The sequence below is a fragment of the Dendropsophus ebraccatus genome, chromosome 13 (assembly GCF_027789765.1).
Source record: "Dendropsophus ebraccatus isolate aDenEbr1 chromosome 13, aDenEbr1.pat, whole genome shotgun sequence".
Lineage (NCBI taxonomy): Eukaryota > Metazoa > Chordata > Amphibia > Anura > Hylidae > Dendropsophus > Dendropsophus ebraccatus.
The window spans coordinates 29462663-29606841 of NC_091466.1; the positions used below are offsets into that span (position 1 = coordinate 29462663).

The 144179-nt window shown below is 44.1% G+C and overlaps 2 protein-coding genes across 4 annotated transcripts; both read left to right on the forward strand.

The window, feature by feature from the left end:
* Positions 1–2083: 2083 nt before the first annotated feature.
* On the forward strand, positions 2084–69350 carry HORMAD1 (HORMA domain containing 1). 3 transcript variants are annotated; one of them, XM_069950460.1, is made up of 15 exons: positions 2084–2237; positions 12628–12681; positions 12991–13135; positions 25938–26001; positions 29241–29277; positions 31939–31959; positions 32994–33020; positions 36674–36741; positions 38186–38331; positions 50589–50839; positions 54139–54205; positions 55653–55720; positions 57788–57868; positions 60832–60909; positions 69138–69350. In XM_069950460.1, exons 2-15 carry the CDS (start codon positions 12649–12651, stop codon positions 69222–69224), a joined length of 1173 nt encoding a protein of 390 aa, XP_069806561.1. In that variant the 5' UTR covers positions 2084–2237; positions 12628–12648; the 3' UTR covers positions 69225–69350. The 3 variants fall into 3 exon arrangements, with proteins under 3 accessions (XP_069806561.1, XP_069806562.1, XP_069806564.1); XM_069950461.1 differs by having other exon boundaries at positions 2084–2211; XM_069950463.1 differs by lacking the exon at positions 31939–31959.
* Positions 69351–80496: 11146 nt separating this feature from the next.
* On the forward strand, positions 80497–108465 carry GOLPH3L (golgi phosphoprotein 3 like). The gene is made up of 5 exons (XM_069949263.1): positions 80497–80627; positions 85215–85383; positions 98480–98611; positions 102643–102757; positions 106600–108465. Exons 2-5 carry the CDS (start codon positions 85216–85218, stop codon positions 107025–107027), a joined length of 843 nt encoding a protein of 280 aa, XP_069805364.1. The 5' UTR covers positions 80497–80627; position 85215; the 3' UTR covers positions 107028–108465.
* The last annotated feature ends 35714 nt before the right edge of the window (positions 108466–144179 follow it).

The following is a 144179-nucleotide window of genomic DNA, read 5'->3' on the forward strand; positions in this document are numbered from 1 at the left end:
AAATAGCAGTATATGTGCATTTCCCATAATTAATGTACATTAGAAATTTGTCTAACTTTCCACAAGTAATAACATATTAAAAAATACTTTTGGCCGGACTTCTTCTTTAACCCTTAGGCGACCCTGGACGTACCTGTACCTCCTGTATCTGTACCTCCATGTGTTCAGAGCGGGGCCGCGCGCTGAACCGCCGCGGTCTTGGGTGCCGCTCGCTGTTAATGGGCACGGTCCGATCGCCCATAAAGTAATCAGATGCAGCTGTCAAAGTTGACAGCTGCATCCGATTACTTGATGCAGCCGTTCCCTGGTGTCTAGTGGGGTGGATCGCTCCTCCGGGATGTTGACCACACATCTTACTCCTTCCGGGGTCAGCGCCGTAACTGCGCTGATCCTGGCTCGGCACTCGGCACTGATCTGAGCATAGGTGGGAAACCCTCCCATAGGGGACATTTGTGGCCTATCCTGTGTATACAGAAGCAATCAATGTGCCTATCTCATCGATCTATGCTGCATATCTATGCAGCATAGATCTGTATGAGAGATCAGTGCACCTATACTAGAAGTCCCCCAGGGGGGCTTCTAGTATAAGTGTAAAAGAAAAAAAAAAGTGTTATTATCAATAAAAAGCCCCCTCCCCTAATAAAAGTCAGAATCACCCCCCTTTTCCCATTTTTATAAATAAAAATAAATAAATAAACAAACATGTTTGGTATCGCCGCGTACGTAATCGCCCAAACTATTAATTAATCACATTCCTGATTTCGCACGGTAAACGGCGTAAGCGCAAAAAAATCCCAAAGTGCAAAATTGCGCATTTTTGGTCGCATCAAATCCAGAAAAATTGTAATAAAAAGTGATCAAAAAGTTGCATATGCGCAATCAAGGTACCGATAGAAAGTAAACATCATGGCGCAAAAAATGACACCTCACACAGCCCCATAGACCAAAGGATAAAAGCGCTATAAGCATGGGAATGGGGCGATTTTAAGGAACATATATTTGTTAACAATGGTTTGAATTTTTTACAGGCCATCAGATACAATGAAAGTTATACATGTTACATATTGTTGTAATCGTACCGACTTGAGGAACATGTATAACAAGTCAGTGTTACCCCAGGATGAAAGGTGTAAAAACGAAAAAAAAAAAAAACAATATAAATGCGTTTTTTTTTTTTTCCAATTTCACCACACATTGAATTTTTTTCTGGTTTTGCAGAGTACAATTAGTGGAGCAAAAAATAAGGGCTCATGTGGGTTTCTAGGTGAAAAAATGCAAGTGCTATGGCCTTTTAAGCACGAGGAGGGATAAACGAAAACGCAAAAATTGAAATTGGCCTGGTCCTCTAAGGGTTAAAGGGGTGCAGAGAGGGCTCGCGTGCGGCTCCCGGCTGCTTTTAGCAGCTGGACACCACGCCTATTAGCCGGCCTGATCATCTGCGTCTGGTAAACTATTTAAACGTCTACAGGTGAAAAAAAACGTCAAACGCTCAGTTTGCTGCTATTTAGTGAACAGTGGACGTACAAAATACCCTGTGCTCACAGTGTAAAGTACGGCTCCCGGACGTACTTTACATTGCAGTCTATGGCAAATTAAGAGTGTGGGCACACCTGGATGTGCCTGCATTCCAATTAAAATAACGTGATGTTCATCCGGCCGATGAACATCTCAGACAACGGCTGTTTTTTGACCCGGCCGGGTCAAACAACGGCCAATGTTCATACACTGTGTGAACATGTCCTAAGGATGCAGTCACGCGTCCTGTGTTCTGTCCGTGAAACAAAGACGACAAGGATGTTGAATGCGAGCGCGGAAACGGTTTGAAACGCCGTGGCATTGTAATGACGGCCAAAACATGTTGGTGAGGAAGGTCTATTGCAGGTTCAGGTTGATTTTTTTTTTTATTTAAATCAACATATAAACAAAAGACACAGTATGGATATTTCACTGTATCATGTCATGAAGCTTCCTCAGCTATTATAAACCTTATAACCTGCATGCCACAGATATATCCTCACAGCCGTCATTAGCCGGCGTCACGTGACCCGTCCTCCGCTCGCCTTCAGAAGCTTGTGTTTCCCGCTCGATGAGATTGCAGCGTCACGTGACCTCGCCTCAGCAGCAGTGCGGCCCGCCGATCGCCATCTTACATCCAGGGAGCGGAGCTGTGCTGCTGTGTGTGAACAGTCGCCTGTGCCAGAATTAAATCTTGTGAGGAGTCACACACAGCGGCGTCTGTCAGTATTACTAAAGTGTAATGTGTGCCATAGAGACCATGTTCGATATTATTACAAAGAAACCTGACGGCTGGCAGCCTGCATGTGAGGAATTCTGTCAGGTTGTGACGCAGACATGTTACTATGCTGGTATATGGCCATAGTGCCGTCACCTGTATAGTCAGCTCAGTCCGTGTCATCCATGTCTATCACTGCCACAGAGTCCATGTAGATGTGAAGATGTTCACAATCTCTAGAGTTGATAAGAGTCGGTGAGGTACATAGCTTGTGTAACAGCCATTGACTTGAATGGAAATTATGCTGATGGTGTGGGCTCTCTGCTTACCTACCTCCAGGAGATGGAGGAGCCCCTGATCTCTGCATAGGTGGGAGACCCTCCCATAGGGGCATTTGTGGCCTATCCTGTGTATACAGAAAACCCCATATGCTGTAAATGCCCTATAGCTGCCTCATCTCTGGGATCAGAACCCATCTTATCATGAAGGGTTCCCCGATCCCTCCGCTCAATTTAATGTTTTTTTAACATTTCAATTTTTTGAGTGGGGAGTGGAGGCACGCAAGGCCTCTCATTGTAAGAAATAGCAGGCGGGATTCGGTGCGGAGTCCGTGAGCTGTGCTTCCAAGCGGAATCTCTGTGCTGATTCTGTTGTATGAACTAAGACGCAGGAGCTGTGAGGCAGTATGAAACGAGCCAAAGAATGAAAGGGGTTGTCATCTGTTAACAAACTTTTGCTATATGGTTGCGGTCATGTAAAAAATAATAAAGAGTCTATGCTTACCTACCCACGCTTCTACGGTGCCCTGATGTGGCTTCTCTGCCCCGACTAAGGGTACAAATAGAGATGAGTGAACCTCGAGCATGCTCGAGTCCATCTGAACCCGAACGTTTGGTATTTGATTAGCTGGGGCTGCTGAAGTTGGATAAAGCTCTAAGGTTGTCTGGAAAACATGGATACAGCCAATGACTATATCCATGTTTTCCACATAGACTGAGGGCTTTATCCAACTTCAGCAGCCACCGCTTGTCAAATGCCGAACGCTAGGGTTTGGTTGAACTCAAGCATTCTCAAGGTTCGCTCATCTCTAGGTACAAACACACTGGGCTTATTCGCAGCGGATTTCTCGCTGCAAATCCCTGCCCTGTACATTCTATGGGCAGACAAACTCGCAGCAGGATGGACATCCCTCTGCGAGTTTGTCAGCAGTCCGCCCCGTTAACCCCCCCCCCCCCCCCGGCGCCAGAGTGTATACATCACCTGGTCCGAGGAGTTTGTCTGCCCATAGAGAGTACAGGGCAGGGATCCGCAGCGGGTCTCACTGCGAATTCGCAGTGAGAAATCCGCTGCGGATAAGCCCTGTGTGTTTGTACCCTTACTTTCAATACAGACTCGTTTTGGGAGTACCAGCCTGCTCAGCCAATCACTAAGTGAGACGGGACAGTGCTGCAGTCAGTGATTGGCTGAGCGGCTGTCACTCCTGATAAGTGGTGGGGCTGCAGTCAGCAGGGGACACGGGAGATGCCGCATCAGGACACTGGGGGAGGTAAGCATAGACTATTATTTTTCATATGACTGCAGCTGTATAGCAAAAGTTTTTTTTTTACGCAGAACAACCCGTGATCCAGCAAAAAATAAAAATAATTTTTTTTCCAATCAATTGGTGCCAGAGATTTACTTATTTACTTCTATTAAAAAATCTCAGGTCTTACCGATACTTATAAGGTGCTGTATGCCCTGCAGGAAGTAGTCTAAAGAGCAGGGAAGGTTTTCTATGGGGATTTGCTACTGTTCTGGACAGTTTCTCACATTGACAAAGGTGGCAGCAGAGAGCAGTGCCTGACTGGAAAGAATACACAATTTCCTGCAGGACATACAGCAGCTGATATGTACTGTTTTTTTTTTAGAAGTAAATTACAAATCTCTGGCCCTTTCTGGAATCAGTTGATTGGAAAGAAAAACATTTTTTTGCTGAACAACCCCTTTAATGACCTGTCTGCTTGGTGTCCAGTACCCAGGTGACTCCACCATGTGAACAGCTGACAAATCATCTAATTATTATATTATGGTCCTTTTACACGGAACGATTGATCGTTCGAATTTGCACGATAACGATCTAATTCGAACGATAATCGTACGTGTAAACGCAGCGAACGATCAAACGACGAGCAAGAAATCGTTCATTTTAATCTTTCAACAAGTTCTCAAATCATCGTTGATCGTTCGCAAAAAATTCACAGATCGTTCAGTGTAAACAGTCAACGATTTCCCCTATGTGTGAGATAGGCTTAAGCGATCGCAAAACGAATATTCCGTACGATGTATCGTTCCGTCTAAACACTGATCGTTATAAAAAAAAAAAACGTTCATTCAAAATCGTTAATCGTGCGATCGGGCGAATTATCGCTCTTTGTAAAAGTACCATAAGGATAGGATTGCACTAAAATGGCTCTGAGGCGTTTCCTGCCTTATAGGAATGTAACAGCAGGTTAGATTCTTCTAACCTGCTGTTAGTTTACATTTAAGCAAAATATATATATATATATTTTTTTTTAAGTTTTAAAAAGAGTACAAACCCACTTGCCGGAACTGCAGCGAGTCCCCTCGTTGCGTTTTTGCAGCCTCGCTGCAGATCCCGGCTCTATACTTTCAATAGCAGAGTACATCCCTGCTGCAATTTTGTCTGCAGCCCGCCCCCGCACGATCCCCCGCAGCCCCCGGCCGCACGATCCCCCGCAGCCCCCGGCCGCACGATCCCCCGCAGCCCCCGCCCGCACGATCGCACCCCGTGCAGCCGGGGGCTGCGGGGGATCGTGCGGCCGGGGGCTGCGGGGGGCGATCAGTGCTGCTGAGGATACCATCGGGGCAGCAGGGGGGCGGCCAGGCTATACATTACCGGGTCCCCGCTCCAGCCGGTAATGTATAATCTCTGGCGGCTGGGGGGTTAATGGGGCGGGTTGCAGACAAAATCGCGTTTCTCTGCTATTGAAAGTATAGGGCCGGGATCTGCAGCGAGTCTCGCTGCAGATCCGACAAGTAGGTTTAAACCCTTAGGGTACAAACACACACGGCATATACGCTGCGTATTTACTGCTGCGATACGCAGCAGATACGCAGCAGATTAGATCTAAATAACTGAACACAGTATCAAATCTGCTGCGTATCTCCTGTGTGTGTTTGTACCCTTAGGCTGGGTTCACACTACGTATATTTCAGTCAGTATATGTATATTTCAGTCAGTATTGCAACCAAAACCAGGAGTGGATTAAAACACACAGAAAGGCTCTGTTCACACAATGTTGTAATTGAGTGGATGGCCGCCATTTAATGGCAAATTTGCTGTTATTTTAGAACAACGGCTGTTGTATTGAAATAATGGCCGTTATTTACTGTTATATGGCGGCCATCCACTCAATTTCACCATTGTGTGAACAGAGCCTTTCTGTGTTTTTAATCCACTCCTGGTTTTGGTTGCAATACTGACTGAAATATACTGACTGAAATATACGTAGTGTGAACATAGCCTTAGAAAAATCACACATTTTTGAGTGAAAGGAGGCTTGAGCCAAAATGTGCCATTTTTTATGCCAGAAAAGCAGTATTCAAGCCTTGATAAACCCACACTGGCCTCCTGATTCCAGCAGCTGGTTGCAGTGTCTGCTGGCACTTCTGGCATCAGGGCACATGTGCTGGGAACCGGGTGATCAGTAGGAGAGGTTAGTATAATTTTAATGTTATAATGTTAGTATCATTTTAATGTATTCCAATCTTCCAATCCTTGCATACAAAATTATTTTGATTGAAAACTCTTTAAAATTAAAGTGTGTCTACGGGAAATGAATCTTTTGACACATCACAGAGTGTTGTCAAAATTTTTTATTGATCAAGGTCTGAGTGTTCAGACACTGACCGATCAGTAGAATGAGTGGGGGGAGCTGTGTGGCTCCCTACTCTGTGTCTGTGTGGGGAGATGTGCCCTGTAGATTTCCATTATGCGGACTTCTCCTGGCTAGTCCTCCCAATCAGTCACTGTCTCCAGTAGAGATGAGTGAACGTACATTAAGTTTAGGTTTGCGCAAACCCAAACACTCTGTATCTGAATCCTGTTGCCTGAAGAAGATGGATGCAGCCATAGGAGACCTGATTTTTCACTGCATTTTGGCGGTTTTCTGGTTTTTTTTATTTTTTTGTTCCAGTTTTTCTAAATGGAGAAGGCTATGCATTTGGCTTTTTGTAATAGAAATAGTGACATTTTTCTTTATACATAGAGCATATTGGTGTTTTTTTCATGAAAAATAGAACAAGGGATAAAATGCCAGAGATAAAAACTCTGATGCTAATTTACGCTAAATTGAGAAAATGCCAGAAAAACTGCTGGTAGTTTTTGGGGCATTTTTTCAGCCCAAAAAACGTGATGCAAAATTTGTGTCTGAGGGAAGCCTAAAGACAAAAACTTGCTGCATCAACAGCTAAAACAGCGTAGGTGTAAGTATATCTTCCTATGGGGGACATGTATGAAAAGGCGTAAATGCCTTTTTTAGGAGCAGATGGGGCAGATTGTCGTAAAAATATTTACAAATGGTATTTTTGTGAATCACGGAGTGGGGGCGCGGCCTTTGCGTGCGCCGCATTTATCATTTTTCCGGAGCTGGCGTAGGTTTAAAAGTTTTCGCATGGACTGGCCCCGTGCGATCAGGATTTATGTAGAGGCAATGCGGCTTACATAAATCCCCTGAGCTCCGGAGCTGCGGGGACATTTGTAAGCCTGGCATAAAAAATGCCGGACTTCATAAATGTCCCCTTTTGTGTTCCCCTTTACTGTTATTTTTATAAAGAGTTGTATATCACACTAGACTTTAACCCCTTAAGGACCGGCAAATTTTATGAATATGACGTGTCATTTTATTCATTAATAACTTGGGAGAGCTTTTACCTATTGTTTTCTCATGACATATGGTGCTTTACATTTCTGGTAAATTGGAGTCGATACTTATAACGAATCTTTATGACAAAAACCAAATGAACATGAAAAATTGCATTTTTCCAACTTTTAAACTTTTCTGCTTATACAGAAAATGGTTATGCCACATAAATTATATATTAAATAGCATTAGCAACATGTCTACTTTATGTTGGCAGCATTTATTAAATTATCTTTCATTTTTTTCAGGCAATCGAAAGCTTAAAACATTAGCAGTAATTTTCCAAATTTTCAGTAAAATTTCAAAATCAGATTTTTTTTAGGGACTTGTTCAGGTTAAGGCTGGGTTCACACTACGTATATTTCAGTCAGTATTGTGGTCCTCATATTGCAACCAAAACCAGGAGTGGATTAAAAACACAGAAAGGATCTGTTCACACAATGTTGAAATATTTGCTCTTATTTTAGAACAACTGATCCTTTCTGTGTTTTTAATCCACTCCTGGTTTTGGTTGCAATACTGACTGAAATATACGTAGTGTGAACGCAGCCCAAAAGTGTATTTGAGGAGACTGTATGTTAGAAAGCCCCACAAAGCACCCCATTTCAGAAACTGCAACCACCAAACTGCAAAAGCACATCCAAAAAGTCACAGAAATAAAAGCTAAGTGTGTAAGAAATTTGAAAATTTTAATTTTCTGTACAGAGATTTTATTGTAATCCAATATCTTTCATAATTATAAACCTATTACCAGAGAAATCCACCCCAATATTGATTGCCCTGTTTCTGCAGTTTATAGAAATACCCCATATGTGACCCTATTGCGCTATTTGACGCAACCACAAGCCTCAGATACAAAGGAGCGCCTAGTGAATTTCAACGCCTCTGTTATACTTGGTCATTTTTGACTGTACCACTTCAGGTTGGCAGAGGCTCTGGGGTGCCAAAACATAAAAAACACCCCTAAAGGGACACCATTTAGAAAACTACACCCCTCAAGGAATGTAACAAGGGGTGCTGTGAGCAACTGGACCCCACATGTTCTTCACAGATTTTTAGAACAATGTGGCTTGAAAAAGGAAAAATTTAATTTTTTACACTAAAACGTTGTTCTAGCCTTCAATTTTTCAGTTTTACAAGGGGATAGAAGAAAAAAAAACACAAGACGTGTAGCACAGTTTCTCCCGAGTACGGAAATACTTCACATGTGGACATAAAGTGCCAAGTGGGCGCAGGACGAGCCTCCAAAGGGAAGGAGCGCCAATTTGCCTTTGGAAGCGGAATTTCACTGGAATGGATTTCAAGGGCCATGTCACATTTACAAAGCCCTCGTGCTGCCAAAACACTGAAACCCCCCCACAAGTGACCCCATTCAGGAAACTACACCCCTCAAGGAATCTAACAAGGAGTGCAGTGAGCATATGGACTGGTGACAGGCACAAATGTGGAACAATGTGACGTGAAAGGGAAAATTTTCATTTTTTTACTTTCACGGCACAAATGTGCCTGTTATCAAGGGGTCCATATCCTCACTGCACCCCTTGTTAGATTCCCTGAGGGGTGTAGTTTCCAGAATGGGGTCACTTGTGGGGGGTTTCCAGTGTTTTGGCAGCACGAGGGCTCTGTAAATGCGACATGGCGTTCATCATCAATTCTGGCCAAATCCAACCTCCAAATGGCGCTCCTTTCCTTCGGATGCTTGCCCTGCGCCCACGTGGCGCTTTATGTCCACATGTGGGGTATTTACGGACTCAGGGGAAATTGCTTTACACATTTTGTGTGTTTTTTTTCTCTTTTAACCCCTTGTGAAAATGAAAAATTCAAGGCTAGACCAACATTATAGTGTAAAATATGAAATATTTCATTTTCACGCCACATTGTTCCACATTTGTGCCCGTCACCAGTAGGGTCCATATGCTCACTACACCCCTTGTTACATTCCCTGAGGGGTGTAGTTTCCATAATGGGGTCACTTGTGGGGGGTTTCAACTGTCTTGGCAACACAGGGGCCTTTAAAATGCCACAAGGCCCTTGAAATCCATTCCAGCCAAATCCAGCCTCCAGAAGCCAAATGGCGCTCCTTCCCTTTGGAGACTTACCCTGCATCTGCATGGCGCTTTATGTGTACTCAGGGAATATTGCTCTACACATTTTGTGTTTTTTTTTTTTACTTTTAACCCCTTTTGAAAATGAAAAAATCAAGACAAGATCAATGATTTAGTGTAAAAATTAAAACATTTTGTTCACTAAATGTTAGACTAAATTAATGCAAAATTTGTAGGGTAATTTCCCCTGAGTACGAAAATACCCCACATGTGGACATAATGTTCCATATGGGCACAGGGCAAGCCACCAAAGGGACAGAGCGCCATTTAGAGACTGGAATGGAGGATGGAGGCCATGTCGCAATTACAAAGCTCCTGAGCTGCCAGGACAGTAGAAACCCCCCACAAGTGACCCCATTCTGGAAACTCCACCCCTTAAGGAATCTAACAAGGGGTGCAGTGAGCATATGGACCCCAATGGTGACGGGCACATATGTAGAACATGTGCTGTGAAAATAAAAAATACAATTTTTTTTAATTTTCACTGCACAAATGTGCCCGTCACCAGGGGGCCATATCCCCGCTGCCCCCAGAATTTAGAAAATGTAGAACTCCAATGACGTGTGGTACGCCTTGAAGTGATCCTGTGTGCAGAGGCCGGGGTGATCAGGACAGGTGTCACTCTGGAAAATGATGTCCTTCCTGATCCCCCTATTACGCCACACTCTGCACTTCTTCTGGGGTCTCCAATTTTCCAGTGTGCGGGACGTCACCTGGAAAATGTTGCCCTGGTTTGATACGGGGTCCTTCATATCCAGAAGCGCTGGGTCCGCTCCATGGCTGCTAAATATTAGAGCTTTATTACTGCTTCTGATATTTTCGGATCGTGCCACAAGCTACAGTAGCTCGGGCAGCGAGGGACCAGAAGAGGGGGTGCTGGTATAAAAGTTATCCCCGTACAGCTGGTAACCTTTATCCAGCAGTGGCAAGATCAGTTACCAAACGATCTTCCCACTAACTCCGAGAACTCTGAAATCGGGTGTCCCTTCCTTCATACACTCTGAGGCTATGTTCACACAACGTGTGAGACCGGCCGTTTTGTAACCCGGCCGGATGATCTTTATAGCCGTATTGTTCTGATGGGGGCGCATCAGCGTGCCCCCGCATCAGAACTTCCCATAGCGCTCAATGAAGCAAGCGTCCGGAGCCGCTCGCTTCATTGTGGGAACTGGCAGGGTCTCCTACGGTCGCAATTCACTGAATTGCGGCCGCAGAAAACTGACATCTCAGTTCTTTGCGGCGCAGCACAGGATCCCATAGAGGGATAGGCAATGTTCCACGCTGCATAAAGTACGGCCATTGTTGCCGATGGCAACTACGGCTGTACTTTTACGTAGTGTGAACATAGCCGAAGGGTACGTGCACACTGTGGAATGGTGACGGATAATCCTTTGTACATTCCGCAGCTGGCACCCGCCAGCGGACTCATGCAGGCGCGTGTCTCCGCCCCTGTCATAGACTCCATTTTATGCACTGGCGGATTCCGTCCTCTGTCCAAATGATGAACGTTTTCATTCTTTGGACAGACGACGGAATCCGCCTGTGCATAGAATAGAGTCTATGACACGGGCGGAGAGGCGCGTCTGCATCAGGCCACCGGCGGGTGCCAGCTGCGGAATGCACAAAGGGTTATCAGTCGCCATTCCGCAGCGTGCACGTACCCTAAATCTGTAAGTGTACCCTGAGGTACTCTCACAGAGTTTGTAGAATTTCACGCCATACCGTGATCTCTTATTGGGACGGTACTGACGGAAAAGACGTCTGGGGGTAGCGTAGTGTATGCTGCTGGATGATGATGATGGGGATGGCTGTTTCGTTGTCGGAGGCAATAATAGCGTATTCGTCCTCTGCCGAATCACTCTGGGGGCCATTTTAATACGGGAAATAGTATATGGGGTATGTAAATGTGTAGTGGTGTAGTGTAAAACTTTATTTCATGTAGTGTTGTGTAATGTAGTGTTTTTTACATATTTTTTTTAACAGTAAGAAAAAAAAAACCTACGCCAAGAAAGGAGTTGCTGATAAATGCCGCACTTATGTGCAGTACTTATCAGCAGACAGTGGCGGTAGGATATAGAGAAAAAGAAGGGGGCGAAAAACCCATACGCCAAAAGAAGGAATTATTATACTCCTATCTTGACTACAACAAGGGCTGGTCATACATTTTCTTAAAAGAAGCCACATAGCCATGCACATAAGGACAAAAAAATCTTAATCCATAGGAAATTAATAAGTAGTATTGCACAAGAATCAATAAATAAATTTAGTAGTAGTCTATAAATAATGACTCATTGCACAATCCCCTTAATGTATAGTATTGCCCAGTGGCCTAAAATAATAAACATGGGGAGAAGACAAATCACATATAGATCATACTACCTGTGGCTGGCAGTGTGTGCACGCTCCCCTCCAACGCACGTTTCGTGCAAAGCTTTCTCCAGGAGGTCAAAAGAAGGAATTGCTGATTAGCGGCGCACTTACGTGCGATGCTGATCAGCACTCAGTGGCTTTAGGGCGCATAAAAAGAAAAAAAAAAGTGGAAAAAAAAAACACTCTTTTTACCCCAAAGCAACTGATCAGTGTATAATATACACTGATCAGCCGCTAGGGGGCAGTAGAGCGAAGCTGCTGAAGTTAGACGACGATGGAGCCCGAAGAGCCGAAGTTGCCGAAGTCAGATGACAAGGGAGCCCAAAGACGGAAGAAGCGGACGCCGCGGGACGGCCGATCTTCACTCGGGATGCCCGGATTAGGTGAGTATGGTGCACCTACACCACACACACCTGTTCTGCACCCCTCAGCTACCTAGCTGAGGGGTGCAGAACCGGGGACACATTTTTTTTAACTGTTTGATCGCCGTGATGGGCTGGCCGGTACTGGCCGGCCCATCAGGGCGATCGTGGGGTGGCACCGGCACCATCTTTTGCTGGGTCAATGGCGATTGGTGCTGTCTCGGACAGCACCAATCGCCATTGCTTTCCGGGTCACCGATGACCTGGAAAGCTGTTTTCAGCTGCTATCGGCTGATCTGAATTGATCAGCCTATAGCAGCGATTGTCGGCCGTGCCGACGAGCAGAGATGGCCTGCTATACATTATATATGTACGTCCGTTTGCTTTAAGGCCCAGCCTGCGGGGGCGTACATTTACGACCGCTGTCGTTAAGGGGTCAAAAGAGTTTCCCTTTAAATCTGGCTACAGGTTGTGAATGTGTATTTTGCTAATATTAGAAGGCCTAGCAGTTATATGCCCCTACTGGGCAGTTACATGATCGGCAGGACTAACATAACAACCAATGTACATAGTCATATTTGCATAGCTTTAACATTTTTCTGATAGAGAAGTTACCCAACTGATTTGTATTTCAGGTTGTAAAGATATAACCGATTATGGCAACTGCACAGATGCACCGAAGCTCTGTGGTAAGTTACATAGGTAGCTGTATTCATAACCCTATGAGGGACATTTATCATTGTTGCGTCAGTGGCATATGCCACGGAGAAGGCGCAGATACCTATGCCAGCCGTAATCCCCTGCTTCCCAAATGTTGATCTTTGGTAATCGACGTTTATGGCAATATGCTGTAACTGCTTGTTACAGGAAATACTATCTGCAGTAATTTTATGAGCTGGTATAAACCATATAAAATGTGAATTGTGGATAGGTACCCCAGGTCACACAAGTCTCCTTCCTCTCGTATCTGTTTGCTGATCTTGCTCTTTCCTTTTCAGAGCACCGTGACATTGCCTAGCCGCATCAGTACAGAACAGCAGTCATTGGTTCTTGTTAAGAGACTGCTTGCCATCTCTGTGTCATGTATCACTTACCTGAGGGGCTTATTTCCTGAATATGCATATGGGACAAGATACCTGGAAGGTAAGATCTATTATTTCCTTTTTCCAGAAAAGATTTCAAAGCAATTGAAACTTCTTACATTTAAAAAATGTCATAGGTTACAGTATATTGTGTTAAAAATATTTCATGCCACAATCTTTATTTTTTCATTCATTTTCAGACCCGATGATATACAGTTGCAACTTTATTCTAGTTTCTAGTCCTTTCTTATGTGTGAATTTACTTCCCAGTAATACAGGCTGGTTAATTGGTCTCTGTGTGCAGGAGGCTTCTGCCTTTACTAACTTTAACCCCTTAAGGTCAAAGCCAATTTTCGTTTTTGCGCTTTTGCTTTTTCCATTTTATGTTTAAAAGTCCATAGCGCTTGCATTTTTTCACCTAGAGACTTATATGAGCGCTTATTTTTTGCGAAACCAATTGTACTTTGCAATTACAGGCATAATTTTTCCATAAAATATGTTGTGAAACCGGAAAAAAAATCATTTGTGCTGTCAAATTGAAAAAAAAAAATGAATTTGTTTTGATTTCGGGGAGTTTTGCATTTACGCCGTTCGCCCTATGGTAAAACTGACTTGTTATGCATGTTCCTCAAGTCGTTACGATTACTATGATATATAACATGTATAACTTATATTGTATCGGATGGCCTGTAAAAAATTCAAACCATTGTTAACAAATATGTCACTTAAAATCGCTCCATTCCCAGGCTTATAGCGCTTTTATCCTTTAGTCTATGGGGCTGTGTGAGGTGTCAGTTTTTGCGCCATGATGCGTTCTTTCTACCGGTACCTTGATTGCGCATATACGACTTTTTGATCGCTTTTTATTACATTTTTTCTGGATTTGATGCGACCAAAAATGCACAATTTTGCACTTTGGGATTTTTTTGCGCTTACGCCGTTTACCGTGCGAGATCAGGAATGTGATTAATTAATAGTTCGGGCGATTACGTGTGCGGTGATACTAAATATGTTTATTAATTTATTTATTTATTAATTTATATTTATAAAATGGGAAAAGGGGGGTGATTTGGACTTTTATTAGGGGAGGGGATTTTTCATTAATAAAAACACTTTTTTACTTTTTTTTTTACATACACTAGAAGCCCCCCTGGGGGGCTTGTATATACATAGCACTGATCTCTCATAGAGATCAATGCTGTGTATATACACAGCAAAGATCCATTAGATCGGTCATAGATTGCTATGGCCTGCTGCAGGCCACAGCAATCTATTGCCGAGCCGGGATCAGCGTCATTCCGACGCTGAGGCCCGGCACGGGCAGAAGAACGGATCTCCCCCCCGCGATCGCATCGCGGGGGGGAGATCCGTGCCACTAGACACCAGGGATGCACGGAGGAAAGCACTTCAATGCAGCTGTCAGGTTTGACAGCTGCATTGAAGGGCTTAATTAGCCGGCGCGGCAACGGGACCCGCGCCGGCTAATAGAGGCACTGCCCGGCTGCAGATTGCAGCCGGGATCGGTGCCGTTCAGAGCGGGGTCCGGGCGGGACCCCGCTCTGAACACCCCCTGCGGCACCATGACGTATCAGATACGTCATGGGTCGCTAAGGGGTTAAAGAGGTATTCAGGAGCCTAGGAGCCTAGGCAGTGTTCTGCGCTTCCTCTCCCACCATCATAGAGTTCTCCTTGCAGATTTCACAGTTTGGTGGAACAAAACAGGGTAATGTCTGTACATTAAACATGTCAGTACATGTCTGTACATCAAATATTTCAGACAGGTGAGTATTAAAGGGATTATCCAGCGCTACAAAAACATGGCCACTTTCTTCCAGAGACAGCACCACTCAATTTCAGTTTGGGTGTGGTTTTGTAACTCAGTTCCATTGAAGTGAATGGAGCTTAAAGGGTGTAAAAAACTAATAACCTGTAACCCCATCTATAACATCTAACCTTATTAATGGCTGAATGGATCATATTATCTTTGGCATTAGTGGAATCAAATTATTATCATCCAAGATATATCTACACCGTATTCCAGTCTCATTCTCTTCTCCACTCTCATATTGAGTATAGGGCTGAACTCTCACCTAGTAATTTCTTGACCTCCAAAATGGTGGATGACTGGAAGTCCTAATATGGTCGTGTCTAAATGGTCACGTGGGTAATGTATGGATCATAGTGAGATATAGCTACATGTCCAGCTTGACCAATCCACTTGGAGCTTTGCCAGTATACCATTTTTGGGATATAAGTTGTACTGGGTGTAACCATATTTGGGCTTAAGTGTATATATTTTCCCGGTCAAGAGAGTATATAGACTTAGAAGGTTAGTTGGTTGGGGGGTCTTTGGTATACCATCTTTCAAGAGAAGCCTCCACGCACATCTGGGGTTTATTAGCCCCCACCTCAGGAATTCACCCAAGGAAGTTCTTTGTTCTCTAGCCAAATCTTCAGTCACCATTGGAAAGAGACTACATCCCCATCATTTTTGGGACTCTGAGACTTGAACCACAGAGACATTCTAAGACATTTGTAAGACTATTGCCTTATTTCTCTTATGATTGATATCCTGATTATATGATATTTGTACCTCCTTTGGTGAAGAATTAAACCCACCATATCTTTACCAACAAGTTTTCTTCTGCCGTCCTGGATAATTCAAATTTCCCTCCAAAGCACACTTTTCCTTTTTTTTAAACCTCATCCTTATTACAAAGGGGTTATCCAGCGCTACAAAAACATGGCCACTTTTTCCCCTGTCGTCTCCAGATTGGGTGGGGTTTGGAATTCCATTGAAGTGCTTGGAGTTTAATTGCAAACCACACCAGAACTGAAGACAAGAGAGGGGATAAGTGGCCATGTTTTTGTAGCGCTGGATAATCCCTTTAATTGCAAACCACACCTGAACTGGAGATAAGAGTGGTGCTGTCTCTGGAAGAAAGTGGCCATGTTTTTGAAGCGCTGGATAACCCCTTTAAGTCTGCCAGCCTGTTTTAATTGTAAAGGGATGTGAGTGTCTGAGGTAAGTATACACTTCTTCCCCTCCCTATTACAAGTCCATAGGAGAAGTTACACATCTATCTTGGGATCGTGGCATGGACAGCATGCTACTCTGCTGCTCTCCTCTTACTCTGAACTGCCCTTGAGGCTCCTCCTTCATTTTCCGTAAAGGTGCAATTACACGTAACGATTATTGTGCGAATTTGCGCAATAACGATCCATTTCGAACGATAATCGTACGTGTAAACGCAGCATACGATCAAACGACGAACGAGAAATCATTCATTTTGATCTTGTTCTCAAATCGCCGTTCATCGTTCGCAAAAAATTCACAAATCGTTTCGTGTAAACAGTCGTTCACCGATTTAAACAATGTGTGAGATAGGCTTAACCCCTTAGTGACCGCCGATACGGCTTTTTACGGCGGTCACTAAGGGTCCTTATTCTGCTGCCATCAGCTTTTTACGGCAATGGCAGAGAATAAGGCTGCGGGGCCGGGACGGCCCCCACCCCATCCCCCCAGCTAACGGAGGTAGCTGAGGGGTTGGGGCAGTGTGTGGGGTCCGTCCCGCCCCCCCCCCCAACCGACGATCGCTGCTATTAACGTTATAGCGGCGGCCATCGGTAAAGGGGATTACCGGTGCCGCCGCCGCCTTTCATCTCCCCCGCCGTGAATCTACGGCGGGGGGAGATTAAATAAGTGTCCCCCAGGCCTCAGATCAGCCCCCCCTAGTAGGGCGATCACTAACCCCCCTCCCCCGGCGGCCATCATTTCCAAGATGGCCGCCGCCATCGCTGTGAACCGACTAATGTCTGTTCACAGCGATGGAAAGTTAAAATAAATGAAAGTCCCATGCTCTCCGCCACCGGAGAGCATGGGGCAGTCATCGGGACCCCCCCTGTGGGGTCCCGGTACAAGCGATCAGTTATATACTATATACCGCTGATCGCTTGTACCATCTGCTCCCGGCACTTTTTATCCCCTGTCACCATGAATGATTGGTGACGGGATAAAAAGTGATGTCCCCCCCACCCCCCAAGTCGCCCCCCCCAGTCGCCCCCCCCACTCCCCCAGTCCCCCCCCCACCCCCCCAGTCACCCCCCGTCCCCCAGTCACCCCCCCTACCCCTTATACGTTACCTGATCCTGTAGCTCCTTCCTCTTCGGCGTCCTGGCTGGTTGTGAAGTGCGCATGCGCTCCACAACCAGCCAACTCTGAAAATTTAAAGTGACAGGGACCAATTTGGTCTCTGTCACTGAACTATGATTACAGTGATAGAAAATATCACAGTAATCATAGTAATACAGTGAAAATGAATGTGTAAAGTACAAAAAGTGACAAACATACAAAAAAATAAAACACACACTTTTTATTATAGTAATAATTGCAGTTTACTCCCAAATTACCCCTAACCACCCCCAGATTACCCGTAATCACTGCACATTGCCCATAACAACCGCACGTTGCCCGTAACCACCGCACGTTGCCCGTAACCACCGCACGTTGCCCGTAACCACCGCACTTTGCCAGTGACCCACTCCAGATTGCCCGTAACCACCCCAAATTACACGTACCCACCCCAGATTACCTATAAGCACTTCAGTTTATCAGTAACAATCCCAGATTGTCTGTAACCCTTCCAGGTTGCACATAACCCCCCCAGGTTCCCCGTAATCACGCCAGATTGCACGTAACCACCGCACGTTGCCTCTGACCACGCCACGATGCCTCTGACTACCACACGTCACCTCTGACCACGCTACGTCGCCTCTGACCACCACACGTCGCCTCTGACCACCACACGTCGCCTCTGACCACCACATGTTGCCTCTGACCACCACACGTCGCCTCTGACCACGCCACGGCGCCTCTGACCACCCCAAATTGCCAGTGACCCCCTCCAGATTGCCCGTAACCACCCCAAATTACATGTACCCACCCCAGATTACCTATAAGCACTTCAGTTTATTAGTAACAATCCCAGATTGTCTGTAACCCTTCCAGGTTGCACATAACCCCCCCAGGTTCCCCGTAATCATGCCAGATTACATGTAACCCCCCAGATTGCACGTAACCACCGCACGTTGCCTCTGACCACGCCACGATGCCTCTGACCACGCCACGATGCCTCTGACCACCACACGTCGCCTCTGACCACGCTACGTCGCCTCTGACCACCACACGTCGCCTCTGACCACCACATGTCGCCTCTGACCACCACACGTCGCCTCTGACCACGCCACGGCGCCTCTGACCACCCCAAATTGCCAATGACCCCCTCCAGATTGCGGTGCCCATGCCAGATTACAGGTACCCACCCCAGATTGCCTATAAGAACTTCAGTTTATTCGTAACCACCCCACATTGCCCGTAACCACCCCACGTTGCCCGTAACCACCCCAGATTGTCTGTAAACACTGCAGGTTGCCCGTAACCACCCCACGTTGCCCGTATCCACCCCAGATTGTCTGTAAGCACAGCAGGTTGCCCGTAACCAGCCCACGATGCCCGTAACCAGCCCACGATGCCCGTAACCACCCCACGTTGCCTGTAACCACCCCACGTTGCCGTAACCACAGCAGGTTGCCCTTGACCACAGCAGGTTGCCCGTAACCACCACACGTTGCCCATAACCACCACACGTTGCCCATAACCACCCCACGTTGCCTGTAACCACCCCAGGTTGCCGTAACCACAGCAGGTTGCCCGTGACCACCCCATGTTGTCCGTAACCACCCCAGATTACCTTTAACCACCTCAGGTTGCCCATAACCACCCCAGGTTGTCCGTAACCACCCCACATTACCTGTAATCTCATTTTTTTTATTTTATTTTAGTAACTGCACTATTCTAATAACCATTACTAGCTGCGGTTTTGCTCCAGTAAATTGGCGCTCCTTCCCTTCTGAGCCCTGCTGTGTGCCCACATATGAGGTACCGTTTTACTCAGAAGAACCTGCGTTACAGATTTTGGGGTACGTTTTCTCTCATGTTCCTCGTCAAATTGAGAAATTTCAAACTAAACCAACATATTATTGGAAAAATTCGAGTTTTTCATTTTTACTGGCCAATTTTGAATACTTTCCTCTAATACCTGTGGGGTAAAAATGGTCACCACACCCCAAGATGAATTCTTTGAGGGGTGCACTTTCCAAAATGACTTTTGGGGGGAATCTATTCTGCTGACACTACAGGGGCTCTGCAAACGCACCTGGCGCTCAGAAACTTCTTCAGAAAAATCTGCACTGAAAATGCTAATTGGCGCTCCTTCCCTTCTGAGCCCGGCTGTGTGCCCATGCAGTGGTTTATGCCCACATATGGGGTACCGTTCTACTCAGGAGAACCTGCTTTACATATATTGGGGGGACATTTCTCTCCTGTTCCTCGTGAAATTGAGAAATTTCAAACTAAAGGAACATATTATTGGAAAAATTCGAGTTTTTCATTTTTACTGTCTACTTTTGAATACTTTCCTCTAATACCTGTGGGGTCAAAATGCTCACCACACCCTAAAATGAATTCTTTGAGGGGTGCACTTTCCAAAATGGGGTGACTTATTGGGAAATTTTACTCTGATGGTACTACAGGGGCTCTGCAAACGCACCTGCCGCTCGGAAACTTCTGCAGCAAAATCTGCATTGAAAAAGCTAATTGGCGTTCCTTCCCTTCTGAGCCCTCCTCAGAAGGGAAGGAAGTTTACGCCCACATATGGGGTACCATTGTACTCAGGAGAACCTGCGTTACAAATTTTTGGGGTACTTTTTTCCTCTTGTTCCTCTTGAAATTGAGAAATTTCAAACTAAACGAACATATTATTGGAAGAATTCGAGTTTTTCATTTTTACTGTCTTCTTTTGAATACTTTCCTGTAATACCTGTGGGGTCAAAATGGTAACCACACACCAAGATGAATTCTTTGAGGGGTGCACTTTCCAAAAAGGGGTGACTTATGGGGGGTTTTCTCTCTGCTGACACTACAGGGGCACTGCAAACGCACCTGGCGCTCAGAAACTTCTTCAGCAAAATTTGCATTGGAAAAGCTAATTGGCGCTCCTTCCCTTCTGAGCCCCGCTGTGTGCCCATACAGTGGTTTACGCCCACATATGGGATACCGTTGTACTCAAGAGAACCTGCATTAGAAATTTTGGGGTGATTTTCTCTCATGTTCCTTTTGAAAATGAGAAACTTTAATCTAAACGTATATATTATTGGAAAATTTTAATTTTCCATTTTTTTACTGCCTAATTGTGAATACTTTCCTCCAGCCCCTGTAGGGTTAAAATGCTCATTATACCCCTAGATTAATTTTTTAAGGTGTGTAGTTTCCAAAATGGGGTCACTTATGGGGGTTTTCAGGATACCAGACTTCTAAATCCACTTAAAAAAAATCAGTTTTGGAAACTTTCACGAAAATGTGATAATTTGCTGATAAATTTCTAAGCCCCATAACACCATAAAAAAGTAAAATATGCAAATTTTTTAAATTTTTCATGATATTTTGATGTTTTTCACAAAAAACACACAAAGTATTGACCAAATTTTGCCACTAACATAAAGTGCCATATGTGACGAAAAAACAATCTCAGAATTGCTAGCATACGTTAAAGCATCACTGAGCTATAAGAGCATAAAGTGAGACAGGTCAGATTTTGAAAAATTAGCCTGGTCATTAAGGCCCAAACTAGCTGCAGCACGAAGGGGTTAAGCGATCGCAAAACGATCGCAAAACTAATTTTCTGTACGATATATCGTTCCGTCTAAATGCTGATCGTTAAAAAAAAATCTTTACTCCGACATCACTAATCGTACGATCGGGCCAATTATCGTTTAGAAGCAGAGCATACACCATCAGGTGTAGCCTTTGCATTAAATTTAGGACAAATTCTGTTCCTGTGCTTTGGAACCAGGCTTCACTTAAAGGGGTACTCCAGCGGGGGGCATTTTTTCGCTGGGACCGGGGAGGAGGTGGCTGAGGGAAAAGACGTCCACTCACCTCCCCGGTTCCAGCGGCGGGTCCCGCATGGCTGCGCTTCGGTGCCCATTTCCCGCCCGCTTCCTGGTGTCTGACGCGTGCCCGAGACGTAACGTCTCAGGTCCGCTCAGCCAGTCAGTGACAGAGGCGGGATCCGTTTCAAGTCCGCTCAGATCCCGCCTCTGTCACTTGGGACCTTTATCCTTGCATTAAGCCATGCACCTTATATTTTTAATCCTCTCCCCAGCTTTTTCTAGATGAGTATTAGGGTCCTATTACAGTGAGCGATTTTTACCAATTAACGACTAACGATAAACGATCGCAAACAAGATTGTTTATCATTAACCTGAAATCGTTCACCATATTACACAGAACGATGGTCGTTAGTTACGATCGTTACTATGATCGTTTTTTCCTTCTGATCCCAGAAAAAGAATGAACAATGTGCTATTACACTGACCGATTAGTGAAAAAACGCGGGACTTGAGCGAACGAACGTGGAATTACAGCGAACGATTAACGATAATTTTAGGTTCAGATCTAAATAAACGATCAACGACATACGAACGACTTTGGTTGTGCTTATCCACTAGAATGCTTACTATTCCCTCTGAATTATCAGCCCATCTGCTGTGCAAAGTGTCTACCACTGTTGGCGTAGTGTCATGTCCAAGTGGCAGAAGCTATCCTTTATGAATTGGGCAAGAGAAGGTGATTAACAAAGAAATCCTCTTTCCCTCCTCTCCATGCATATTCTGTCATACCACCTTCTCTCTATACATTGCGACACATCCTGTGTGATAAAGGGTCCATTTACACAGAAAGATTATCTGACAGAGTATCTGCCAAAGATTTGAAGCCAAAGCCAGGAACGGACTATAAACAGAGATCAGGTCATAAAGGAAAGCCTGAGATTTCTCCTAGTTTCAAATCCACTCCTGGTTATGGCTTAAAATCTTTGTCAGATAATCTGTCAGATAATCTTTCCGTGTAAATAGACCCTAAGCTGGGTTCACACTACTTATATTTCAGTCAGTATTGTGGTCCTCATATTGCAACCAAAACCAGGAGTGGATTAAAAACACAGAAAGGCTCTGTTCACACAATGTTGAAATTGAGTGGATGGCCGCCATTTAACAGTAAATAACGACCATTATTTCAATATAACAGCCGTTGTTTTAAAATAACAGCAAATATTTGCCATTAAATGACGGCCATCCACTCAATTACAACATTGTGTGAACAGATCCTTTCTGTGTTTTTAATCCACTCCTGGCTTTGGTTGCAATATGAGGACCACAATACTGACTGAAATATACAGAGTGTGAACCCAGTGGTGCGTTTACACAGACAGATTTATCTGACAGATCTTAAAAGCCAAAGACAGGAATGGACTATAAACACGGAACAGGTCATAAAGGAAAACTGAAATCTCTCCGCTTTTCAAATCCATTCCTGGCTTTGGCTTTAAAAATCTGTCAGATAAATCTTTCTGTGTAAATGCACCATCTGGGTACAAACCCACACACCGTATACGCAGCAGATACGCAGCAAATACACAGCAAATACGCAGCAGATTTGATGGTGCAGATTTGATGCTGTGTCCAGTTATTTAGATCTAATCTGCTGCGTATTTTCTGCGTGTTTGCTGCGTATTTGCTGCGTATCGCAGCAGTAAATACGCTGCATATACGGTGTGTGGGTTTATACCCTAATTATAGTGCATTTACACAGAGAGATTTATCTGACAGATTTTGGAAGCCAAAGCCAGGAACAGACTATAAACAAAGAACAGGTCATAAAGGAAAGATTGAGATTTCTCCTCTTTTCAAATCCATTTTTAGCTTTTGCTTCCAAAATCTGTCAGATAAATCTGTCTGTGTAAACGCACCACTAGGCTATGTTCACACTACGTAAGTCTCCGGACGTAGCGCGTTACGTGAATAAGCAGCCGGAGATTTACGTAGTTTGCGTACAATGGAAAGTATACGATCTACTGCTGCACAGTTCACACTACGTAAGAACTTACGCCAGGATCATACACGGCGCCGTAAAAAATGAACCAGACCATTTTTTGGGGCCGAAAATGCCGTAACTTACGCCCGTAGCGTAACATGCAGTCCCGTACTTAGGGCCCTATTCCACCGGACGATTATCGTTCAGATTATCGTTAAATCGTTCGAATCTAAACGATAATTGTTTGGTTGAAATGCAGTTAACGATTAACGACCGAACGAGAAATCGTTGATCGCTTTATAAGACCTGGACCTACTTTTATCATTGCTCGTTCGCAAAACGTTCGCAAATCGTTCGCATTGAATAAGACGACGTTCGCAATAGATACGAACGCAATAGCGAATAAATAGCGAAGAAAAACGATCGCAATTACGATCATAAGTAACGATTATCGTTCCATGGAAATGAGTGAACGTTTTCAGGTCTTTCGCAATAGCGGTCGTTTGAGATCGTTAATCGTTTACGATTATGCAAACGATAATCGTCCGGTGGAATAGGGCCCTTAGTGGTGATTTCTTCATTTTTGCATTTTTCTTTGCCGATCCAAAAGGTTCTGTGGAGTGTCCGGGGCTAGGCGAAGATTTCCAAGTAAAAGACCGCTGTCAGATCGCTACGTAGGGCGCTCAGGAAGCGTAAGTAGACTACGGGCATAAGTTTGCGGACCGTACGTAGCCGGCCGCAACTTACGTAAATCCCCGGACGGAGTTTAACACGTATATGTATACATATACGTAGTGTGAACATAGCCTTAGGGTCCGTTTACACACACAGATTATCTGACAGATTTTTGCAGCCAAAACCAGAAATGGATTTGAAAAAAGAGAAATCTCAGTCTTTCCTTTATGACCCGTTCCCTGTTTCTATTCCTGGCTTTGACTGCAAAAATCTGTCAGATATCTGTCAGATAATCTGTGTGTGTAAACGGACCCTTAAGCTACAATTACACGGAACGATTTTCGTGCGAATTTGCACGATAATGATCGAATTCGAACGATAATCGTACGTGATAATCGTACGACGAGAGAGAAATCGTTCATTTTGATCTTTTAACATGTTCTTAAATCGTCGTTCGTCGTTCGCAAAAATTTTGCCGATCGTTCTGTGTAAACAGTCGTTCACTAATTTTACCTATGTGCGAGATAGGCTTAAGCGATCGCAAAACGAATTTTCTGTACGATATATCGTTCCATCTAAATGCTGATCGTTAAAGAAATCATTACTTCGAAATCGTTAAACGTACGATCGGGCGAATTATCGCTCCGTGTAAACTTAGCATTACTCTCCCTTCTCCTTTTTCCATATATTCACTGATACAGTACAGCTGATTCATCCAGTAGCAGTGTGCATTCAGATGTGTGTCAGAAGCAGCAGAAAAGTTGACTACATTAAACAAACTTCATCTCTGCAAAATGAAAGAGAATTGTTAAAGTGTCATTGTCGTGAATTTTTTTTTTTGCAGAAATCAATAGTCCAGGCGATTTTAAGAAACTTTGTAATTAGGTTTATTAGCCAAAAAATGCATTTTATCATGAAAAAGCAGTTTGAAGCTCTACCCCTGTCTTTATTGTTCTCCTATGGATAGAGCTAAAGAAAAGACCAAAACAGGACAACAAAGAGTTAATCTACAAATACCTCACCTGTTATCTCCTGGGACAGTCACCACTGACCTGTCTGAGCTCAGATTACAGCTGTCACCCAGCTCTGTGCCTGTAATCCTCTGTTATCTGCTTTCTGCTGCCGGCTAACTCCCTCCTTCCTCCTTCCCCCTCCCCTCTCCCTAGAGCAGACAGGGTACCACTCATGCAACAAGTCACAATTTTCAGATTTTTTTGCAGTGGATGAAAAAGAGGAAGGAGGGGGGGACCTGGGAAAAGGCTTTTTACATGCAGATAATGGCAGATTTGGCTAATAAACCCAATTACAAAGTTTCTTAAAATCGCCTGGACTATTGATTTCTGCAAAAAAAAAAAAAAAACACGACAGTGACTCTTTAATGAATGCTATTTAGAAAGTTGACTAAGGGATTATCTGGGCCTTAAAGTGACACTGTCACCCCCCTTTTTGCATTCTGACTTCTTTACATAGGTGTAATGGGTAAATTTAGCAGTTTTCATACCTTATTTTATATCATACGTCATGGTGCTTGTTCAAGTAAAAAGTGATCTTTTATCAACTACAGATTGTGCTAAGTGGGCCACTTAGCCCCACCCACAGCGCCACTATTGGCCCCGCCCCTCAATGACGTCATCGACCTAGAGGGGGGGCCTAGACATTTAGGCCAGCCTGTTCCAATGGCCGGCAAGCACAATCTGCAGTTGATAAAAGATCACTTTTTACTTGAACAAGCACCTTGACGTATGATATAAAATAAGGTATGAAAATGGCTAAATTTACTCATTTCACCTGTGTAGAGATGTCAGAATGCAAAAAGGACGTGACAGTGTCACTTTAAAGAGTGATGATCCCAGCAGGGGCCTGCCTTATGGTACCCCTGCCAGTCAGCCAGCATTTTATAAGGACAGTACAGTACTTATAAGGCAGCATTGTGAATGTTTACAAGTGCTCGTATATGCAATGTGCTATTAGTAGCAGCGGTTCAGTGTACTATAGTGTTATCCCAATCAAGTGAACTGAAAATCACTGCTTCTACTAGCAGTACAGGTATTGCAAGTATGGACACTTATAAACACTAAAGAGACCACAGCGCTGGCTAGGACATAATAAGGCGCAGCTAGGCATTAATAAGCAGATAATATTGGGTATTTAGGTGGTAGATAATTGTGGAACTAGTTGGGTACAATGTGAATAGATTAGGATGAGAAGCTTGTAAATTGGCCAAAATATAAAGATGGCTTTTTTTTTGTCTTGGCAGACATATGTGTGAAGATTCTGAGGGAGGATAAAAGCTGTCCTGGCTCCACCCAGCTAGTGAAATGGTGAGATATGTCTAATAGTATCAGACTACCAAAAGATTTCCAGTATAAGGGCCAGTTCACACGGAGCAAAAGTGCCGGAATCAGTGAGGAAAGTGTTCCGCCCAGAATCAGCTCTCACGGAATTCCGAACGCAGAGCTGATTCATTCTTCGCTGGAATTCCTCTGTGTAAAGTGCAGAGTGGAATTTCCATTGAACTCAATGGAAATTGAATTTTCAGCACATGTTCAGTGTTGAAATTCTGCCGATTTTGCTCCGTATGAACTGTCCCTTAGAAAGGGGATATAATAGAGAGAAAACAGAGATGGAAATAAACAGAAAAAACACCTTCCCTCTTCAATCCCCATACATACCCTATCATGGCAGATCAGATGGTTTTCACTAGAACCCTGGTTGCCCACCAAACAGCAAGCTGGGGGAAAGAAAAGGGGACAGTTGCATTGGGTGAAAGACGGGACTGCCAAGATTCTTTAATAGTGACTGCAGAATGAGATCAAGTGAAGATCATGTCCCCCAGGACAAACTTCACTTGAAAGTAAACTTGACATAGCTGTTGTTAACACAAATAAATTATGTACCCCCTGACAATATTTGTAGCATAACAATTTATTTACAAACATATGCATGAATATAAGGATAGGGTTAGGCTCTGTTCACACAGAGTTATAGGGAGTAATGGGAGTCTATGGGAGGCTTGCGCACCTCCTCTCTCAGCTCTGAAGTATATAAACATAGAATTGTCCGTCTGCTAGTTTTACCTTAGGCAATCAGAGCTCAGTTTTCATTTTACCAAACTCCTTAAAGGGATAATCCAGCGAAAATCTTTTTCTTTCAAATCAGCTGGTGTCTATGGAATCCCCATAGAAAACCTCTTCTGCTCTGGACAGTTCCTGTCTCAGCCAGAGATGTCAGCAGAGAGCACTATGTCAGACTGAGATTTTTTAATAGAAGTAAATTATAAATCTATATAACTTTCTGACACCAGTTGATTTGAAAGAAAAAGATATTTGCTGGACATTCCCTTTAAAGCTAATGTACCATCAGTACATTTGCTTTAAGCTTTTTCACATGGATAGAACAGTGGCGGCGCAGGGAAGCCAGTGCCGCGGTTCTGTTTTGAAACCGCGGCCCAGTTACTGCTTACTGCACCATTCTATTTCTGGGCACCGGAAAAGCTTAAAGCGAATGTACTGATGGTATATTTGCTTTAATATGTAAAATCAGAGCCCTTATTGCCTAACCTTTTGAATCCTAACCCCTAATGAGGAAGCAGGGGAACATAATCCCAGCCCTGACCCTCTCTATTCCTAACCCCCGATGAGGAAGCAATGAGGCATAATCTCTGCTTGATCTGCAGAATCTAATGGATTAAATTGCTGTGGTTGCAGTTATTTTGTATTGGTGAGTGTCAGCTCTTGAGCCAGTGTTATGCTTCCTTCTTGACATTAGACTGTAGATGAAATTCTGGGCCTGAATGTGCTAGTAGTTACCCCCTCCAATAAACCAGAATTTGCCTCGGGTTAAGTGACTTTTTCAGCACTTCTGAAAATGGACATTTTAGAAGAACTTAGTAATTTAGCTTATATAATAAAATACAGTATAGGTTTATTTTATTTAGAGATACATTACATTACATTACATTATTGTTACAGCAGATGTTTTTGCAGCTATATTGATTGTCACTTTTAAGTTTCAATGGAAGCTTCAAAGCTTGACTGAAGTGACATGCCACTTTTTCTGGCCTTGAAATCAATCGGAGGTGTATTTTTTTTTTTTAGGTCAAACTGCATGCATTTTGATGGAAAAATTAAATATTCTACATTAAAATACATGGGTTTTTCTCCATGTGAATATACCTTAAAGGTGGCCATACATCTGTCTCTCCTGATCTCTCCCCACACATAAACATTGGGCACAGCTAAGTGTTCAAGTGTTCTTAAAGGGACTCTGTACCCACAATCTGCCCCCTCCTAACCGCTTGTACCTTTGGATAGATGCTTTTAATCCAAGATCTGGGATCCTGGGATCCGTTCGGCAGGTGATGCAGTTATTGTCCTAAAAAAATACTTTTAAACTTGCAGTCCTGTGTCAAATTGGCATGGCCTAGAGTGTCTGTGCCCAGTGTCTGTGCCCTCTGTACCTCCTCTCCACCCTCTTCATCATTAGAAATGCCCCTGGGCAGGATTTCTCCTATTCATCATTTGTCTGAAAACTGCACAGGTGCCTTAAAGGGGTAGTGCGGCACTAAACAATTATTCACAAAATAACATACATTACAAAGTTATGTATGTGAATGGCCCCCTTTCCCGTGTTTCCCCTCCCCCCCCCCCCCCCCCCCACGCTAGACCCGGAAGTGTGGTGCATAATACTCACCGCATCTCATGCTGGCCCCCCTCTGCCACGTCATCAGCAGCCCAGCCGGGATTGGCTGAGCATAACTGTGCTCAGCCAATCGCGGCTGAGCAAAGTTATGACGCGGAAGAGGGGGGCCGGCATGAGGGACGGATGGAGTGGTTCGGCCGGCCTCCCGAAGAGTACGTCATTTTCCCAAGATGGCGGACGGGGGTCGACACGAGATGCGGTGAGTATAATGCACCACACTTCCGGGTCTAGCGTGGGTGGGGGGAAACACTGAGAAGGGGGCCATTCACATACATAACACACATTACAAAGTTGTATAACCTTGTAATGTGTGTTATTTTGTGAATAATTGTTTAGCGCGGCACTACCCCTTTAACGATCCAGCCCATGTGCCGTGTTCTTACAGGTGATGAATAGGAGAATACCTGCCTGGGGCATTCTTAATGATGAAGAGGACTGGGAGAAGGGACGGAGGGCTGGTGCAAGTCTAATGCACAGACACTCTAGGCCACACCAATTTGACACAGGGTGAAAGTTGTTTGTTAGGACAATAACTGCATCACCTGCCGAGCGGACCCCAGGACTGATCTTGGATTAAAAGCAGCTGTAAGAAGGTACAAGCGGTTTGTGGGGGCAGATTGTGGGTACAGAGAGAGGAGGAGTGAGCCGCTGCCACACAGCTCTGGTGGTGGTATAAATCCCACAGAACAAACAGGCCAGGCACTTGAAATTTTACATACCTGACTGTTATCCCTACATATTCTGGAGGCTTCCATCAACTTTAGGCAGTCAATCAGTTCTGTGGAAATTGACTGGTTTTACCACATGCAAAATAAAAAAAACATATTTTCTTTTTAGTTAATGACATCTTATGTTACAGGATGTTGGGCTGTTATGATGCATTACAGAAAAAATATGTAAGTATTGATATTTATATTTTTCTGAATAAAACTGCAGATTCTATAGAATGAATAAGGTAGTTTTTAAGCCCCTATAGCATATACTTTTAAGCACCAGGACTTTTAAGCACGTATCGGAAAAAAGACTATGTAGGCTTTGTTCACATTACCTTCCACCAGAGTTATACATCCATCATCCATCACCAGAAAGCCCCAATGTATGTCTCTATAAGCCTATTTCTGTCACCCATGGCCACCCAGAGCAGGCAAAAAAAGTTAATTTTTTTTTATCTAGGTAGGAGTACCTCGGCACATCTTCAGACTGTGGTACCACTGCAGTATAACTTGGAACACGTGTTGTCCATAAAGCGGAGAGCTTAATTCAACATTGGTGGTGCTCACCATGGAAAGTGAAGAAATTGTCATCCAATTTTATTGTAGAAAGGAAATGTGGCACTTACCAGTGAATACTTGCAATAAAAAGTTCTTTAATTCAAATCAGGTCATGGAAAAGTGACAGATAATACAGGCAACGGACCGTTTAACACGCTTCCTCTCGGCCATCTGTGAGGAAGCGCGTGATGTGTTAAGCATGAAACGGTCCGTTGCCTGTGTTATCTTTCACCTTTCCATGACCTGATTTGGATTAAAGAACTTTTTATTGCAAGTATTCACTGGTGAGTGCCACATTTCTACGATAAAATGTAATGTTTTTATGTCTTTTTACTAGATGCCTATGCATAATAGGTTAAGTGTGTGTATGTGAGATGCTTTCCCTGCATATACAGTAAGCGTAGGCACTAAAATTATGTGGACAAAACATATTTGGACACATTTATCTAAAATGTGCCTCTGGTTTATGCCACAGAATAGGTGCAGATTCTTACCTTTTCTGTAGCATACGCTAGCCATAACCGCCGCTTGTCTGATGAACCGGCAAGGGGGTGGGGGGTGTTTGGATGCGGCAAGGCGTGGAGAAGGCATAAAGCATGCAGAAATCTACACCTGCTCCACAGCAAGCCTGGGGGCAGGGCTTTATTTAAAACCAGAATATTTTAAAAATGTCCCCCAAAGTGCCCAAGACCAGCAGTAAGACAAATTACTAAACAAAAGAAATGGAGAAAAATAGTTTCCAACATTTACAAATGTCCAAAAACACTTCACAAAAGAAGTATGTTGCACTCTACTGATTCCAAAGAGTTCCTTTTTTTAACCTCAATCCATTCTATGAGCTTTTACAGCTAGTGACTTGATTCCACTAATCATCACCAGACCAGCTAATTTTTTTTCAGCTTTTGAAAAATCGATTGATGTTACCAGTTGTGTCATGAGCCGGGTCGCATGAATGGCTCCCGTCACCGCCGGAGCGCATGGCTGGCCTGTCAGATGCGCCGCAGACATCCCTGGTAACCGGCCCGGCCGGTCGCTAGGGGTTCGTCAGCAGCGTCTTTAGTCACACACCAGGGCCACACTGCTCTTCGGCCAGGCGCTCACCTGATTGGGGTTGTTGTAATGCTGACTGGCAGATGCAGCTGCCAGTCAGTTTAGGTGTTCTCAGAAGGTTGGAGTCCCAGGCCTCAATCAGTTCTGGGGCTGGGACTTCACCTTCCCTCATTCCCTGCCTGCGATAGAGCCTTGTTCTGCAAGTGTTTTCTTGACCTAGCGTTTGTTCCTGATTTGTATTCACTGGTTGCCCGACTTTCCTGGATTTGACTTTAGACTATTCTTTTGCATCACGTTTTGTACCATGCTGACTGCTAGTTGCTGACTCGGACTTCTGACCCTGATTCATTATGTTTTGTATTGTCTTATCTGCGTTCAGTGTTCACTTATTCAGGTTAGAGACTGTCGACCAGTTGTCCACTGCCATCTAGGGTAGTTGAGGCAATTATGCAGGGGCAGTGGGGCGGGTACGTTCACACGTACAGGATCCGCAGCAGATTTAATAACCCAGATTTGATTTGCTTTGAATCTGCAGCTTAAATCTGCTGCAGATCCTGTATGTGTGAATGCACCCTCACAGCAAACTGCAAAAACATAGTATGTATTAAGATGCCTATACAGTTGGAAACGGCAGACTTATGTTGCATATATATATATATATATATATATATATATATATATATATATATGCCAGGATAGTTGATGCACCTGTATAGTCATTGTTTTCTTCCAGTATACTTTCTTTTTTTCTTAGCTACTGTTTGTAAAATAACCATGTTGTGAACTTAAAGGGGTTGTCAGGGGCTAACTCTTCTCATTCCTTCTGAGACATGGAGGGGTGGGCCTAAATCCAGATGCAAAGATGCATGAGATGTTCTATAACTGCACAGTGTCTCTGATGTTGTGGCGAAACTGTGCAGCTATATTGTCAAGGGGTGTGACTATGAGTCGCCGTGAGTCATGGGGGGGGGGGGGGGGTGATTATGGACCCCCAAATCACAACCTCAGCCTAGCAGTCACAATCAATTTTTGGAATAAAGTTCCTGCTCATCAGTGAAAAGTACAGATTGTCAACCAAATAGAAAATTCCAATTATATCGGGAGGACCGGGGCATAGCAAGAATGTAAAGTCAAGGTTACAGCCTGTATTATAGTTGACTGGGCTGGGCTTTATTTTCTTCATGTTTGTTGTATTTCACTTTGATCTGTATTTGATTTTTTTGTCACTTTGTACAGCTAAGAATGGTGGTATTGGCAGTAAGTATTATGGCTTGTTTTTGCTTTAAGATTAACAAAATATGTTTTGCACTGGAATTAACATTGTATGTCAGAACACGAATGCCATGGGGGACATTTATCAATGTTGCACCCTTGGGGTACGCCAGGTTGAGGGCGCAGATTCGTCCTTTCTCCCTGGCATACGCCAGTCATATCCCCTGCTCACCTGATGGGCAGGCAGGGGGCGCGGCAAGGTTTACTATGCTTGCAGGCAGAAATCATGGCAGAAATCTACACCTGCTCAGCAGCAGGTGTAGATTTCTGCGCCCGTGGTACAGCAGATGCAGGGTAGGACAGATTCACTAAGAGGCATGCGCAGGGAAATTGTGGGGGTGGCCTAATGTACGCCCACCCTGAGTATGCCGGTCTTCTTAAATGTCCTCCCATGTGTTTAGTTAGAAGTGGATAATATTGTAGTTATATCATTTACATGGTTACAAATGTGTAGAAGCCATTATTTCTATATTTGCTATAATGGTACAGATAACTAGAGGGCTTACTGCAAACGGGTTGTAGCAACCATTGTAGATGCTGCTGGGCCCATAGTGTAAGGGGGCAGCTGAGCCGGGCATGCGATGTCAGTCTAGGCTCCGACTGGAATACTGAGGAATGTTTTTGTATTTTGCTGTGATTAGTGCAAAGCTGCGCTGTTTTTGTCATGATTCTGTGCAAACTTTGGGGCAGATTCAGGCACAGTAGTGGCGAATGTATTAGGGCTGCAGTATTTAAATGATGGGGGTTGTGTTGCTGTATAGGAGTAAACGACTGGGGAAGTGAGAAGCCATAGATGTCTGCAGGAGAAGGTATTGGATTGCTCTGATGGAGAAAAGAAGGGAAGGCAAAAGCTGCAATTTAGAAAAGACTTGTCACTTGTTGCCCAGTCTTTTCTAGTTAGTCTGGAAAGGATGTATCACGATGAAACAGCGTGCTTATTGCAGTGTTGTGTGTTTGATTCTGTTTGACAGTTTTTTATTTTGTAGTTAACAAAATGACAAGGTATTTTTCTTTTTTAGCTATATACAGACATTGAAGATCCACAGGTATGTATTTTATACTGCCTTGGGGTACAAACACACTGGGCTTATCCGCAGCTGATTTCTCGCTGCAAATTCGCAGTGAGACCCGCTGCGGATCCCTGCCCTGTACACTCTAGGCAGACAAACTCGCAGCAGGATGGACATCCCACTGCGAGTATGTCAGCAGCTTGCCCCTGTTAACCCCCTGCCGCCGGAACCTATACATCACCTTCTTCACACTTCGGCTTGCTTCGGGGGTTCCCGACATGTCCCGCTCGGCCAAACAGTGCACTGCCCCGCCGCAGCGCACTGATTGACTGAGCGGGACGAGAAGACGCCGGGAACCCCGAAGCAAGCCGGAGCGGGGAGCAGGTGAAATATACGCTCCGGTGGCAGGGGGTTAACGGGGCAGGCTGCTAACATACTCACAGCATGATGTCCATCCTGCTGCTAGTTTGTCTGCCCATAGAGTGTACAGGGCAGGGATCCGCAGTGGGTCTCGCTGAGAATTCACAGGGAGAAATCCGCTGTGGATAAGCCCAGTGTGTTTGTACCCTAAGAGAATATTGTGCAAAACACCATGCTGCATTGTAACAGAATGAAACCTCACTTACTGCAATGCACTGGCTTTTGCTGACTGCTTAACTGATTCATTGACAGACTCTCCATCTACTCAATTTGTTATATTCTTCTGATCTGGACAACCCTCCCTCCTACTTTTTAATAAGCTGATCGCTGTTGGTGGGCACTGGTGTGGGGGATGTAGAAAAACAATGTAAAATCAATAGTGATGAGCGAACCCAAGCGTACGTCATTTGATTATCGGGGGCTTAAGAAGTTGGATGCAGCCTTAGGGAGTCCTTGAAAACATAGATGTTTTCCAGGCAGCCTTAAAGTGACATTCTGACTTTTCTTCATAGATGTAAAGGGTAACTTTTTTAGTTTTCATACCTCATTTTACATCGTATGTCATTGTGCTTGTTCAAGTAAAAAGTGATCTTTTATCATCTGCAGATTGTGCTAAGTGGGCCGGGCTTCATGGCAACAGTACCACTTAGTCACGCCTACGCCACCATAGGCCCACCCCCTCCGTGACGTCATTGGAACCTAGGCCCCGCCCCTCGCTGACCATTGGAACAGGCTGGCCTAAAGGTTTAGGCCCCACCGAATCTAGGTCGGCCCATACAATGGACGTCAAGGGGGTGGGGCCTATATCGTGATGACTTCACAGAGAGGTGGGGACTACGGTGGCGCTGTGGGTGGGGCTAAGTGACGCTGTTGCCATGAAGCCCCGCCCACTTAGCACAATTTGCAGATGATAAAAGATCCCTTTTTACTTGAACAAGCACCATGACGTATGATATAAAATAAGGTATGAAAACTGCTTAATTTACCCATTACACCTGTGTAGAGAAGTCAGAATGCAAAAAGGGGGTGACAGTGTCACTTTTAGGCTGCATCCAACTTAAAGGGAACCAATCACCTTAAAAACGCCTTTTATGCTATGGGAATGTGCTATAGCAGCACCCAGCACACTTATCAAACATTCTTTTACACCCCCTCTCCTTGGAATGTACCACCTGAAAACTTACTTTATAAACTTGGCACCCCGTATGTAAATTGCCCCCAAGTAGTCATCCTGGCGGTGAGCTGTCGGCAAGTAGTCACTGTCCCCTGGGCGGAGCGGTAATCACAATTAGACTTCATTGTGGTGACATCACTGAGAGGCATGCCATCCCTAACGTCGGCGGGCCTACAACCTTACTGCACCGCTCATGCGCAGTTCAGCGGGTCTGGTCTGCGCCATACTACGCAGGTGCAGAATAGCCTCAAACTCATTGCCGGATCTCCAGCAATAAATTTAAGGTTATTCTGCACCTGCGCAGTACGGCGCAGAGTGGATCCGCTGTACTGCGCAAGTGCGGCGCAGCAAGAACATAGGCGCGCTGAAGTCAATGACTTCACCACAATTATGCAGTCTAATCACGCCCAGAGGGGCGTGATTACCGCTCCGCAACGCCCAGGGGAGCAGACGAGTTACGTGCCTTATCACGGCTAAATACCATGTATACCTATAGTCTCCAAAATGCATATCCCAAATTTTTTGCCAATCACCACCTCTAATAGGTTTGCTCACTTTTGAAATGCCATAGAAAAGGAAAGAAGAAACATTGCCTGCATGTGTTTGAGAGAAGTGTTTGGCCGCTCCTGAAGATTTACAGGATGTGCCCTTTCTGATATACGCTAAATGTTCATTAATGCGTTTTTTTAATTTGCGAATTGTACATCCTACGTATTTAAGTTTGCATATGGTACACTCTATATCATATACTATGTGATGTGATTCGCAATTAGTAAAATCCCGGATCTGGCGTTCATTTGTGTACGAGCTATTGGTGTATGTGTACGTGCTTTGAGTGTATCTGCACGTACTACAACGTATTTGTCCACATTTGTAGGAGTTCATGCAACTCACCCGTGATGTCTGTGGGGAGTTAATTTTTAACATACTGGGTGATATCATATCCCCCAATGTTTTGCCTCTACGGGAAACACAACGATATTCTCCTTCTACTATGTTGCCAAGTGTCTCATCCTGTCTTAAGATGTGAATGTTTTTATGTAGTATCTTAACAATTTTATGGTATTGCTGAGAGTAACAAGTGGAGAAGGTTATGGGTGTTGTGTTTGTCTGATCTTTTCTTTCTCCTAATCTATCATCCTTTTGTGAGTTACTTATGTTTTTACTATTATTTATTCGTTTGTTTTTCTGTTGTTTTTCCTTTAATAAATCCGTTCTCGATTTTCCTGCAACTATACTACGTGCTCTCTAGATGTTTTTAAGACTGTAGCCTCATTGAATGAGGCGTACGGATGCTTCATTCAATTGTTGTTTTGCAGACTCCTCGTCTGAACATGCCCTTTTAATGCGTGTGAACTCGCCCACTGGTGTAAAAGCATGTTTGAGTAGTGTGCTGGGGGCTGCTCCAGCACATTCCCATAGCATAACAGGTGTTTTTTGGGTGATTTGTTCCCTTTAAAGGAGGAGTCATGCGAAAATTTTTATTAAAGTATTGTATTGCCCCCCCAAAAGTTATACAAATCACCAATATACACTTATAACAGGAAATGCTTATAAAGTGCTTTTTTCCTGCACTTACTACTGCATCAAGGCTTCACTTCCTGGATAAAATGGTGATGTTACGACCCGACTCCTAGAGCTGTGCAGGCTGTGGCTGCTGGAGAGGATGATGGCAGGGGGACACTGAGGGACACAGGGCACTGGAGGGACACTGAGCATCCTCCTGCCATCATCCTCTCCAGCAGCCACAGCCCGCACAGCTCTGGGAGTCGGGTCGTGACATCACCATTTTATCCAGGAAGTGAAGCCTTGATGCAGTAGTAAGTGCAGGGAAAAAAGCACTTTATAAGCATTTCCCGTAATAAGTGTATATTGGTGATTTGTATAACTTTTGTGGGGCAATACAATACTTTAATAATTTTTTTTGCCGGATTTCTCCTTTAAGCCACCGATAATCAAATGCCTTATGCTCGAGGTTTGCTCATCTATAAAAAATAAATAATATTACCCTTCCTTTGTATGTCAGTTTTCAATATAAGGAAAATAAAGATAGTTTTTCCTTTGTGTTTATTAACTCTGCATTTCTTGTTTTAAGACTATTACAGAATGCTACCAATTTAAGTTTAAGTATACTCCCAGCGGACCCATTGTGGACTTCATTAGGTAAGTCGTTCTTTTGATATGTACCTCTGTTTGGTTTTGATAATGATCCAGCTTTCCAATTACATTTATTTGACTATAAAGAATCATATAGGGAATTGCTTAAGGAGACTTTTTATTATTCTCTGTTTGATATTTAAATGAATTTGTCATGAACGAACGTCTAAACTCTTTTTACTCTCATTGTCAGTGGTAATAGCCCCAGACCCGGGAAAAAGTAACCCTGTCACCATATTCACTAAATACTATCTCATTTTCAAATTCTGATAATGTTAAAACATCTCATTTGACCTAAAGTTCCGATGTCAGGAAATGTGTCTCCAGCACAAGTGGCTTATTTAGACAGAACTCGCTATTCAATGTAATGATCTAGTCACATGGTTACAGATAATGTACTTAACTGATGACTGTGCACACAAGTATAATGTTTTTACATGCAGATCAATTACACTAGTCTGCTCCATTAGGGTACAAACCCACTTGACGTATTTGCTGCGTGAATCAGTCTTAAAAATAAGTAGGCAAAACGCAGGTTGGCTTTATACGATTGTTCTGCGTTAAAATACGCAATTGCGTATTTCTGAAGCGTGAAGCTTGTTGTTAGCAAAGCATCAGTTGTTAACAACCTGTGTGAAAAACGCATGTAGCTTCACGCTTCAAAAATACGCAATTGCGTATTTTAATGCAGAACAATCGTATAAAGCCAACCTGCGTTTTGCCTGCTTATTTTTAAGACTGATTCACGCAGTAAATACGTCAAGTGGGTTTGTACCCTTAATATGAGATTGATCGGACCTGTCTGTCAACATTGTTTTGTGTAAAAAATAAAACAGTTGCTTTTTTACTAAGAGGGTAACTGCAGATGGAGGTTCCTCATGTTAGAGCAGCAAATATGGTGCTCGTTGCCAGCTCAATGGGGTCAAAGGGGCAGCTTTAAGAAGCTTTATTTGTCCAGGGCCACATGACAAAGTAGGCTAAGTGACTGACTCAGGAAAGGTATTGGAATGTAGGTTGTGGGTGGGCAGCAGCAGGGGTATAACTATGGACTTGTAGTCCACAGAAAGTGGGGGCAGCACTGCAACTAGGGAGGTAAGTGGATCTTACTGTTTTCACCCACCTCCTTCCCAGGCATTGCTGAAAACGGGGTCCTGGCCAGAGTACTCCTTTAAATTTAGTTGATAATATGACATTGCCACAGCAAGTGTCCCACATGGTATGAAGCAGTAGATGCCTCCAATGCAATACATGCATAGTCAGGCAGCCACCAGCCTGGGGAAGGGGGGGGGGGAGCGGCATGGCAGGACACTTTTGAGTAGGCTTCCCTAACAGCTAGCAAAGGTGTGATTGTGGGAGTGGGATACTTTTTATTTTTAGGCAAAGAGTACTTTTTACAGAAAGCTGGCTGTGTATGTCCCTTATTGACTCTTGAAATACTTTTTATTTGCAGTGATAAAGGAAACGTTGTTTCTGCTTGCTCAGATTTGAAGATATCCTGTGTCCTCCTTGTCCGCAAACTGTACATTTTGATGCAGAATTTGGGTCCTCTGCCAAATGATGTCTGTCTAACAATGAAGCTGTTTTATTATGATGAAGGTAATGAAGTAACTTCCAACCACAGCACACTTTTTGAAACTGCATGCTGAAAACTTTGCCCAATGAGGTTAGCAACATATGAAGTGCAGTTTGTATTTATTGGTGTACAGTGTATACATGTGGATTCCCCCCAAAAAATCTGCATGATAGTTTGCTGTGAGTTTGCTGTGAGGGCTTAACCCTTTAAGGACATGGCCCATTTTCGTTTTTACGTTTTCGGTTTTTCCTCCTTGTGTTTAAAAGGTCATAGCACTTGCATTTTTCCACCTAGAAACCCACATGACCCCTTATTTTTTGCGTCACTAATTGTACTTTGCAATTACAGGCTGAATTTTTGCATAAAGTACACTGCGAAACCAGAAAAAAATTCAAAGTGTGGTGAAATTGAAAAAAAAACCGCATTTCTTTTATTTGGGGGAAAGGTGTTTTTACGCCATTCGCCCTTGGGTAAAACTGACTTGTTATGCATGTTCCTCAAGTCGTTACGATTAAAACGATATATAACATGTATAACTTATATTGTATCTGATGGCCTGTAAAAAATTCAAACCGTTGTTAACCAATATACGTTCCTTAAAATCGCTCCATTCCCAGGCTTATAGCGCTTTTATCCTTTGGTCTATGGGGCTGTGCGAGGTGTCATTTTTTGCGCCATGATGTGATCTTTCTATCGGTACCTTGATTGCGCATATACGACTTTTTGATCGCTTTATATTACATTTTTTCTGGATTTGATGCGACCAAAAATGCGCAATTTTGCACTTTGGGATTTTTTTGCGCTGACGCCGTTTACCGTACGAGATCAGGAATGTGATTAATTAATAGTTCGGGCGATTACGCACGCGGCGATAGCAAACATGTTTATTTTTTTATTTATTTGTTTACTTTTATTTAAAACCTGGGAAAAGGGGGGTGATTCAGACTTTTATTAGGGGAGGGGGCTTTTTACTATTAACAACACTTTTTTTTTTTTTTTACACATATACTAGAAGCCCCCCTGAGGGACTTCTAGTATATACACTTGGATCTCTCATTGAGATCTCTGCAGCATAGATATGCTGCAGAGATCCATGAGATCGGCACTCGTTTGCTTTCGGCTGCTGCAGCCGAAAACGAACGAGTGCCGAGCCGAGGACGGCGCCATCTTGGACACGTCCCCGGCCGGCATCAGTAACGGAGATCGCTCCTCCGGGACAAGGTCCCGGAGGAGCGATCTCCCCCACTAGACCCCAGGGAAACGTTGCCTCCGGTAATCGGAGGCAGCTGTCAAAGTTGACAGCTGCCTCCGATTAGCTAATTAGCGGGCACGGCGATCAGACCGTGCCCGCTAATAGCAGCGGTCCCGGGCTACTCGCGGCACCCGGGATCGCGGCACTTCAAAGCGGGGCCGCCGCGCGGCCCCGCTTTGAAGTGCAAGTGAGGACATATGACGTACGCATACGTCCTATGTCCTTAAGAGGTTAAAGGAGAAGTCCGGCGACAAAATTTTATTAAAGTATTGTATTGCCCTCTAAAAGTTATACAAATCACCAATATACACTTATTACGGGAAATGCTTATAAAGTGCTTTTTTCTCTGCACTTACTACTGCATCAAGGTCTCACTTCCTGGATAAAATGGTGATGTCACGACCTGACTCCCAGAGCTGTGCGGGCTGTGGCTGCTGGAGAGGATGATGGCAGAGGGATGCTCAGTGTCCTTTGGTGTCACCCTGTATAACATTTGGGGGGGCAATACAATTCTTTAATAAAAATTTTTGGTAGACTTCTCCTTTAATGTGGCTAAGTAGAATTCTTTAAAGGGGTAGTGCGGCGGTAAAAAATTATTCACAGAATAACACACATTACAAAGTTATACAACTTTGTAATGTATGTTATGTCTGTGAATGGCCCCCTTCCCCGTGTCCCACCACCCCCACCCGTGTACCCGGAAGTGTAGTGCATTATACATACCTGATCCGTGCCGACACGCGTCCACCATCTTGTGCCAAACGTCATCTTCTGCCGGCCATCAGCCGCTAAGCCGCGATTGGCCGAGCACAGTTATGCTCAGCCAATCGCGGCTGAGCAGCTGATGACGCGGCCGGCACTCGGGAAGATCTGAGGTGTTTGGGCCGGACGAAGATGACGTTTGGCACAAGATGGCGGACGCGTGTCGGCACGGATCAGGTATGTATAATGCACTACACTTCCGGGTACACAGGTGGGGGTGGTGGGACACGGGGAAGGGGGCCATTCACAGACATAACATACATTACAAAGTTGTATAACTTTGTAATGTGTGTTATTCTGTGAATAATTTTTTACCGCCGCACTACCCCTTTAAGGCTAATTCCCCATTCTGCAAACTATATCTATAGCATGCCCTCTATTCTCAGCAGATTTCTTCTTCCATGTGTGGATGTGTCACGGCCGCGGCGGCGTCCCGTGCTCCGGACTGCCGCCACGACCTCCCCATGCAGCTGCCGGGGTCCATGTGCAGGGACCCGGCGCTGCTACTAGTTCGGCCCCGGGGGGCGCCTTACCTCACCCCGCTCCTGTCACCCTCTGTGCCGGCTGGCGCGCGCGTCCCCGCCTCCTAGGGCGCGCGCGCGCGTCGGCTGTCTCAGATTTAAAGGGCCAGTCCGCCCCTTATTGGAAGGTGCACTAATCACTTCCTATAAATTCCAGCCCTGCCCCACTACAGGTGTTGGAGCCTCTACATGCTTCCCATAGCGTTTGGCCCAGCTCCCTGTTGTTCCTGATTCCTGTCCGCTTCCTGGTCCCTAGTCCTTGTTCCTGATTCCTGTCCGCTACCTGGTCCCTTGTCCTCGTTCCTGGTTCCTGCTCCTCTGTTACACTATTGCTCCTGTGATCAGCCTGTCACCCGCGGTTACGCCTACAGACCTCTGCCAGCACTATCTCCTGCCTACTGCTCCTGCCACGCCTTGCCTGCCGTCACTAGCAACCAAGCTAGGGGTAGCGACCTGGGGGTCGCCTGCCGCAGCAAGTCCATCCCGCCACCGGTGAATACCAGCGGCCCCTTAGACTCCGCTCCCTGGTGAGGTTAGTGCCATCGCTGGTGACGGTCCAGTGGATCCACTACTCCAGGCATTACAGGATGGCATTTTTAAAACACCATCTACATGCATTGTACTGTAAGTAGCTGTGTAGAAACATCTCTCAAAACATCGCTCAAAATCATCTGTTTCCCTGTGTGTAATAATAGAATGTCAGGCTCTCTAGGTTACACTACACAGCTTTTCTATAAACTAAAAACTGAGCTATGACTGGTTGCTATGAGCAGTTTACACTAGTGTCTGTTTTACATGCTTTTATAAATCGTATCAGCATTTTTCGTAACTGCATAATTTGTGCGGCATTTTAATTCATTGTTATTAGCCGTACATCTGTTTAGAGGGAGAGATGTGTGGCCAATAACAATGATTTTGTGACATGTGACAAGTACTGTAGTCTAGTCAGTGACCGCACTCAAGAAGGCTCCTCCTGTATGTGTTTTTAAGTCCTACCATAAGACAGGTGGTTATTTCAGTATTTCTCCCATGCAGGTAATTTATGTTTCGTAGATGTCTATATAAAGCACTCCTCCTCATATGAAAGAATTGTATCATTTTGTGTTATTTAATATGGGCAAACAAGTATTGTTATACATACTTTTCTATGTACCTCTTGCGGCATTTCCACCTTTTTTATGCTCCATCATCTTTTTCATCCATGCTATGTTGTTTTCTTACCCTTTTCACCAAGAAGTGTTGTTGGCATCTGCTCTATTCTCTATGTACACACTGACTTATGGTACATGTGTTATTTTGTTGTCCAGTGGCCATCATTGTTGTGGCATGGACTCCTTGCCCTTAAATTGCATTTAACCCCTTAACGACCACGGGCGTAAATGTACGCCCCGCAGGCGTACATTTACGCCCGTGGTGCCCCTCCGCGCCGACGATCGCTGCTATTGGCTGATCAATACAGATCAGCCGATAGCAGCTGAAAACAGCTTTCCGGGTCATCGGTGACCTGCTAGGTAGCTGAAGGGTGCAGAACAGGTGTGTATAGTGTAGGTTCCCGCGGCGTACTCTTCTCCGCGTCCTCTGACTTCGGCTCCCGTCGGCTCTTTGTCGTCAAACTTCGGAAATCTTCGGCTCTTTGGGCTCCAGCGTCGTCTATCTTTGGTAATCTTCGGCAGCTTCGCTCTACTGCCCCCTTGCAGCTGATCAGTGTATATGATACACTCATCAGTTGCTTTTTTCTTTTTATGCGCCCTAACGCCGCTGAGTGTTGACCAACATCGCCAACAAGTGCCCAGTTGATCAGCAACTCCTCCTTTTTGGCGTATGGGCGTTTTTCCCCCCTATTTCCTACCGCCACTGTCTGCTGATAAGTACTGCACATAAGTGCGGCATTTATCAGCAACTCCTTTCTTGGCGTAGGTTTTTTTTTCTTACTTTTTTAAAAAAAATGTAAAAAACACTACATTACACTACACTACATGAAATAAAGTTTTACACTACACCACTACACATTTACATACTTCATATACCAATCCCCATATAAAAATGGCCCCCGAGTGTTTTCGGCTGTGGAGGCATACACTATTATTGCCTCCGAAACCGGTGAGGATAAATGGGGGATCCTTTTTTCCTCCATTCATCCTTATCCTCATCATCCATTGACGTGTCTGGGGGTAGCGTAGCGTATGCTGCCCCCCAGACACGTCTTTTCCACCAGTATCGTCCCAATAAGAGATGACGGTATGGCGTGAAATTCTACAAACTCTGTGAGAGTACCTCAGGGTACACTTACAGATTTAGGGTACGTGCTCACTGCGGAATAGCGACGGATAACTATTTGTGCATTCGGCTGCTGGCACCCGCCGGCAGACTGATGCGGGCGTGCGCGTCTCCACCGGATTCTGTCGTCCGTCCAAAGAATGAACAGGTTCATTCTTTGGACAGAGGGCGGAATCTGCCCGTGCATAGAGTGAAGTGTGACACGAGTGGAGACGCGCACGCCCGCTTCAGTCAACCAGTGGGTGACAGCTGCAGAATGCACAAATAGTTATCCGTCGCCATTCCGCAGTGTGCACGTACTCTTACGGTGTATGAAGGAAGGGACACCTGAATCCAGCCCCTAGGATGCCCCCAGATGCCCCCCCATCCTCCGAGTTAGTGGGAAGATTGTTTGGGAACTGATCTTCCCACTGCTGGATAAAGGTTACCACCTGTACGGGGATAACCTTTATACCAGCACCCCCTCTTCCGGTCCCTTGCTGCCCGAGCTACTGTAGCTTGCGGCACGATCCGAAAATATCAGAAGCAGTAATAACAGCCCTAATATTTAGCAGCCATGGAGCGGACCCAGCGCTTCTGGACATGAAGGACCATCGCACCAGGGCAACATTTTCCAGGTGACGTCCCCCACACTGGAAAATTGGAGACCCCAGAAAAAGTGCAGAGTGTGGCGTAATAGGGGGATCAGGAAGGACGCCATTTTCCAGTGTGACACCTGTCCTGATCCCCCCGGCCTCTGCATACTGGATCGCTTCAAGGTGTACCACACCTCATCGGAGTTCTACATTTTCTGAATTCTGTCCCTTATTCCTATTTCCTGTGATGAGGCTACTGTCGTCTGCCTCACAAGGGTTTTTTCCCTTCCTCTGGATCAACACAGGTTGAATTTGATGGACTCCTGTCCTTTTCAACCTTATAAACCAGTAATTGGCATAATACCCCCAAATAAATTAAAAATTGTCCCTTTTCCCCAGCTAAATAGGTATGGCCGCCATTCCCATTAGAGCATGCCATGATGCAATTACAAAACCCTTGTGCAGCCAGGACAGTGGAAACCCCCCACAAGTGACCCCATTCTGGAAACTACACCCCATAAGGAATCTATCAAGGGGAGCAGCGGGGATATGACCCCCTGGTGACGCACACATGGTATTTTTTATTTTCACAGCACACGTTCTACATATGTGCCCGTCACCAGTGGGGTCCATATGCTCACTGCACCCCTTGTTAGATTCCTTGAGGGGTGTAGTTTCCAGAATGGGGTCACTTTTGGGGGGTTTCTACTGTCCTGGCAGCACAGGAGCTTTGTAATTGCGACATGGCCTCTATCCTCCATTCCAGGCGCTCTGTCCCTTTGGTGGCTTGCCCTGTGCCCATATGGCACATTATGTCCACATGTGGGGTATTTTCATTCTCAGGGGAATTACCCTACACGTTTTGTGTTCATTTTCTTTTTTAATTACTTGTGGAAATAGAAAACATCAAGGCTAGACCAACATTTAGTGTAAACATTTTTTAAATTTTTACACTAAATCATTGATCTTGTCTTGATTTTTTTCATTTTCACAAGGGGTTAAAAGTAAAAAAAAAAATACACAAAATGTGTAGAGCAATTTCCCCTGAGTACCAAAATACCCCACATGTGGACATAAAGCGCCATGCGGTCGCAGGGTAAGCCTCCAAAGGGAAGGAGCGCCTTTTGGCTTTTGGAGACTGGATTTGGCTGGAATGGATTTGGAGGGCCATGTTGCATTTAAAAGGCCCCTGTGATGCCAAGACAGTTGAACCCCCCACAAGTGACCCCATTATGGAAACTACGCCCCTCAGGGAATGTAACAAGGCATGTAGTGAGCATATGGACCCCACTGGTGACGAGCACAAATGTGGAACAATGTGGCGTGAAAATGAAATATTACATTTTTTACACTATAATGTTAGTTTAGCCTTAAATTTTTCATTTTCACAAGGGGTTAAAAGAGAGAAAAACACACAAAATGTGTAGAGTAATTTCCCTGTAAATACCCCACATGTGGACATAAAGCGCCATGTGGGCGCAGGGCAAGCCTCCGAAGAAATGGAGCGCCATTTGGATTTTGGAGGTTGGATTTGGCCAGAATGGATGATGAATGCCATGTCGCATTTACAGAGTCCTTGTGCTGCCAAAACACTGGAAACCCCCCACAAGTGACCCCATTCTAGAAACTACACCCCTCAAGTAGTCTAACAAGGGGTGCAGTGAGCATATGGACCCCTTGATTATGGGCACATTTGTACTGTGAAAGTGAAAAAATGAAAATTTTCCCTTTTACGCCACAGTGTTCCACATTTGTGCCCGTCGCCAGTGGGGTCCATATGCTCACTGAACCCCTTGTTAAAATCCTTGAGGGGTGTAGTTTCCAGAATGGGGTCACTTGTGGGGGGTTTCCAGTGTTTTGGCAGCACGAGGGCTCTGTAAATGCAACATGGCCCTTGAAATCCATTCCAGTGAAATCCAGCTTCCAAAAGCCAATTGGCGCTCCTTCCCTTTGGAGGCTCGTCCTGCACCCGCTTGGCACTTTATATCCACATGTGGGGTATTTCCGTACTCGGGAGAAACTGCGCTACACGTTTGGAGTTTTATTTTTCTTTTATCCCCTTGTAAAAATGAAAAATGAAGGCTAGAACAATGTTTTAGGGTAAAAAAATTAGATTTTTTTCTTTTTTAAGCCACATTGTTCTGAAAATTTGTGAAGCACCTGTAGGGTCCAGATGCTCACCGCACCCCTTGTTACATTCCTTGAGGGGTGTAGTTTTCTAAATGGTGTCCCTTTAGGGGTGTTTTTTATGTTTTGGCACCTCAAAGCCTCTGCCAATCTGAAGTGGTACAATCAAAAATGACCAAATATAACGGAGGCGGTGGAATTCACTGGGCGCTCCTTTGTATCTGAGGCTTGTGGTTGCGTCAAATAGCGCATAAGGGCCACATATAGGGTATTTCTATTAACGGGGCAATAAATATTGGGGTGCATTTCTCTGGTAATAGGTTTACAATTATGAAAGATATTGGATTACAATAAAATCTCTGCACAGAAAATTTAAATTTTCAAATTTCTTACACACTTAGCTTTTATTTCTGTGACTCCCCTAAAGGGTTAAAACACTTTCTGGATGTGCTTTTGCAGAGTTTGGGGGGGGTGCAGTTTCTGAAATGGGGTGCTTTGTGGGGCTTTCTAACATACAGTCCCCTCAAATACACTTAAAACCTGAACAGGTCCCTAAAAATATCTGATTTTGAAATTTTACTGAAAATTTGGAAAATTGCTGCTAATGTTTTAAGCTTCCTATTGTCTAAAAAAAAATAAAGAAAGTTTAATAAATGTCGCCAACATAAATAAGACATGTTGCTAATGGTATTTAATATATAATTTATGTGGCATAACTATTTTCTGTATAAGCAGAAAAGTTTTAAAGTTCGAAAAATGCATTTTTTCACAATTTTTCACGTTATTTTTTTTTTTTTTTGTCATTAAGATTCGTTATAAGTAACGACCAGCCAGATAGGTAAAAGCATCCTGAAGTTATTAATGAATAAAGTGACACAGGTCATATTCATAAAATATGTCTCGGTCCTTAAGGCCATTTCAGGCCCGGTCCTTAAAGGAGAAGTCCGGCCAAAATTATTTTTTTATATGTTATTACTTATGGAAAGTTATACAATTTTCTAATGTACATTAATTATGGGAAATGCTCATATACTGCTATTTCCCTTAATTTAGTGTATCAGGAAGTAAGTTTGATGCCGGGAGGAGGAGGGGGAGCGGCGGGGGGCATGAAAAGCAGCCCCTGTGTGAGCGGCGGTGTTGGCGGCGGCGCGGGCAGTGATAGGCATAACAAAAGGTACTACTCCCCCATTATCTGCAGATAATGGGGGAGTAGTACTTTGTATATGTTGCCAGCACCGAGCAGGGAGGGGGGAGGTAGATGGCACCTCTCTCCCTCCCTGCTCGGTGCCCAGCAAATGTATTCATTGAATACATTTATGGGATACTTTGGGGAGCAAGGACACTTGCTCCCCAAAGTATTCCATAAATGTATTCATGAAGTCACAAAAGTACAGTGCATAACATTACATTACATACACTGTAATTCCTATGGAGTGTCCAGCAGGGGCACACTATATATAGAAGTCAATGGTACTCATTGACTTCTATATATAGAGCGCCGCCTGCTGGACAATCCATAGGAATTACACCTTTCGTCGTGACGTCACTGCTTCAGAGATAATTCTAACACTTCCTGATACACTAAATTAAGGGAAATAGCAGTATATGAGCTATATACTAGATATATTTCCCATAATTAATGTACATTAGAAAATTGTATAACTTTCCATAAGTAATAACATATAAAAAAATAATTTTGGCCCTTTAAGGTGTTAAATTTAGAACCCTTGTGGACAGTATTTTGGGGTGGGACTAGAAATTTGTTATGGACTGTTGGTACTGTATAAATAAAAATGAAGGCATACTCTTCTGCCCTAATCCTTCACAGCTGCCACTCAATGACATTAAGTCCTCTTTGCTCTCCCTTTGTTCCTGCTTACTATGCCATTTCTTTTGGGCAGGAAATGCCTGCTCAGCCAATCACTGGCCACAACAGTTTACCGTCTTAGGCATTGATTGGCTGAGCCAGCATTGCTATGCTTGGAATAACCCTTTAAAAGTCCTTCTCCCCCACCTGTTAGTGCTCTTATTGTCCGAAGTGTTTCAGGCTGGGTGCTCCAGTTTGTACTGTATATATATCTTGAGATAGTTCCTAATGTTTTATTGAAATGTTGCTTCTCATTCTGTGAAACACAGGCAAATAAAACATATATCTTGAAAATATTTTGGAGAGCTGTGAACTTTGTTACATATTTTCTATTGAGCCTTGCTCCATCTTGTGGCTGTATTGGTGTACTACAGCATATGTTTCATACATCATGTAGATATTACATAATGTACATTAAAGATGCTTACATATACAGTATATGCTAAGAACTATTTTTAGTATCTGACTCTAATTAGTAAAATAAAATTTAGGTGACACATTCCCTTTAAAGGGGTTGTCCTGGATTAATCGATCATTAAAGATCCTGCTGGGGCTGCTGGGGTTATTTGAGTGATGTATGCTTACCTCTCCCGCTCCCCGAAGCTGCCAGTTCTCCACCATTGTCAGTGCTTTGGAAACATCCGTTGGCATCCTGCTCCCTCCAGAAACGACAGGTCAGCATAGATCCTATATTGTCTATCTATACTGACCAGCCAAATAAAAAACAATATATTTATTTTAATTAAATTATATTACACAGTAATATAACTATATGAAAGCAACATATTAGCAAAACATTTTTTGTTAAGTCTCCAGATTGCCCCTTTACATTTCTTCCTACCTATAGGCTTATGGTCCCTTGGTTTGCCAAGATAAAGCAGATGACTTCTTTATTGGTTCTTTATTAGTTATAATCTTCCTAGAAGATTAGAAGTGGACTATATCAGAAGAGGGATCCTCCAATCTTCTAGGCTAATCCTGTATACTTATCTAAAACATGTGTATTTAGGATGAATGAGGATCTCTTCATTTGCTTTTGTGGTTCTAAAAAGAGAAAGTATGCCTCAAAAACCATCAGTTCTCAGTGGAGTAAAGAAGCTATTATAAGAGTGATTTACTATAGCTCTTGACTTACCCATCCCTTTGGGTGTCAGAGGTCACTCCACCAGATTGTTGTTGACTTTTATTGCTGAACATTTGTCTGTCACCATTGCACATATATGTAGTGTGGTATTCTGGTTAGGGCTGGGCGATACGGCTAAAAATAATGTTTCAACATAATGGGTATTTTATGATTTAAATCTTGATTTTATTTTTTTGCTAAATAAACAGAACAGCCAGGATCAGATATTATTTTGATGGCATTTGATGCATTGCCTGTATTGCTTCACACAGTAACACTGCCTACCATATAAGCCATTATGCCCATTATGTGCCACCCCTGCCAGACCCCCTCTGTAGACAATCCCCCTGAAGGTACAGTCCTTTCCTGATACAGTATGCTACATTCATGTATGGTATGCTCCTGCATATCTATTTTACTATCAAAAGTTGTAAAACCTGCCCTGACCAAATCCTTCTTTTTCACAGAGGTTCTTTTTTGTTACAGAATGACAGTGCAGGGCAGACCTTTCAACCTTCGCCCTAGGACAGGGGATAGACTTTTTCTGTAGTTTTATACAGGTCACAGAGGACTGTCCAGATTGTACACAATTGTAACAACACCCCAGCTGTGTAGCCAAGAAGACAGAAATGTAGTGACCTCTGCTGTTAAAGGAAAACTCCCCATGCCCCTGCATCGCCACATCATCAGGTCACGGACTTTCGCTGCACATTATTTTCTTCTGGCTTCCTGGTATGTCACGACCCAGGGAAAAGTACCCGCTCAGCCAATCAGTGACGGCAGCCGTGTCCCACCCCGGTCACTGACTGGCTGAGCGAGCATTCCATCAGCTGGGTAGTGGCACTGCAGGAGCAGGAGTTTCAGGAGGAATGGGGGTCCATGATCAGTGGTGCAGCACTGCAGGGGCATGGGGACGGGTAAGTATACATTCTTTATTATGTTTTTTACACCATAGCACAGAAAGGGTTAACAGCAAGGGACACACTTCTTATCGGCTCCTGCACTGCCGACCTTCTTACACTGCAGGAACACTGCAGCACAAAAAGGTTTATCAGCAGATTGTTACTTTTATTGGCTCCTGCACTGTGTGGAGATCAGGTTGGAAGTCATCAGTGTAGGAGCAGATAAGACATGAATGTAGTAGTGTCCCTTGCTGTTAACTCTTTTCTGCTGCAGTGTGTAAGTGATGCAGACTAGTACTCTGCATCAGTTACATGATGCAGAAAGGGGTAACAGCAGGGGGCGCTACATTCTTTAACTCCAGTGCTGTAAACTCCGTTCTGTACAGTACCTCCTCAATGCTTCTCATCGGGGAATTGACTGGACACGCTGGACACTCCGCTGGGCACTGAGCCATAACAGACTATACTGATGAGGGCGCAGTGGAGCTCTGGAACCTACATTATCGTGACAGGCACCATTTTAAATGTAGACTAAATCAAATTCACCATTTAAAAAAAAAAAATAATAATAATTAGAAGGCCTCCTAAGGGCGAATTAATTTAATTCATTTGATTAATTGCCAAGCCCTAGTTCTGGTCTTTCTTTATTAAAGATTATAGGCAGCAAAATAGATTGACAAATAAGATGCTGTTTGAGCAGTCAATCTTGGATCATTAGGGGATTACTTGTTATGTCCCCATCTGTTGTGCCACTGTTTACATCTTAATTCAACACTTTGCTTCTTTTTGTATTTCTCATTTATTTTATCCCCGTTGTTTTAGCAATGAATTATGGGTTTATGTTTCATATATTATCTTTTTTTACCATTTTCAGTTACACCAGTGGACTATCAGCCTCCAGGCTTTAAAGAAGGGACGTGTGACGGCATGATGTTTGAAGGGGAACCCATGTATCTAAATGTGGGTGAGGTGGCTACACCTTTTCACACCCTAAAAGTAAGGGTTACTACTGAAAAAGACAGGATGGAGCACATTGAAAAGAACATACTAAAGAATGCAGAGAGAAAATCTCCCATACAGGCCATCGATATGGATGTGGATGAGGCTCAAGATGCAGGCAATTGTGTAAGTAAAACAAGGAAGAAGTAGAGACTAATAGAACACCCTATAGAAAAACAAATGAATACTAATCCAAGACAGACCAAGGTGATGGTGGAAATTCATGGCAAAATTAAAATAATCAAATAAATGAATGTACAGATGGAGTGAGCAGACACCACTCCACTTGTGCTGATACGGTTCCCTGCAGCACAGTATAGATCTAGATGTTTTATTACACTGCGTGAGGCAGGGAGAGGGGCAGCAACTAGTAATCTGGGTGGGGTGCATCCTGTGTCTAGTCACCACTCTCCCTCTGCGCAGTGCAGGGATGATTGACAGGCAGAGAGACCTGTTAGTGTTTTCTCTGGCTGTCAATCATCATTATAAGAATTCAAAGCCTTTACTACTTAGTTTAGGCCCCTTAGGCAGTGATTCCAGCCTCCAGTCTCTGTAAAAGTCCTTAAGACCAAAATAGCCCTGAGCTTAAGTACCAGATGTGTCAATTCTAGTGCTAAAACAAAGACTGCTGCAGTTCTTTGCTCACACGTTTTTCTCGGTGCATCACTTGCCAGAACACGTGCCGACACACGCATGCAAGATGCACCAAATTGTTTATAATGAGAATACTCAACAAAGTTCACACTGTGAAATACTTTTTAGTGTGCCAAGCATATTCTGAGCAGAAGCATGTCAGAAATGCAGGACACCCTATCCCGAAGGATTTTTTAAAACTCTTGATTCGGTCATCATTAGTTTAATCTGGGGAGCCTCTAGATCAAAACTACAGTCATCCAAACTGGAAAGGCTTAAGGACATGGCGGGTATTGCCCTGCCAGACCTGTACCTGTATTATTTATCTGGGCAACTCAAGTATATGCCTTCTTAAAAGTCGGCAGATACACCCAGCACATCGGAGAGGCATATCTTGTGGTCTGTACTGCATATACCCACTATCCCTAATCCTACCCATCATGAAAGTAGCCAGACAAGTGTGGACCAATGCTAGAAGTATCTCATCCTTCTTAGATACTCCAACGGAAACTCCACTCTGGGATAACAGTGAATTTCCCTCCTTTCTGACTTTCCAAGATGCGCATTACTGGAGAGAGAAAGGGGTTTGCAATCTGGCAGACGTTTATAAAGATGGCTACATACTTGCTTTTGAAGCCCTAAAGAGAACACAAGATATCCTCAACTCCCATTTTTACAGGTACTTGCAGCTATGACATCTGTTACACACTCGGTTTGGAAATGGTGCTGTAGCTATATCTTTGTACCTGCTTATTGGGGTAATCCTATCACAAGGCCCAGTTGGATTGATCTCACTGGTATACGCCAACCTTATCCGCCTTAAAGCAGCTACCACTCCGTTGCCACCTGTGGAACGGCAGAGGGAAGATATTCCAATATTGTCGGACAAATGCTATGAACACATGTTAAGTTCCCACACTCTTGTATCTCCCTCTGTCAATAACCGACTCATAGAACTATACATAATCCATCAAAGTTGCTTGACCCCAATCTGTCTACACAGAATGCGTAAAATTCCTGCTCCTTTCTGCCCTAAATGTTTGTATGAACTGTCGGGTTCTGGCATATGATCTGGGACTGTCCCCGGCTGCAGACCTACTGGCAAGAGGTGGTAGCTGTGCTCACTGAGATTTGTCCCCTACAAGTACCCCTGGATCCAACCGTATACTTGTATACTTGTTTGGAGTAAGGTGTGGTGAGGTGAGGTGTGGCCTCATCACACATTAATTTTTGTGAGGGGAAACCCTTTGTATGGCACAAAAGGCTATTGCCCTTCTGTGGATAGATAGACGCCCCCCCCCCCCCCCACACACACACACTGTTAACGCGTAAATCTCGTCAACACCATAGTATCATATGAACGAATCATATATCAGCATAGAAAATCTCTAGCCAAATTTGAAAAAATAGTGGCAGGACAGGATATGCCCACTTTTATTTCATATCTGATTGTGTCGTGGAGAAATACCTCTTTTGCATCATTTCACTTCTTCTTCCATTATTTCATTATAACTAGGGATGGTCCGAACCTGGCGAGGCAATGATTCCCGCTGTCTGCCCGCTCCATGGAGAGGGTGGATACAGTGGGAGGACCGCCTGAAAAACTGGGATACAGCCATAGCCATAGGCTGTATCCCAGTTTTCCAGGTGGTCCTCCCGCTCTATCCACCCGCTGCACGGAGCGAGCAGACAGCGGGAATCTGATGCCGAGTGTTCGGGTTCATACGAACCCGAACCTCGGCAGGTTCGGACCATCCTTAATTATACCCATTGAACTGAATGTCATGCCTGACTTCTTTATTTTTTGTTTTATCAGCCTTCCCTTTGTTAGTGACTAGATGTGCTTCATGTTTTGTTCCCATGTACTGAATAAGTTGTCAATGCTTCTGTCAATAGATGTTATACTGTATATGATATGTGTATGTTATATACAACCTTCTAATAAAACTGAGTTAAAAATAAAAAAAAGAAATGCAGGACACTTGAGAGATTTACTGTGTTTGTGCTGTGTATTTTCCTGCATTTTTTCCAAATTCAGAAAATTAGGCCTTGTCAACATTCCCTTCCTGAAAGCAGTCTTCCTAGCTGCTGGTCACTTACAACTAGGGGTGTCCCTCAGGTGAGGCCCACTCATGGTTTTAGAGGCAGTGCTGTGAACAAAATAAACTATACTTGCTGTCCTATAAGGGCACCTACTGAGAATTATAATTTTCTACAGATTTCCTACACGGTTGTCTCACTCTTCATTGGTATATGCGGGGGGGGTCCAGGTACCTAGAGACTGATTTCCCTCTACTTGGTTGAACATTTGCACATAACAACGCTGCAGTATCATGCTGTGTCTGCAAGTCAGACCTGCACAGGCTGCATTGGCAGGAAAAATTAGGAAGATGTAAGTAATCTACTGGGGACTTTTGGCCCGGTAATGCAGTAAGTGGGCACTGCATATTTTCTGTATGTAATTTGGGGAAACATATGGGACTGTTTGGGCACCCAATATAATATTTTCCAGCTGACCTGCAATTTTTTTATTCAATCAGAACTGTCGTACTTTCATGTTTATTAATAGACTGCATTTGGCAATTGTATTTTAATTGAGCTCCACATTTATTGAAAGCTGCATTTCTGTGACTTAAATACTGAGACCTGGTTATTATCTTCCTGGTGCTGTCTTGAAATTAGATTTCTAAAGCTCATTCTGTTCTGCTAAACAAAAAGCAAAATCAATACACCGAAATGAAATCTGTTGCAGGAAGAATAAACTGCTCTATTTTCTTTTTGCCTCCATAAAGGATGAGTCGCTGCGTAACCATTCTGGTGATTATGAGAAAAACGACATTACATGTTTAAAGTTTGACGGTAAGAAGCGCAAAATAGATAAATATCATTATGGCGTCTGCTCTGTCATGAGGAAGACTGGGGTGGTTGTGCTGAGATTCAGGGATTCATGCAACTTTAATTTTTTTCTGCAAAACCACAGCTGCATGGGAATATTCTTTACATTCAAAGATTAGTTGATCCCTTAATTTTTCACAGCTGGACTTTCTGGTTTTTACTACGAAATGTGACATTGGATAATAAGTTAGTGCAGTAGTATATGAGTCTCAAAAAGCGGACCACTCATTGAGTGTCCCAAAAAAAGATACACAAAATGAAAGAGTTGTTGGAATCAAACATAACTTTTTATGTGTGAATATAATGATAAGGGATTACAGTATTAGTCTAGGTTCACATCGCTAGTAAGCACGTTGGCTCACTTCAGCATCCTTTTGTCTTAACGTGTAGTCCGGTGTGGGGCTGAAAACATGATGTGAACCTAGCCTGAGAGTGAAGGGATGCATTTTTTGGGGAAAGCTAGAACTGAAAAGAGGATCTAGTACCCTTCGGCGCACATGGTATACACTCCAGTCGGGATCCCTAGCGGTGCCGTGAGAAACTGACATGTCAATTCTCTGTGGCCGCTATTTATTGAATAGTGGCCGCAGAGAACCTGTCAGTTCACACAATGGCCGCACGCTCCATTGTGGGCAGTGGGGAATTCTGATGCGGGCGCGCATGGTTGTGCCCGCATCAAAATTCTGCGACTGTAAAGATCATCTGGCTGGTACTGCAGTGTGTCTTACCACGTCTGAACATAGCCTTATAGTGCGTGCACATGGAACGATTATTGTTTGAATTTTCGCAATAACGATCGCATTTGAGCGATAATTGACTTGTGTAAACACAGCAAACAATCAAGCGACGAGCAAGAAATCGTTCATTTTGATCTTTCAACATGTTCTCAAATCGTCGTTGGTCATTTGCTAATCATTTTCAGATCTGTTTGTGTAAACAGTCTTTCAAAGATTCACCCTATGTGTGAGATGGGCTTAAGCTATCTTAAAACGATTGCAATAACGATTTTTTAAACGATTTTTCCCTTCGTCTAAACGCTGATCATTATGAAAACCAAAATCGTTGCGTCACTCGTCAATTGCGCGAATTATCGCTCAGTGTAAACGGACCATTACAGGTACCAATACCATGCTTTCCTGCACTCCATAGGGCTGCATCCAGTTTCTTCAGTCACTGGTATTCAAATGCTGAGTGAACGGACTCAAGAATGCTCGAGTCTTGCTCATCTCTAGTTACTTCCATTTATAAATCATTGACTCCCATTTCTTGCCATCAGAAGAATCTAATTTAGATCAATGGTTCCTTTAATGGAAACAGTTTTCAGGCTTTTGTGAGAATAACAGAACAGAATAACACTCGATTCTGTCTCTCTTTACATTTCTTATATTGTTTGTATTCTATATATTTTCAGAAATCAGCCTTACTTGTCAAGAGAATGAAAGCATGAAATCTGAGAACACAGTGAGTCAGAAATCACAGGTAAGTGCACAATTTTGATGTATTTTTGTGTTATTATAGTAATAATAATACTGACAATCATCGTCTGTCATCCTCATAGAAACTGGGTTATCATGGGGGCAGGGCGTGTCTGGGCTAATCCTTTACATAGGGCAAATTCGTTTGGCTTTTATAAAGAAAATTACTAAAGAGGCTACCTGAGGCTGTGTTCACACGTTGCAGTTTCAGTGCACTACTGTTGCAGTACTGCTGAACACTGAAATGATCGCAGACTGATGGAATGTATTGCTTTGTATTTGCTATTGTTCTCATGGTATGGTCCTTATTTATATCACTTGCGGTTCAGGGTTTGTAGATCCCTTGAATTCTGTGTGTCATTTTAAATTATGGAACACAGATTACACCACAAAAAGACACAGGGTGTTGCTGAACCATCAACAGTACTGATATGAATACAAGCTAATGAAAAAACATCTTTTTTTTGTTTGCAAAAAAATTACCAGCAACAGGGGACAGGAATGACAAAAAGACACATTTGGTCAGCTCTCCTAAAACACTGTTCACACTAGGCAGGAGCATGTTGCTATGGCTAAAATTACAGACACACAAAAACAAAATGCAACAGCTAACCACAATGGCGCGCAGCCCCCCAACTTCTAAAAAAAACTCCATAAAAATGATGAGCCTCTTTGTTACCATTTGCAATTAGTGTAAAATATCCCACCATGATAAGGTTGCTAGTATTGGTTGGATCCTGCATGCCCATCGCATAGGCTTATTATATGCCATGGAGAGGCCATAGTACAGTGTAGGGTCCATCCTAAGCATAAGGCCACCTTATCATGGTGGGGTGGTTTACACTATTTGCAAATGGTAACCAAGAGCCTCATTATTTTTATGGAGATTTTTTTTAGCAGTTGTGTGGGCTGCTTTTAAGGATTTTTATATCTGTATTGGGTCTGTATCTTGCCATTAGCGCTTTTGTGTTTTTGTGTGGCAACAAGAATGACAAGTAGGTGCAGAAAGGGGTATTATGTGTGCTTGTACTTACTTTCACTGTGCCTGCACTGCTGTTCCCTCACAGCTTTAAACTCCTTGCACACATGCCAGCCCTTCCTGTCATCCTCATTTTAATTGGTCCGGACCAACCATAAGAATCACTGGCCAGGATGATTGGCGATAGGTCGCTGTCTGGGTGCCGGGACCTGTCACCACTCTCTGATAACTGTTCCAGCACTATTTCGCATGGCAACATTTTCAAGTGATACTGTCACCCCAGTTTTGCTGTGTGTTGTTATTGGCACAATCAGTTACAGACAGTGTCGCTAAGGTGGGGCTTAGCGTCCGTTGAGACCTTTCTCCCTGCCTTGGACGCTAAGGCCCGCCTTAGTGACACCGTCTGTAAACAATTTTGCCAATAACAGCACACAGCAAAACGGGGGTGACAGTATCACTTGAATGTACAAGTATGTGAGGTTGCGTTTAAGTACAGCAACCCCTGAGATACATGCATGTGAATTTGCACCAAAAAGTTATAGGGGTTATTCAGGCTTACAAAAACATGGGCATTTTCTTTCAGAAACCTCTTCTGTGCCCAGTTTGGGTGTGGGTTTCACACACATCCTGGGGACAGGGGTGGCACTATTTTTGCAAGAAAGTACAGTGGTACCTTGGTTTAACTTGGATTAAGAGCGTTTTGCAAGAAGAGCTCACAGTTTTTCAAAATTGTAACTTGGATTAAGAGCATTGCTTTGGTTTAAGAGCTCCCTGTACTGGGTGGGAGGGCGAGTGGGGGAGGTACATGGTCTGCATATTAGGAGTAGGCAAATTTGCTAAAGTTGCTACTATATTTGCAAAAAATATTTAACCTGACGAGCCCTACAAGTTTACCGATGTTAGTTGAGATGGGAAATTAAGCTTTGTTTCATTTTAAAAAAAAGTAAAAAATAAAACAGACAATATAAAAATTTGGTAAATTATGCACAGTACATGTTAACCAATGAAAATATATAAAGAGCAGATTATTATCTCCTACTGACTCCTATAATAAGAATGAATTCAATCTTTATTATATTATATATTTTTTAGAATGATGTTTCAATGCAAGCTGATTCCAGATCTGCAACTGAGGGATTAAAAACCAGGAGAGGACGCAACCTTCAAGACACGGTGTGTAGTGTGGTCAGGAAAAAGGAGAACAGTAAAGGAAACTTAAATGGTTACCGGTCCGGTCTCTTTATCAAGTGACCTTAGAGGCTGGACCGGCCTGAAAAGATGTTGTGTCACTGGTATAATTCTTTTAATATATTTTATGATATTTTATATCACTATTTCCCCTTGGACCGGCACCTGTTTCACCTATCTTTGTGTGCAGGAGGATACTGACGGTCTTTAATCCCTGTGGGGATTAGTCGGAAGTGGCTGTGGTTCATTCACATGCTATCAGTAAGAGTTGTGCCTTAAGCCCCTATTACACAGAACAATTATCCTTAAACCGATCAAAATGAACGATTATCTGTCTGTGTAATAACACCCAACGATGAAAAGACGAATGAAAAATCATTCATTTTTGTCTTTCAACATGTTGAAAAATTATTGTTGGAAGTTTGCCGATCTTTCACATTTTTGTTTGTGTAATAAGTAATTTGCTGATAAAACATGTTGTGTGGGCTGTCCTGGAACGATCAGTGACCATATAACGACGTAAAAATGATTGTTCATCATAGTCAGTGAATGTAATCAGAACATCGTTTGCTACAGAATCGTTTGCTACAAAATCGCTATTTATTGCCAGCAAACGATCGTTATAGCGAATCTTTGAACGATAATCGCTACGTGTAACACGGCCTTTACAATAGCACAACCTACTCAGGTGAGAGTTCTGTGTGCTTTCTTTCACCACTTCAGCCATGTCAGAATTACGCTATGGATCGCTGTCTCATATTTTGTTTTCATTCTGGGGCTTACAAGATGGACTAATATAAGCTGAGGGTAATGGAAGAGGGACTGTATGTAGTTACGGTATGGAAAAGATCTTACCCAAATTCTTGAATCGCAGTTCAGGCTGCTCACTAGAGCTCTGTTATATCCTCCTTGCTACTGCTGCTTCTGGGGGGGGGGGGGGTTATATTTTCTGTGCATGCTTCATATGGTCGGTACAGACAATGTGGTGAAATAGGAGTTTGGATTTCCCAGCATTATCATTCATAGTCAGGAGTTTAAAAAAGCCTCTTTGACACTTTGCACTGGAGAATAAAGCATTTTCCTACATTCTAGAAGCACAGATATCTATTTGAAAGGTACCATGTGTCTCCTTGTCCTAACGGCTATCTATCAGTGTCCACAGTTTGGAACATGAATTTCAGCCAACAGATTCACTTTAACTTACCGACATATGTCATTGTTCCTCTGTGCACTCCCAAGTGTAACCCGCCACTTATTATAATTGAGCATCGGATCTTTCTGTCATTGTTTGACACGCTTTATCTGCATATTACATGACCCTGATTACAATGTAGAAGTTGTGATCGGTTATTGGAAGATGCATGCTTATGGCAGAGCCGCACTGCATCCTGTAATGTAAGGGATTGTGGCGTGAAAATGAGCAAATGTTATCAGACCCAAGTCCCACTCAGGCCACTCAGACTGTAGTTTTGGAAACACAGCCACAGTGACATTAACAATGATAAATAAAGGTATTAAAATAATTTTTTTATGTTCTGGTGACAATCCTGCAGTGACTGGCAATTTGTGGAGTTAATTTTTTATGCTGAAATGACTGTTACACTTTTAGTAGCTTCCACTAGGTGTCAGCAGTGTGCATCTTTTCATGCCGTTAGCATATGATTTTATTTCATAGGTAACATCATGTTGTCAATATTCTCTTTGCTCCTTTATAACAATGTATTCACACTTACATGCACATGCATTTTAAAGCTATAGCTTGCTGAAATATAGGCGCCCAACCACTGAAATCTTCACTGATTAAAGAGGGTATCTCAAAATCCAAAGTTATCTCAGCAATGTTTAAAGGTGTTACCCAGCGTAAGAAAAACATGGACCCTTTCTCCAGAGACAACACCACTCTTGTCTCCAGTTTGGATGCAGGTTTTGCAATTGCAAACCACACCTGACCTGGAGACAAGAGTCAGTCTGCCTTTGGAAGAGAGTGACCATGTTTTTCAAACATTGAATGTCCCCTTTAAAAGTCCCCTTAACAATGAATGGAGCACTTGGGCATGCATTTGTGGTGCAGTCTGTTAATTGTGGTGTACATTTCACCTCAGTTCTGGTGATCAGTTTGTGGGTCTCAGCAGTCAGACCCCCACTCAGCTAGTTATTCTCTAACCTATAGATAGGGGATTCAAATTGTGGAATAACCCCTTTAAAGAAGTGGGCCTAGTGCAAATAAAAGTTCAGCATCTAATTTTATTGAAAACAAGAAAACAAAATCCAGCAGATTCCGATAGAAAATGCTCAGGCTTTATTTTACAGAATCCATAGAATTGTTATACAAAAATCGCATTGTTTCTAATAAAAAAAATGCTAGACTTGATCACAGCCTTGTTCACATTACTTGCTGTGATCAAGGCCAAGACATGGCCAAAACGTGTCTAGCATTCTTTATTGGAAACAATGCGACTTTTGTATAACGAAAATAATAATTTTTTATTGGAATCTGCTGGATTTTTTTTGTTTTCATTCACCTTTGCCCAGCAGTCTATGGATGTGGATCCTTTGCAACTCTGAAAATCACGACTTGGGAAGACACGTGAGTGTCTATACACATTTGAGTGCAGCGGTTCACCCAGACTTTTTTGATCAAATTTTATTCTTTTTCTTACTGATTTCCTCCCAAAGAATTGACATGTCGATTTTTTTGGGCGTATTCTAGAGAAATCTTATAGAAGTCAATGAGGCTTGAATTCTGCTTGAAATTCCATGCCTATTCTGCCAGAGCTGAAGAAGAAAACTTTCCTCTTCAATTCCTTGCCTATTCCATAGTGTGAAATACCCTTTTATCATTTCTCCTCCATTAAATGGGTCATCCAGGCCTAGAAAAATGTAGGATTCTGAAAAGTACTATGTCTGCTAACAGTGCATAATGTAACTTTGATCTGATTCACTTTTAGAAACTGACAACAATTTCTGAGAAAAAACAACCTAAGATGACTAAAAGAGGCAGGAAAAGACAACAGCCTACCAAAGAGGTAAAAATAAAAATAAACTAAAATCAAATAATGCACAAATGTAACATACTACAGTCAAATGCTATGTTCATAGGACTTTTCTGTCTGTTTTTTGTTTTCCAAAATGACATCTGTCATTTTGCGTTTTGGGCGCCTGTCATTACAATGAGTTTTTGGAAGGTCTATTAATTTAATAATAAATATGGTGAAAGGGCGGTGGAAAAAAATTGTGTGAACAACTAAAAATAGCGTCCGTTGTTTGCAAAATAACATCCGCAAATAATTGTCAGGAATGTTAATTTGACGTCAGCGCAAACAACGTCTGTTATTCAGTACACTCTGTATCGTGCGTCCGTCATTTTAATTTCAATTACAGTTTGGTAATAACAGACTTTTGTTGTTGTTCTTTTTTCCAAAGCTGACGCCTTTTTTACACAGTGTGAACATAGCAAAGAGTGTGTCAGATTTATTAAAATGTGTGATACATTTGGTGCATCTCTTCATGCTGTCTAACTTTACACCACTTATTAGCCGGCTTAATATGTACCAGAATGTTGCAGCAAGATTCTTGCCAGCCCCATCAACATATCAATAATTTTAGAACACCAGAATAAGCCGCTGTACTCTCTGACAAAACTGCAACCTTTTCTGACATAGTCATGCCCCCTTATCGGACCATGTTGAAAAAAAGGGTTAAACACATATACTTTAACAGAATTCTGACGCATCTTTGCCAAATAATGTACACTCATGCCCTTCCCCCACATTCCTTCAGTTTCATCCGTTTCATCCCAGCTCAGCTGCATCCATACATTTCATTACTGCAGCTGAACAATACTAGACGAACAAAAAATTCCTTTATGCGTAACAGAAAGGGGCCTGTCCTGTGTCAGCTGACTTTCTGTGAGCTGCGGGGTTGAATCATCACCTACTAGATCCCTCCTGGTAGCTCTCTGCTATCAGGAATCAAGATGGCAGACAACCCATGCATGTTACATCAGCTAAAATAAGTCTCTCAGCTAAAAGAGTCTCTACCTTATTATTTAATAAAAGCCTATGTTTTGCTATATAACAAAATCCTGGAGTGCATCTTTACCTTGCATTTTTCTCAAGAAATCAATATCTTATAGTGGCTTTAACCCCTTGCCGCAAAATGACGTTTGGGGAACGTCATGTAAAACAAGTAGTTCCCGCAACATGACGTTCCCCAAACGTCATGCTTTCCCTGCCTCCCCCCACTGTCCCTGACTGTGATCGGGCAGCGGGAGGAGGCTATGTCACACAGCATCCTCCCGCTGCCTCTGCCCGGAGGGGAGCCGCGCTCCCCGCGGGCAGTTAACCCCATAAACGCCGCAGTCAATGCGACCGCAGCGTCTATGGGGAGATTCAATGTCCTCCCGCCGATCGGGCAGCGGGAGGAGGCTGCAGAACGTTGCCTCCTCCCGCCGCCACTTCTAATGTGTCCACATGTGTCTAATGTGCCACCGGAGGTAGCGGAGAGCATGGGGCAGTGATCGGGGACTCCACAACCAGCCAGCTATGAAAATTTAAAGTGACAGAGACCAATTTGGTCTCTGTCACTGAACTATGATTACTGTGATAGAAAATATCACAGTAATCATAGTAATACAGTGAAAATGAATGTATAAAGTACAAAAAGTGAAAAACATACAAAAAAATAAAACACACACTTTTCATTATAATAATAATTGCAGTTTACTCCCAAATTACCCCTACCCCCCCCCCCCCCCCCAGATTACCCGTAACCACCGCAGGTTGCCCATATCCGCCCCAGGTTGCCCGTATCCGCCCCAGGTTGCCCGTAATCACGCCAGATTGCACGTAATCACCGCACGTTGCCCATAACCACCGCACGTTGCCCATAACCACCGCGCGTTGCCTCTAACCACCGCACGTTGCCCCTAACCACCGAACGTTGCCCCTAACCACCGCACGTTGCCTCTAACCACCGCACGTTGCCCATAACCACCGCACGTTGCCCATAACCACCGCACGTTGCCCATAACCACCGCACGTTGCCTGTAACCACCACATGTTGAGCGTAACCACCCCGAATTGCCAGTGACCCCCTCCAGATGGTGTGTAATCAGCCCCGATTGCCCGTAACCCCCCAGATTGCACGTAACCACCGCACGTTGCCTCTGCCCACCGCACGTTGCCTCTAACCACCGCACGTTGCCTCTAACCACCGCACGTGGCCTCTGACCACCGCACGTGGCCTCTGACCACCGCACGTTGCCTCTGACCACCGCACGTTGCCTATAACCACCGCACGTTGCCTCTGACCACCGCACGTTGCCTCTGACCACCGCACGTTGCCTCTAACCACCCCAAATTGCCAGTGACCCTCTCCAGATTGCCCATAACCACGCCAGATTGCCTGTAACGACCCCAAATTACAGGTACCCATCCCAGATTACCTATAAGCACTTCGGTTTATCCGTAACCACCCCACGTTGCCCGTTACCACCCCGCGTTGCCCGTAACCACCCCAGATTGTCTGTAACCACCGCAGGTTGCCCATAACCACCCCAGGTTGCCCATAACCACACCAGGTTGCCCGTGACCAATCCAGGTTGCCCGTGACCACACCAGGTTGCCCGTGACCACCCCACATTACCTGTAATCTTATTTTTTATTGTATTTTAGTAACTGCGCTATTCTAATAACTATTACTAGCTGCGGTTTTGCTCCAGCAAATTGGCGCTCCCTTCCTTCTGAGCCCTGCTGTGTGCCCATACTGTGGTTTATGCCCACATATGGGGTACCGTTGTACTCAGGAGAACCTGCGTTACAGATTTTGGGGTACGTTTTTTCTCCCATTCCTCGTGAAATTAAGAAATTTTAAACTAAACAAACATATTATTGGAAAAATTCGAGTTTTTCATTTTTACTGTCTTATTTTGAATACTTTCCTCTAATACCTGTGGGGTCAAACCGCTCACTGCACCCCAAGATGAGTTCTTTGAGGGGAGCACTTTCCGAAATGGGGTGACTTTTGGTGAGATTCTATTCTGCTGACACTACAGGGGCTCAGCAAACGCACCTGGCGCTCAGAAACTTCTCAGAAAATCTGCATTGAAAATGCTAATTGGCGCTCCTTTCCTTCTGAGCCCGGCTGTGTGCCCATACAGTGGTTTATGCCCACATATGGGGTACCGTTCTACTCAGGAGAACCTGCGTTACAGATCTTGGCTTGCAGCTTCTCCCCTTTTCCTAGTGAAATTGAGAAATTTCAAACTAAACGAACATATTATTGGAAAAATTCTAGTTTTTCAATTTTACTGTCTTATTTTGAATACTTTCCTCTAATACCTGTGGGGTCAAAATGGTCACCACACCCCAAGATGAATTCTTTGAGGGGTGCACTTTCCAAAATGGGGTGACTTTGGGGGGGGTTCTATTCTGCTGACACTACAGGGGCGCTGCAAACGCACCTGGCGCTCAGAAACTTCTTCAGCAAAATCTGAACTGAAAATGCTAATTGGCGCTCCTTTCCTTCTGAGCCCCGCTGTGTGCCCGTACAGTGGTTTATGCCCACATATGGGGTACCGTTGTACTTAGGAGAACCTGCGTTACAAATTTTGGGGTGCGGATTCTCTCATGTTCCTTGTGAAATTGAGAAATTTTAAACTGAACAAACATATTATTGGAAAAATTCGTGTTTTTCATTTTTACTGTCTAATTTTGAATACTTTACTCTAATGCATGTGGGGTCAAAATGCTCACCCTACCCAAAGATGAATTCTTTGAGGGGTGTACTTTCGAAAATGGGGTGACTTTTGGGGGGATTCTATTCTGCGGACACTACAGGGGCTCTGCAAACGCACCTGGCGCTCAGAAACTTCTCCAGCAAAATCTGCATTAAAAAAGCTAATTGGCGCTCCTTCCCTTCTGAGCCCGGCTGTGTGCCCATACAGTGGTTTACGCCCACATATGGGGTACCGTTGTATTCAGGAGAACCTGCGTTACAAATTCTGGCATGCTTTTTTCTCATGTTCCTTTTGAAAATGAGAAACTTTAATCTAAACGTATATATTATTTGAAAATTTAAATTTTCATTTTTTTTACGGCCTAATTGTGAATACTTTCCTCCAGCCCCTGTAGGGTTAAAATGCTCATTATACCCCTAGATTAATTCTTTAAGGTGTCTAGTTTCCAAAATGGGGTCACTTATGGGGGTTTCCAGTATACAAGCCTTCTAAATCCATTTAAAAAAAGAACTGGTCCCTAAAAAAAAATCAGTTTTGGAAATTTCCACAAAATGTGATAATTTGCTAATAAATTTCTAAGCCCCGTAACACCCTAAAAAAGTAAAATATGTTTCCCAAATTATGCCAGAATAAATAGGACATATTGGTAATGTGATTTAGTAACTAATTTATGTGCTATGACTTGCTTTTTTAGTAGCAGAGATTTTCAGAAGTTCATAAAATGCAAAATTTTCTAATTTTTCATGATATTTTGATGTTTTTCACAAAAAATACACAAAGTAGTGACCAAATTTTGCTACTAATATAAAGTGTCATATGTGACGAAAAAACAATCTCAGAATCGCTAGCATACGTTAAAGCATCACTGAGCTATGAGCGCATAAAGTGAGACAGGTCAGATTTTGAAAAATGAGCCTGGTCATTAAGGCCAAAACAGGCTTTAGAGGCAAGGGGTTAAAGGAGCGTTCCAACTACCGATGTTAATAGCACATTAATATAGAGAGCCCCTATTGTTGGCTGTCTCTGTAAGTGCCATATTCTTGAATAGAAAGGTACCCACCAGCTAGCTCCTTTTGTCTTCCTCTTCTTAGACAGCAACACTAAGGGTCCTACTACACGGAACAATTATTGGTCGAACTTGGCAATTACTGTCTGTTCCGGCCGATAATCGTTTCGTGTAATAGCTCATGTTGAAAGGCAACAATCAGCCGTCATGCACAATGTCGGCTGATTTTTGTCTTTCAGCATGTTCTTAACTCACAATGATGATAGCGACGGTCTGCTGCCAGCCACTTTGTGTAATAGGAGTGGTGGCAGCAGACCACCACTCTCATCTATGAGCCACCTGGACCATCTAAAGATCGCCCGGGCAGCTCCTCCTGCTTGTCACCGCTCAGTGTCTGGCTGTAATAGCACAGACAACGAGCGGAGAACAAGTAGGAACTGAGAGTTGATCTGACAAGTCGGCGCTCGCTTCCTCCTGTAGATCGGGCCATGTAATACAGCCCTAAGTTGTGGATTGCCAGCTGCTGCAGGCTTTGGGACCGTGTAGGATCCCGGCTCGTAGTAGGGCGCAGGTGTCCAAAGTACCACAGACTGAAGTGGTTATTACATGAAAAGGATATTTATTAAAAACGACGCGTTTCGGCCGCCAAATATAAGGTGGCCTTTCTCAAGTTCATGAACTTGAGAAAGGCCACCTTATATTTGGCGGCCGAAACGCGTCGTTTTTAATAAATATCCTTTTCATGTAATAACCACTTCAGTCTGTGGTACTTTGGACACCTGCACCCTACTACGAGCCGGGATCCTACACGGTCCCAAAGCCTGCAGCAGCTGGCAATCCACATCTTTCATCGTACGCCTTCCTTGGACGTACCCCGGCAGGAGCTGCGGTGTCCTACTCTATATGCCTACTGTAGAGTTGTGCCTACAATCGTGCACAACTCCCTCAGGTGAGTGCAACACCCCCTTTGTGTTTGACACTCTTTATCCTTATTTACTACACCAGGAGGCGCCCCTGTTTCTCCCTCTCCTCTCTCCCTATACAGCCCTAAGTTAACATAGCTAGAGGTCCTACAGGTGTGTGAGACCCCAAGTTATCAGACACTTAAGGCATATCCTGTAGGTGTTAGATCATAATTTATGCTGAAAGGTCTACATGGAGGTATTACAGCTTTATCTGCCCATAGACTCCAATGGGAAAAATACATTGCTAAATTACTGTAGGTAACGGTCAAGGTACGTCTCTTCATACTGTTGTGTCGTCTTTGGTGCATGATGCAGTTATTTGAGTGTATTGGTATATTAGTGTGGCCTTTATTTAACCTGTTGATGCATTAATGGAGAAGGCTTGTGGAAAGGTTTGTGCATTTTGTAAGCGTGGCACTTCACATATAGGCTTCATAAGACATCACTAAGCTTTTGCTAGAACAATTTCTTTAGACACAAGATCGATTGTTGCCATCTTTATAACTCTGTATAGCTCTTCCAGAATAGTTATATATTGTATACATAAATATGTATAGTTGGCTCAGTCAGGAGTGAGGAAAAAAACCTTACGAGACCCTTTCACCTGCGGGATAAAGGATCAGGATCTGCAATCAGGAGTCAGGAGGCGCCCATATACATGAGATCATCAACAAATCCCAAAGAAAGCTAAGGCCTCATTCACATGATCTGTAGTTTTTCAGGACTGTATATTATGTCCGCAATCTGCCAAAAAATTGTCCATAGTGCATAGGTAATCCATATTTTTCGTGGATCTGCAAAAGACAGAAAGGTGATAGTTAACTTAAGGTGCTGTCTATTTTTTTTGCGGATGTTACAGACGTTTCTTCTGTAAAAATTACCAATACGCAAAAATTATGGACGGTGTGAATAGCCTAATAGAAATCAGTGTGCCCTGAACTTTTCCACAATTACAGATAAATGTACGGAACGTGTGAATAAGGCCTAACACTTTTATCTCACGTGTATGGCCACTCTGTGGAAACCACTGGATGCCCTATGGCTTGATGGATGCCTTTTTTTCAATAACACCTCTTATGATAACTAGATGTGATATGCATATATGCCATACAACATTTACATAGCTTATCTTCTCTGGTGCAACATGAAGCTTGTGTTTTTACTACGTACTAAGTACTAAGATCTTATATTGATAAAACACGGGGTGTCATTAACCCCTTAGCGACCCATGACGTATCTGATACGTCATGGTGCCGCTCGGGGTGTTCAGAGCGGGGTCCCACCGGGACCGCGCTCTGAACGGCGCTGATCCCGGCTGACACGTAGAGCCGGGCAGTGCCTCTATTAGCCGGCGCGGGTCCCGTTGCCGCGCCGGCTAATTAAGCCTCTAAGTGCAGCTGTCAAACCTGACAGCTGCACTTAGAGGCTTCAGACCTCACGTCCCTGGTGTCTAGTGGGACGGATCCGTTCTTCTGCCCGTGCCGGGCCTCAGCGTCGGAATGACGCTGATCCCGGCTCGGCAATAGATTGCTATGGCCTGCAGCAGGCCATAGTAATCTATGACCGATCTAATCGATCTTTGCTGTGTATATACACAGCATTGATCTCTATGAGAGATCAGTGCTGTCTATATACAATTCCCCCAGGGGACTTCTAGTTACAGTAAAAAAAAAAAGTAAAAAAGTGTTTTTATTAATAAAAAATCCCCTCCCCTAATAAAAGTCCAAATCACCCCCCTTTTCCCATTTTATAAATATAAATTAATAAATAAATAAATAAATAAACATATTTAGTATCGCCGCGCGCGTAATCGCCTGAACTATTAATTAATCACATTCCTGATCTCGCACGGTAAACGGCGTCAGCGCAAAAAAATTCCAAAGTGCAAAATTGCGCATTTTTGGTCGCATCAAATCCAGAAAAAATGTTATAAAAAAACGATCAAAAAGTCGTATATGCGCAATCAAGGTACCGATAGAAAGATCACATCATGGCGCAAAAACTGACACCTCACACAGCCCCATAGACCAAAGGATAAAAGCGCTATAAGCCTGGGAATGGAGCGATTTTAAGGAACGTATATTTGTTAACAATGGTTTGAATTTTTTACAGGCCATCCGATACAATATAAGTTATACATGTTATATATCATAGTAATCGTAACGACTTGAGGAACATGCATAACAAGTCAGTTTTACCATAGGACGGACGGCGTAAATGCAAAACTCCCCGAAATCAAAACAAATTCGTTTTTTTTCAATTTGACAGCGCAAATGATTTTTTTCCGGTTTCGCAGCATATGTTATGGAAAAATAATGCCTGTCATTGCAAAGTACAATTGGTTTCGCAAAAAATAAGTGCTCATATACGTCTCTAGGTGAAAAAATGCAAGCGCTATGGACTTTTAAACTTAAAATGGAATAAGCAAAAGCGCAAAAACGAAAATAGGCTTTGACCTTAAGGGGTTAAGGAAGTGTAAATAAACTAAGAGACTACACTATGAGTTGAAACACAATGGTAATCATTTCTATATTCCTGTTGCAGAGTCAGATTTTAGATCTTTCCTGTAGTCAAGATGAATCCACTGCACCAAAGAGAAGGAGGTTCAGCGAGCCGAAAGATCCCATATAAGCCATCCGCCTCCACCCTTTATTACTGTTCTTAATAGTCTAAACAAGGTATCAAAGTTGATGGAAAGTTTATTTGTTAGTTGACACACCTTTATGTATGAATAAATTAAAATAAGATAACATTTTTGCATTGTCGTTATGTGAATTCAGCTTTATGTGTCCATTTAAGAACAAAAGACTTGTGAGAATGCGTGAAATGGTGGTGGAGTTGCACAATGAACATCTAAGACACTGGGCGTTATGAGGTTCTTCTGGAAACACTCCTTGTCTGTACTCTTCATCCTCTTATGTGTGTTAAATCATGGTGAGTCTAAATTACCATCCACATCAGTGTTCACCTTCTGACTGGCCTGGATTCACACACACAGGATCCACAGTGGATTTCACACTGCAAAATCCGCTGCGAATCCCTTGCCTGTCATTTTCAATGAGATAACATACTCGCAGCAGGATTGACATCCCACTGCAAGTATGTAAGTGACAACCCCCTTAACCCTCTGCCGGCCGGTGCATACATTACCTGCTCCACGCTCTCGCTTGCTTCAGGGGCACCCACCGTCAGGACATCCTGCTCAGCCAATCAGTGGCTGCGGAGGGGCAGTAGACTGATTGGCTGAGTAGGATGTTTAACCGGGGACCCCCGAAGCGCGCCGGAGTGTGGAGCAGGTAATGTATGCTCCGTCCGGGGGGGGGGGGGGGGGGGGGGGTTGAGGGTGCTGTCACTTACATACTTGCAGTGGGATGTCAATCCTGCTGCAAGTATGTAATTTCATTGAAAATGACAGGCAAGGGATCCGCAGCGGATTTCGCTACAAATTCACAGCATGAAGTCTGTTGCAGATCTGGTGTGTGTGAATCTAGCCGTAAGGTGTGTGTATGTACACGTGTTGATTTGCATGGTGATTTATATCCACATATGCTGAACACACATATTCAGCACTGCTGTATCTCCGAGGGTCCAGCAGGCAGCCGCAAGCGAGCACCAATCAGCGAGATTGGTGCTTTTGTGTGGTACCTTTACACTGCACAAGAAATCTAGCAGCTGGAATCATGCAGCCATGGAAACTGACAGCACATAAATACATACATCCGTGCTGTCAGTTTCCATATCACACAGCAGTACAAACTTACCGCTGCTGCTGCGATCCGGCATCCTGTTCCTTTGATTCTCTCCCTTCAAGCCGCTGTGTCTTCAGATCCCGCCTTCTCCAGAATGATTGACAGCCGGGGAGGCGGGGCATGAAAACATAGCAGACGGACCGGAGAGCTGGAGAATAGGATGCCAGGTCACAGTAGCGGCGACTTTATACTACTCTGTGATATGGAAACTGACAGATATATGTATATCCAAGCTGTCACTTTTACATGGGCTGATTATTGGCCAAAGGAGCATTTCTTGCAACACTCCTGGATAATAATTGGCCCATGCAAAAGGCTCTTTAGGAAAAGCTCTGATGACTCAGCAAAGCAGTCAGCAGCACTTCTGTATGCAGAATGAGGGTCCAAAGACCCCTGCTTTCCTAATAGGTGGGGGTCCATGATAGTTGGGACCTGTTAGCTATTTATGGCTATATTCCAATACTGTTACATTAGGGAATTCCTTATCATGCAATGCACAATGTCTCCAGGCCATAGCTTAATTTAGAATACTGAGTGATGCTCTGTAGTGTACCAAGGAGTAATGAAGGGACTCGCACTGTGATAAGCGCTGTAACCAGGCTCCGCCAGGGTTTGGATTCTGAACTTAAAAATAACTTGCAGAGAACCAGTTTCTCCAGTCCACTGGAACCGGTTCATCGACCTAGTAAACAGAACAGAAAAGCTTCTCTTATGGCCAGGTAAGCAATTCTTGTTTCCAGGTACCAACATTATTCCTGTGACGGTTTCCAATCATTATCCAGGAATGTGAGATACAATGCATTGTCATACGAGAGCTGGAATGGTAAGGAAGCCGTCATGTAAGGGCAAGTGGGCCTGTTATTTGCTGAAAGGGTCAGGATAGGTTTATGATACTCTCAATCGATAGGGAGGTCCTGGCCCCTAACAGTCCTTTGCAGGTTCTGACCATAGTGGAGGAACTATGCACTGAAAACATGGACTTAAACCCACTTGCTCTCTCAGGCCCGCTGCTGTCAGGTGTGCTGGAAATGCATTGTGATGGTATACAGGGGCGGTCTTGGCATTTCTGGGGCCCCAAGCGAAGTTATGTCTGGGGCCCCCCCCTCGACACGCGTTCCAAAACAATAGACCGCTGTGTGTTGCCCCCAGTAGTATATACCCCTTGTGTCCTGCCCCCAATAGTATATACCCCTTGTTTGCTTCCCCCAGTAGTATATAGACCCCTGTGTGTTCCCCCAGTTATATATAGCCCCCCCGTGTGCTCCCCCAGAAGTATATAGACCTCCTGTGTGCTGCCCCAGTTGTATATAGACCCCCTGTGTGCTCCCCCACTAGTATATAGACCCCATGTGTGCTCCCTCAGGGGTATTTAGCCCCCCTGTGTGCTCCCCCACTTGGATACAGACCTCCTGTGTGCTCCCCCACTTGGATATAGACCCCTGTGTGCTCCTTCAGTAGTATATAAACCCCCTGTGTGGTTCCCCCAGTAGTATATAGACCCCCTGTGTGCCCCACCAGTATTAAATAGACCCCTTGTGTGCTGCCCCAGTAGTATACAGACCCCTGTGTGCTCCCCCAGTTATATATAGACCACCTGTGTGCCTCACAAGTAGTATATAGACCCCCTGTATGTTCCCCCAGTAGTATATAGACCCCTGTGTGCCCCACCAGTAATATATAGACCCCTGTGTGCTCCCCCAGTAGTATATAGCCCCCTGTGTGCTCCCCACTTGGATATAGACCTCCTGTGTGCTCTCCAAGTTGTATATAGACCCCATTCTGCTGCCCCAAGTTGTATATAGACCCCTGTGTGCTGCCCCCAGTAGTATGTAGACCTTTGTGAAGCCCCAGTAGTCTATAGCCCCCCTGTGTGCTCCCCCTGTTATATAGCCCCCCTGTGTGCTCCCCCCATTTATATAGACCCCTGTGTGCTCCCCCTCCCATATAGTATATAACACAATAAAACAAACACTTATACTCACCTGGGTCCGGGCGTCTCCTCTTCTCTTCACTTGTGGCCGCAGGAAGGGTTTTCCCTGCAATCACAAAAGGCCGCACTCCCCTTGTCCTGGCGCCGATGCTCCAGTGATGTCACTGGAGCGCCGGCACCACAAGGACAATGCTGCCACTTGTGACCGCAGGGAAAACCCTTCCTGCAGCCACAGGAGGGACTGACAGGAAGGGAGCCAATGTCTCCCGCCCTGTCAGTGCTGCTGCATGTAACTATGAGCGCTCATTACGAGTGTTCATAGTTACAGTTCAGATGGCAGCAGCGAGCGGGGCAGCGGCCCTGTCCAGCGGTCTTGAGCACAAGAGCGGGTTGTGGGGGCCCCCCTGGATGTTGGGGGCCCCAAGCGATCGCTTGGTGTGCTTGGTGCCAAAGACCGCCACTGATGGTATATAGAGCAATACAATTGTGGTCAATAACAAATACTAAACAAAAGGGGTCTCCCAAATCTTGTATTCTGACGTCTTTGTGGGAAGGGGTTAAGGCCCTATTACACCAAATGATTATTGGCCATACTTATGGTGCGTTTACACAGAACGATTATCGTTCAAATTTTGGCAATAACAATCGCATTTGAGCGAACCATCAAGCGACTTGCGAGAAATCGTTCATTTTGATCTTTCAACATGTTCTCAAATCGTCGTTGGTCGTTCGCTAAATATTTGCAGATCGCTTCATGTAAACAGTTGTAACCGGTTGCTTTTGATAATAGTCTGAGAAGGCTATAACCACAAAGATTTATAGAAAAATAAGAGATTTATTACATAGAATTATACTTAGCTGCAGTTACAGATGGTACAGATGCATAGATGTTCCTTCCACAATGAAATGGGGAGCCCCATTGTATATTATGCACTAATATACACCCATCTCGCTCGATGACAGGGTGCTGGGCACCTTCCATCCATGGTCCCAGCTGAGGCTGACTAGAAGCTACATACCCCCGATCTTTATAGTAAGTTTGGGTGGGGGGTGATGTGCTTCCAGAAATGTCTATGTAGACCACTGATGACCATGAATGGAAGTTTCCCAGGCTTTGTACATGTTTATCAAGCAAAATGTGGTTGTTCAATTTCAGCTACATGCATTTGGGCAATAACAACAACTGTGTCCTCCAATGTTGACACTACTGGGGAGGTTTATGGCCGAACAGTTGACATAACAATACATCTACCTATTCCCATGCACATAGCTAAATACAAACCAATCCCACTTACACAGCCAGCTAAGATAGATAGATAGATAGATAGATAGATAGATAGATAGATAGATAGATAGATAGATAGATAGATAGATGGATAGATAGATAGATAGATACATAGATACAAATAAGACATGAAAACACTACATTCCTTCCTATCACATGAATAAGACACTTTAACAATCTGAAATAAACCCATCCGGTTACACTCCACCCCTTGTCTTATTGATGTGATTTAAGGAAGTTACAAAACATTATTTGTGATGTCATAGATTTGGTATCATCCTCATTTGAACATGTAATTATTCACATACTATTCTCTTCATTTTATACTTCACCTCCTGTTTCTAAACCTTTGTGTAATAAACTAAGCTTGAGACCATGACAAGTACATATCAGTAAGGACACTTCCCACCCCTTGGTCCATAATGGACATGAGGTTGCTGTAGGACAAATAGTGTATTTCACTATTTCTTATTTGTCTATCACAGAAATTACCCCATCACTGACTGGGCTAAAAACCAAAACTGGAAAAGACTGGTGTGCTGGATTATCAGTCATAGCAATGAAAAAATGTCTCTTTAGTTCGTAAATGTCTCTCTTTATAGATGTCTTTGCAAGTTGATTGGTCTGTCTCAGTCCTTCCCCCTCCTCTCTCTCAGGTCAGGGGGGTTGCAGATATGGCTGGAGGTGCAGACTCTAGAGCCCCTTTCTGTGGCAGTGCTGTGCCTGGTGAGGGTCATTTTTCTCCATCATCTTGGCACCTCGGCAGACAGTCATCTCAGGTTGTCGCCTCTTCAGGCTCATCTGCACTTTGCACTTTGCTGAAGATGGAGTTAGAGACAGACCATAGCAGATAAACATTCAAGCTGTATGGGGTGGGCTCAGCAACTCAGTCTCAGTCACACAAGAGCAGAATATCATGACTTGCAGCATCCTTGATGGCTCTTGTATCTCTTTATGGTGTTTGTTCTTCACCACCCCTTCATTACATGAATGAAACAACAGTAACAAATGTCACACTCTAATTTTGTCAATCCAACACCTTCCTCTAGTAACATTGCCCAGTCAGCACCTGAGGGTTTCTGTTATAGAACAAACAAGACAAACACATATTGTCCTCCTATATGTCTCTAATCATTCTACCGTTATTGCTAAATACTTTAAGGCTCTCAGGTATCTCATTAATATCAATAAAAGTACATATTTCTGTTATAGCAAGAGGGAGTATAAAACATGTCAACTTTCCTTTACCATCTGTAAAATTTGATAAAATTTAGTACATCACATTTTAGATCGTATCATGTATAAATTTTCACAATGCAGGCAGGTTACTTTTACATTTTTTATCTGTCATATAACCCAACATACAGCTCATAGAACTATACATAAGTCTGAGCCATCTATACATACAGGTAATACAACTATACATACAGCTCATAGAATGATCTAAATAGATCACTCTATTGCTTTCAGCTGAGTTCAAAATCGCTGCGCAAACGTTTAGAAACATATAACATACGGCAGTACAGACAAACAATAGACATACATGGGCCCATTCACAACAGTCTCACAGGAAGTGCAAAGTCACTTCCAAAAAACAAAAAAACAAAAACAAGAGTTCTTATCAACTCTAACTGGAGCTCCAAACAAAAACCAAAAACCTAAATGCGCATTTTTATTCAGTCTGGTGACTCACTGAACTACAATCCCCAGTATAACCAAACAACACATGTGGATAGCACTACAAAAAAAGAACATTAAGTTTTACTCTGGCCAGGACTCAACAGGTGATATCAAACCTGGCTTCTCTGCTAGGATGGCCACTTACTCCTGCAAACAAACAAATCATTAGTTGTAATTAGGGGAAGAAAAACATTAGCAGGAGGTGTCTCTTTACTTCTGTTCTTCTCTCAACAGCTGCAGAATACAAAACAATAAGGAAAACATAACATGTACACAACACAAAAGTACTGACATTTGGCCAATTTGTTACCACGTGGATTTAAATTAATGTTAAAGGATATCCATTACATCCCAGGTTATACACATACTATATATAGCAATACTCCAAGAACCTGCAGATAAAACACAGACATATTAGTTATATCATTGATTAAATAATCCCATGAAGTCCTCATGTTCCATCAGACTAACCTTTATCTGACTGGTCCACATACAGAAAATACAAACACTAAAACAATGGACAGAGGACAACACTTTGTACAGAGATTAAGTCTATAAATCTCACCACCAGATAGCCATCAACTTTCCTTCAAATGACAAACAGAGTCCCCAACTGGTATCATTCTAGCCAATATATTCATGATCTTCATTAGTTTCAAATGTGAATATCTAGTAATATTAGACTTGTTGTCAAAACTCCACCAACTCCATGCTACTAATATAAGCCATCCATCAGCTTCAGAGACTGAACACAGACTGTTACCTGACAAGCTGCTGCTCACTCTGCTCTCCTAATTACAGAGATAGAAAAACTTTTCTGCAGTGCAAATACACATGCAACGTCATATACGGACCATAAGGGTACAAACCCACACACCGTATACGCAGCAAATACGCAACAAATACGCAACAAATACGCAGCAAATACGCAGCAGTTTGATGGTGAAGATTTAATGCTGAGTTCAGTTATTTAGATCTAATCTGCTGCGTTTTTGTTGCGTATTTGTTGCGTTTTTGCTGCGTATTCGCTGCGTATCGCAGCAGTAAATACGCTGTGTATACGGTGTGTGGGTTTATACCCTTAACAACACAAATATACAAGCCGTCATTTAAGGCTGGAAGTTACACTTTTCACTATCACACCGTTACCTTTTACACATTCGTCGTTCCAATACCGGTAAAACAATAACATCCATTCTTACCTGCCAATAACACACAACTTCTACTCATACTCTTTGCAAACACATTACTACAGGTTTCACATCTCTCAAACACTTAACATGATTTATTTCAAACCTATAAACCAACACACTGCGGCCACTCATTGGCCAAAACCTGGTGAGGAGCTGCTCCCCCCCCTACAATCTCCACATCCATGAAGCCCACTTGCCTCACTTCTTTTTCTTGTATGTCTCTCTCAATTCGCGCCAGCAGACAGATCCATCCCACATCTGCTGCGGTCTTCCGCCTTCAAGAGACATAACAAGGCACCACCAGCCGACTGGGGTCTGTCAGCTGAAATGGTGTCACCATCTCGAGTGCTGGGTGCACAGGGTCGCGAACTATACACCCACCAGGGGACTGGACTCGCTTTGTCATCTACCCCACAACTACACATCTCAGCTAACACATACATTATATTTCTATTATATAGTTATAGCAATTCCTGGACTATTATCCCACTTCTGACACCATTATGTAACCGGTTGCTTTTGATAATAGTCTGAGAAGGCTATAACCACAAAGATTTATAGAAAAATAAGAGATTTATTACATAGAATTATACTTAGCTGCAGTTACAGATGGTACAGATGCATAGATGTTCCTTCCACAATGAAATGGGGAGCCCCATTGTATATTATGCACTAATATACACCCATCTCGCTCGATGACAGGGTGCTGGGCACCTTCCATCCATGGTCCCAGCTGAGGCTGACTAGAAGCTACATACCCCCGATCTTTATAGTAAGTTTGGGTGGGGGGTGATGTGCTTCCAGAAATGTCTATGTAGACCACTGATGACCATGAATGGAAGTTTCCCAGGCTTTGTACATGTTTATCAAGCAAAATGTGGTTGTTCAATTTCAGCTACATGCATTTGGGCAATAACAACAACTGTGTCCTCCAATGTTGACACTACTGGGGAGGTTTATGGCCGAACAGTTGACATAACAATACATCTACCTATTCCCATGCACATAGCTAAATACAAACCAATCCCACTTACACAGCCAGCTAAGATAGATAGATAGATAGATAGATAGATAGATAGATAGATAGATAGATAGATAGATAGATACATAGATACAAATAAGACATGAAAACACTACATTCCTTCCTATCACATGAATAAGACACTTTAACAATCTGAAATAAACCCATCCGGTTACAACAGTCTTTCACCGACTTACCCTATGTGTGAGATGGGCTTAAGCAATCTTAAAAACGATTGCAGTAACGATTTTTCTAACAAATTTTCTAACAATTTATTTGTCTAAACGCTGATCGTTATAAAAACCAAATTGTGGCTTCAAAACCGTTAAACGATCGATTTGGCGAATTATCGCTTTGTGTAAACGGACCATTAGCTGACAATCGGATGATAATCATTTGGTGTAATGCTATGTTTACACGGAGCGATAATTCGCCCAATTGATTGTTTAACGATTTTGAAGCAACGATTTGGTTTTTATAACGTTTATACGAATGAATCGGTAGAACATTAGTTAGAAAAATCGTTATTGTGGCCCATCTCACACATAGGGTGAATCTGTGAAAGACTGTTTACATGAAGCGATCTGCGAATTTTTAGCGAACGACCAACGATGATTTGAGAACATGTTGAAAGATCACAATGAACGATTTCCCAATCGTCGCTTGATCGTTCGCTGTGTGTACACGAGCCGATTATCGCTCAAATGCGATCTTTATTGCGAAATTTTAACGATAATCGTTCTGTGTAAATGGACCAAAATAGGTCATGTTAAAAAGTATCAGATCGTTGTCTTTTAGCATGTTCAGTAAAAACTATAACAACAGCGATAGTCTGCTGGCCGTCTCTCCATGCGATAGGAGCAGCAGCAGCAGACCGCCACAGTCTAAAGCCCATCTGGGCCGCCCCTCCCGCTTCCACGCTTCTCCGCACTCGCTGCCTGTGAGCCCTTGCTCACCAAGTAAATGAGGAAGAATTTATGAGCGGATTCCGCTTGTCATTCTGCCTGTGCTATCGCTTTAATGGGATTTCTCGTTCACCTCTGCTCTCCGCTCAAAGAGTGACCATGTCTTTGAGCCGAGAGCAGACGTGGAGGAGAAATGCCATTAAAGCAATAGCACAGGCAGAATGACAAGCGGAATCCGCTCATAAATTCTGCCTCTTTTACTCAGTGTGCAAGGGCTTTGTGCGTGTAATAGCAAAGACAGTGAGCCGGGAAGGAGGAGGAAGCGAGCGCTGACCTGACAGGTTGGTGCTCTGTTCCTCCTCACTTTGTGGCGTGTATTACAGCCCTTACCATCTGCTCCTTACTGCAGGCACTGACTGGCACCACTCTTACTGGGATATTGTGGTTGTCTTACTAGGGTTTCAGTGGTGGGATGGAGTGCTGATCGCACTACGGATGATGTTGGACTGACGTTCCTATGCCTATATTTGGGATTGGGATTCTACTATGTGTCTTCATCAGACCCTGTCCCTTGATGCTTTTGGGCTATTTTTTTGGTTATGTCACAGTAAGGTGTTAAAGGTTTTGATTGGTCGGGATCTAACTGCTGATACCCCCACTGATTAGAACACAGGTGTCAGTCAAACTCAGGCCCTCCAGCTGTTTCAAAACAACAATTCCCATCATGACTGGACGGCTAAAGCTTTGGCTGTCCAGGCGTGATGGAAATTGTAGTTCTGCAACAGCCGGGGTTTGACCCCCTGACTTGGAAGAATGAGCAGAGAGAAGCACATCGCAGGGGGTTTAAGGGTGCGTTTACATGGAGAGATTTATATGACAGATTTTGGAAGCCAAAGCCAGGAATGGATTTGAGAAGAGGATAGATCCCAGTCTTTCCTTTATCACCTGATCCCTGTTTATGGTCCGTTCCTGGCTTTGGCTTCAAAGATCTGTCAGATAAATCTGTCTGTGTAAACGCACCATAACTCTCCCTCTGTCTGTTGTCTGTTAAATAATCAAAGGAAAACGTCCGGCTCCCAGGATACCAATAATTCTACTTTATTGAGATCAGACCCTGTTCACAACCTCTGAGCTATTCCCATTATATAAAGGGTAGCTCCCCCCACAAAAGTGGTCACATGACATAATTGCATCCATGCACCCTGATCTAGTGCTAGTGGGTGAGCTGACCTATCTCCATGCTGCAATCAGGTCACCTGGGCTATACTATGCAGACTGTCCTGGGGGCCTAGAAAGGGCATTCTGTTCAGTGAGACTGCAGTTAAAGTTGTTGTCTGGGACAAACTATGACTCTAGACCGCTGCAGGGGACATAACAGTGCCGCATACTTACCTCTCCTGCTCTGCTGGTTCCCAGCCTGCATGCTCTCTCAGGGTGGGTTCACACTACGGAATTCTCGCCGATAAATTCCGCTGCCTGTCCGCACACCTTTCCGCCGGCTCCATAGACACCATTCTATGGGCCGCCGTATTCCACTATCCGCCGAAAGAAGTGACATGTCTCCTGTTATATCCAACTGTGTAACCTGCCCACAGCAGCCAATCACAGCTCAGCTGTCATATTACCAGAGCTGGAAAGTCAGCTGTGATTGGCTGCTGTGGGCAGTTGGATAAATCTGGATTATATCAGCATACAGGACATGATCACATTATTAGAATAAAGAAAAAAATGATTACATTAAAAAAAATGCAAAAAAGTAGTTAGAAAAAAGACATTTATTAATGCATACATCCTATAAAAATAATAAAAACTTACATCCCCTAATATGTGTATCATTCCCTGCACCAGTGCGGAAATAATGCGCCACACTGGTGCCGGGGATGAGAAGCTTCCCTCATAGGATACCGTACACACACATCCGTAATAACCGTATCACAAGAAATTCCCAGTGCCCTACACAAAGATGGCCGCTGTCAGCAAACCACGTGATGCAGTTGCCTCAGCAAGCCCCGCCTTTTCTGAGTTCTCGCTTTATGATTGGCTAGGATGGGCTGTCACAGCATCCGCTCCTATTAGCAGGATCTTGTAAGAGCCGGAGCGGGGGAGGCGGGACTATGGCGGACTTCTGAGAATGTGCTCAATCTGATTGGTGGATTATGCTGTCGGTTATTGGCGTCACCGAGCGACGTGAAGGTGCGCTGTCTGCCCTGAGCTGATGTGTCCCATACCAGGAAGTGAAGTTTTTAAGGAGCTGAACTGAGAGTGGAGCAGGTAAGAGCCGGGGGAGCGCTGGAGGGGAGTATATAGGTAATATATAGGTAATATATAGGCGCTGCTGTATGCTTATAGGCGGCGCGCTCCTGTCCTAGGCATGGCTATTGTATGTGTTTACATGGGCTCAGCCTGTGGATGTTATAGTACCCGCACCCAGCCTAGTACCCGCACCCAGCCTAGTACCCGCACCCAGCCTAGTACATGGTGCAGGCTCAGCCGGCGGGAACACAGGCAGCTATCACCATATCATAGTGTCATCACAACAAACTGCAGCCTTACTGCTCATCCCTCCATGGCTACTGGGAGTGGGCAGCCCATCCTGGCTCACACTGGATTACCCTATGGTGCCCACAGCTGACCGCACTGGATTACCCTATGGTGCCCACAGCTGGCCAGACTGGATTACCCTATGGTGCCCACAGCTGGCCAGACTGGATTACCCTATGGTGCCCACAGCTGGCCAGACTGGATTACCCTATGGTGCCCACAGCTGGCCAGACTGGATTACCCTATGGTGCCCACAGCTGGCCAGACTGGATTACCCTATGGTGCCCACAGCTGACCGCACTGGATTACCCTATGGTGCCCACAGCTGACCGCACTGGCAAATCTGTGTCCGCAATGCACATTCTGGGGCCTTTTAGCAGTGTGATCAAGAATCTGCTCGGTGCTATCTAATAAACAGCTCCAAGACTGATGAAGGAGCCAGTAGTCGGACTGCCTGGGCCAATCGGGTGTCAGTAGTCGCACTGTCAGGATTGTGGAGGGTGCCAGTAGTCTGTCTCCCAAGATCGGAGAGGGTGCCAGTAGTCTGTCTCAGGATTGTTGGTAGTGTGCCTCCCAGGATTATGGAGAATGCCAGTAGAGCGCCTACCAGGATTGCGGAAAATTTAGGTAGAGTGCCTCCCGGAAAGGCTGAGGGCTCCGGTAGTCTGCCCACCAGCATTGCGGAGAGTGCCAGTGGCCTTTCTTCTGGGATTATGGAAGGTGCTCGTAGTCTGGTTAAGTGTTGAGAGGACCTGTCAGACTATTTGGGTTTGACCGCAATCTCCGAACCCCAATGGGTTCCAACTTCTGCATCTGCGGGGAATCAAATGATGAAGTGTTCAGGTTTAGTGAACATTGCGGAACCCAAACAGTTTGATAGGGTCCACGGCGTGTCCCCCAGGCTTGCGGAGGGTGTCAGCGGCGTGTCCCCCGGGCTTGCGGAGGGTGTCAGCGGCGTGTCCCCCGGGCTTGCGGAGGGTGTCAGCGGCGTGTCCCCCGGGCTTGCGGAGGGTGTCAGCGGCGTGTCCCCCGGGCTTGCGGAGGGTGTCAGCGGCGTGTCCCCCGGGCTTGCGGAGGGTGTCAGCGGCGTGTCCCCCGGGCTTGCGGAGGGTGTCAGCGGCGTGTCCCCCGGGCTTGCGGAGGGTGCCAGCGGCCTGTCCCCCGGGCTTGCGGAGGGTGCCAGCGGCGTGTCCCCCGGGCTTGCGGAGGGTGCCAGCGGCGTGTCCCCCGGGCTTGCGGAGGGTGCCAGCGGCGTGTCCCCCGGGCTTGCGGAGGGTGCCAGCGGCGTGTCCCCCGGGCTTGCGGAGGGTGCCAGCGGCCTGTCCCCCGGGCTTGCGGAGGGTGCCAGCGGCCTGTCCCCCGGGCTTGCGGAGGGTGCCAGCGGCCTGTCCCCCGGGCTTGCGGAGGGTGCCAGCGGCCTGTCCCCCGGGCTTGCGGAGGGTGCCAGCGGCCTGTCCCCCGGGCTTGCGGAGGGTGCCAGCGGCCTGTCCCCCGGGCTTGCGGAGGGTGCCAGCGGCCTGTCCCCCGGGATTGCGGAGGGTGCCAGCGGCCTGTCCCCCGGGATTGCGGGGGGTGCCAGCGGCCTGTCCCCCGGGATTGCGGGGGGTGCCAGCGGCCTGTCCCCCGGGATTGCGGAGGGTGCCAGCGGCCTGTCCCCCGGGATTGCGGAGGGTGCCGGTAGTCTAGGATCAGGAGCAGACTCCAGGGATTAAACTTTTATGGCTGTCCCTGTCCATATATGTATACAGGGTGACGCCAACTGAATGCTGTCACGATGCCATGCGACTCCACCACTGCTCTAAAGGCTGTTAGCCATTTCATTGACAGTATAGTCACTATACTATCAGGGTTATCCTTTTGTATATCACCTTATATCTGTTTCTGGGAAAGCTGGGTGACAGCTAATATTTCTGCTATCAGAGACTTATGGGACACTTCCCATCTAGGTTGCATAGTTCTGACATATGACAATACTGGGTGGCCATACAAGTGGACTGGCTGTTACACGGCTTCCCTAGTTATAGTTATGGCCGTTCTACATGTGACTAATGTGACCAGAGAGGGCGGCTAGAAATTCTCTTTGCAGGGTGTCTGGGTAAAAAAGTAATAGATTTGCAGCCATTTCAAATGGTTTATAATGTGATTGTCTATAGTGCCCCCATATTATTGTCAGGCTCAGTACCAGTCCCAGTGTCCCTATAATCAGACTGCATTACCCCCATCACATAGTCATCCTCCACAGTTGCTCCCATGGCACAGACGCATTACCTGGAGATGAGTTACATGCTGCCTCAATCTGTGACAGTAAGCTGGCATGCGTTATAGTCATAGTATCTCTACCATCTTCCTTATAGTGGGCACTTGTGCCCCACATCTAATATGCCCATTAGTATAGAAATTTACGGTGTTACCCTCTCCTTAGTGTCCTATAGCGCCTTACTGATTAATGGGCAACTATGATTTTATTAGAATAAAGATGCCGTCATTTAAAGGGGTAGAATCTCTGTTCTTAGATGGTGGTCTCTTAGCATTTCCTCGCTATTCGAGGTTATTCTCTGCATGTCCTGAAATATTTCCTACATAAGGAAGTTCTCTCGAGTTAATCGTTTTATGAGAACGAGGGAAGAGACTGTAAATACCAGCTCGGCGTGTCCACCCAGAGAACCACACTGTGTCAGCTTTAGCCCTGTGCTCATATATTAGTGGCAAAATACACACATGCATGTCACAGGAAGCTGCATTACTAGCCCCAAATATATATCCCTATGAAGGTATGTTCCCATGTACTGTGTATGCTGCAGATTTTATGCAATCTGCATCACCTAATGTTTTTTATTTTTTTGCCAGAGCACCCGTTTAAGACTGACATAAGAAATGCCAGTCATAACAATGTATGCAAATGTACAGTATGACTTGCTCCTACTCCTCTCTTATTTATGGTCTTCATTAGAGATGAGCGAGTATTCGATCAAAACCCCAGTAAAAATTCGAATCCCCTCCCACCTTTAACCAATAACTATGGTGGTGTGTGGGACAGGCACTAGGAGAACGCAGGCAGTGAAAAAAAAAAAGCATCTGCATTCATTGGCTGGCTAAACCATGTGACCTATACAGTTATAGAATAGTAGATTTTAGAGTCGATCTCAGATGGGACTTGGAGCTTGGAGAGGGAGACAGTCAGTTGTTAGGTGACTTTAGGCAGGAGGGACCCCCAAAAGCCTTTGTTGGGGCTAAAATTATACAAAGAATAAATTTATCTAAAGATATACTGATATTACATTGTCTAGCAGCACATCAGTGTGTTAAGAGAGATGGATAGCTGGAGTACACTGTGAGGAATTGGCTGCAGTGTATCTGTTGGTATAGGGTATATGGCTGTATACTCCTTGTGTGCTAAGGCAAAAAATATAAGCGTGGTACTACTCTTCTGCGTGCTGTGCACCACATAACAAAGTCTAACGCCTGTTGCCTGCTGTAGGGCATTCGGCTACATATACGGCTGTATACTCCTTGTGTGCCAAGACACCCACACTACCTTATGTGTAATAAGGGCATATGGAAGTGGCAGGTGATTTTTTTTAAAAAAAATTTAAAGAAGACCTGTCTGACCGCAGCACACACACAATGACCGTGCTGTGTGATTTCCCCCTTGCCTATGCCATCTGCGGTTGTCATAGGCAACGTGATTTAAAGGGGTGCATGAAATTTATTTTTTTCCATGTTACGTAAAGGTTATATTGTGTTTGGAGTGTATAGTTGAGAGGCTGCAAAAGAAGAGCCAGTGGAGCCTCATTGAAGAGTCTTGAAACACAGTCTTACCGCTCGTACAGTAAAGAACCCGCGTCGATGCTGATGGTGAAATCTTCTTCTTATATGTACAGGATGCCCCCTTGTCATGGTTACAGACCTAGGAGTAAAAAGACCACTACAAAGATCTCTGTACTGTCCATTCATATATTTGTACATTGTAATCAGATCGCCCCTAAGACGTCTTTTTTCTAGCGTAAATAACCCCAAGCTTGATAATCTGTCTTGGTACTCGACTCAATAGTCGAAAATTTGAATATTTCACTACTTGCTCATCTCTAGTCTTCATTTATGAATTGCTCAAATATAAACCTTGCTTCCATGTTCCGATGCCATTCAGGTCCTGCCAGCGTTTTTATAGAAATAGAAATGGCATTTGTGAACTATTTTAAAGAAAAATTTTCTCTCTCCTCTTCCATTTAGTTCTGTGAGGTAAAGTAATGTTGATATAAAGCATGTTGCCGAGTTTCCTACCATCATCGTCTTCCCTTCATCTCTCTTTATGGTAAGGATGACCACTTTAATTCGGCGCGGCCGGCGCGGAGATGAGGGGCAGGACAGAAGGGCCGATTCCGATGATTCCAGCAAAGACAAAGATGAAGAAACCTCTGATGACTGTAAGGACATGAGGCTGACGCTTATGGAGGAGGTTCTGCTTCTGGGACTCAAGGATAAAGAGGTACCGTCTGGGGGGAATAAGTGAAGTTGGGAAAGAGAGATTGGTGGAAACTGGAGCTACTGAGTACTCTGTAATGTAATAGAGAATAGTAGTGTTTGAGAGTGGCACCACCATGTATTCCATGGGTGGCCATGGATTTCAGGGGTGCCATGTAACACTACATACAGATGCATGTGCTGGATGGGGCGGTAAAAGGTATAAAGTGATCATGTGACCCCTGCCATTCCACTGATGAAAAGATGAAGCATTCACATTGTTCATCTACAACAAGTCTCTTGTCTGTGTGTCCGGGTCTGGTACTGCAGCTCAGCCCTAGTCACCCAAATGTATCTGAGCTGCAGTACCAAAACCAGCCTTACAAACATTGGTGGAGCTGTGCCAGGTATTGCAATGAAGATAGTCTCTATTCCAAAGCTATTCTCAGTATATATCTCCTATGCAAACCAAAGTGTTTCCAAGGTAACAGACTACAAACAAACCCGGCGTAGTCCAATCCTGATTCATCTGCCATCGCTACTACTACTGTCTGTAGGTTATCAAGGAGAGAGGGCAAAGGGAGTGGAGTAACACAGAACTTGGAGACACATTGATCTGGACAGGAGCTGTATACTAGCAACGCTATAATATTTTTATCAGTCCTAAATGGCTTCATGTTTAAGGTGCATTAAAGGGGTTGTCCAGCGAAAATCTCTTTTTCTGTAATCAACTGGTGTCACAAAAATGATATAGATTTGGAACTTACTTTTAAAAATCTCCAGTCTTCTAGTACTTATCATCTGCTGTATGTCCTGCAGGATGTAGTGTATTGCTTCCAGTCTTACACAGTGCTCTCTGCTGACACCTCTGTCCATGTCAGGAACTCTCCAGAGCAGTAGCAAATCCCTATAGAAAACCTCTCCTGCTCTCCACAGTTCCTGACATGGACAGAGGTGGCAGCAGAGAGCACTGTCAGACTGGAAAGAATACACCAGTTCCTTCAGGACATACAGCAGCTGATAAGTACTGGAAGACTTGAGATTTTTAAATAGGTATCTTTCTGACACCAGTGGATTTGGAAAAAAAAATTCCCTTTTAACGTGTAAGTGCCCTTTAAAAAAAAGAAAAAAACTTGACATATCCTGGAGAAAGCAATAGAAAAGGTTGCAAAAGAAAAATGTAACCTTTCCAGATTAGAACTCTTGGAGCCTTATTGCTCAATACAGGTTGTGTTTTTTGTTCTTTCCATGAACAAGCGCTGCACCTGCTCCTCCGTCAGTGTGACCCAGTCCCGGGCAGGGCGAGGTGATCTGTGACAGCACACATGCCTCCACATACAGCCAGCAGGAATGTCTAACAGGATCTATAACACATTTATCTGAGCAGATCCACAGGATCCCAGTGCTCTAGATTTCTGCCAATCTCCTTTCTTTCTGACCGGTTTCTCCAGTTGTTTATAATTGATCATTCTTCTATCTTTTTCTTTGTGCATTGATTTCCTGCTTACTCACATGGCAGCCAGTCTAAGCAGGCTAAGCCGCATTGCACTGTATGGGGGATGGTGAAAAGGATGGACTGAACCTGTTATATGACCGATCTCTTTATAGGGGTTCACCTCTTAAAATAAACAAGAGACAGAACTGTCTGCTGAAGGGGGGGGGGGAGGGTATAAAATGGTAAAATACTGTGCCCTGTGGGGGCAGGAAAGACAATGACATTCCTTTTGGTCCCGTTTAGAAAACCTATTTTATTATCTGAAGGGCCATAAAGAGAGTCTCCCACTGTGGAGGATCTATTCTGTCCAGCATTGCCCAGATAGCCCATTGATGATATTAGGCATTGTGTAATTCTTTATTAGGCCTGTGGGGGTGCTGCAGGAAAGCGAAACAGTTACTACCAGGTTTCTCTTGGTCTTGGGGACCCTACTAACAAGTAGGGATTGTCCTAAGTGGAGGAGGCCACTGGTAATAGTTTTTTTTTTTTTTTTTACTGATAAGAAGAAATTAATGTTTTTTTTCCTGCGGCAGAATAAAAATGGAGGAAAAAAGTATACTTAGTGAGACACTGCTGCAGCCAGTTACTTGCTGAACAGACAGGTTTTGCTTCTAGCAGGCAGAAGAAACCAGTGGCAGATGACTATAAGAAGCCCTTTGAGGGTAGGTAAGTGTAGGTTTGTGTGTAATATTGTATATATACACAACTCCAGCAAAATAGAATATTCCTTAAAAGGTCATTGCCCTTTTATTTTCAATGTGCAAAGAGGCACCTTGAAAGGATCTTATGTGTTGTATACAGCTCAGCCACCACCACAGTGCCACTGTTTTCTTCATGACTGTGTCTGGTACTGCAGCCCAGCCAGTCAGGTGACTATGGCCCTAAGCACACGGACAGTGCCATTTGGTAGTGCAGTGAAAGGCCCACGGTGCACTGCAAAGCAACCTACTATGAAGTGTATAAAACCACATAAGTGCACAACACCGCAGCGTAGTAAGGAAATGTGTGATATTTTCCCCCGTCTTCATATCCTGTTTGTAAATGCTCCAATGACCTGGTGGCAGCCATCCAGCTTTTTTATTTAATATTTAACCAGATAGACGCTGCTCTGCCCTGTACATCTTAGTAGAGGCCGAAGAAAAAAAAAGCAACAGCAGCGCTGTGAAAAAAGTTCTGCGCAAGCCTCGTAGTACAGGAAAAGCAGAACCTAGCAATACATAAAAAGCAGAAGCCTAGTAGTATAAAAAAAAACTAGGACAAAAAGTATCAGCAGATGTCTACCAGGCACAACAAAGTCATACATAACAGTACTTAGAGATAGGTTGGGTTCACCCTTGTTACAGTTTATTTTCATCTGTTTTATGCAAAAAAAAAAACTGATGTATTTGTGTGCATCTGTTTTTTTTCCCCAATGACTTCAATTTAAAAAAAAAATAATAAAATTAAAAAACAGACCAAAATGCATCCATTTTTTTAGCGTACACAAAAACTTGGTAGACCACATTGTTGTGTACGTAAAAAAAAAAAAAAAAAAAAGATTCATTTGGATCAAATTTTTTATAATGGAAGTGTGGCCCTTGTCTAAGGTCTCTTTCTCCTATTTCGACTTCTACGAACTGGAAGGCTTGGCATTTAACTGCCCGTGTCTGGAGAAGGTGGAGGCAGTCCGAGGACTGCCTGGTAAACATGGATACAGCCTATGGCTGTATCCAGGTTTTCCAAGATTCTCTAGGGCGGCATCCAACTTATCCAGACACGGAGTGAAATGCTGAGCATTCCGGTTTGGAGAAGTCGACAAAGCCAGACACTTATAAAGTTCGCTCAACATTAGGGTAAAAAAAACTGTGGCCAAATGAGCTAAGAGTCAGTAGGGAAAAAGTACCATACCCGCAGGACACTTTTTGGCATGTCATTTTCCAGTGCGTTTTATAGTTTTGTATAATCCCAGCAGGCCCTGTGCTCCATGTTTTTCAACAGCATCATTGGTGTTTTTCCCATAGAATTCTATTGGGGGGGGGGGGGGGGTTGTTTAAAAATGTCATGTCTATACTGTGTCCCCCCCTCCTCCTCCAATTTTTCTGTAGAAATCCTTGAAGGTCATTGCCCTTTTTAACTCTGAAATTGCTGTGGCTGCTGGAGAGGATGATGGCAGAGGGATGCTCAGTGTCCCTCCAGTGCCCTGTGTCCCTCATTGTCCTCCTGCCATCATCCTCACCAGCAGCCACAGCCCGCACAGCTCTGGGAGTCGGGTTGTGACATCACCATTTTATCCAGGAAGTGACATCACCATGTTATCCAGGAAGTGAAGCCTTGATGCAGTAGTAAGTGCAGGAAAAAGCACTTTATGTGCATTTCCCGTAATAAGTGTATATTGGTGATTTATATAACTTTTTTTTTTTTTTGGGGGGGGGGGGGAATACAATACCTTAATAAAAATTTTTGCCAGACTTATCCTTTAATCTTGCTAATCCAGTACATGACTTGTACTGGTAATTATAAAAAAAAAAAAAAAAAAAAAACACAGGGAGAGACTGCCTATAGTCATTTATACTAAAATGAGAAAACTCCCGAAAAAGTTCTTAATATATCAGGTACCACAGCGGCTGCCTATGCTCCAGGCTTTCATCAAGCTAGTGTAGATTTAAGATACAATTTAGCATAAATTGTAGGAAGAGTGGTGTTGGTCATAAGCCACACCCCTATGCTGTAAGCACCGCCCACTTTTCAAGGGAGATGTGAACATTTAACATTTTTCAACTTTTTCATGTATGAATCCAGATCTGCTGCCTCCATAAAACTCCCCCAGAATCCTTTGCATATGGCGACCAGCTCTGTAATCTTATATCCTTTTTAATCCCATTGTCCTTTTTTATTTTTATATTCCTGTTGTAGAGTATTTGGGTGGATTATTTTAATCCTCTTTTATGACATTCTCCTATTATTAGTTTCCCAGTATAATTAAAGGATTATGATAAAATGAGGATGTTTTCTCGGACGTCCAGAGGCCGTTGCCTTATTCTATGTAATGTCATGCAGCAGGCTGAAGGAATTCATCACTCATAGAGAATGAGGTTGTCATGTTCTCAATGCAAAGTCTGTGAGTCCTGTAGATAAGAATGTGGGAGGCAACACTATATGAATGTAGTAGTAGGGAAGAGACTTCATGGGAAGTCATTTTATACTTATAGCTGGTTACCTAGTGCGAGGGCTTAGAGTCATGTACAGCCTTGACAAATGTTGGCGGCTGCCTGTAACCAGTGTATGTGGCTTCATCTGTGCAACAGTAAGAAATCCCTTTTAGGGTGCCTTCACACCTACCAGATCCACAGCGGATCTCACTTCTGCGGATTCGAAGCGAGAACCGCTGCGGATCCGGTACCATTCACCCCTATGATAGCACATATTCGCAGCGGGATTAACATCCCGCTGTGAATATTTGCTTTAACCCCTCGCTGTCCGCAGCCCCGCCGCCGCATCCCCCCATCCCCAGCCGCATCCTGCTCCCGCTCATTAGCGGGACCGGAGCCGGGAGCCTCACTGCAGCCGTGCCGCCGAGCAGGTACTTTATGCTCTCGGCGGCGGGCTGCTGGATGCGGCGGGGGATGGGGGGATGCGGCCAAGGATGGGCTAATGCGGCCGCGGGGCTGCGGACAGCGAGGGGTTAAAGCACATATTCACAGCGGGATGTTAATCCCGCTGCGAGTATGTGCTATCATAGGGGTGAATGGTACCGGATCCGGAGCGGTTCTTGCTTTGCATCCGCAGAAGTGAGATCCGCTGTGGATCCGGTAGGTGTGAAGGCACCCTTAAAGACTTTGTTCTCCCTCTTGGCTTGAGAGATGGTCATTCCCTTATTTCCCTGGTCCTTCCCTGTATACGTTACTACTAGAGATGAGCGAACCTGGAGCATGCTCAAGTCCATCCGAATCAGAACTTTCGGCATTTGATTAGCGGTGGCTGCTGAAGTTGGATAAAGCCCTAGGGCTATGTGGAAAACATGGATACAGCCATTGACTATATCCATGTTTTCCAGACAACCTTAGGGCTTTATCCAAGTTCAGCAGCCACCGCTAATCAAATGCCGAACGTTCGGGTTCGGATCGACTCGAACCCGAATCCGGTTCGCTCATCTCTAATATATCAGCCTCACATTTTGAAAATTGATGACCACATTTTGAAGATGACCACATTGAGATGTGAATCCAGCCTATTTTTATAGTGAAAAAAGTTTGCGTCCGACATGTTGGATATACGTGGCCCCTTGTCCTGTACATCATGCTACATCCCCAAGTTCTGTGCACAGTCCATATGTATAGACCATGTGCTATGGGACAGAGTTTGGGAGTCACGGCATCCGCACTTATTATGATGTTGGGAGCTCTAGAAACTGTTCAAATCTTCATGCTACTGTACTGACACAGCCTAACTTGGATTGCTTCATGTACTATGCATATAACCTGCTGTTAGTTGGCTGGGTCTTTTGTGCTATGGATACGGTTCTGCATCATCACAACAGCATGTGAATAAAGCCCAAGTCATATTTGTGTGTGTTTTTATTATTATTATTATTATTATTATTATTATTATTATTATTATTATTATTATTAATATTATTTTTCTTGCACTGACTCTAACCCCTTAGTATAAGGGGATAGGAGAATCTGCACACAGACATGTTCTTGCTCACAATGTTATGTAGCCAATTGTACAATAAAGTTATGTGGTCACTGTTATTACAGCCGGTCAGGAGAATTCTAAACTCGGCCCATTCTTACCCATCTCTGTGTCAGGCGACTGAGAAAGTCGCGTAATGTACGTCTCACTCATACAGTTAAATGAAGTTCTGACCTTCGGATCTCAACATGGCGACTCTTTTGCATTTGCAGTAATTTTTTTCGCCAGCTGGTTCACACCACCCTGTGAGTGCTGAGCTGATCACTTTTTTTTCCATATACATTTGTGTGCTGACAATTTCTTTCAAAAGATTCCTCTGAATAAAATGGCTATTTGTCGCTCAAAAGGTCTTAGACCTATCAGTGGTGATAAAACAAGGCTGGGCTAGTAAAAATGGCTGAATTGTCTCGGCCATTAACAAGAGACTTAATGGGATTCCAGACACAGTTTTAGAATTTAGAATAAAACACTAGCAGAAAGGAGGAGGGGGAGGGGGTGACCAGACTGGCTACAAGACAGTTTATCCTGTTTTCACGCCCACATCCTCGCCTTATAGGAAGGTCTTGGGTTTGTATATCCCGTAGTCGGGTGGAGATGGTATAAGATAAGAGCTCGGCCTACTTCACGTTTTTCTATTATTAGTGAGTGTCAGACCTGCGGCACAGGTAAGGCGAGTAGAGCGAGATCTAGTCACGTCAGGAAAGCTGCAGACCCGTATTGTATTACAGTAGGAGTTCTTACAGGATAGATGTATCCTTACCTCATACTGCTGGAGGGAACCAGGGTAAGCCTGTGATATCTAATATGGAGACCATAACACAATATATTACTTAATATTTCCCATTTATTTATTTTTATTTCCTCGGTCATAATCTACATTTACAATGTAAACTCAGCCTATGTAATGTTAAGGGGTTTATCCATGTTTAGAAAAACAGGTCAGCCTCCCCCACCCCCCTTTGAAACAGCGCCACTCTTTTTTTTCCTCAGCTTGGGTGTGGTATTGCAGCCCACTTCCATTAAAGTAAATGAAGCTGAGCAGTAATACTGCACATAACCTGGGGACAGAAGTGGTTCTGTTTTTGGATAACAAAAACCCCTTTTAAAGCGAATGTACCATTAGGTGTTGCTCATGAATAGAACTGTCCACGTGTCTGTCGATCTATCTATATCTGCGGCCTGGTCTATTACCAGGCATCGGCCGGAGGAGAAGAACTCTAGGCGGGCCGGCCCACCCCCAGTGGGAGGAAGGCCCCCCACCCCCCCACCCCTGACACGGCTTCATCAATGGAGCCGCATAATAGAGGGGAGGGGGTTTCCTCCCACTGGTGGCGGGCCGGCCTATTCATGCAAATATCAGAAAAGTGATGTACTGTTGGTGTATTTACCTATAAGAGAGTGAGAATATGTATGCAGTCCTGTAATGCATGAGGGCACAACTATGATAACTGTACAGTAATAAACCATGTAGCTATATACAAAGGGATAACAATCTGTCATGCAATAGACAATAAAAGTTCCTGCTCGGTGACTGTGTGCAGAGATAAGGAATGGATATATATTATGATATATGATCTCCGTCCATCGCGGTGTGGTGTATGGCGGTTCAGTTACACGCATCCACTGTGACGTACGTGACACCTGCAAGCATTAGACTATTGTATGAATATTTGAGCTCAGAGTTCATGCCGTAAGTGGCGTCTTCCATGTCAGGCACACCCCAGGCAAGGAACAGCATTTCCCTGTCATTGTATAGTGACAGGCTCCTGACGCTGTTCTGACAACCCCTCCCTGTGAAGTGTACAATGTCACCGGAGCCACAGAAATAAGGGTGGGAATTTACGCCAGTCAGTCTGTAGTCATGTCCCTCATGTCTGGCCGTGGGCTTATTGTCAGCACTAGGATTCTTTAAATATAAGAATAAATGTGTCTGCAGTAAGCTGCTGAGCTCCCCCTAGTGATGAAAAACAATCATCTCACTTTCTGGCAGTGTTAAGTGGAGCTTGGAGCCCTTTTCCTAAAGATAAGTTGTCAGAGCTGTCTGGCTACTGCTTCCACCTCCTCTTTCCATAGAGGAACGCCATTCCGAACGTTTGTGTATGGGGAGGTCGGATGAGATTGATGTTGGCCAACAGCAGTTGAAAGTGTATGGCCGCCTTGGGCCTGTCGAGGATTAGAAAAACGTAGCCGCTTTTTTTCTTTTTAAAAAAGTATTTTCTTTTCATTATTACACACTTAGGGTGGGTTCACATTACGGAATCCACTCGGATTTTGTTGCTAGTATGCGCTCACGGCCGGTCGCCTTTCCACCAGCTCCATAGACACCATTCTATGGGTGGGCCAATTCCGCTATCCGCCAAAAGAATTGACATGTCAGTTATTTTGGCGGAACACTTAATCGGCCCCACCATAGAATGGTGTCTATGGCATGGGCAGATATGCACGCCACCGGGAACGGGTATGAGCGCCTGAATCCGCCGGAACTTATCCAGGTGAATACCATAGTGTGAACCAACCCTAATTCCATTCACTTCAGTGGAACTGAGCTGCAATACCTCATACACACTGAGTAAAGGGTGGCACTGTTCTAATCCTGGATAATCCCAAGAGAGTCCTAGAAGTCTTTTCTTCCGTTTTTGGCTTACAAAAATTAGGGTCCCATTCTACATGCGTGTTTCCATGCTTAGGGCAGGTACTGAAACTGCTGCCTGCGGACAAGATCTCACCCACAAGCAATGGTTAAAGGGGATGTCCAGGCTTAGAAAATCCTAGCCACCTTTTTTTTTTTTTTTTTTTTTCTTTTTTAAGAAACAGCACCTCTCCTGTCCTCAGTTTGGGTGTGGGTTTTGCTGTTCTGTTCCATTGAAGTGAATGATGCAGCTGATTTGCATTACCACACACAGACTGACAACAGGGGTGGCGCTGTTTTTGCAAGACTTTAGCTGTGCTTTTTTGCTTTTTATTAACCTGAATAGCTGTTTTGCTGGATAAATCATGTCTTTGTATGTGGACATTGCTTTGTCTGTCCACTCATTGCACAGTTCTGGACCACCTAAAATTTACTCCTCTAATGGTGGTTTTACACAGAGCGATAATTCGCACGATTAACGATTTTGAATGAACGATGTTTTTTTTATAACTATCAGCGTTAAGACGGAACAATACATCGTACGGAAAAATCGTTATGCGATCGTTTTGCGATCGCTTAAGCCTATCTCACACACAGGTGAAATCGTTGAAAGACTGTTTACACGGAACGATCTGCAAATTTTTTGCGAATGATCAACGACGATTTGAGAACTTGTTGAAAGATCAAAATGAACGATTTCTCGCTCGTCGCTTGATCGTTCGCTGCGTTTACACGTACGATTATCGTTCGAATTTGATCGCTATTGTGCAAATTCGAACGATAAATCGTTCCGTGTAAAACCACCATAAGGATATTATAGCTCAGGCTCATTGTCGCCCTTTAAACTCACATGCCCCTGGGAAGCTGCATTAGGGGTAACGTTCTCCTGAGTGCCATCCCAGTTGTAGTCTATGGAAGGCAGCTGAGTGGAGGGGTTCGGGATGACGCAAGTCAGTTCCCTGCTTGCTGACGGACACATCCGGGACAGGTCGGACACATCTGCGAGGCTTGGCACATACGGGTTTTGCAATTAACTTGAGGATATTTGCATAAGCAGAGATGTCCACTTAACTCTTTACCTACCGAGGCCAGAGCTGGAAAGTTTCTTGCAGCTTTTCCTTAATGTTTTCAACTTCTACTTGTTCCTTATATCCCTTATTAAGGGTACAAACACACACACACACCGTATACGCAGCAAATAGGCAGCAGATTTGATGCTGTGTTCAGTTATTTAGATCTAATCTGCTGCGTATTTGTTGCGTATTTGCTGCATATCGCAGCAGTAAATACGCTGCGTATACAGTGTGTGTGTTTATACCCTAAGGGTATAAACCCACACACCGTATACACAGCGTATTTACTGCTGGAATACGCAGCAAAAACGCAACGAATACGCAACAAAAACGCAGCAGATTAGATCTAAATAACTGAACTCAGCATTAAATCTTCACCATCAAACTGCTGCGTATTTGTTGCGTATTTGTTGCGTATTTGCTGCGTATACGGTGTGTGGGTTTGTACCCTAAAGCAGCGTTACAGCATCATGGCTGACTGCAGCTGTTGCCGTACAAGACATTTTTTTCTTTCAAATTCTTTTTATTGATTTTATTTTATTTTTTCCCTAACAATATGAAATTACAGAAGTGTATATAGAATACATGTTACCGGAAAATGGACACGTGAAGATGCAAATAGCATAACTCAAGTGTAATATCGAGTGTATACCAGGGAATTTGTCAGTAAATGACAATAATAGTGAGGTGACGCATACAAATAATAATAATAAAAAAAATGATGCTAATAAAAAATAAAAAAAACCTGTAGCCTAAAAAATGTATAATGGTAGTGACTGTAATATTAAGCAAGTATAAATTCTTGGATACTGAATATTAGAACATGTAAGAGGTGTCCAATTCCAGTGTCCAATAAAATATCTATCAATCTATATTTAACACTGGTGGCCAGCAGTTCTTTTATCAGCCACAGAGACCATATCCAATCTAAATGCCAACTATATTAAAGTTGTGAAATCTGTAGACTTAGTGGGGGATTAAGGGGGTATTACCTAACTAATATTTTTTTTAAAGCTTTTTGTCTAGCTTTACCATACCAGTCAGACCACTGCTTTTAGAGTTGAGTGCTGGGCGGTAACCTTGACAACAAGCTGACAGTCATGAGTGCGAAAGAGCAGCATATCAGCAGTAGGAGGCAAGTTTGCTAAACTAATATATTTTTAAACAAATTACGATTGTATAACTATGTTAGTTGAAATGGAAATATTCCTTTTAAAAAGAATGTGTCATCAGACTAAATGACTGACTGTATAGATGTTTTTATGTTAAACATATTTTTTTAAAGAATTTTTGTTGACTTTTTTTTTTTTTTTTTATTTCCCATTTTTCTATCTATATTATAAAATAGTCCTGATATCTTGCCGTTTTCATTCTCGTCACTGGGGCTAAAACTAAGCTGAGACTTCCAGTTGTGTCTGTAGTAATGAGGAGTCTGCTGTAAAGTGATCTGTGCAGCATCATGTGACATCAGAAGATAAAGGAGACAATAGCAGCTCCCTGTGGAATGACCTCTTCAGTATGCTCAGTAATGTTTCACATTCATCTCAAGGGGACTGAGTGTGTCTATTGTCTATGTCCATGAGCCTTGCTGTAAAGTATGTCACTAAATGCTGTTAAGAACAGTCCAGACATTATGACAGCCCCCCATAACAATGAACAAAAAGTAAAATTTTAAAAGATTACAGTGAGAAAATAGAAAACGATTAGAATAAAAGAAAACGCAAAACACATTCCCTTTAAAGATTTGGTGGAAATAATTAATTGGATACAGAAGAGTTTATTGAGGGGTGAGTTGCAGAGCAATGTGTCATTCACGCGTTCCATGATTGCAGCCCATTCATAGGCGATGTGCTGTGGACCAGAATTTAGAACTCCCGGCATCTCGATGAAGAATGATGCCGGGAGCCCCATATTTACAGAAAATGCGAATGCCCCCTAAGTCTTGAATGGGGGGGGGGGGGTCATACCATCTGCAAACAAGTTTATTGGTATACATTTCTTGTGTATTACACACACCTCAGCTTCTTTGAGGCGACTACTGGGATCGGTAATAGGTAGCCTATAGGAGACTGAAGTACAATAAAAATGTGAAACCTGTTCTTTAATATGTACTGAGATATGATACTTGGAGGTGTAGGAGTGTGAAGAGTGGTCATGGAGACCTTGTGTATACATGACATTTCCTCTAGTCACACTACGTAGGATGTAGATATTGTTATAGGGTGGATTCTCCTCCATGACATCATTTTCCTGACAGGGATCAGAGGGGGGCATGCTGACATCACATTGTGGCCTCAGGCGTTGGGCTCGGCCTAGAATATTAATTGTTTTCATGTATTTTATGTCCATTATATGGGTTTTCTTCTTCTTGAGAGTGTCCTTTAAAAAGATTATGCAGGATTGGAAAAACATAACCACTTTTTTTCTGTAAACAGCACCACCCCTGTCCTCAGTTTGGTTGTGGGATTGCAGCTTAGTTCAATTGAGGTGAATGGAGTCAAGTTGTTATACCACACACACAACCTCAGGACAGGTGTGGCGCTGTTTTATAAAAGCAGCTGTGTTTTTCTAATGCTGATAACCCCTTTAGGAACTGCATAAACAGAGCAATAGCAATCCAATAGTTCCAACAAAGGTGACATTTCGAGGGTAGGCAGTCAGAACGCTCTGGAGCTCTGGGAAGTGATTTCCATAATGACAATATTAGGGAATGGCAATATATTCACTTCTATAATAGGATTGCCAGTGAGGCTCTACTGCTTTACTGTCATAAAGAAGGTTCCAATCTTAAAGGAGTTATCCAGGATTACCTCAGGGGAAACATAGCCTCTTTCTTCTAGAAGCAACATGACTCTTGGCCTCAGTTTACTTGTTTGATTGTAACTTGGTTCCATTGAAGTTAATGTCGCCAAGTTGTAACACTACACATAACCTGGAGGTAGCCGTGGCGCTGTTTTTGTAACAAAGCAGCAATGTTTGTTTCATGCTGGATAACCCCTTTAGGGGAATAGCCACTAGCCAGGTCATATGTAACAGGTGCAAATCCTACCCCATGGCCCCTAATTTCTCTGAAGCTGGGTTGGCCAGGGGGAGTTCTGCCAGGTGGAAAATTATTATTTTTAACTTGTCTAACGACAGTGACTCTTTATACACTAGGTCACTTACTGATGACACATTCCCTTTAAATCCTTAAAGTATTCCATTTTACTGTGATTTCTAGTTTTTCCTGACATGTCTTGTTTTGCTGCAGGGTTATACATCTTTCTGGAATGACTGCATATCATCGGGACTACGCGGAGGTATCCTCATCGAGCTCGCCCTCAGAGGACGTGTTGTTCTGGAACCGGCCACTTTACGAAAGAAACGTCTCCTAGACAGAAGGGTAAGACCATCTATTCTTCTGCAAGTGTGAACACTGCCAGTTACTGTAGATGTTTATAGGTTCTCCTCCCAAACAGGTAAAGGCCCTATTACCGTCACGACCGATAATCATCCCGTGTAATAGAAGGCAACGATCAGCCGACATGAACGATGTAGCAATATGCTGCTGTCGCTCCGTGGAATAGGAGTGGCAGCTGCAGACCACCGCTATCCTCTATGGGCTGCCCAGACGATCTAGCGTTTACCCGGGCAGCCTCCCCTGCACTTACCCGCTCGTTTGGTCCTCCAGTAACCCTGTGTAATAGGGGCTAAAGTCTAAGGGTCCATTTACACTGAAAGATTATCTGACATATTATCTGCCAGGTTTGAAGCCAAAGCCAGGAAAGCATTAGAAAAGAGGAGAAATCTCAGGCTTTCCTTTATGACCTGATCTCTATTTATAGTCTGTTTCTGGTTTTGGCTTCAAATCTTTAGCAGATAATCTGTCAGATAATCTTTCTGTGTAAATGGACCCTAAGTGAATTAGGGTAAGCTGCAATACCAAGCACAGCCTGAGTACAAAATGGCGCTGTTTCTTTTTCATCCATTTATAGTTTGAGTACCTGTCACTAAAAATAACTTTTTACGTCATCCAAATTTTTTTTTTTTTTTATGTCATTGGACATGTCAAAAGTTACTGATCTTAGCGGCTCCTCCTGCTGAGACTTGCCATGAACAAGAGATATAGTTGGTGAGAACAGCAGCAGCGTGGTCATCATTGTGGCCAACAATGTAGATAGACTTATTGTTGTAATTAGCTGTTAATTTGATAGGGCCATAGAGTTGATGGCACGATTGCCTTTCTCCCTCCCCAGCTATATCTCCTGATCACAGCGGGTCTCAACAGTAAGGGTCCTATTAGACACAGTTTTTATTATCGGCCATTACACAGGCCGACTATCGGGCAGTGAGGACTGCACATCACACGCCACGGCCAGTGACTGGCTGAGCGGCCACCATTGGCAGCTGTCTTGGCCATTGATTGGCTGAGATTGGCTGTCATTGCAAAGACCAGAACAGAAGGCAGAGCTGCAGACAGCAGGGAAGGCCTCTGAGGACACCAGGAAACATGGTAAGGTAAGTTTATATTTTATACTACAATCATCAGCCGTAACCCAAGCATCACTATTACACAGAGCGCTGCATGCTGTTGATTTTAGATCTGGACCAAAAGAAACAATCAGCTGATGATCATTGTCATTGGCTGATTGTTCGCTCTGTTAGGGTCCATTTACACAAAGATTATCTGCCAAAGATTTGAAGTCAAACCCAGGAACAGACTATAAACAGAGATCCGGTCATAAAGGAAAGCCTGAGATTTCTCCTCTTTTCAAATCCATTCCTGGCTTTGGCTTCAAATCTTTGGCAGATAATCTTTCTGTGTAAATGGACCCTTATGCTGCGTTTACACAAAACGATTATCGGGCGAATTTTCGCGATAACTATCGAATTCGAACAATAATCGTACATGTAAACGCGGCGATTGATCGAAAAATCGTTCATTTTGATCTTTTAACATGTTCATAAATCGTTGTTCGCAAAAAAGTCGCTGATCGTTCCGCGTAAACAGTCGTCGCGCGATAGTCCGGCCCCCCGCTCATCCGCAGCGCCCTGTGCCGGCTCGATCGCCACCCCCGCTGCCGCTCTGATCTCCACCCCCGCCGCCGCTCCTATCGCCACCCCCAATCGCCCCCCCGCTCCGATCGCCGCCGCCGCTCCGATCGCCCCCATCGCCGCGGCCAAGAGCATACGTTACCTGCTCCGCCCAGCAGGTCTTCCGACATCCCCGGCTCCCATCTTCAGTGCATAGATTGGCTGAAGAGATGAGCCGGGAATTTCAAATGGCTCCCCTTCAGCCAATCAGTGCTGCCTTGCATTGCAGCGGGGGGGGGGGCATCGGAGCGGCGGCCGGGGGGGGCGATCGGAGCGGTGCGGGGGGGGCGGGCTGGGCTGCGGGCGCGCGATCGCAAAACTATTTTTCCGTACGATATATCGGACCGTCTGAACGATGATCATTGTAAAAAAAAATCGTTACTTCGAAATTGTTAATCGTACGATCGGGCCAATTATTGCTCCATGTAAACTTAGCATTACACAGAGCGATAATCTGCGGAATCTGCCTGATTCAGTTGTTTATCGCTCCGTGTAATAGGGCCCTAAGACCTGCTGAGGTCAATAACTTTTGACATGTCTCATGTCAAAAGTTATTTTTAGTGACAGGTACTCTTTAAATTGAGGGAGGGGGGTTACCTGGAAACATACTTAGGGTTCCCAACAAGATGGTTATCATCGACTCCTTTATCTTTATTCTCTATTTCGGTATTACATGGTGGTCATTCGAAAAAAAAACAAAGAAACTAACTTGAAATGTGAAAAGTTCTGTCTCTGTAAGGATGATGGTATTTAGAAGCCAAGGTGTTAACAACAAAAATGCAAAAACAAAAAGCGTCTTTGGCCTTAAGGAGTTAAAAGGTGCCTGAAGCCTTAACATTTCCTGTTACAATGAGCATCTTTAAAAATGGTTGAGTAAACGGTGTTATCTGGTATGTCAATAGAGGGCAGGCTTCCAGATGTTCAACACCACCCTGTGAAGCCGAGTCAGATCCTAACTCACTAGTCACCAGGTGGATGCGACACTTCTTAAAGGGGCTACTAAAATCCTGCAGTCAAAGGAGAGAACATCCGTCATCTAATAAGCCAGACAACATGATATGACACTATTTTCCAACACAGACTGAAAAGAGAGAACCAATTGAAAAAAATTAATTTTCTGCCTTAGTTGGCTGATAACATGGAGCAATAACTTGTATTTGATCTTCCTAGAAAGGAGTGTGTGTCACATGTGAGGGAATAGAGATGTCCAAGTAGCAACATATCACTCGTATCCATCCCTCCCTATATTCCTTTTTAGGCTTGATTATCAGACATTCTGGACTATCAGATGCCGGACTGTGTTAGGGAATCGTTTATAATGTGTTTCTTTAAGGGGTTGTCCAGGATTACCCCAAAATGGCCGCTTTCATCTACAAAGAGTATAGAAATGTAGAAGATTGTCAGCACAGAAAGACCACTGGGTCCATCCAGTCTGCTCTTTTAGTATTTCCCTTCTTATTATCTTAGGATCGATAGATAGATAGATAGATAGATAGATACCAGGCAGGTTGACATTCAGTTATTGTAGATTTACCTACCACATCTGCTGGAAGTTTGTTCCAAGTATCTACTACTGTTTCAGTAAAGTAATATTTTCTCACGTTGCTTCTGATCTTTCCCCCAACTAACCTCACTGTGTCCTATTTTTCTTGAGTTCACGTTTTTTTTCTAAAAACACTCCCCTCCTTTCCCTTCTTTCCTCCAGACTCTACCGATTCACATCCTTTAGTCTTTCTTGATATGTTTTATGCCTGACACCCTCCACCATTTTTGTAGCCTGTCCACAGGTTGTGTGTGGCATTGTAGCTGAATGAAATAAGATGCAATACCACACACAACCTGTGGACAGTTGCGGCGCTGTTTAACCCTGAACAAATCCTTTCATATAACATTTAAAGGAGGAAGTTCCCATTGTCCGGATCCGCATGCTTGGTATATGTGATAACGTGTGTGTATATAGCCTGAATTTCCCCCCCCCCCAGCTGTCTTAAGACTCTGCTAATCTGTAAGGGTGTGGTGTGGTGTAGTGACATAAGGCCTGGTATTTGCTTTGTGTGCACTGCCGCGAGTTACTTCCTGTACAGTAATATCACCTGTCCCATAGACTACATCCTGGACCCATCACATGGTGGGACAGGTGTACGAGACCCTGTGAACATGTAACCCAGACCAGTAGACCAGTGGTTTCAAGCTATGCAGAACTACAACTCTCAGCATTCCCTGACCGCCACAATATGCTGGAAGTAGTAGCTTTATAACTGCTAGAGGGAAACAGGTTGGATTGGTTCAGATTTGCTTGGGAATCACTTCTGCCTCTAATGTCTTCCACTTGCTTCCTAGGTGTTACTGAAGTCAGAAGCCCCGACAGGAGATGTTTTATTAGACGAGACCCTGAAACATATTAAGGCAACCGAACCTGCGGAAACAGTACAAAGCTGGATAGAGTTACTCACCGGTGAGATGCCCTGGGGTCATATAACATCCATCAGAGGGGGTTCTGGGGCTATAATATTGATGCTTGCTCTTAGTATAGACCATCAATATCTGATCAGGCTGCTTCCAACCTGGGAACCTGGAGGGGATGTCCCTCTCCATAAAATCAACTTCTCAGCCTTCGTTTTCTATCCAGGTTCCTGGTCAGATATGACAGTCAGTGTATAAGTCTGCTAGAAAAGTACATCTGGATCCCTCAATCTTCAGGGACAGTATATAAGACTGTGAAACTGAGTTTGGTACCTCCACTTCTGGCAACAGCCGTATTTTTCAGTTCTTTATTTGTATCAATGGTAAAGGGGTACACCGGTGAAACTTTTTTCTTTCAAATCACCTGGTGTCAGAAAGTTATATAGATTTGTAATTTACTTCTATTGAAAAATCTCCAGTCTTTCAGTACTTATCAGCTGCTGTATGTCCTGCAGGAAGTGGTGTTTTCTTTTCAGTCTGACACCTCTGTCCATGTCAGGAACTGTCCAGATCAGTAGCAAATCCTCATAGAAAACCTCTCCTACTCTGGACAGTTCCTGACATGGACAGAGGTGGCAGCAGGGAGCACTGTCTCGGGCTGAAAAGAAAACACCACTTACTGTAGGACATACAGCAGCTGATAAGTACTGGAAGACTTAAGATTCTTCAATAGAAGTAAATTACAAATCTATATAACTTTCTGAAACCAGTTGATTTGAAAGAAAAAGACCCCTCTAAAGGGAAGTCTCTAACCTGAAGTTATTTCCCTGTAGCGCAGGACATGCTGAAAATAAAAGAAATTTTCTTACCTTGATCCTCAGCGCCATTTTGGGAAATCCTTACTTTATTCCATATGCAAATGAGATGGTTTGGTGCACAAGGGGACTACAACCCTCAGGGCACTGATCCATTCCGCCCTTCTAATGTTTCATGTTCTGCGGTGTTGTCACTGCAGAGCGCCGCCCCAATATTCATCAGGAGGGGTGAGTAGGCCAGGGCAGATCCAAACCTCCTCATTTGCATGTAAAATAGGGTCAACATTTCCTCAAAACAGTGCTAAGAATTAAGGTAAGAAAATGACCTTTCTCCTCAGTGTTCTGTGCACTATGGAAACACAACATCAGGTTGGAGACTTTTTTAACGTGTTATTTTCCCTTTAAGTCTGATTCTGGCATCACTGCACCATCTCTGCCTAAAGGGGGACTCCAAGTTAAAATGACTTAACATCTACTAACAGGCTAGGGGATAAATGTTTAGTTTCCGGGGGTACCCGCCTGTTGGGACCCTATGCCATCTCCAGAACAGGGCACTAAGTGTTTGCTGCCCCATTCATTGTCTATGGAGCTGCCAGATAATGTCTTCAGCAGGTTCACAGGCAATGAATAGAGCTGCAGCATCCATAAGCGGATGGCTGCTCATTTCACAATGAGTCTGTGCCTTGTCCTGGAGATCGTGTGTGGGGTCCAAGTGGTTGGTCCCCCTTCAATATTGCACTTTCCCCCTTCTCTGTGGATGGGGCATAAGGTATTTTACTGCCGTATACCCATTTTACTGGTCACTGGTGAGCAAAGGTTGCAGAACCTCTTCTTTATTAAACAATGCACTAATCCCTAGCACAGGACCGACGGCCAGCTCCTAGTCATGTCAGTCAGTTGCGTCTGCTCCTGTGTGACATCAGGGGGCACCCAGCCCCTACACTGTAGGCTGTATGAATTATGATGCAGGGAGTCCCATAAGAGTTCAGTCCATGATATACAGTCAGTCTTGCAGATCCTGTATCCCAGACTGAATCTTGTATTGTAGGGGAGACGGCACTTCTGTAGTGGTGGTGCTCGTGGTGGGATGGCGTCCCAGACATAGTGGATAAGAAAATCCCGGCACTCACCTAGTGACCTTATGCTTGTTTTATTATGTGCAAAACATCATAAAGTACAGGAGGACGCGTTTTGGCATATAGCCTTCATCAGCTCCAGGTGATGAAGGCCATATGCCGAAACGCGTCCTCCTGTACTTTGATATTTTGCACATAATAAAACAAGCATAACTTGACTAGGTGAGTGCTGGGATTTTCTTATCCATATCCCATACTGAAGACAGACATGTGAATCCTGAGGATTTGCACAAACTTGGTAACAGAATTGCAAGACATGAAACCCATAAAAGTGCTTTATTACACTACACCCGGACAGCATGGTTCACACTGCAAACAGAGGTAATTTGCTCGTCATTATATAACAATAGAGCTGACAGTTGACGGTACCTCGGCAGGTCATGTGCAGAAGTAGTGACGCCGGGGGTGGCTTCAACCATCAACTCTATTGTTACTTAAGAAACAGCATTACTTTTGTTTTATGGACCTGGAAAATCGCTGAGTTTCCAGTGCAAAATGCTGTCTGTGTGTAGTTTGATAAATTGTTAGAGCAGTTTTTTACTGGGCACTCATCTCTCCATGTAATAGGACAATGATTTTTAAGTCGAAAAACCTAATCGGCCAATGAACGGGCTGATCACTGGCCCTATTACACAAGGTAATAGCCAATTTTTGGCCGATTATCAGCCTGGGTAATGGGGTCTTTAGGCATACACCTTCAATAACTGACGGCTGAACGTTAGCCGACCTTTATGTCTCCCCTCCGACCCCTGTCCTCCCCATATACAGGAATGTTCAGCCCAGCAGAGGGATTCTGTGCTGTCTATGAGGAGGGGAGGGTTAAGCCACAGCCAGAGACAAAGGAGTCTGTTGGTGATTTTACATCATCCCCGACCCCATCTCTACCAACGTCTTCTCTTGGTGGCCAGGTGAATGAGCACCATACCCACTATAAGTGGTGAACACGGACAGCTACAGTATAGGATGTATAGTGACCTATAATGTTCCATTATCCTACAGACTGATCTACCTTCCATTGATAAGGGGCACATTGAAGTCTGTGCTTTGTTCACATTAGGCTCATGTATAGAGGCTGGTCTATGGATTATGACCATATATTTCCAAACCCTGGTGGTTGTGTTTATCTGCTCATTTCCTGTTATATAACATATTTTCCTTTAATTCACTGATGGTAATTTCAGAGGTTATATTTGATTCATAACCTTTATCTGCTTTAGCGTCATTCACGGTTACTATTATAAAAGAGGCACTATGGTAAAATAAACCTTTTTATATACTGCTGGGCATGATGTAAAAAAAAAGTAAGTAAGACTGGGGAATCATACCGGCGAGGACACAAGCATCTTATAAGATGAAATGAATACAATAATTTCAGGAAAAACTTTGACCAAAGTTGTAACATATCAGCAGCATAACCATATCACCTGTACATTGTATCCAATCTACCAGTAAGCGTGTCCGTGTTGGGGCAGGGCTCCACGTCCTGTCCCAATTTCAAAAATGAAAGCCGACTAAATAAATAGGTGGATAGAAATCTTCTCCTTTTGATATGAGGAGTCAGAGTGGAACCTTTCCGCCCGGCTCCATCATCGAGCAGTGTCCTGTCTCGGCCAATGAGTGGCTGAGTGAGCAGATCCTGCTCCAACTTCTTGTAATGGAAGCAAGGAGAGGAGATGAGCTGCAGGGGACCAGAGTAGGCCAAAAAAAATTTTTAACGTTATTTTTACATCCTGCCTAGCAACATAAAAAAAAAAAAAAATATATATATATATATATATATATATATATATATATATATATATATATATATATATATATATATATATATATTTTTACTTCACCAGAATATTCCTTTAAGTTAGATCATTTCCAGTATAATAATTAAATTTAAAAAAAAAACAACCTTCTTGCATTACATTTGACATTTTATTTGATTTAAATAGGCGAAACGTGGAACCCATTCAAGCTTCAGTACCAACTCCGGAATGTTCGAGAACGCATCGCTAAAAGCTTGGTGGAAAAGGGAATCTTGACCACAGAGAAACAAAACTTCCTGCTCTTTGACATGACCACCCACCCTGTAACCAACACCACAGAGAAGCAACGACTGGTGAAGAAGCTGCAAGAAGCTCTTCTAGAAAAGTGGGTGAACGACCCACATCGTATGGACAAACGGACACTGTCCCTGCTGGTACTGGCCCACTCCTCTGATGTCCTGGAGAACGCCTTCTCCACTCTGCCAGATGACAAGTATGACATGGCTATGAACAGATCCAAGGACCTCCTAGATTTGGATCCAGACGTGGAAGCCATGAAGCCCAACTGCACAGAAATGATCTGGGCCGTACTGTCAGCTTTCAACAAATCTTAAGATCAGTGATGGGGAAGGGGATACAAATCGGATGAAGAATTCACCCCTATCGCTGTCCAGGACATTCAGTGGGGTAGGAGGGACACAGAGATTGAAAACTTTGCTTGAACATGGGCTGTGACCCTCCACCCCCATGATACTCTTCCATCTGCTACCCACATCTCAGAAATGCTTGGTGTGTTGATCCAGTTCATAGAAGCAGTGGGCTCAATACATTTTTTTTTTGTTTAGTTTTTATTATTATTATTTAGAGCTTAATAGTCAGTAAATAAGGGTTACTTGAAAACCAAAACCTTTTGGAGTCTTCAGTGAATCAAGCACCAGTAATACCAGGGTATGGGGCACTGTACATTGGTACGGCTGGTGCACACCACCACCTGCCCTTTCCTGATTCGAAACTCTTGGCCAGTCCTGGTCACTAGTCAGTGACTAGTGTATGTAGTCAGTGTCATGTTTTCTATGATGAACACACAATTTCTGTAGACTTTTTGAAGGATATGTATGACTTGCACAGTGAGGACCCATGATACATACTGTATGCTTTTTAATTTTTTATTTTTTTTTGCTTTTAGGTAACGAGACCGCCCCTATAACTTTCTTATTATTATTATATTATAATGTAACCTTCATACAGCGAAAAAAAAATAAAGCGGTCTCATTTGGAACACTACATTGAGACCTTTTGTGATTTATTTACGGCCTTGTGGCATAGATGGGGCCATTTGTTATCCAGGGGCCCTGGTCTACTGGCTTTGTCAGTTACCTCCCATGAGTCACGTTGACCACCACCACCACTCATTTGTGAGACCACCATCATTGTAGGTGTTCTCATGTGGACGCAGTACTGATCCTTTGGTCTCTGAGCTGACTTTTCATTACAGTTATGGATCACCTTTACGGTTAGTAGTTTGCAGGTTCATGATAAAGAGTCACATTAGCATTACAATGAACTCATGACGTTCTAACGCTGGGATGAAATGGTAAGGAGCGACATGTGCTGACCTGATCATATGACCTGTTGCATTGTAATGGGGTTCACATTTTAGTTAGGTTTTTTTTTTTTTTTTTGCTATGTATTGGAAGAAACATTGAGGATTTCTTTCATGAAGCCTTGTTTTCAGACTATTATATCATTACTATTTCTATTTTCGTTTACTATTATATATTCTTTAATTAGATTTAATATTACTGTACGATCGAATACCTTGAAAAATATCTTTTTTTTTTTTTTTTTTTTTGTAAATTTTCATTTAGGGAATGTTTTATGTAGGCAGCCCGGATTATGCCTTGAATTCCAGGGCCTCAACATGGAAGTGGCTGATGAGTATGGTCTGAATGATGGAATAACAGGATAATAGTGTATACAGGACCAAAGTGATGATGTATTTGTTGTGTCTATGAATTATCTTTAAAATAAAACTCTGTATATTATTTTAAAGCCTGAGCTCTTGTTGTGAGTTAATTTTAACTTTATAATATAGTATTTATTTTTTTATTTTGCACATTCCACCCCCATTTTACTGTAAAGAATGGGCTAGTCTAGTGCAACGGTGCACAACCTGGGGTGCAGGCATTATGGGAGTTGTACTTTTGCAGCAGCTGGAGGGCCGCAGCTGATCGTCACTGCTATAGTGTCTGAGAATATATAAAGGGGTTCTGTGAGACCAAGAACGGTCCCTGTTTCCCCCCACAAAATTAACCTATTGTTTAAAGACACTGTCAGTGGGTTTATTCTGCCCTATTTAAGTGTAGCATAAACTAGTGACAGAGAAGCTGAACAGAATGTTGTATCACTTACATTGTTGTGTGCAGCTGATTATCCTTCTGAATAACATGGACAATAAGTAGTCCTTTCCATTATGTGCATGAGTTCAGTAGATCTGGATATTCATGAGCACCAGCACACTCAGCCCACTGGCTGCTAATTGGCAGTTGCTTGTCTATACTGTGTGTTTATATACTGTATATAAGCGGACAGCTGTCAATTAACATCTGGAGGATGGAGGGAGTGGCACTCTTTTTAGCTGAACAGAATGATATAACTAATATACTTATCTATTCAGCATTTCTGTCACAAGTTTATGCTGCCCTCATTTAAGGTGGCATAAACAGATTCCCTTTAAATTGAGTCGGCCAAGATGGCTGCTTACTTAATAGTGTACTAAAATTTCCTTTAAGGGAAATGCTACCTGAAGCATAAGTCATTGGGATGGTTCACTTTGGTTTCTTCCTCAGCCTTGTTTGGTTGTCCCTCTGTACAACCAAATCCATCCATCGATGAAGGTTGTCAAGAAGCAGGAAGAACCAGGGACCACCCCAGTGACTTGTTCAGGCAGCAAGTGATTACAGGTTCCCTTTAATATATATAATCAATTCACATTGGGAAGCGGGCCTTGAGAGGCAATATAATGTGCTACAGATAAGGCCCAGTTCCCTCACTATGTTTAGTATTTTCATCAAAGACCAGGAGTGACACTGACACTGGTCTCATGACCGGTTAGCTTCAAGGTGATCATCCAGACAGGTAGGTAAGTAGTTAAAAGGAGGCTGGTAGTGAAGTACTGTGCTGAACCCTGTATAGGCATTGTAGCGTCTGCAAAGGTGCCTTCTACCAATAAAATATGTATGAACCTCTGCAGAAGCTTTCAGTCTAGAAAAATATTAGTGAAAACCAAGTGAATAAATAATACACTGAAAAACCTACATTGAATTTATTAGTACATTAAGAGTTTTTAATTTGTCAGGTAGTTTCCAGATACATTGCTACAAGGTCCAGACCACTAGATACAGTGCTCCAAGGTCCAGACCGCTAGATATAGTGCTACAAGGTCCAGACCGCTAGATACAGTGCTACAAGGTCCAGACCGCTAGATACAGTGCTACAAGGTCCAGACCGCTAGATACAGTGCTACAAGGTCCAGACCACTAGATACAGCGCTACAAGGTCCAGACCGCTAGATACAGTGCTACAAGGTCCAGACAACTAGATACAGTGCTACAAGGTCCACACCGCTAGATACAGTGCTACAAGGTCCACACCGCTAGATACAGTGCTACAAGGTCCACACCGCTAGATACAGTGCTACAAGGTCCAGACCACTAGATACAGAGCTACAAGGTCCACACCGCTAGATACAGCGCTACAAGGTCCAGACCACTAGATACAGTGCTACAAGGTCCACACCGCTAGATACAGTGCTACAAGGTCCACACCGCTAGATACAGTGCTACAAGGTCCACACCGCTAGATACAGTGCTACAAGGTCCAGACCGCTAGATACAGCGCTACAAGGTCCAGACCACTAGATAGTGCTGTGCTACAAGGTCCAGACCACTAGATAGTGCTGTGCTACAAGGTCCAGACCACTAGATAGTGCTGTGCTACAAGGTCCAGACCACTAGATACAGTGCTAGAAGGTCCAGACAACTAGATACAGTGCTACAAGGTCCAGACCACTAGATATAGTGCTACAAGGTCCAGACAACTAGATATAGTGCTACAAGGTCCAGACAACTAGATACAGTGCTACAAGGTCCACACCGCTAGATACAGTGCTACAAGGTCCACACCGCTAGATACAGTGCTACAAGGTCCAGACCACTAGATACAGAGCTACAAGGTCCACACCGCTAGATACAGCGCTACAAGGTCCACACCGCTAGATACAGCGCTACAAGGTCCAGACAACTAGATACAGTGCTACAAGGTCCACACCGCTAGATACAGAGCTACAAGGTCCACACCGCTAGATACAGCGCTACAAGGTCCAGACAACTAGATACAGTGCTACAAGGTCCACACCGCTAGATACAGTGCTACAAGGTCCACACCGCTAGATACAGTGCTACAAGGTCCACACCGCTAGATACAGTGCTACAAGGTCCAGACCACTAGATACAGAGCTACAAGGTCCACACCGCTAGATACAGCGCTACAAGGTCCAGACCACTAGATACAGCGCTACAAGGTCCAGACCGCTAGATACAGCGCTACAAGGTCAAGACCACTAGATACAGCGCTACAAGGTCCACACAGCTAGATACCGTGCTACAAGGTCAAGACCACTAGATACAGCGCTACAAGGTCCAGACAACTAGATACAGTACTATAAGGTCCAGACCACTTGTTACAGTGCTACAAGGTCCAAACTGCTTAAAGTTAACCCCCCAAAATCAAGCCGTGTCCAGGCAGTGCCGGATAACTTCCCAGATATAGGGCGATACTATGTCCAGACCAGATAAATAATATTATACAGTCTCCTGGTGCCAGATGACTCCCAGATGTCACGTGCAGATATGCCATGCAGAGTCCACTTAGTGCCACATAAATACTGTATATCACCATGTGGACAGTGCCAGATATAGTGCTATACTGTTCCAGACATATCAGATAAAAGGCCATACTATGTCTAGACAGCACCAAATAACTCCGGAATATAGTTCCACACATTGTCTGATAACTTCCTAGGTATAGTGCCTTGCAGTTTCCAGTCATGTCAAACTCTGGCCCGTGGTGCCACTATTTTTGGCCCGCCAGGCAATTCAGAGTTTGAATTACATCTGGCTTGCCATGGCTACTATATATAAGAGACTATAGGGAGGACTGGCTACTATATGAGACTATGGGGGAGGGCTGGCTACTAAATGAGGCTATGGGGGAGGGCTGGCTACTATATAAGAGCCTATGTTGGAGGGCTGGCTACTATATAAGAGACTATGGGGGAGGGCTGGCTACTATATAAGAGACTATGGGGGAGGGCTGGCTACTATATAAGAGACTATGGTGGAGGGCTGTCTACTATATAAGAGACTATGGGGGACGGCTGGCTACTATATAAGAGACTATGGGGGATGGCTGGCTACTATATAAGAGACTATGGTGGAGGGCTGGCTACTATATAAGAGACTATGGGGGACGGCTGGCTACTAAATGAGACTACAGGGGAGGGCTGGCTACTATTTGGGCACTATTGGAGGGCTGGCTTATATGCAGGGCAATATTGGGGAGGTTGGCTATTACATGGGACAATATTGGGGAGGTTGGCTATTACATGGGTTGAGGTTTAATCATATCATAGCAATTAATCTTATAATTTATCATAGTGCACAGCGCTGGGAGACTCTCACCACTGACAGTGCCAGGACCGCCGAATTCGTGCTTCAATATTTATCAAGGTTGGCCCGCGACTTTGTCCAGTTTTTTTAATTTTGGCCCACTGTGTATTTGAGTTTCACCCCTGTACCAGATAGATCCCTGATATAATCCCATACATTGTCCAGACAATACTACATAACCTCCCAGGTATAGTGCCATACTGTGCCAAAGCAGCACCAGATAACCCCCAGGTATAGTGACCATGACCACGTGGGCCCATTCAGGCTGTCTGCCCGCAATGTGAACGGTTTGTTGAGAAGCCCCTTGAATCCCCTCTATGGTCACCCCTGTGTATGTCCATGCCGTGATATCTCTGGCTATATATGTGTGCTGGCAGATCAGGGCCCTGTGCCTGGATGTTATAGAATATAGTAGCATAGATTATGGGATCTGGACCCTGGAGTGGTGATGTAGATCTGCAGATGTGGCGTCCCCTACAATGTCTGCCTTGTGTGTGTATGGGGGGTCCTTCCTTTGGATCAGTATGGTATGATTATAGGTTGGACTTTGCGGACCCCTGTTTTTTTTTTAACCTTATTAAATATGTAACTGTGTGTAGTTAAATCAATAGCGAGCAAGACTTATCATTCTGAGCACCTAAAAGGTGGATTCAGTCCGTACATTTCCATTGACTGCCTGGCAGGAGACTGGTGTTACCGAGCAACATGTAAAGATTCCTCAAGAACCTGAGCAATATTGCAGTCACGCGGGCAACTGTGCAGGCAGATCAAAGAAACTGCTGGCATTGATACAACCTAGAAATTATAATTTGACAGAAGAGGAGACGTCCATACCAAGTATATACGTGTGATGTGCCTGAATACGAGTGGTGTTCAGAATAAATATATATATATATATATATTATGTTCAAAAATTGTGGCTAAATTTGCATATAAGCGAATGGGATAGAGATGTAATACCAAACTCCACCCATGGTCAAGAGTGGCGCTGTTTCTGGAAGTATACCAAACTCTTCATTTACAGTTTATCTGTATAATACCTGTAATAGGGTGTTTAAAAATGGACACACCCTTTAAGCCACCTGCTTCTGGACACTGACCATGTAAATAAATGACCAGTTTGTATTTGACCATGTCGGATGGAGAAACGTCCAGCCTGTCTATCAGCCAGCACCTTCCTGGGTATGGGCGGCATGAGGCCACATACCAGTGGTAAATTATTACAGTAAATAAAACGTGAACTTTGATTAAGGAGAGCATTTAAAAATCAATGGAAACTTTAGCAAAAATCCTTTTAGCCTCGGCTGATATACAGTTCATGTATAATTCCTCAACTTCTGCTAAGACATTTCCCAAATCACCTCTTAAATTCTCCTGACACGGTGTGCAATGTCTTCACACCCCCGCCAGAAATCACCAGGCGACAGGGATGACTGATTATATATTCAGCCATTATTACTTATGCTTAGATTATAGAAGGCAAGAGTCCCTATTATATACTGTCTAAGGGCATTTACCGACCTGTTACCTCCTTACTTCCCAGATATTCCAAGGAGCAAGAGGTGAGGAACTTAATTGCCATAGGGATAAGCAGCTGGCAGAAGCATCTTGCTCTGTTCATCTAGTGGTTGGGCATGTACAACATGCTAAACCTTGTTTCCTAAATTTCCTTGTACCCCCTGCCAATGAAAAGGTTTGCAGGCAGAAAATCTTCAGTATATAACAGTATCAGCACAGCCAACCATATACCTCTATATGATAGTCATAAATTTACCGAATAATACCACTATACAAGGAATGCACATTATCACCATACATATTGCTGTTACTGACCAAACCCACTTTACTGAGAGCAACGTCACATAAGAAGGCCAAATAATACCTTTACATAGTGACTAAATATTGTCAATGACATTGCCACTAACCACTGATAATGACTAAAAAATGTTACCAGTACTGGTAAAAATGCATTGTACAGAGTGAAACATCACTTCCACATAGTGGCAGTATAGTGATTACAGTGCAGTTACATCCAGTGACTCCTGCCTTTTCTCTTTATAGTCGTTCACTTTCCCTTTTATTCCCCATTCTGTCAAGGCCGTCATGAAGACTTCTTTCAGCCATAACATCTCCCCGCAGCATCTATGGGACAAACATCTTAGGCTCAACACTTTTTCAGCATCCTCCTCACATTCCCATAGTGCCTAAAATGGGAATAGATCCCCATTTAAGCCCCACATAGTAATTAACCCCTTCTGTGCCTCCATACTGTAAATATTGCCTTTTTTGCCCTCACAAAAAGCTGTATTTATACACTAATATAATTTTCTTTGTTACACGCTATTGTAATACCTGTTCTGTGCCCTCACATTATGACAATGCCCCCTTCTGTGCCCCCAATTATTAACACCCCTTTTTGTGCCCCCAAGTTATAATACTGTTGCCCCATGTAGTATAATGTCCCTTCTGTGGCTTTATGTAGTATAATGCCCATAAGTAGTAATAATGTCCCTTATGTGCCCCAAATAGTAATAATGTCCCCTCCTGTGCTACCAAGTAGTAGTAATGCTCTTTCTATGCTCCCTCAATATATATATCTTATAACATATATATATTGTGCATGGCACAATACGCTAATAGCATAGCGCACCAAAGAATATGCATAGGGGAGCAGAATCTTCTAATGCTCAACTCCAAGTTTTTGTATTGTATGCCCACTATGCAGAAGTTGCTGCCCCCTGAAGGCCTGTGTAATCTGCCACCTGAGGCGAGATGCTCATCTCATCTCATGGCAGATGCGGCCTTATTAGGAATAGTGACTAGACTAGAGAATTATATTTGCCTATAATGTAGGTCTACCATAGATCACGCAGGCAAGACGAAGTGCCGAAGGGCAGGAAACAGCTGTCGCTGTTAGCGCTGATTGCGTCCTCTCACTGTGTTTGTGCCTGTCTGTTTTCCCATGTGGATGAAATACAGTACACCTTTTAACGAAGACATCATTTGGTGAGTGCCATATCTCTTCATATCTTCCTTGGATAAGACTACCATAGATTTTATTGTACCAATACCAGGGCTGGGTGCTCCTACCACCACTGATCTAAAAGGACATTCTGTTTTTTTTTTTTTTTTGTCATGATAACAGGTTCTGTCTTGACAGCGAATTAGCTTCCACCCTCTCGTACACAAACACATAATAATTCTCTGAAAGGCAGGGTGGAAGTCGATGCTAAAAGGTAACCTGTCCAGTCTAAAAGCATCATATTATAAAGCAGGAGATGCGGAACAGACTAATATATATGGCTGTGTGAAAAAAGATTGTGTATAATATGTATATATTTACACACACATGCTGACAGATAAGACACACCATATTGGGTATGACAGGTTCCACTATAGAAATAGAAGGCCCTTTATTCTCTGCCATGTGGGGATAGGGTTGATTGATAGCTAGGCAATTTTGCCATGCAGGAGTCTGGGAAATGTGGGTGAACTGTTGATGGAGGTTCCATCCAAACCAGATATAGCTAAATAGAATATTTAATATCAGCTCGGCTCCTTCCGTCAGCTCCATAGGAATAAACAGAGCTGCAGGTTGCGTGCCAGACCTGCGTCTCTATTTATATCAGAGCCGGCAGGGCCCCATAGAGATCGGCGCGGGGTACAGAGGTCGGACCCCCTGTAACCTCCTACTGTAGATAGGGGAAAAGTGAATTTTTCCTGGACAACCTCTCAGTGGCAGATTATAATGTGGGCGGTTCGGGCAGCCACCCGGGCCCATGCCGCGCCGCCCACATTATAATGCCCCCACGCCGCTGCGGTGACTCTCTTGTGACCGCAAGCATTGTTTTGCTTGCGGTCACAAGCGTCCGGCTCCGTCTGTCCCCCGGCTGTTGCGCAGCTGCCGGAGGTGTCCTGTCCTATCCAACGGCAGCGCGCGCATCAGAGAGCTCCCCGTGCGCCTGTGGCTGTGACTTCCGGCGCACAGGGAGCTCTGTGATGCGCGCGCTGCCGGGGGATAGGACGGGACACCTCCGGCAGCTGCGCATCAGCCGGGGGACAGACGGAGCCTGCAGGAGAGGAGAGGATCGACGGGGGAACGGATGGCAGGTGAGTTTTTCTTTTTTTTTTTTTTTTTTAATGTTATCTGCTGTGCACAGGGCAGGAGGGGGGGGGGGAGAGGGGGAACATCTATAAGGTGGGGGAGGGAAAGAGGGGGAACATCTATAAGGTGGGGGGGGGGAAAGGGGCAACATCTATAAGGTGGGGGGGAGAGGGGGACCATCTATAAGGTGGGGGGGGGAGAGGGGGACCATCTATAAGGTGGGGGTGGGGGGAGAGGGGGACCATCTATAAGGTGGGGGGGGGGAGAGGGGGACCATCTATAAGGTGGGGGTGGGGGGAGAGGGGGACCATCTATAAGGGGGGAAGGGGGATTAGCACCCTCCTCTCCTGACATCCTCTGTGCTGCTGGGACCTCCCCTATAAGACCAGCGCCCTGCTCTCCTGACATCCTCTGTGCTGCTCGGACCTCCTTTAATAGATCAGCACCCTCCTCCTGACATCCTCTGTGCTGCTGGGACCCTGCGACCTTCCTTACTGGGGGTAGCAGCAAGGGACCAAACATTATATTTATTGGGTCCAGCAGGGAGGAGAGGCAGGCAGTGTTTATTGGGGACAGCGTGTCAGGGGGGGGGGGGGGGGCAGTAGCGGATTATAATGTGGGCAGATTGACCGGGGGGGGGGCCCAGGTTGGGTGGACAGCCCGGGGCCCAGGGTACATTTAATCCACCACTGCAACCTCTGTAAGTATATTGCTGTTTGCTGCCCCACCCCAATTCTGCCCTCATGCTTGTGGGGTAGAATGAACTATATAGGGAAAATTGATGGACTTTGATTCATTGAGCCCCATTCAACATGGACATTGATGTAGGGTGTATTAAAAAGTAGTATTTCCAGCCAGTTCTAGTATCTTACCACACACTGCATGGGAACACCCCAAAAATGGCTTCCCCTATTATTTTCCTTTCTTGATTTGCAGGATTGTCCTAGTAAAAATGTGGACTGTTTGTAGATACTGGTTTATAGGTGACTTTGCAGGTACTGCTAATGGGTTGGATGTTATGAGACTACCAATGGACACATGTTGGCTGCTGTTATGGGACATGACTTTGCAATTTACCTCAGGCCTCCCTAAAACTATTAATAAAAATAGGCAAAAAAAATAAAATAAATAATAATAATAATAATAATAATAAAATTCAGTGTAGCTTACTGTCATACCCTAAGTTCACCACAAGATGGCAGCAGAACACTCTTGTAAGGTTGAGCCTCTGCAAGGCTTCTAAGGCTATTTTCATTAAAAGTTGCTACAATCTTGCAACTATTTAAAAAAAATTCCAAAACAAATATTTTTGTCATTGTGTCACATGGTTGTTGTTTATCATCCCCCCTTGACAATAATGAATGTTATATTGCAGTTTGAGGGCGATTAGGTGCCATTATACCAGGGCCTGTAAATACTGCCGCCTGTGACTACTGGCTTATGGAGGGTTATTGTGCTGTCATCGTTATAGTTTTCTTACATAATTGCATTATAGTGCAATGTTAGTGCAGAGGTTTTATTTATGGATGGAGCTCAGGACGCTGATCCAGATCTGATTGGATTAGTAGAATTGATGGGTCTGTGCTATACCTATAGGATACTGACACTTAACTCCTACAGGGGCTTTCACCCACTTTCCAAGACAGATTTACCATGGATGACAACCTCCCCTATAGGTGGCAAGACAGCACTTGCTTTATTAAAGGGTTTAGGATTAGAAATCCCATATAGAACACCCCAGTTCCAGCCTGTTACCTACTAGCTAACACAGGTCAAGAGGAACTAGCACATCTGAGGAAAACCACAAAATGTGTAATACCCTATTCCTCCTGTGGTGGCACTGCAGGAGAGCAAAACACTGGCACATTACAGCTGAATGTTTAGCTGCTGTTGTAGCAGTGTCTGGGACCCTTAAAAAAATTCAAAATGAAGTTAATATAAATTTTAAATTCTACTAATGTAACATGTGCAGGAGGTAAAACATACCTGCCATGTCCTAGGGACACATCAAAAGTTTTTATTATGTTTAGACCAGGGGCGTAACTAGAAATGGCCGCAAACCCATGAAGTGTAGTCACAACCTTAACATTTTTCTGCAAGTGCTCGTCAGGAGAACATTTGCAGCACCCTAAAGGCTCGCTGGGGTGCAGGATTAAATGATAGGTATAGAGATTCTTTAGTATATATAGTAAATCTATGCACTTCTCCTGCCTAGTTCTAGCAAACAATGGGAATCTGAAAACTCAAACCCTTACAGATCAATGATATGTGTATAGTGATACAGTGATACTACTATACAATTTATTATTTATTTATTTTTTCCACTTTAGTAAAACCTTTAAAATGGTTGTCCAGGCAAGAGAAAAATTGGAGACATGTATAAAAATAACAAGCATACTTACCTCCTTTGGTCCCCCGCAGCTGCAGCACAAACGCTACTGGTCCGCCCATTTATTATATTTTTTTCCCCCTGTACAACCTTTTTTTTGCCATGAGTTTTGCATTTCTTAGATAGCTTTTTGCGGCTTTGTATTTCGCTTTATTAGGACCAAAGCTCCCAGGATTTCCCATCAGATTAGCAGTGTTTGTCTGTGGCAGTAACCTGGCTCTATGCTCAGCCACCATCAGGAATGGATCTTACTGTAAAGACCAAAATAAACTATTTTTGGTATTTTTGCTTCATTTGTGAGGTGCAGTCTGATTTTTCCAACCTAGGGGCAGTTTTGTATTTCTATGTAATGGTTTGAGGTTGTGAAGACTAGCACTCTAGTATTCTATTTGTGTGGTGCCGGCCTATACCATAGAATCCGAAATAAACTATTCATTATTTGCCTTCAAGTTCCTTGAATTCAACAGTCTCCATTTTGGCAGGATAATCAATGGAGCCGTACCATAAAAAGGGAGGAGTTTATGCAAACAGTGCCTGTTATGGTGTGTTCTAAGGTTCCTTGGGGGTGTTCTAAGGCTGTAAGGGAGTGTACACAGGTTGTTTGGGGGTGTTCTAAGGCTGTAAGGGAGTGTACACAGGTTGTTTGGGGGTGTTCTAAGGCTGTAAGGGAGTGTACACAGGTTGTTTGGGGGTGTTCTAAGGCTGTAAGGGAGTGTACACAGGTTGTTTGGGGGTGTTCTAAGGCTGTAAGGGAGTGTACACAGGTTGTTTGGGGGTGTTCTAAGGCTGTAAGGGAGTGTACACAGGTTGTTTGTGGGTGTTCTAAGGCTGTAAGGGAGTGTACACAGGTTGTTTGGGGGTGTTCTAAGGCTGTAAGGGAGTGTACACAGGTTGTTTGGGGGTGTTCTAAGGCTGTAAGGGAGTGTACACAGGTTGTTTGTGGGTGTTCTAAGGCTGTAAGGGAGTGTACACAGGTTGTTTGGGGGTGTTCTAAGGCTGTAAGGGAGTGTACACAGGTTATTTGGGGGTGTTCACAATTTGTTTGGGGTGTTTTCAGGCTGTAAGGGGGTGTTCATAGGTTTTTTGCCGGTTTGTTGGCGTTTGCAGGTGGTTTGGGGGTGTTCACAGGCTAATAGGGGATTTCACAGGTTGTTTACAGGTTGTTTTAGTGTTCATAAGTTGTTTGGGTGTGTTCACAGGTTGTTTTTTTTTTTGGGGGGGGGGGGTTAATAGGTTGGCAGGGGGTGTTCACAGGTTGCAGTGTTTACAGGTTGTTTGGGGGTGTTCCCTGGGTGGGGCTTAAGAGTCCCAGTATTGGTAGTGTATATGTTGGTAAGAACAGAAAATGGACGCATACTCTGTGTGCATATAAAGAATTGTTCCGATTATTACACTGTCTCCATTTTGGCAGCGAGTGGAGAAAAACAATTTGCCGCCACTTTAAAAGACACGTACTTATCGTCTATAATGCAGATGCTTGTGTTTGCTAGCAGGGGAATTACCTGCATGAATACTTACAAATTGAAATGAATTAGCTATGCGGTTTTATCTTAAAGAGCCGTAGCCTCGCTCAACTAATTCATCTCTGTGAAGTCTAAACCACTTATTAATATCTAATACTGTCAGCCTTAGCTTCATGCCGCAGAGCCCTCTGTACACAGCTCTGCCGATATCCAATATGGCCGACCCATCACTCAAAATATCAATACGACTGGAGATTAACCTCTTCATTACAGGCCACTAGCTAAACAGATCCGAATGGAGACAGATCATGAATCTCTTGGATAATAGAGTTTACGGCTCCTCTATTTCTATTCAGTCTTTAGTGGTGTCCGTATTGGAGACAGGTAAATGACGAACAGGATGGCCAACAGAGGAGTAATGTGACGTCCCTAGCCTCCTATGTGACTGGATATTAATTATCATACATCATTTATTAACCCTTTGGGTCCTTCAGGTTCCCGGGGCCCTGGTGTGACCACAACATCTGCAACAGTAGCCCTAGGGGTGGGTTCACACACAGCAGTTTTTCTTTCAGTTTTTTAAGCCAATGCCAGATTCAAAAGGAATAGGAAATATAAAGGAAGGACTGATACTTCTTCCTGCAGGATCCACTTTGGACAGGGAGTATTCATGACCTTTCTGATCAAGTCCCAGAAAACCCCTTTAAAAAAGTAGGATACAATCATTTCTGCAACCACCACTAGGGGGTAGATAGACTTATACAGCTTCCTTCACAAAGTCTCTTTGCGGTGTCATGAAATAGCTATTCACTTTATTAAATCTTTATCTCAGATAAAGACATCATACATAAGTTAACCCATGTATGATGTCTGTATTCAACATGAAAATGTAATATAGTGAAGTGGCTTTTACCGGGACAAGTGAGTGCTGGACTTTCCCTCTTCATTGTAAAAGCAACACCATGTAGTGACACCAAATCAATGCAGCACCCTCACAGCACCCATACATCAGCGATAGAGCATCAATGCACCACCTTCTCAGCTGCCTTATATCAGCACCCTCTTAGGACTCATACATCAGTTTCAGGGCATTACCGCAGCACTCTCAGCACCCATATATCAGCGATAAGGCATCAATGAAACACAACTAGATCAGTGTTAGAGTATTAATGCAGTACCCTAACAACACCCATACATCTATGATAGATCAGTAATGCACTACCCTATTAGCACCCATAGATCAGGGATAGGTCTGTAATGTAACATCCTGACAGCACCCTTAGATCAGTGATAAAGCATCAATGCAACGCTACCTGATCAGTGATTGAATTAATACAGTACCCTCGCAGCACACATACATCGGTGAAAAGCAGCCATGGATCAAAGGGGTTATCCAGCGCTACAAAAACATGGCCACTTTCTTTCAGAGACAGCCCCACTTTTGTCTCCAGCTTGGGTAGGGTTTTGCTGCTCAGTTCCATTGAAGTGAATGGAGCTTAATTGCAAACCGCACCTAAACTGGAGACAAGAGTTGTGTTGTCTCTGATGGAAAGTGGCCATGTTTTTGTAGCGCCGGATAACCCCTTTAACCTCACAGCATCCATGCATCATTGATAGAGCATCAATGAAACACCCTCAAAGCATTTATACGTCTGTGATCGAGCTGCAACGTATGGCTGGGTTCACACTACGTATATTTCAGTCAGAATTGCAACCAGAACCAGGAGTGGATTAAAAACTCAAAAAGGATCTGTTCACACAATGTTGAAATTGAGTGGATGGCCGCCATATAACGGTAAATAACGGCCATTATTTCAATATAACAGCCGTTGTTCTAAAATAACAGCAAATATTTGCCATTAAATGGCGGCCATCCACTCAATTTCAACATTGTGTGAACATAGCCTTTCTGTGTTTTTAATCCACTCCTGGTTTTGGTTGCAATACTGACTGAAATATACTGACTGAAATATACATATACTGACTGAAATATACATAGTGTGAACATAGCCTTAAACTGTAACAGCAGCCATACATCAGTGATAGAGCATGTACCCTGACATTGGTCGATGTTTCCTTTTAGTCAGTGAAGTGCTTTGTGGGTTAAAGAGGTAGTCCGCCCTCGCTAAATTCTGTTAGAACTGACAAAATAATAAAAAAAAAAAAAAAAAAGTTATACTTACTTGTCCTATTCTAGCACTTTCTGCTTTTTTGGCCCAAACTTATAGACCAGAATTATAGACCAGTGTCTGGTGACTCAGTGAACATAAGAGAAGAGAACATAGAGAAGGCCTTGGCTTCATCCTTGTCTGATCATAAGGATTTATTCCCTCATCCATAATGGATTCTAACTCATCGATCTACAGATCTCTCTCACTGAAATATTATTCCATTTGCCTGGTCAGATCAGGTAAACCTCAGCAGATAACAGGCCTCAATGGACTTAGGAGACCCATGAAAACCTAGGTAGACACACACTTCATTTGTCAAGCATAATACAGGATGAGGCCTACTGTGGTTAATGGACACCTGTAGCCGTGATGGATCTAATTCACACATGGTCTATAGAGTGGTTGGGGCTGGTCACAGTTGGCCAAATGATGGCATCCTCTGTCCATAAGAGAAAAGGCCTAAGACAAATGTAAAAGGTTGCCTCTTTTCTAGTCCATCCTGTTGTCTAGATAGAGGGGAATATAATTTGGTCTGAACCTGTGTCAGTGATCATTGACCTTTAGAAGTAGTAGAAATCTGGTGCACTGGAGTTGAACATCCAATTGCAGCTCATAAAGGTCAATGAACTCATCATTGGGGACATTGCTAAGCTGGTTGTCCATCTCTTCCAGACAAGAACTTCTTGGGGGAGATTGATCAAACTGGTGGAAAGTAGAATTGTCTTGGTTGCCCCTAGCAACCAATCAGATTCCATATTTCAGTTTTCAAAGAATCTGTGAGGAATGAAAGTGGAATCTGATTGGTTGCTAGGGGCAACTAAGACAATTCTATTTTTCACCAGTTTGATAAATCTCCCCCGTATGTTGTAGAGCGATTGACCTCTCTGAGGAGAAGTTGGCTGGTGTTCTGATGCTGGATACTCCTAAATAGTCAAAGAACTCCTCAATGGGACATTTTTGCACTGGTTGTCCTCCTCTACCCACAATTCTGCTATGACAGATCTATCATTCTTGAAGGAGATTTCTTCTGATCCTGAATATTCTTGAATGCGGGGGAGCACAACACCAAGCAGAGAGATGAACATGCTACGATAGACAATGCATGACCACGGAGAACTTTCTTTGCAGTCTTCGATCGGCTGCTAAATATGTTTCTTAGCATTCTCCGCCCCCGAACCTCCAGACATCAATGCATATTACAATACATCGGGCTCGGCTGTCAATAAAACCACACAATATAAAAAAAGAAAAAGGAAAAAAAATTACAAAATCCACATTGTTTTCCACATAAAGCAAAAGACGACAAAAAAGGGAAAAAAAGGGAAAGGAACAAAAGCTGCGAGTGAGGAAGAGAGAGGGAGACACATCTAGAATTACACAGGCAGGAGAGAGAGGAAGAGAGAGCAGGGACTAGGAGACCGGGGAGGTATTGATTGGTGTCTGTCAGGTATTGTGGAACAATGGAGCAGATTCTTGTCTGGGCGCTGCACCAAAGCACAGATCAATGGGGACATCGATGCTGGAGGAAGGATAGGCTCTGACTCCATAGCAACGCTACAGGGAGAAGCAATGGTGGGGAGGCCTCTTCCAAAGTTAGCTGTAGACATCCTGTGACCCAAATTTCTGTCATATGGGTTTCCTCTCATAATAGATTTAAAGTGCACCTGTTCCCCGGGCAGCCATTTTGTTGAAGAATGCAGTGTGTGAATTCTATAGAAGCCAATGACTTGAATGTGATTTATATTCTAGGTCCCCAGCACTAATCCTTCCTACACAAGGGGTATTACTGCTGCGTATGCTATGTAGGTATGTACAAGGCTTCAGGGGAAGTATCCAGGGAGGCCATTGTGTTTCCTAAAAACAAACTATATACAGTAATGTGCATATGACTCGGTAATGGTGTCTGTGGCTATACTGTGCATAGGACTGCGGATACATCTATGGCCTTATCATAAAGAACAGGTATACTTTTGCAACCATTTGTAGTTTCCAAATTAAACGGTTTGCAAATAGCCTGGATTAAGAATTTTCAATCGTTGTGTGTATACAGCTCCAATGCAGATCTATGAGGTCACTTGGTTACAGACCTCAGTTACAAAAACCTGTGTTGGCCTTGTAGCCATGCTTTGCCCCTCACCCTTCTCCTCTAACCTACAAACAGCATAAGAAAAGGATTGGTGGAAGGGCGTAGCACATGACTGCACAGACAGCACAGGCTTAATTAGTATCCAAACTCCCTGAGGAAGCCGGGCAGTGTGAAACACGCATTGGAGTCCAAAGTGGGGTCCCCGAATTTGTGCCTACTGTATGCTGATGGTCTGCTTAGGATGTGTTTTTGGTATTTGTCCAGTTTTGCAGATGACATTTTGTATTGGTTTTATCATTATTCATGTTTATGATCATTTGCATGGTGGTGTGGCATAGTTATAGGGACCCCTTATCTCCAAGATTAGTGTTGGATTTAAAATATTTTTCATGTTTTCAAGAAATAGTTTTTTATATTCTATGTAACTTTGCAGGTGTTTTACACAGGCTTCATTGTCTGAAATCATGGAGACACATAGATCTGCATAGGAGTTGTATAGATAAAATGGTAGATTTTAAATCAAGACTATGAAGAACAATACTAAGAACAATAAATGGTTGCAAAAAGGATGACAGCTATGCCTTGTCTGTATGTCATATCACATCATTGTTCTAACAAGCCTATCTTATGGAAAGTATCTTATGAAATGTAGTTGAGCAACTTGTTACTTAGTATAGTGTCTTTTATTGTATGTATAGTAGTTACCATAGGGGCCAGGGTAAGGCAATGTGACCTGCAGCTTTGCAAAGTTTCTCTGCAATCAGTATGTAACGACTGGAGTTGGGGATGTGCTGTACTACCGCTAGCGATGGTGTAAACTGACCAGGGAGTCTAAAGGGCTGCTGGTCTTCACCAGCGCCCACCACAAGGTGGCATGGACTTGCTACGGCAGGCGACCCCCAGTTCGCTACCCCTGGCTTGACTTGCTAGCTGCAGCGGGCGAGGTGCAGCTGGAGACACATAGGGAGGTAGGCTGGCTTGAACACAGCAGGACTCACATCTGGAACCACAGGCATCAGGAACCATGGGCAGGAACAGCGGGTTGGAATTACGGGCGAGCTGGGCCACACACTAGGAAGCATGCAGAGCCTCCAACAGAGGAGTCAGCGAGGTATAGAGATTTATAGGGAAGTGTTTTGGGTGCAGCACCAATTAGGGATGTATGGTCCCTTTAAGTTCATGAGAGCCGATACATGTGCCCTAGGAGGCGGGTGCGTGTGTGCTGGGCAAAGCAGGAGGAGACAGGAGCGTGGCTGGGTAAAGCTCCCCCAGGGGCCGAAGAGTAGGCACTGCTGGACAACGTGGGCTCCGGCATCCATGGGGAGTTGGGAGAGCGGGTGTTCGCGACAGCCCAGAGCACGGGACACGGCTGCAGCCCTAACGCAAGGTATCCAACATTGTGCCCAACAGATTTACATAAGGTCTTACAGAGTACAGAGTACGCTGAACTAAAAAAGAAATTGCAGAAGTTAAGTGAAACCATTTTATTTATTTCGGGAGGGAAGACTGTGGATCAAGAAGCCAAACTAGAACAATATATACCAATTTTGCAGTTCTGTACTCATTGATAGTTGTGAATGTAATGATGATATATGGAAGTGATAATACTGTCTAAACAAATGAATAAGCCTATTGGATAAAACTGTACACATGTGGTTGCAGGATGTCCTGTACATATCGCTGAGCTGTTAGTGTACCTCTTATCACTACTAGGGGTGACTGACTATCCCCAGATGATCACACCAGCAGGGGGCAGTGTGTCACTCCACAGCAAAGGCAGGATTGATGCACTCACCATAAGGCCTCTGTACTCTGGCCCAACTGTCTTCAGATCCCAAAAAGAACCTGGATCCATTGCTAAAGATAATATAGTTCCAGACCACTTTTCTTGTTCACTATACCACTAAACACAAAGGTGACAAGGGATGGCTATCCATGGAAGGAAACATAACGGGCACTGTGACATCAAATCAAATTTCCTTCTCCTAAGCACCTAAGGTCCTCTGTCTGAGCAGAGACAGGGGTGCGGGATGAAGTTGTCTCCTGTATCTCAATAAGGTAAATGTGGATACTGCTTGTGCTTGTTGGCAGATCAAATGATCCTCTTTACTGGTGGATAGTCTGGGCCTGTCAGCCAGTGTGCACCTTCATCTTACCACTGCTCCCAATATCTCCTAACAGCTCGGCAGAACGACTCAGAGGTCTGGCAATTCATCAAAATGACCATCCTGTGTTTCAGTCCACACTTTCAACTGGGCAAAATGTTTTCAAATTTGTTCTTGAGGAATGTCTAATATGGGATCCTTTACCAACAGGTACAATACCCAAAAGTAGCCTCCGACAGCTTTTTTTTTTTTTTTTAAATAAGGAAGTGGGGAAGCACTTGTGGCGAGATCCAGTGCCTAATCAGACCACACCTGTAATAATTTACATATTTGTCTGTGATATAACCACATTCCAAGTTTTGCAGGAATCCAAAAATTCTATCTAGGTGCCCCATTGTTTTATTTCAGTGTATTTGAGCACTATATAGTAGTACCATGTTTCTCCAAAAATAAAACAAGCTATTTTTTCTGTAACAAAAAATGCGTGGGCTTATTTTGTGGGTGGGCTTATTTTTGGAGAAAAGCTATGTCTCTGTGTCTCTACTCCTGTGGCCCCACTCTATACGGTAGCTAGCCCCATACTGTATATGCCACTGTTGTTAGGCTCCTATACTGTAAGTTCTCCTGTAGTTAGGGCTCCATACTGTATTCATCCCACCTCTGTAGTACTTCCCTCATACTGCATACACCCACCCCTCTGCTTTAAGGTCCCCCATACTATGTAGCTCGCTCCCCACTCTGTAGTTCTTCTCCCATATTGTACACATCCCCTCTCTGTAGTAAGGCCCCCCCCAACCTCCCCCCCTCTGAAGTAAATCCCCCCATACTGTATGCCTCCCTTCCCCTCTGTAGTAAGGCCCCCCATACTGTATTCCTCCCGTCCCCTCTATACTAAGACCCCCATACTGTATACCTCCACTCCCCTATGTAGTAAGCCCCCCCATTCTGTATACCTCCCGTCCCCTCTTTAGTAAGGCCTCCATACTGTATACTTCCCTTCCCCTCTGTAGTAAGCCCCCCCCATACTGTATACCTACCTTCCCCTCTGTAGTAAGCCCCCCATACTGTATACCTCCCTTCCTCTCTGTAGTAAGCCCCCCATACTGTATACCTCCCTTCCCCTCTGTAGTAAGGCCCCCATACTGTATACCTCCCTTCCACTCTGTAGTAAGGCCCCCATACTGTATACCTCCCTTCCCCTCTGTAATAAGACCCCCCATACTGTATACCTCCCTTCCCCTCTGTAGTAAGCCCCCCACACTGTATAACTCCCTTCCCCTCTGTAGTAAGCCCCCCCATTCTGTATACCTCCCGTCCCCTCTTTAGTAAGGCCTCCATACTGTATACCTCCCTTCCCCTCTTTAGTAAGCCCCCCATACTGTATACTTCCCTTCCCCTCTGTAGTAAGCCCCCCCCATACTCTATACCTCCCTTCCTCTCTGTAGTAAGCCCCCCATACTGTATACCTCCCTTCCCCTCTGTAGTAAGGCCCCCATACTGTATACCTCCCTTCCCCTCTGTAGTAAGGCCCCCATACTGTATACCTCCCTTCCTCTCTGTAATAAGACCCCCCATACTGTATACCTCCCTTCCCCTCTGTAGTTAGCCCCCCCATACTGTATACCTCGCTTCCCTTCTGTAGTAAGGCCCCCATACTGTATACCTCCCTTCCCCTCTGTAGTAAGCCCCCCATACTGTATACCTCCCTTCCCCTCTGTAGTAAGCCTCCCCCATACTGTATACCTCCCTTCCACTCTGTAGTAAGGCCCCCATACTGTATACCTCCCTTCCCCTCTGTAATAAGACCCCCCATACTGTATACCTCCCTTCCCCTCTGTAGTAAGCCCCCCCATACTGTATACCTCCCTTCCCCTCTGTAGTAAGCCCCCCCCCCATACTGTATACCTCCCTTCCCCTCTGTAGTAAGCCTCCCATACTGTATACCTCCCTTCCTCTCTGTAGCAAGGCCTCACATACTGTATACCTCCCTTCCTCTCTGTAATAAGACCCCCCATACTGTATACCTCCCTTCCCCTCTGTAGTAAGACCCCCCATACTGTATACCTCCCTTCCCCTCTGTAGTAAGACCCCCCATACTGTATACCTCCCTTCCCCTATTTAGCAAAGCCCTCCACTCTGTATATCTCCCTTCCCCTCTGTAGTAAGCCCCCCATACTGTATACCTCCTTTCCCCTCTGTAGTAAGCCCCCCCATACTGTATACCTCCCTTCCCCTCTGTAGTAAGCCCCCCATACTGTATACCTCCCTTCCTCTCTGTAGCAAGGCCCCACATACTGTATACCTCCCTTCCCCTCTGTAGTAAGCCCCCCATACTGTATACCTCCCTTCCCCTTTGTAGTAAGCCCCCCATACTGTATACCTCCCTTCCCCTCTGTAGTAAGCCCCCCCATACTGTATACCTCCCTTCCCCTCTGTAGTAAGCCCCCCCATACTGCATACTTCCTTTCCCCTTTGTAGTAAGGCCCCCCATACTGTATACCTCCCTTCCCCTCTGTAGTAAGCCCCCCATACTGTATACTTACCTTCCCCTCTGTAGTAAGCCCCCCATACTGTATACCTCCCTTCCCCTCTGTAGTAAGACCCCCATACTGTATACCTCCCTTCCTCTCTGTAATAAGACCCCCCATACTGTATACCTCCCTTGCCCTCTGTAGTAAGGCCCCCATACTGTATACCTCCCTTCCCTTCTGTAGTAAGACCCCCATACTGTATACCTCCCTTCCCTTCTGTAGTAAGGCCCCCCATACTGTATACCTCCCTTCCCCTCTGTAGTAAGGCCCCCCCATACTGTATACCTCCCTTCCCCTCTTTAGCAAAGCCCCCCATACTGTATACCTTCCTTCCCCTCTGTAGTAAGCCCCCCATACTGTATACCTCCTTTCCCCTCTGTAGTAAGCCCCCCATACTGTATACCTCCCTTCCCCTCTTTAGCAAAGCCCTCCACTCTGTATATCTCCCTTCCCCTCTGTAGTAAGGCCCCCATACTGTATACCTCCCTCCCCTCTGTAGTAAGCCCCCCATACTGTATACCTCCACTCTCCTCTGTAGTAAGCCCCCCCATACTGTATACCTCCCTTCCCCTCTGTAGTACGGCCCCCATACTGTATACCTCCCTTCTCCTCTGTAGTTAGCCCCCCCATACTGTATACCTCCCTTCCCCTCTGTAGTTAGCCCCCCCATACTGTATACCTCGCTTCCCTTCTGTAGTAAGGCCCCCATACTGTATACCTCCCTTCTCCTCTGTAGTAAGCCCCCCATACTGTATACCTCCCTTCTCCTCTGTAGTAAGGCCCCCATACTGTATACCTTCCTTCCCCTCTGTAGTAAGCCCCTCATACTGTATACCTCCCTTCCCCTCTGTAGTAAGCCCCCCCATACTGTATACCTCCCTTCCTCTTTGTAGTAAGGCCCCCATACTGTATACCTCCCTTCTCCTCTGTAGTAAGCCCCCCATACTGTATACCTCCCTTCTCCTCTGTAGTAAGCCTAACTCATACTGTATACCTCCTTTCCCCTCTGTAGTAAGGCCCCCATACTGTATACCTCCCTTCCCCTCTGTAGTAAGCCCCTCATACTGTATACCTCCCTTCCCCTCTGTAGTAAGCCCCCCCATACTGTATACCTCCCTTCCTCTTTGTAGTAAGGCCCCCATACTGTATACCTCCCTTCCCCTCTTTAGCAAAGCCCTCCACTCTGTATATCTCCCTACCCCTCTGTAGTAAGCCCCCCATACTGTATACCTCCCTTCCTCTCTGTAGTAAGCCCCCCATACTGTATACCTCCCTTCCCCTCTTTAGTAAGGCCCCCCATACTGTATACCTCCCTTTCCCTCTTTAGTAAGGCCCCCCATACTGTATACCTCCCTTCTCCTCTGTAGTAAGCCTCCCCCATACTGTATACCTCCCTTCTCCTCTGTAGTAAGCCCCCCCATACTGTATACCTCCCTTCTCCTCTGTAGTAAGCCCCCCCCATACTGTATACCTCCCTTCCCCTCTGTAGTAAGACCCCCCATACTGTATACCTCCCTTCTCCTCTGTAGTAAGCCTCCCTCATACTGTATACATCCCTTCCCCTCTGTAGTAAGCCCCCCATACTGTATACCTCCCTTCCTCTCTGTAGTAAGCCCCCCATACTGTATACCTCCCTTCCCCTCTTTAGTAAGGCCCCCCATACTGTATACCTCCCTTTCCCTCTTTAGTAAGGCCCCCCATACTGTATACCTCCCTTCTCCTCTGTAGTAAGCCTCCCCCATACTGTATACCTCCCTTCCCCTCTGTAGTAAGCCCCCCATACTGTATACCTCCCTTCCCCTCTGTAGTAAGACCCCCCATACTGTATACCTCCCTTCTCCTCTGTAGTAAGCCTCCCTCATACTGTATACCTCCCTTCCCCTCTGTAGTAAGCCCCCCATACTGTATACCTCCCTTCTCCTCTGTAGTAAGCCTCCCCCATACTGTATACCTCCACTCCCCTATGTAGTAAGCCCCCCATACTGTATACCTCCCTTCCCCTCTGTAGTAAGCCCCCCATACTGTATACCTCCCTTCCCCTCTGTAGTACGGCCCCCATACTGTATACCTCCTTTTCCCTCTGTAGTAAGCCCCCCATACTGTATACCTCCCTTCCCCTCTGTAGTAAGCCTCCCCCATACTGTATACCTCCCTTCCCCTCTGTAGTAAGGCCCCCATACTGTATACCTCCTTTCCCCTCTGTAGTAAGCCCCCCATACTGTATACCTCCCTTCTCCTCTGTAGTAAGGCCCCCATACTGTATACCTCCTTTCCCCTCTGTAGTAAGCCCCCCATACTGTATACCTCCCTTCCCCTCTGTAGTAAGACCTTCATACTGTATACCTCCCTTCCCTTCTGTAGTAAGACCTCCTATACTGTATACCTCCCTTCCCCTCTGTAGTAAGCCCCCCCATACTGTATACCTCCCTTCCCCTCTCTAGTAAGTCTCCCCCATACTGTATACCTCCCTTCCCCTCTGTAGTAAGCCCCCCCCCATACTGTATACCTCCCTTCTCCTCTATAGTAAGGCCCCCATACTGTATACCTCCCTTCCCTTCTATAGTAAGGCCCCCATACTGTATACCTCCCTCCCCCTCTGTAGTAAGACCCCCATACTGTATACCTCCCTTCCCTTCTGTAGTAAGACCCCCATACTGTATACCTCCCTTCCCCTCTGTAGTAAGCCCCCCATACTGTATACCTCCCTTCCCCTCTATAGTAAGACCCCCATACTGTATACTTCCCTCCCCCTCTGTAGTAAGACCCCCATACTGTATACCTCCCTTCCCTTCTGTAGTAAGACCTCCTATACTGTATACCTCCCTTCCTCTCTGTAGTAAGCCCCCCCCCATACTGTATACCTCCCTTCCCCTCTGTAGTAAGCCCCCCCCCATACTGTATACCTCCTTTCTCCTCTATAGTAAGGCCCCCATACTGTATACCTCCCTCCCCCTCTGTAGTAAGGCCCCCATACTGTATACCTCCCTTCCCCTCTATAGTAAGGCCCCCATACTGTATACCTCCCTTCCCCTCTATAGTAAGGCCCCCATACTGTATACCTCCCTCCCCCTCTGTAGTAAGACCCCCATACTGTATACCTCCCTTCCCTTCTGTAGTAAAACCCCCATACTGTATACCTCCCTTCCCCTCTGTAGTATGCCCCCCATACTGTATACCTCGCTTCCCCTCTACAGTAAGACCCCCCATACTGTATACCTCCTTTCCCCTCTGTAGTAAGGCCCCCATACTGTATACCTCCCTTCCCCTCTGTAGTAAGCCTCCCGTACTGTATACTTACCTTTCCCTCTGTAGTAATGCCCCCCCATACTGTATAACTCCCTCTTCCTCTGTAGTAAGCCCCCCATACTGTATAACTCCTTCCCCCTCTGTAGTAAGCCTCCCGTACTGTATACTTACCTTCCCCTCTGTAGTAAGGCCCACCCATACTATATAACTCCCTCCCCCTCTGTAGTAAGCCCCCCATACTGTATACCTTCCTTCCCCTCTGTAGTAAGGCCCCCATACTGTATACCTTCCTTCCCCTCTGTAGTAAGCCTCCCGTACTGTATACTTACCTTCCCCACTGTAGTAAGCCCCCCCCCCCATACTGTATACCTTCCTTCCCCTCTGTAGTAAGCCTCCCGTACTGTATACTTACCCTCCCCACTGTAGTAAGCCCCCCCCCCCCCCACATTTTTATTTGGGGTCCATACTAGGCCATGCTCTTTCACTCAGGCCATGTATGGTATATATACACTTTACACTGTCCACTATATGCGAGAGTGCGGACAGAAGGTATCATAGCGGGCATGATCCCATGTAACACAGTGATTCCGGCAGGAAACAATAACACTTTCTTTTTATTTTCTTTACTCCTACCCACTAATTTTAAGTGATCTTCCCTGCCATGTGTCTAAGCAGATCACATGACATTAACAAGCTGACAACAAACCATTTACAGGAGGCAGCGCTGGAGGGGTTAACACGTGGAGGTCATCTGGTGTGACCTATATTAGTAGGTCTTGTGGTTTCTAGCACAGGAATGAAGTAAAATATTAATGGCTATGTGCAGATATTAGCATGTCCAGACTGTCGGTGATGGGTCTCAGGGCCTGTATTGAGATGATTAATAGGGTTGGTTTTCCCTCTCCTCCACTGTGGCCTTAGGGAGGCTTGGCTTATGGGATTCCTGGAAGATACAACGTTTCAGTTTCTCCCCTCTCTGCTCATTTCCAGGAATCCCACGCGTTTCACCCTCTCATCCCAGGAGAGAGAGGTTCTACTGGTTCTTCCAAGGGTCTTACAAGAATCCTGAAGCTTCCTAGAAGCGAGCATCATCTGATACCTGACCAAGTGCAAATGCTCTTGCCTCCTGGATCACATTTCCATGTGGGCAGAAGGAAAGATCATGAATTTCTTAAGATGTTTATTCCTGATTGATTTTTCAAGAACCAGTTTCCTTGGTGCATATTTAGATGGTATAGACATATAAGTGCAGCGTATATAAAAGCAGCAGCATGGCAGCCAATCACATGTCAATACAAGTGAACCATCTTCTGTCTTCATATATTTTTATTTAGTATCTCCTTGAAGAAGACAAGACCTTGTTACCTATAACAAGCAACATGGTCTCTGATCGGCTGTGGTAGATGACAAGGTAAGTTCTTCCCTATGTCTATGGGTGACTTGGTTGCTTTTATTCTCCATATATTATACATTTGCACCCATGTAACATAAGCCAAGAGTCTCTAGCTGAGTGCACATATTAAAAGGGTTGTCCAGTGTATATCGTTTTCTTTCAAATCAACTGGTGTCAGAAAGTTATATAGATTTGTAATTTACTTCTATTTAAAAATCTTAAGTCTTCCAGTACTTATCAGCTGCTGTATGTCCTGCAGGAAGTGGTGTTTTATTTTCACTCTGAGACAGTGATCTCTGCTGAAGACGAACTGGAGAGAATGGAACGGCTGCACATCCCATCTATGGCTGATACTAATGCCGCTAGGCCTATATTAAAAATCAACACCAGAGTGTCTGTATATGAATTGATCAAGCCATATTGCCCCGTGTTCCACCGCGCAGGTCCTCTGGTCCACACGGGTCCCTCCACACTGTGTCGGTCAGCGACCGCCAACCCCGCAAAGCGTGCACGTGCAGGGAAGGGAGGCCATGGAATGGCCCCGTAACCCCAATGTCACAGGACCAGACCCAAAAAGCCCCACCAAAATTCCCATAGAAAGCCTCTCCTACTCTGGAGAGTTCCTGTCTTGGACAGAGGTGACAGCAGAGAGCACTGTGTCAGACTGAAAATAAAACATGACTTCCTGTATGACATACAACAGCTGATAAGTACTGGAAGACTTGAGATTTTTAAATAGAAGTACATAACATATCTATATAATTTTCTGACACCAGTTGATTTGAAAGAAAAAAATTGTCACTGGACAACCCCTTTAACAGTACTTGCAAAATGCTCCTAATAAATAGTGCCCCTAGTAAATAATACTGTCAGCAGAGTGCCCCCAGTATAACCAGTGTCAGCTTTATTTTACATAGCTCCACAGATTCAAATTAAAGGGCAAGCCTACAGATTCGTACAGCTATTTTTTCCTTGGAGGGCAAAAAAATTTAAGGTATCATTAGGGAAGTCTCCAGCCCCTTCTCCCCACCCACCAGCTTTGATTGATAGATCTTTCCCTGTTTGGGTATAGGGAGAAATCTATGAATCAAGGCGGGCATGGTAGAAAGAAGCTACCGGGGACTATTCTGATGACTGGTGTGGCTCGGGCAGCATGAACGTGACAGGTTTACTTTAGAAATAAAACATGTATACTCACTTGCTGCTGCCATTACAAAGGTGCCCAGGCTCTGGCTGCTCACCACTTTGTGGTTATGTGCCAACACACAAAATATGCCCACATAGCCAAAGCAGTGACCCATAGTAGTCAGTGATTGGCTGAGCGGGTGCTTCCTGTATGTTAGTAGTCAACAGGAAGTAGCTATAACCAGGGCAACAGGGGTTGTAGCGGTGAGGTATCAGGATGGAGAGTATGCATTATTTTAAAAGTTATTTTAAAAAACACTATCCGTTAAATTGGTGCAGTATAAACACATATGCAGCAACCCCCACCCCCGCATGGCTACAGACTCCTCTAGTGGGAAATATCCTAATTTTCAGCCACCGCGCAATTGGCACTACACATATGCAAATGTATACTTATTCTAGAAACAGCACCAGTCTATAGTCTGTGTCTCGTATTACAGCATTCACTGCAATACCAGACACAACCCATGGGCAACAGTGGCGCTGTTTGCATTGTCCCATTCTCCATAGCAGTAAGCGCCTGCTGACTACACCCACTTCTTCCATATTACTACAGTAAAGACTGTATATTGGTTTACAAACGCTAAGCAGGAGCTGAAATAGTATACCAGATATACTGCCTTATACCAATCTTTTTCCTATTTTATAGAATTTTTTAAAAATTAAATTATGGACATCCAGTCTATTATTATTATTATCATTACACGTTATTATCGTCGTTTTTATTTCATTCTTTTCCAATTTTTTTTATTTTTTATTATTTATTGATTTCCTTTTACTTGTACTTTTAGTGAGCGTGTTTGTGATGCACTGGTGTTACATCTATCACTGTCAGGCCTCCATTTTATATATAACGCCCGACGCAGCAGCCATCTTAGGTCCTCCATTATCAGAGACGGCTGAACTGAAAGGCGTTCCCGGAGAGTGATACATTTATTGTTCGCCGTGTAGGGAGAAGGGTTAAGTATATAGACAGAACAGAACAAAATTCCTGAGCTATTGATTTCTGTGCTCCTGTCTCCAGCGGTTCCCTGTAGTTTCAATCAATGAAGGTAACTGGTAAAACTCACTGGGGCTCCCACCACCCAGAGTCATAAAGCATCACGTCTCCTGCACAAGGTCTGCGAGTCAAATGTGACCGTTTCCTTACCACAGGCGATAGATAACAGTGTGCAATCTATAAGCGGCTCCACAAACTCCCAGAATCCCCCTTGGTACGGCGAATGTGTGACAGTCACAGCTCTCTGTCATAAAGTCTATAAAATGCGTCTAACCCTGACATTACAGATGGGCGTAGAGTTCAGTCCAGTAAATGGCAGTCAAACCACTGGGCCGATTATCATTGATTTTCTTAGAAATCATTCATACCCCCATAGACCAATGTAACACAAAACCATAGCCGCATGCTGGAATTATACACATAGTCCAGTGCTTGTCTTCATCTGCCGAGAAGGTGGAGGGGAGAGCAGAGTGTCAAGCGGCTGCATAATACATCTTTACCATCACAAGAGGTCATAAACATATTAGGAGGTTTTTTTTTTTTACTTTAATGGCTTTATAGGCGAAGGGGTTAGACGTTGAACCCTCTCGTACGCTGACTACTAGCCAAACATTATGACCACTGACATTGCTATTGATGCTCCGTGTCTGTGGGACAAATGTGTGGTCATGAGGAACAGTCCGACGTGCATCCTGCAATGATGGGAATTGTAGTTTTGCAACAGTTTTCATTTGAAAAAAACTTTTGACATGTTACAGAGACACATCAAATGTTTTGATCATTCAGGTTATGCTCAGACTCCACTGATGACTAGAATAATGCAAGAGAAGCGCACAGCCTAGCTCTTCTCTCTCCTCTCTCTTACCTTCACTTGCAGCCAGACAGGGAGAGAAGCACTCAGTGGAATACTTCTCCCCACTTGTTGTAGCAATTGGTGGGGATCTGAACACCCAGGCCTGACAGATCAAAACTTTTAACAGGTCTCTGAGACACGCAAATTTATTTTTTTTAAAGACAGGGACACCAGCTTCAAGGATATTTAGCTGAGATGCTACATCTATCATGGCTGATACAGAAGAAAATGCTGTACAGCACTACATGGCCTATCATGTCCTGCCTATGGAATGCAATATATGCCGATATGCTTAATGCAAAATTGATGCAATGTACATCTGTAAGGCCCGCCAAATTCACCTCCGTGTCCCTCCTTGGTCTTGGGGGTGTTAGGTATCCATTTGCCCAACATAATCACAGACAAATCAGCCAGAATAAGCATGGTCCACATGGTTTTCTGACTAAGGGTCCCAGGGCCGGACTGGCCATAGGGCATCTCTGGCAAATCCCAGAGGGGCCGACCCCCTCGGTGGGCCAGTCCCGACCCCCTCCATGCCTGGCTACTCCCTCCTCCAACACTGCACAGCTGCATGGCCGTGCAATTGGCTGTGCAGCATCAGTCCCCACGTCCCCAGCATTTGCCTTCACATTCCCATTGCTGCCCCCGTTCCCAGTGGCTCCGTGTCCTGATTCGCACCAGTTTGGTCACAAGCGGGCAGTCCGTGAGGAGCAGTGCAGGCAGTACTACTAGTTAGGAGCAGGTAGGAAATGTTTAAAAGTTAAAAGTAAAAATAAAATCATATTACTAAAGTGAAGCGCGGAAGCTGGGCCCCTAGAATTACAAAATCACATACAATGTGAAGTTGGGAACTACACCTCCCAGCGTGCTCTAACGGCTATAAACTTTCAGGAACTGCTGGCGGTTGTAGTCCTTCCTACAAAATTAAAATAGAAATGTATTTTGTTGGGAGAACTATAACTCCCAGCAGTTCCTGAAGGTCTATAGCTTTCAGGCCTTTTGTAGTGTCTGTGCTGCAGTGACATTTTATCATAAAATTTCCCCGTACGGTAAGTTGGCCTGTGTGCTGTGAAATGCCAGGGCCTATTTTCAGTCCAAGTCCGGCCATGAAGGGTCCTATTAGACGGCCGATCTGCTAGATCTAGTCTCTACACTGACAGGTCACAGGCAGTGATTGGCTGAGCGGCCGCTACCTGTCAGAGACCATAACAAAAGGCAGAGCTGCAGACACTGATGATCGTTTCATCAGTGATCGTTTTCTCTATTACACGGAGTAATAATCGGCCGAATCGGCGCTGACCCTGGTCGCAAGTGGAGGACATGTCTGCCTGATGGAAGAAAAGGTCAGGTTGCCTAGAAAAATGTCACAAAATTCACATTTTTGTATAAAAAAATCGGGTCATTACAGGCCATAGTAAAGATCCATATACGCTGCTCTTGTGACATAGAGCTTACAGTCTAATTACATTAATGCAGGAAAAAAAGTAATATTTATCAACCTGAACCATAGAGGTTAAAGGCCGCAGGAAGGGTCATAAACTTATTTGACCTTTTTAGAGTCTGAGATGGTATAAAAGGATGGATTGTCTTGTTAATGGAAATGAAAGACGTGATGCGGTGTCAGCAGACAGTTTATAGGAGAAGCGTTTTAGTGACGGAGATGAACAGGAGACCTGCAGTCTACAGTGAGCTGGTGGTTTTTGTTGGACACGTAACCACATTCTGAGGGTCATACAGTTATATGGCTGCGGGGACAACCCATATTGTTATGGTGTCAACAAGAAAGAAAGCCGGGGATGGAAAGAGCACTGAGCATTAGGGCAGTACAGAAGATACCCATGACACCATAGCCTATAATATCACTCCTTCTGCTGTGCAACTGCATTGTACTTACTTAAAGGGGTTCTTCATAAAAAAAAAAAAAATCTTTCAGATCAACTGGTGCCAGAGATTTGTAATTTACTTCTATTAAAAATGTCAAGTCTTCCAGTACTTATCGGCTGCTGCATGTCCTGCAGGAAGTGTTGTATTCTGTCTAGTCTGGCACAGTGCTCTCTGCTGCCACCTCTGTCCATGTCAGGAACTGTCCAGAGCTGTAGCATATCACCATAGAAAACCTCTCCTGCTCTCCAGACTTTAAATGATACACCACTTCCTACAGGCCATACAGCAGCTGTTATTTATTATTTTTTTGTAATAAATTACAAATCTCTGGCACCAGTTGATTTGAAATATATATTTTTTTAATTTTATTGCTGAACTACCCCTTTAAAGGGGGAATTTTACTCAAATATAACTTTTGATATGTTGTTGCCCATGGTGAGACTATCAATTCATTCCATACTTGTTATTATCTATTCATTCTCCTTCCCCCAGTGCTGAGCTGCTGCTTTATGCTGAAGACACAAAAAAACTATGTGCAAGCTTTTTTCTCCACCTCCCTCCTCCCTTCTGAGACAGCTGATGTAAACAGTCCCTATCTGCAACTTTATATCAACTTTGTAATGCTAGGAGGGATAATCACAGTGAGTTCATCAGCAACTTGACCTCAGAATAACCCTCCCTGCGTTACAAAGAAGCTACAAAACTGCAGATACAGCCAGCCAGGGGTTTGTTTACATCAGTTGTCTCAGAAGGGAGGGGGGTGGAGGAGAAGACAGAAAAGCTCACACAAATTTTTGTGTCTTCAGCAGAAAGCAGCAGCTGAAAACTGGGGGAAGGAGACTGAACAAATAATAACAGGTATGGAATAAAATGATAGTCCCACCATGGGCAGCAACATATGAAAAGTTATGTTTGAGCGGAATAACAAGAACTTAAGATATTCCGTTATTGCTCTTTCTTGTAATTCCCTTTAACCCCTTAACGACCAAGGGCGTACATTTACGCCTCCGCAGCCTGGGCCTTAACGCAGGAGGGCGTATATGTACACCCTGCTGGGGGGGGTACTTAGCTCGCTTCATAGCGGGTGAGGACCGGCTGCTATCAGCCGCCAGGCCCTCACCCTCAATGGCGGGCCGCCGCAATAGCGCAGCGGCCCGCCATTAACCCCTTAAATGCTGCAATTGTGCTGTGTCATTTAAGTGTAATTGACAGGAGCATCTCCATTCACTTACCGATTGGGACCCCACAGTGTGTCTTTTGGGTCCCAATCGCATGGCCTGACTGACAGGGATATACTGCTTTCCTCCGTGCAGTCTAATCTTCTGTCTTCTGATAAAGTCTGCCACAGGCAGGCTCTATCAGAAAATCGCAGATAACACTGATCCCTGCTATGCTATGGCATAGCAGTGATCAGTGTATGAAATCTAATGTGTGTAATAGTCCCCTGGGAGGACAAAAAAGTGTAAAAAAAAATAAATAAATAAATGTTTAAAAAAATTCTCCAAATCCCTTCCCCCAATAAAAGAACCCCCCCTCCCATTATATAAATAAAACACATAAAATTATAAAATAAATAAACAAATTCGTATGTCGTAACGTGTGTAATCGTCCACTCTATTAAAATAAAACAATATTATTACCGCACGGTGAACGGCTTGAACAAAAAACGGTAAAAAAACACCAGGATCACAGATTTTTTTATTACATTTTATGTATGAAAAATTAATAAAAAGTCATCAATACTTCCAATCTAAACAAATATGATACTAATAAAAACTAGACATCATGGCACAAAAAATGACACCCCATACAGCCTTGTAGGTGAAAAAATAAATGTGCTATAGGAGTTACAATAGGGCCATTTTAAATATACCTATTTGCAAAAAAAAAGTTTTACTGTTAATAACAATGGTAAAACATTAGAAAAGCTATGTAACCATGCATATCCCTGTACTCAAACTGACCTATAGAATAAGGTAAAATGTCAGTAAATTGCCGCCGTCCTTAAGGCCATTTTGGGCTCTGTCCTTAAGGGGTTAAAAGAAGACAATCACAGACCGATTAAGGTCCCTTACTTCTTTGCATACAATGGTACAGCAGTCTTGATGGTTACAGTTCTCAAATGAGGCACGAAAATTCTGGTAGCATTATTACATGATGTTTACAGTGCATAACTATAGTGTTAATAGGAGTATAACAATATTCAGTAATCTAAAAGATCAAATCACATGTGCCTTTACCTGGTTTTGCATAATTTTATTTCCCAAGGAGCAATGCACCTAGGATTTCACTGCATTGAGCGCTTTAACCAGCAGCCAACTGTGTTATCTTTGGCTGGTCTCCCTGAGATAAGGGAGAGCGGTATGGCTCTACTAGGCATTGCTCCCACCTAGCCAGAATCCTGCTCCACATTGATGAGGGGCAACACCCCGAAACAGCTGTATGTGGATGGAAACCTGGCTTTGGGTTTTCCCTTGTCATCACATTTACTTATAGGGCCACTTATATGGTGGTTTTGGTGGCTTCCCTACAGGAGACACCCCATGGCTTGGTCCTTCCCAGAAGGATATGTGGGATATGTGTTTTGAGACTCTTAAAGGAGTCTCCATTGGCTCTTTTTTGCATATTTGTATTTACCTGGCCTGTGTTTCCTCACACAGGTCCACATCTGACTCTTACTTCCTGCTAACTGGCAACCTTCTGTCTTTTTAGCCCTTTTTTTAAAGTGAATCTGTCAGCTGCAACTCAGGTTCCAGACGGCTGCCACTTTAAGGCCATGTTCAGACATGGTAAAACAGCGGCCGTTCTGTGACACGCTGTCAGAGATGTTCAACTGCAGTATCGACCGGGTAAACATCACTTCTTTTTAATTGGAATGCGGGCACATTTGGGTGTGCCCAGGCTCCAATTAGCCATAGCAGATAATGTAAAGTATAACCGGAGCCGGACTTTACATTGTGTGCACAGTCTATTTCGGGCAGCCACTGTTCAATGAAAAGCGGCCAAACAAAATAGACATGGCAGTTTTCTGTGCGACCGCATGGAATCACCGGCCAGAATGTATACAGTACTCTGTGATTAAACAACGGCCGTTGTTGCAAACCTGCACCAACGGCCCTTGGTTATTCAAAAAATATATTAGGTGAAAAAGGCCTAAATCCAAGAAAGTGTTCTTACGCATCACAGAATGTGGAATCAGAAGATAATTCCTTATTCTGAGATGCCCCCTGTCCAAATTATACTAATCTGCTCCTATCATGGGAGTTGAGGAGTGGGAGCAGAGTAAAGATGCCCATACACCTTTAGCTGACAATTCAATCCATATCCTTTCACTGTTGAGGAGGGAATAAGGATTTCCTCCAGGAATTCAAGAATTCCAGTGAGCTTGATCCTCATTCCCCATACATCTGTCATCAGGGGAAAGTCAGGACATTACTGTACATCTGAGATGCTTGGCCAATCCTGCCAAAATCGGCTAGTTTGGTTGACTTTCCCCTATTTTGTATAAAGACGTTGTCAAGGGCCAAGAATTTTTTGATCCCTCGCATCCTTCTCGTTCACTGGCTCAGGTGGGACAGTAGAGTAGCTGTAGACAGGAAAAGGCTGATAGGGCAGAGACAACCAATCATAGAGACCAGGAAGCAGCAGTGACCACAGAGAACCAGGGGGCACTGGAGTGCCAACTGTGAAACTTTAGGTAGTTGTGTCCCCAGACAACCCCCAGCAGGAGAACTGCAACAGTCACTACCTGCATGTCATGTCTGGGTTGCTCTCTTCTGCTGCTGTTCCCGTGGTGAGGATGGCAAAATCAGGATTAGAAGTACAAGTGGTACCTTGGTTTAAGAGTAACTTGGATTAAGAGTGTATTGGTTTAAGAGCTCACAGTTTTTCAAAATTGTGACTTGGTTTAAGAGCATTGCTTTGGTTTAAGAGCTCCCTGTTTTGGGTGGGAGCGTGAGTGGGGGAGGGGCATGGTATGCATAGTGGGGTCTACAGCCCTGTACTCTGACCCAAGAAGTCTTCCTCACCTTCCAAATCATAGCAGATCCACTTTAGGCTGGGGCTTACATCAGGGGACAGGACTGTGGAGGCAATTCTAGCCTGCATTATGGGGATCTGCAGTTCCATCCTGTATCTACAAACTGCTGCTGTGTTATCAGGTTTATGCTCTTACTATACATTACTCCACATGCTGATTGCTATACTGTACAGTAACTCATAATATCACATATTCAGCTGTTTCTCATTGTTTGTTTAATTTGTTTTACATGGTATTCACAATAATAAATGATTATTTTGGGGTGTGGAACCAATTGTCTGAATTTACATGATTTCTTATGGGACAATTTGCTTTGGTTTAAGGGTACGTTCACACTTACCGGATCCGCAGCGTATTTTCTGCTGCGGATCGGCAGCAGATCCACAGCAGATTTCATTTAAATAGCTGAACACAGCATCAAATCTGCTGCGAATCTGCTGCAGATCTGCTGCGGATCCTGTAGGTGTGAACGCACCCTTAAACTTTATAAGAGTGAATTTGGATTACAAGCACAATCCCCGAACGAATTATGCTCGTAATCCAAGGCACCACTGTATATAAAAGTTACATCTCATCCTAACTTCACCCTTGTTCTCTTCTATTATACTCATGGGCAATTAGAATATGTACATATGATTTTCCAAGTCAAATACTAATAACATGAAACAAGGGGTTCCAAATGAGTAACCCCCCCCCCCCTCCTCCCCCCAGAAAGTAATCAGTGCAAATATACGCTATAGTAGTAAAATAGGCAGCCATTGTTTGTAGCCGCCCATACTCAGTAAACGCAGTGGTTGGGAGACATTTACCATCCAGAAAGTTGTATAGATTTGCAATTTACTTCAAAAATCTCAAGTATTCCAGTACGTATTAGCTGCTGTATGTCTTGCAGGAAGTGGTGTATTTTTTCCAGTATGACACAGTGCTCTCTGCTGCCACCTCTGTCCATGACAGGTAGTGTCCAGAGCAGAGGTTTTCTGTGGGGATTTGCTGTTGCTCTGGAGAGTTCCTGTCAGGGACAAAGGCGGCAGCAGAGAGCACTGTGTCAGACTGAATAGAATACACCATGTCCTACAGGACATACAGCAGCTGATAAGTACTGGGAGGCTTGATATTTTTAAAAAGAAGTAACAATTAACAATCTATATAACTTTCTGACACCATTTGATCTAAAAGATTTTTTTTTTAAAAAGGCCCCTCCATACCTCCTGAGACTGCAATACCTGTTTGACAGGCTGACATAATGCACTGTGTGAATACTGGTATTAGTTCCAAAAATATATAATATATAAACTAAAAAATTAATGAGATTTTTACGCTCATTGACTGGCTCTCCAGCGGGATCTCTAATTTAATAAAGTAAAAAAATGTCCAATATTGTAATCTAAGCTGATCTGTGCACACAAGCAAACACCCTTCCCCTCGCTTACACGCAGCAGTAAATATATTCTCGTAGCCTTTTCCTGCTTTTATTTGTTTTTTATACAATTTTAAGGTTTTCCCCTTTGTTATCTAGTGCCTATACTTATTGGTTTGTGTGCGGCTGGCAGAATATCACGCTATGTTTATATACATGAAGAGGTTAAG

Excerpts from the sequence above, each read along its gene's own strand:
- HORMAD1 (XM_069950460.1), top strand. The coding sequence starts at position 12,649 with ATGGCAACTGCACAGATGCACCGAAGCTCTGTG. Across the intron at positions 13,136-25,937 it reads TGGGACAAGATACCTGGAAG|ACATATGTGTGAAGATTCTG; the intron begins GTAAGATCTATT and ends TTGTCTTGGCAG. Across the intron at positions 57,869-60,831 it reads GACGCAACCTTCAAGACACG|AAACTGACAACAATTTCTGA; the intron begins GTGTGTAGTGTG and ends ATTCACTTTTAG.
- GOLPH3L (XM_069949263.1), top strand. The coding sequence starts at position 85,216 with ATGACCACTTTAATTCGGCGCGGCCGGCGCGGAGATGAGGGGCAGGAC. Across the intron at positions 85,384-98,479 it reads TGGGACTCAAGGATAAAGAG|GGTTATACATCTTTCTGGAA; the intron begins GTACCGTCTGGG and ends GTTTTGCTGCAG. Across the intron at positions 98,612-102,642 it reads AACGTCTCCTAGACAGAAGG|GTGTTACTGAAGTCAGAAGC; the intron begins GTAAGACCATCT and ends CTTGCTTCCTAG.